Source organism: Lycorma delicatula, chromosome 1 (assembly GCF_047948215.1).
Source record: "Lycorma delicatula isolate Av1 chromosome 1, ASM4794821v1, whole genome shotgun sequence".
Classification (NCBI taxonomy): domain Eukaryota; kingdom Metazoa; phylum Arthropoda; class Insecta; order Hemiptera; family Fulgoridae; genus Lycorma; species Lycorma delicatula.
In genome coordinates, this window is record NC_134455.1 from 373,043,185 (window position 1) to 373,187,363 (window position 144,179).

Sequence of the window (144,179 nt, forward strand, 5' to 3'; positions counted from 1 at the left end):
GAGATTTGATTTAAATTTATTTAACATCTTCAAAATAAATTTGTTTGAAAATTTTCCTTCGAAATTTTTAAATTCATGGCCGCTTAAATTATTTAATCGTTATTAGCTTCGTAAATATTAGTTTCGTCGAGTACTAATAAAATGTCGTTAAAAATATTATTGTGAACAAAATGATGCATTATTTATTAAAATACCAAGTCAAACAGCTAAGATATGGCAGAAATTTAAAACGAGACTTCAGTGAATGAAAAAATAATGCAATCTGAAAATATTGTGCCTGTTTACACTTTAAGGAATAAAAATCAATTATTACTTAAATTGTTTAGATATCAGTTTTTCTTGAAATGTTTCTGCTTTTTGAAAAATGGAAATTTATTCCCTTATTGAAATTCAAATTGTAGATCTTATGAACAGATTGGTAGACTGCAATCAACTTGAAACCTGTATTGAAAATCTTTAATAATCACGGTTTGCTTTAATGTTGTATGAAAGATTAAGAGAAATTGGAAACTTTACTTCTAAAGTTCATGATCAAAGAAACATGTTAAGTACAAGGAGTACTGGAATTTGAAAAAGCAAATATTAGAATGTACTGAAGATAACACAAGAAGGGTTGTTGTGTGAAAAATGATTGTATGACTGGAGAATTCTTTAGAGCCAACAGTTGCTATCAAATCATTTACAGAGAGTACATGTCATATAATGGATTGACTGCCAAAATTAGTATTTTGTGAAATAATTTTACAAAACTTACAACTAATACAAAGTTATCACAATATTATGCTCTGATGAAAGTGGATTCAATTGAAATGTAATCATCAAATTTCACAATAACCAGCAGCATTGGGTACAAGAAAAAATCTTCATCCCCTTATGCAGTCAAGGTTTCAACAATCATTTTCAATACATGTTCAGGCTTGAATCACAGGCAATTCATAAATCGGTTAATGTATATTGCCAGCACGATTGAACAGTGAACATTATTAACATTTTATAGAACACTTCCTATTGAATTATTTAGGTGAAAAAATCCCTCAGGTAATTACTAATAACAGGTGAAATGGACTAACAACAGGTGGATTCTGCACTGTGGTACCCACCACAATTCAGCATCAATATCCACCACTTTCTAGACAAAGATAGATTGATCATACAGTACTAATAGCTTGATTTGTAAGCTACCTTATCGAAATCAATATATTCCAACCTTTTGGAACATAGAAGTATCATTTAAAGTACACCACTACTCACTCAAAGTTGAAGATTTTCAGCAGAGAATTAAAGAAAATTTCTACATATCGTAGCTTCAGCAGGGATATTTTTTTTAAAGAATGAAGCAATATAATGTTAAATAGTTTTGGTAACCTAATCAGCAGCAGTACATTCAATTTTTGGAAATGAAGTGGACTTTCAGACTGAAGTAAAGTTTGTTAATAGATATAATACGCAATAAAATACCTATCAATATTCTAACCATGAGTTTGAGTCATAAAATGAATTATACTTTTTTTCTGAATTGAAATTAAAAGAAAGAGAAGACTAAAACATACAAAATTCAACGATGCAATACTTTTTCAATGTTTTCTTACTTATAATTAAATTAGTAGTTGGTATTATGATTTGGGCTCTCATTATTAATTTATACTGTTTAATTAAGTAAATTTTTTTTTTCTGGCAAGTCATTGTCTAGAATAATCATTGTTAAAATGGTTATAATTAATTTACACAAAAGCTAACATTTTTTAAATAATACTGATAATGGCAACATCATTCATTAACAAAAAAATATGGTAACTTAGTGTGTATAAACATTTTGTAAAGCGTGAAAAATTAACTAAATGACAATAAAAACCATTTGATGTTCAATTTTTATTAATGTAACAAATAATGCTTATTTGTTGAATCAAAGCACATAAATATTAAGATTATTCTCATCAAACATTTTTGTATGTTTTTTAAACATAATAATAATCAAATCAAGAAATGCATTCCTTTTCTTGCATTAAATGTGAAGCAATGAGTATGTTGTTTAATTTGTGATAAATATAATTATTATTAAAGGAAAACATAAAATTTCATGTTAATAATAACTGTAACTTTATATTAAAGCTTTCGCTTCAGCAACTACATAACCCCATTATTAAAATTGCAATTCGGGAAAGAAATATAAATATCAAATCCAATCTTTCTGGTGTAGTGTTAGCATCTTGGCCTTTAATCTGAAGGTCTAGGCTTGAATCCAAGCAGGTAAGGCATTTTTCATACCCTAAAAAATTTCCATTTCATATTCCCATACACAAGCTTCAAGCTTATATGGTGAATTAATCATTGAAAAACAAATTGAATAATGAAATTTTGTTCTCAAATATTTTATTCATGAGGTAAATCTAAATTCATTGGATATTGACTTTTACCTAATAATGTGGTAGGTATTCCACGTAATAAGTTGACTGTAAAATTTGTTTTATATTTTAGCAATAATATTACAAAATTATTGTTTCAGAAAAATGAATGCAGTAATGAAGAAAAGTATTTATTTGAATTTTGCAGCTAGCAGCACATATGAGTACACCAATAGCTGGCTTCGTACCATATTTTGTTTCAAAAAAAGCAGTTAATACAATTGGGGAAGGTATACGTGCTGAACTTGGACAAACTAATTCCAAAATTCGAGTAACAGTAAGTTTCTATTTTAATAAATTTATAAGAAAATACATTATACATATTATATGGGATTCTGTTATCAACATTTATAATTTTGCAGGATTTACATGTTTAAAATTAACAATGTATATGTAATGAAGTAATGGATAAAAACAGTATAAGTAATATTTTTCTGAAATTATTATAATTACATTTTATAAGAATCTTATATTTACATATTCAGTGCATAGGACTACCAGATACTGCAGTCAGTTGAAACAAAATTTTGAAAACTATCAATAATACGTAACTGATGGAATAACAGCAGAATTTTCATTTCAATATACTACCGTTTACATCTTCCTAGTAGTTATGATGCAAGGCATACATCAATAATTAAAACTACCTGCTAATAAAAGTGACTTGCAACAGTAAAATATTCATGTGTATTAGCTTCAAATGAGAAACGGGTCAGCCATTTTGTAAGTGATCTTGTTACCATTTGCTATCCTACTATCATATAGTATAGGAAATGTTACAGTTACAGCAGTGAATGAAAATAAATTTTTCTTATGAAATTAATCCTACAAACAGGACAACACCATTCTTTAATGAACATTACAACCAACTTACCCAGATATATTTTACATTCAGTTGTTGTGGTTTTTTTACAGACTGGTGATATCACTAAAATTATTTATTTCTGGAATGTTATAAAACATTTGCTACTAACAACTCCTCTTTTTCTGTTTAGCATCTAGAACCACTGTAAGGATTACTTCAGAGGATGATGTTTGAATGTAAATGAAGTGTAGTCTTTGTACATCTCATGGTAGTTACCGGAGGCTAAACAGGAAAAAGAAAGGTTGACCATTCCTGAGATATGTTGTTAATTGAGATCCAACTACCAAAGAACACCAGTATCCACAATCTAGTATTCAAATCTGTATAAAAGTAACTGCCTTTACTAGGCCTTTAACCTTAGAACTCTCGACTTCGAAACCAGCTGATTTGCAATAATGAGTTCACCACTAGACCAATCCTGTGGGTTTTGCTACTAACAATCAAGTGAGAAATTAATCACCTTTTACAGTATGTGCATAACACATACTAACATAGACTTTATTTTTGGTCTTTATGTTTATATGCACAGTTCCTTGCCAATTTGTTGATAATATTCATAGTAATAAAAGTTTCAACCAGAATAAAAAAGTTTCAGTACCTGGATTTCATAGTTTGTTATAACATTGATCTCCCTTTTAATTTTAAAACAATTCATATATAAACAACCATGTGGAAGTACAGCAAATGGCAAACAATATCAAAAAATGAATCAATTTTATATCCTGTTGGTGCACAAATCTTCTTACATGAAATTACTCTACAGTTATTTTTATTTTTTGTCATATAATTACCAGCAATAAAGTGGATGATCATCTTAAATTACCACTTGTGTAAACACAATGTAAAAGTTTGATTAGTGTTTAATTCATGGATTTCAAATAGTATTTTTTAGCAAATTAATTGTATGTTATGTTCTTTGACATCAGACTATTAGCCCTGGACTGGTTAGAACAGAGATACATGAGTTATCAGGTATTACACTCCCTCCTCATGCGGCCAGATTGGAACCATCAGATATTGCAAAGACTGTAGAACTTTTGTTGCAACTGCCATCTCATGTGCTTGTATGTATCAGATATTATACTTACATTTTAAGAAATTATTTAGAACTAACTACTTTATTTAATTAAATTATTACTAATATTAATAAATGTATTGTGTATATATCATTTTATTTTATTATTTCACAAACCAAACTATTTTGCGATAAAAAAAATTATGCAGATAAAATTATAACCAGAATTATGCAATTAGTACTCACAAATTATTCATAACCAAAAAAGAAAAAAACAATTATAGTTCATCATTTTTTTTATTTAATATGCAGGTAACTACTGAGTAAATTAAAATATTACAATGTTAAGTTTAATATCTTCGTTTATTAACAAAAATATCATTAGCAAAAAGTAATATTAACATCAGTCAATAGTATGTTTTTATGTAGAATAATTATAAATTGTACTTTCCTAATAACTATAAAAATAAAACACATTGAAATTTTGTAATCTGGATGAGTATAATGCAAGTAGACCACCCATCAAGAGTTTTGTTACTAAAAAAAATCCAAATGATATAGTTATTTTTTAAGTAAGAAGTTGAATGTAGGTCATTTGACTCTCAACATAAATTGTTAGTGTAAAATGGATATTGACTATAATTTTAAAATACTTAACATTATTTAAATATAATTCTTTAATAAGTGAATTAATACCATACTCAGTAACTAGTTGCTAATTAATTTTGCCCAGTGTGTTGTTATGAAATATCACTAATTGTATTTCATAATTGGCAGCAATGACAATTGTGTAATTCATTTTAAACATTTACTACTCACATGTAAATGATAATAGAGAGATGTGAGAAGTGGTAGACTACTGTTAAAGCAGCAATATACTGATCAACATTGAGTTCCACAAATATGTCAACTGTAGATAAATTTCAGAATGGTTGTTACTTTCAATATTGTCATCATATAAAACTTTCAATAAAATTCAAAAATTAATGATTTAAAATTAGTTATTTTGTTAAATTTCTTCCAAAATTAATTATTTAAAGCTAAGATGTATAGAAAAATATACATTGGCTGATTTAATAAATATTACTGGACTCTATAACATTAAATTCAATAATTTTTTTTTAATATTAATTAAAACATTTATTTATTTATGTGATATTAGCTGCTACTGTTATTGTATCTAGTATTTCATAAAACTATAATGGTGAATGTTTTAAAGAATCAAATTTCTGTGAATGTCAAATTATTTTTATACTAATATATATATATATATATAAGAACATGTTCTGACTGACTGCATCAATGCCCAGCAAAAACTACTGAAAATAAATTGATGAAAATTTGTATACATGTTTTTATGATGACGTACATACTAACAGAAGACTTTTTGTGTTTCCAAGTTTAATGGGTTAACATGGAGCAGCAATGAAATTTACTTTTTTCTTTAATTTTTCTGTAACAAATGACAATATCACCTTATTTCTGGTGTGTGTAATCTTCATGTGAATATATAAAACTAATTTCTAGTTTTTTTTGTAATTCCGAGTTTAAAGGGTTAAAATGAATTTTGGATTTTTTTTTAAAACCAGCTATTTTTTTTTTTTAATTTCTTTGTAATAAATGAAGCTATCAACTTGATTTTTGTTGTGTTTAATTTTCATGTAAATATCTAAAAAATAATTTTTAGATTTTTTTTAAATTCAACCTTGAAAGGGATGAAGAAAGGTGAAAATAATTTGAACAATGATTGCAAGTTTTCCACATTTCCAACTATAATATACTAGATACTGGCTAGATTTGAGATTGCAAATACTCTTCAGATAAATAACTAAATGTATGGCTTTTTAAAACAGAAAATTGGCGGTTGAACTCACATAACCACTGCCACTGTTAATTTATGTGCGATGTGAGCACTACAACTGCCTCCAGTTACTTGACTAAAACACATAAAATAAAAAAATTGACTGCGACAGAAAATGCAAGTACCCATATAGCACAGGTGAAGCTGTAATGGAAATGCTAATAACAGATAAAATAAAAACCAACATTAAATTGACAAAAAAAAGCACAGTAGAAAAACATTTTAAAAACAAATACAATACAGTAAAAGATTATTTTAATTAATGAAAATATATCGATCAGGAACTTATTCAAGGCATTATCACGAATAAAAAATTACAAAATTCAATGAGAAACTGTGTTAAACTTTTACTGAGTAATGGGTCTAACATATTCTAATATATTATTTAGCAGATAAGTTTTGAAAAGAAATATTGAAATAGATTTTAAGGTTTTACAAAAACTTTTTAAAACTTCAAGCAGTTAAAATAATGATATGGTTTTCTTAGATATATTCAATTGAGAAGATTAAATGAGAAATAAACTATAAAATTATGCATGTGTGCTTGTATTCATCATTGGATTAAATAAGAGAACAGAGGTCCACTGAAAGAACTATTTACATTGGATGAATGGAAATGAACTCATGTAGCAACCGGGAATTGCGTATCAATTAGCAGGAGAATTGTATGGACCTAGGAAGATATTAAATTTTTAGAAAAGGAAATATTTTAAACCAGATTAAATAGAAACATCTAATTCTTGAAGCGAAAAGAACAAGGTATAACTTTTGATAAATTTCAAAAGCTGCAGATAGACTACACCCAGTATTCTTTAATTACAGCGATGTTGATAACTACAGTGGCAAATGGTTTGGTTAAACATGAATTTTCAAATGGGAATTCAAACCCTTTAATTTTCAAAGATTCTTCGTCAAAGGGAGGTTCCTTGTATTTATTGAATTAACAGGTTGTAAGGAAAGCAAATTATTATTTTGTTTAGAACACTTTTTATAACACAAAGTGTAAAAAATTTCAGTTAACATCATTATATTACATCATTAATTCCTGGCATTATGTTAGCGTTAATTTATTAGAAATTTAAACCTATGTCTAATATAAATATTATTTCATATTCCATGCACAAGCTTTAAGCTTATGAGGTGAATTAGTAAAAAAAGAAATGCAAGTGAAAGGATTAAAAATTGAAATAAAACATTCAATTAAGATGAATTTGTTTAAAATATACACAAATACATCTATATTTTTAAAATGCATTTGTTTTTAAATACTTATTTAAAAATAGCTATCAAAAGGACTATATTATGTTCTTCTATTTAAAAAGAATGAATTTTGTTGTACTTGATCTCAGTTAATGTATGTGTCATGTAATTGGAATAATAACAAACAAATTTTGATAAATCAAAATATAAACTTAGGAATTCATTTTTATTTTTGGGTTTATTAATATCAATAACTTTTTTCTTTAAATCTTCTTAGTTTGCTGAACCTTTCTTATCCCTATTATTATTATTATGCTTTTACGGTCAACATGGGACCACTTAAGTCAATTTTAGTTAGATCTTTTCTGAGAAAAGCGTGTTATTTTACTATTCTGAGCTACCCAGTATTTCTTCATCCGTTCAGATCTTGCTTTCTTTTCTTCTTCTGTAAACACCCTCTTCGTTGTATTTTGTCATTTGTCTGTCTTTTGTTTAAATCTAATGTTTTTGTCTTTTAGCTTTGTAATTTTTCCAGTTTTATTCTGTAGGTCAGTCAGGGAAATTCCCAATTCTTTCATATCTTCTCTAATTTCTTTGATCCACCCTACTTCTAGTTTTTGGAACCCGAGCTTTTCAATGATATTTATTGACAGTCTTGTTTCCGGTGTCCTTAGGAGATGACCAAAGAAAGAGATTCTTTTTTTCCGCATAGTATCAGTAACATGCTCTATTTCTCGATACACCACCTCATTTGGCACAATCCACCATTGGCCTTCTTTTTGGTGTTTTTTATTGATACACGTTCTGACAATTCTCCTCTCTATTTCCAGAATTTTATCAATTCAGTTTATTTGAGTGATTTTGAAAAGGGTCTCGCTTCTGCAGGTAACTTCTGGCTGAACTACAGTTTTATAATGTTTAAGTTTTGTGTTAGTCGAAAGGCATTTTTTGTTATATGTTGACCAAGTTAATTTTTGGGATTTAATCATTTTATTTTTCCTGTTTTGCCATGTCACTTTTTCATTTAAATTATAAGTTATTATTTCCCCTAGATATTTAGATTGATTTACTATTTTAATTTTCTGATTGTTTACCGTAATGTGCTCTATTACCAGAGGATCTATGGCCATTAGTTCAGTTTTTTCGAAAGAGATATGAAGCCCTATCTTTTGTGCTAGGTTTTGAATGCTCATGATTTGTGTTTTGGCTTCTTGAATATTATTTGCTAAAAGAGCGAGGTCATCTGCAAATCCCAGGCAATTTAGTGTGATGGACTTTTTCTTAGCACCCATTTTTATATTTTTGGGATTTGTTTCATACCATTTTCTCATGACAAATTCGAGGGCACAGTTAAAAAGGAGTGGTGAGAGGCCGTTTTCTTGCCTCAATCCAGTTTTTATGGGGAAGGGTCGAGAGAGTTCACCTCTGAATTTCACTCTGGACTGGATATTGGTTAAAGTTAATTTTATCATGTTTACAAGTTTAGGGTGAAGGCCCAGGTTTCTCAGAATATTCAGCATGGATGGTCGGTGTACACAATCATAGGCCCTTTTAAAGTCGACCAAGGTGATTATTAGTTGTTTTTTTCGTCTTTTGTATTAGTCCATCATAAGTTTTAGGGATATTATTTGCTCCGGGCAACTTCTCCATGGCCTAAATCTTCCTTGGTACTCCCCAAGTTCCAGTTCAAGTTGATCTTTGCATCAGTTGTATATGATTCTCGACAGCAGTTTGTATGTGCAAACCAGGAGAGATATGCCTCTGTAGTTTTCCGGATTAGTTTTATCCCCTTTTTTATGTAATGGATGAATGAGGGCTGTGGTCCAGTGTTCTGGAAGTTTATCTTCGTTCCATAGATGGCATAGATGTAGGAAGTTTTGACTGAATAAACTGATGAGTGTTTCCAGAGTTCTGCGAAAAGCTGGTCTTCTCCGCTTGCTTTGTAGTTTTTTATTTCATTATATATATATATATATATATATATACATATATAAGTAGTTTTCTTATCCCTATATATATATATATATATGACTTAGGCTTTGGAATTAGATAAGAAACATTAACTGGAGGTCTGAAATAATTAAATGTAAACACAAATCTATATACAGACATATTTTCTTCCATATTGTCAGATTGTTCTTACAAATAAAAATCAAAACCTATGGTAGTTGTCTGGCCTGGGTGTATTTTCTCTACAAAAATAACCTAAGCTTTTAAGTTAATTATTAAAAAAAAAACCATTATAATATATAATCACTTTCTAATCCCTTGTTGAAAAAACCTTTAAGAGAATGACATTTAACTTTCACCATGTTCAAAGTGTATTTATTTATGAGTTTTTTCTAATTTGTTTTGTTAAATGTTGTGGTTAAATCCAAAAAATTTTCTTTCTTCTCTCGAATACCACATTCGACATGTTTACGGTCAATTGTATCAATAAAGTAAAATGGTAACTAACAACTGACTGGGTATGGTTAGACTAATTTATTTTGTTAATTTGAGATGGTAATGCCTCAGAATAGCTCTTTAACCCAGATTATCATAATATTATTAGTTGAAATTTTCTGTTAACCAATATTAAGCTTTTAGAAAATGAGTAACAGTTGAATGAATTCAGTTATCCATAATATGGATATTCAGATCCAATAAAACCAACTACTGGTAGAAAATAAAAGCTTCATACATTCATTATCTGGCCTATTACAGAACATTGACAGCTTTGTCTTAATTTATGATATAGCAATGTATGTCTTCATGTCTGTCTAGCAATCAATAATCATATAAAAATCAGAAAGTGAAAATATTTTTATTCTTTTTACTTCTACACTATAATGAATTTGATGGTATTTTGTTACATTATAGTATATAATAACTACCATAAGACACTAGGTAATATAAGGTAGGTGGTACACACACAACCGAATTATATGTTTAGATAACAATAAAGAAATTGTTTAATGTTTGATTTTTCAGATAACTGAATTTGTGGTTCATCATGTAATAAATGATACAGAAAGTTTAAAAAAAGCAAACAATATGAAGTAGATGAACAGTTGCAGTAGTGGACAATGTGACTCGCTTTAATAACCTAAATGGTTACGGGTTTTGTTTCCAGGAAGAGTCTGGGATTTTCAGTATAACAAATATAATAAAATTGTCTCATTATGTATTTTTCTGTAGCATTCGGTTAAATAAATTGAATGTTTTAAATATAATTTTTTTTTAGTTTTTATTTGTTATAAAATTAGCTCCTATAATCCACGCTGTACATTCCCCCCAGCCTAAAAAAGTTGTAAGAAATCTACTAGAATTATCATTTTACTACATTCCAAATTTATGATACTATCTCACAATATTGTTGGTCTACTTCCATCACCCCAATACAATTTTTTTTTTCCAAAGAGTCGGAGGAACCCCATTTACGGGCTGACTTGCTACAGGTTCCGGAAGATGTTGTTATAATGTGTATATGTGCCTGCACCCTAACGACTAAATCAACTACCTCACTAATTCCCCTCCCGGGACCGCACCAGCAATTAAACATAACACGGCTCCGGGAGGTGCCTTCAGCCGAGAGGAATCCGGAGTCTCTGTGCATCATCACCGTCGCCCATCCACACGAGCGAGGACGAACGGCGGCTCCGCAGAGAGCTATCTTTTGCCCCCCACCATCCAACCATGTTCTTCTGCCTCTCAGAGGACTTAACCTTGACTGCCCCAATAGCCGGGACTCAGTCTTTTCTAGCTCCCTTCAGCATCGGGGATCTGCGCCGGAACTCAGCCTTGTTAGCTCGGGGGAAGCGGGGTCCTCCTGCTTCATCTACGCCACCCATCCGTACATGAACTGACGGACGGCAGTTCCACAGGAGGCTGCCCTTCACCCCCTCTCTTCCTCATCCTTCATTTTAGCACTTTCGTCACGAATCCCGAAACCGCCTTAAAGTTACAGGTGCTAGAAAGCATTTTATTCATTACGTTATCTACTTTAATATGCCCAGTGACAGCGACGCAGTCTTGTCTTTCCTCCTCCCATCTCCAGCAATGGAAGATAACGTGCTTCGGAGTATCGTCTTGCCGCAGGAGGGACAGTTGTCATTCGCTCTTCTTCTCCCAAACAGATAGGATCGGAATACCCCGTGCCCGGTTACGAATTAGGATCCAAAAGTTCAGCTCACCAAACCCCCTCCCGAACCACGGTTCTATTTCCCCAATCAGTGTATGTCCAGCGGCCCTTTCCGGAATCAACGCATCTTGTTTCCCAGTCGCGTACGAGAAAACGCACTTCCTCATGCGTGACTACTCTGAGTACTCCTTTAATCTTCTTACGTAGTCTGCTAACTGACGTAAGGGTATAACCCCCGCGATCACCAGGATCGCCTCTGTAGAAACTGACGTATACGAGGTCGCTATTCAGAGTGCCATCTTCCTCTGCACCACCTCTAGTAGGCGTCTATTACGGTGTATGTTTAATCTTCTATCCCAAACAGGGACTGTATGTACGTACCGCACACGTTGGTACCGCGTATAACCCGCTTAGAGTCACGTGGTCCAGTCATGTTTCCTAATAACCTACCTAAACCTTTTAGTAGGTGCTCGGTCTTGATTCGAGTCTCCGGCGAATGGATGGTAAAGGATCTCCTTTCATCTAGTCATATACCCAGGTACTTTACGGCTCTCTGCGACTGAACTGGATGGTCCACCACCCTGATCGGAATTGGTCTAATTTTGCGTCTGTCAGTCATTACGATCATATTAGTCTTGTCGCACGAGAGGTGGAGACCTATCCCCTCTATCCACTCACTTACCCGCTATATGGCTGCTAACGCGGCCATAGCCATCTCCTCTTCCATCCTCGCCGATACCACCAAAACGTGGTCATCGGCGAACGCTATTGGAGACATGCCGTCAGAATAGTTCATTTTCGACTCGCAGTCGAACACGAGGTTCCAAAGTAGGGGGCCCAGTCAGTACTGGGCCCCCCAGTATCCTTGGGCACCGCACCTGACATCCGGAACCGAATCCCTCTTTTTCCTATCGTTTATTAGGTTCCTATCTTCTAGGTATCTTTGGACCATCCTCTTAAGATAATATTTTACGTCTCTCTCCCTCAGCGCCTGGAAAATCGATTCCCAGCTGATGGAGTTGAATACGGTCTTTACAGCTAGAAGAATTACTACGGGTATCCGCCTTGTCCGTCAAGTGCCCACAGCAGCACCGTCCACTAACCTCATAATCTCTCCCACAGCATCCGTAGTAGACCTACCTACTCTAAAGCCGTATTGACTGTCACTGAAATCACTTTTTTACTAATGTCTTCTTCCAGACGTGCCTCCAGCATTCTCTCAAATAGATTTGCATAAGTTATTCGTTAGACACAAGGGCCTACATGCAGACGGGATGTCATCCGCTCCTGATTTCTTGATTAGCACGAGTCTGCATCTCTTCCATAGCTTCGGTATGTAACCATCGATCAGCACCTTGTTCATCACCCTAAGGATCTTCGCAGGGACCACTTCCATCAGTATCCGGACTATCTTCACTGAGATGCCGTTCAGCCTCAAAATACTAAAAAAATGGGTGTAATTTTCATACGTAGTGTGTATTTATGTACTTGTGTTAGCACGTTTGAAGTTTTATAACTTTTGAGTGGATAAAGAGATTTTGATGAAATTTTGTAGAAACTCGTGTTTTGGGTCAATTTTTGGTAACATTTTGGAGTCAATATCTCCATATGGTGAAGAAGGGCAGTTTGGGGAATCAAGACCACCGGGTTGGTCTAGTGGTGAGCGCGTCTTCCCAAATCAGCTGATTTGGAAGTCGAGAGTTCCAGCGTTCAAGTCCTAGTAAAGCCAGTTATTTTTACACGGATTTGAATACTAGATCGTGGATACCGGTGTTCTTTGGTGGTTGGGTTTTAATTAACCACACATCTCAGGAATGGTCGAACTGAGAATGTACAAGACTACACTTCATTTACACTCATACATATCATCCTCATTCATCCTCTGAAGAATTATCTAAACGGTAGTTACCGGTGGCTAAGCAGGAAAAAGAAAGAAAGAAAGAAGTTTGGGGAATCAGTTTTCTCTAACTTTTGCTAATATAACCCCACTTTATATTAAGCTCTGTACATGCGTGTATGATTATATAACCATTGTTTTTTTTTAATTCTCCCATAATGGGGAATTCTCGCCAAAAGTAGAAAAAATTATCTGTTTACTTATTGCATATTTTTTAACTGTATCTTTTTAATATCCTCCTAGGCATAGTAATAGTGCAAGCTAGCCCCCCCCTCCCAAAAAAAAAACATTGAGGCAACGTTTGTGATAGGGGGACCATCAAAGTATAAAAATATCGATTTATTTTAATATTTTAAAACCTTTTTTTTGGATTAATAGTATTAAATGTTACTATTACTTTTAATGGTATTAAAAGTTTAATGATTACTTTTAGTAATAATATTACAATAAAACTTCATCAAAATTAAACACACAACACCCAAAAAAAATTTCGCATGACGTTTTATTGGTTATAAATTTATAGAGAATTTTTTTTTTTTTGGTTAATTCCTTTTAACATAATAAACATAGAAAAATCAGTAAATTTTCTTAGAAGGTGATTTTTAGAGGTGGGAGAGCAGAAAAAATTAAAAATACACCTTTTTTAAAATAATTTTTTTTTTTATTGTTTATTTAAACATATAATGATAATTTTACAATAAACCTTAAACATAAATTTCCCCATCCCAAAAACGAAACGTTAGGTAACTTATTCATTGATAATTTTATTTTTCCACTATATATTTTTTTTTTAATCAATACATGGTCATACAATAATGTTACCGTAATGAAAAACTCGATCGAAAGAAACGCAAAATCGAGAAACGTATGTCTTGGGATAAAAAAGGGGTCTAGGTGAAAAGATACAGAACGTAGTAAACTAATGAGCAAAGTCTGTTTACTATGCAGTAATATATTAACTATTATTTGTTACCTTAAATTTATACATTATATGTTTACATAAAACAAAGTTAAAACAGTTCTCTTTTCCAAAAAATTTCTAAGCAAATTTTTGGGCCGACCTCCGTGGCTGAGTAACTAGCGTCTCAGCATTTTCGACGGAGATTCGGGGTTCGAATCCCGTTGTTGAAATATTATACGAGATTAGGTTAATAAACAAAATTTTGTTAACCTTTGTTTAAGGTAGCTACAACAGTCCAGTGATAATGATAAATACGATAGCTATTAAATAACGATACGTTGTTCGAAACGGTGCTAAAATTCTTATTTTGAGAGTTCTTTCACGACGCGTGCCGCTTTTTCTTTCACAGCTTCAACGGTCTGAAATCTTGTTAGTTTTAATGCAGATTTACTTTGGGAAAGAGATAAAAGTCACATGGTGTCAGATCATGCGAATAATGCGGATGTTCTAACACTGGGATATTACTAGAAACGTTCTGACAGACAATGCAATGTGAGCAGGCGCGTTGTCCTGATGAAGAACTTGTTTTTCCACAATTCGGGTCGCTTTTTTTCTTATTTTTTCAAGGAGTTAAGCAAGGACCTTGAATAAATACAAAATAGTTAACTGACGGTCAGATGGGTTCAGATTCCCAATGTTTTCAATATTTTTATCCATTTTTGACATGGAAGGCGATTTGGTTGAACATCATCTTCAACGTCTTCTCAGCCATCTTGTAAATGCTTAAACAACTCAAAAACCCACGCACGTGATAAACATTCATTGCCATATACTTTTTTTAATAAAATATATGTTTCAGTAACGGTTTTTCCAAGTTTCATATGAAATTTCACGACAATTTTTTGCTTTAATAAAACATTTATAATTTTTCGGCAAAACAAAAAAAAAACATATGTTATTCAAATGAAGGCCACGGCCAGACTAATATGTCTACAGAAACTGGAGTGGCAACAATCGAAAGAGAACGCTTCACGCTACACAGCTGCCGGTCGTACGAATTTGGCGCATGCGCAGTTCTTCTATAGCAGCATTTTTCTTCTCATTATTTAATACCCACATCTCATATATAAAAAAGTGATAATATACTTCTAACTTTTAATTAAATTACGTATAAAAGTTTGAAAAAAGCGTAAGACGGAACTACAAAAGAATTTCTTTATAAAATAGTAAACGAATATTGAAATCGATCTATGTGGTAATAATTAAAACCTGAATACACACACACACACACACACACACACACACACACACACACACACACACACACACACACACACACACACACACACACACACACACACACACACACACACACACAACACAAACACACACGTATATATATATTTATACTCGTATAAATTAAAAAGATTAAAAATAAACGGTCGAATTGAAAACCTCCTCTGTTTTCTTTAAATATCTGTAAAAAAAAAAAATTGAATTTGTTTTCCGTTGTCTATAAAATACTAATTTTTTTTTGTAAATTCTAATAAATCTCTGAAGAGGAAAGTCATTTCAAAACTACGATATGGTAGAATCCTTTATTCGAAATATACATATTTGGAGGAAAAAAATAATTGAAAATATCCGTACTTAAATTATAAGCAAATCGCACTTATTAATTTTATAAAAATAATGGCATAATATTAAAAATAATTAAGCTGCAATATTGTGACCTTTAAAAGTTTTTCCTCATACGTGATAAGAAACACTGAAGGTATCCTTACTTAGATTATAAGCAATAATTCACAATTATTATTTTAATAAAAATAATGGCATAATATTAAAAAATAATTAGGCTGATAAATTGCGACATGTTAATTACTCAATACGTGTAAAAATATTTTTATCACAAGATAAAACAGCGAAACAAGTTACATCTACTTTTGTATTTCTTTTAAATGATTTAAATGATTTAGTTGGACTGTTTAGTCACCATTCGTGTGTACAATTATCTTACAAAGGTAGGATTTTTATAATATTTTTAGTCGCATATTAATAATATTTTTTTACAACTGTATTATAAAGTTTGAATTACGCGTCTACCTACAAATTACAGTCAAATTACAGGTTTCTACCTGTATCATAATGAGGCTCATTATGAAAAAAAATTTCATTATCATACAGGTATTCAACCAATCAAAAATTTATTTTTTTCAACCTCTTACCAATCAAAAATCGTTATTGTTTAATGTACCAGCTGTTGTTTTACTTGCTGTTTTTAGGATTTTGAGGTCACAGTGGACCACTTTAGTCTTTGGTTCGTCTTTTCTTTTTCTTTTTTTTCTTGATTGCTTCCCAGTACGTCCATTCTATCAGATCTTGCTTTTTTGAAATCTTCTGTACAAACCTTTGTTGTTTTCTTTTCTTTAATTTTAAATCTGAAGTTAGCTTCTTTTAGTATTTTTATATTGTCAGTTTTGTTTCGTAAATCTTCCATTGTGATTACTAGTTCTTGCATATCTTGTTTAATTTCGGTTATCCAGGTCGGTGTTCTGGACATTTTCCGGTATTTCTCGACCAGTTTCCTGATGAGCCTGTTCGGTTGTTTTCTTATTATGTGTCCAAAGAAGGAGATTCTTTTCTTTCTAAAGTAGTCTAGAGCTGGTTCTATGTCTTTATGTACCTCTTGGTTTGGTATGAGTCTCCATTTTCCCCATCAGTAAGTCGTCGTTTATTTATGCATGTTCTTAGAATTCTTCATTCTATTCTTTGCATCTCTGCTGAGTAGTTATTGTTGGATTTTAGTTTGAAGAGTGTTTCGCTTCCATATGATAGTTTAGGTCTGATTACGGTTTTGTAATGTCTGAGTTTGGTATCTGTTGAGATGCATCTTTTGTTATATGTTGTTTTGGTGGTATTTTGTGCATAATTGAGCTTTTGTGTTTTTTCTTTCCAGTTTATTTTTTCTTTAAGGTCATGTATGATTTTTCCCTTTCTCACTTCTTCCCCGGTTTTCGATTTCAGTTGGTTTTCGATGAATTTCGGTATAGGTTCATTTTGCTGCTAAGCAGAAACCACGGTAAAATTCTTTGTTATTCCTAATTTAAAAACAAAGCTTTTTCCGGACACATGTTTATTATGAACTTTTTTCATTATTTTAAACAGAGAAACACAGCTTCAAAAGTTAACGGCATTCTTTTGGAGCACTCATCAAACACTCATTCTGTCGCTCTGAGCGCGCACACGACGTATTAACATTACTTATTTGACAGATGTAATTAATTACTTCATTTCCATGATTTACCTACCAATTTTTTTGCAATCTCAAGCAATTTTTTTTCATCTGACATCTTCAGTTATTTGCTTTACATATTCTAATTTTTTAATTCCATTTTAATTTAATTATTTTAATTTTAATTAAATTTATTAAATCCCCTTCATCTTCTCCCATTTCCCTTTCCCCCTTCCTTTTTCCTCTTTTCTTTTTTCTCTTTTCCCTTTTAATTCCCTTTTCCCGGTTTTCCCCTTTTTTATTTTTCCCATTTTCGTCTTCTTCCCTTTTTCTTTTTTCGATTTTTCCCTATCTCCCTTTTCTGATTTTTCCCTTTCTCTCTTCTTCCCCGTACGTAAACCGGTCCAGTAATTTTTTTAGTCTATAGCGGACACACTTATCGGAAACATTGCAATGAAATCGTAAAATATTTAATATAGCTATGTTGCTTTTACGTCCAACAGATTAACTCGAAATTTAGTTTTTTATCGATTTGAACCCCTTAAAATCGAAATTTTGCAAAATCCTATCTTAGTGTACGCCTACTTAAAGATATGAAGGTACCTTGAAAATTTCAAGTCTCTACCTAGAATAGTTTTAGTTGTACGTTTATTATGAGTCAGTGAATCAGTCAGGACATTCTCTTTTATATAAGAGATAATAATTCATTATAAAATTTAGTTTTTTCAATTACTATTACTTTTTTCTTTTCATTTACATTTAGTGCTTTTGCAAGAGATTTATAAATATACTTTGTCAGAATTTATAAATATTGGTGTGGACATTTAAATTAAAAAGATGCTTATAAAATATAAAGAATACTAATGTATATTTATTATCTCCAGTCACTAGCAGAAATGAATTTTACATCTGATATATTTTATAATAGCGACTGGGGTGGTAAATATTATTCTATGTTTTTAAATATAAATTTCAATATACACATTTATGTACAATTTAAGTACCGTAGATTTGTTATCTTACAAATCTACAATTCAGTTAGACAGGGTCTAATTTTGCAAATTGTTCACTTCTCATACGTTTGTTAATGTGATTTTGTAAAAATACTTTGTGAGCAAAATAAAGAATAAATAATATACACTAAAATAAATTATTAAGAATGGCTAAAAACTCAAAATATCTTGATATTTTAATAATAAAAATTTTGTCTTCTAAATTAATTAGAGATTACACTGAAGAAGATAACGCTAAAATGTTTTTTTTTTTTTTTTTTTTAATAATAACTTTAATATGAACTCAATTTGTAATAGAACATGATCTAAACTTACAATATTTATATATGATGGTAGTGTCAACTATTGAACCATTTTTTATTTTTGTTCCAGGTAGTAAAAATGTTGTTATCAATAATTATTCACATTTCATTTCTACAGTTTCAACACTTAAGCAATGCTGATTCTGCAGAATTGATGCAAATAGTAGATCCTATTGATACCACCAATTACCAAAAGTATTTATTTATGACTACAATAAGTCAGCAGAATTATACAAGAAAATTCATTGTAAATGTACTGTGGAACGGCATATCTGAATTATCAAAACATAAATTCAGTGGTAATATGACCCATTGTCTAACAAAACTGGAAAATTATTATCAAGCTGTCATTAAAACCCATGAGTTATGGGCTTTAAAAAGTAAGTAATAGAAATCATATTAAAATAAGTAATTTATAGTTCCAAAATCCTTCAATTATAATAATGATAATTCTTGAGAATTCCCGATTTTGAAAGTTTAATTACAAACTATAAAAAGATTTAATATATTTCATATTGTTTCAATGTATTTAATAAAGAACATTAAACAATCAATAAAAGCTTACAAAACTACCAAAAGAGTTATAGCCAGAAAACGAAAAGAAAAAAAAAACTGAATATATATAATTTTTAGAGGACGAAAATAAATTTTAAGAAAATCTTTTCTAAAAATATTCATACATAGGTTAAGCTTGACAAACTTGCTTATTTAAAGTTTTCTCTAAACCTGCAATCCCCTTCAATAAAGGCTAAAATAAGAATAAGTTTTCTGCGTTTTAGGTCCGGGGATATTTTTTTTTTAATGTAATCATTTCTTGATAGCTCTATGTCGAAGTATAAACTTTCAAAGAGATTTTGAAAAAAATATTTAAACCAAAGGGAGAGAAAAAAATATTTTAAAAAATATTTCAATTTTAAGAGATGGAGGTTGATTTTTGACAATTTTTTTAGAATTATTTATAAGTACATTGTATGTAACAAATTTGAATTAACAATACCAGTGATACCGACGTGACTTTTGCTACACCGATATTTTGCTACACTCGTATCCGTGCCTTTGCGGCACGGATACGAGACTGGTGCGTGAGTGAAAAGTTTCTGGCGAGTGACCATCAAGCCATTTTAATAAGTATAGAAGATGAAAGCCTACGGGGAACTGGGAGGCCGGTCACTCGCGGTTGGACTACCAAGGGTTTTGACCCGAAAACATTTGTGGAGACTCTTGACTTTAGCGGGGTGCGTGAGACTACCGTTGCAGAGGATGGAGCTGCAGGACTGGTTGACCGTCTGAAAAGTGCCTGCTCTTCTGTCCAGCAGGTATTGTTGGAGGAGTCGTTTATCCAATATATCGGTGGTCCGAAGACATAGCCCGTAAACGTAAGGAGGAGGAGGGTCGAGCAACAAACACGCATCCATGCACTTAAACAACTGTACATGGAATGCTGCAGGACCTCTAGGGACGAGCTTAATAAGCTTATTCGGGATTCGAAAAGGGCTTCCTGGAAGCGATTCATCGCTGAGACTGATACAGACCCGCGGGGAGACCATTCCAGACCGTTGTTTAAATTGTATTGAACCAGAACATTTTTGACCCTAGATTCCGGTGATGTCCAAAATATAATAGACGGACTGTTCCCTCGTGAGGATGGAACTTTGGAGGAGGTGGAAGAAGATGCGAATCCCGGCATCGCTTCTCACGGAAGAGGAGTTAGTGGCTGCAGTTAAACGGATCTCGCTGGATAAAGCGCCGGGACCGGACCTACTGCCGAGCCGGACAATTAAAGTGACAGCTGAGACCGATCACGGTGCCTTTTTGAGGATGTACAACAATTGTTTACTAGGAGGAGTGTATCCCCAGAGATGAAGGTGGCAGCGCCTGATACTGGTCCCTAAGCTAGGGACGGATCCGGTGCTGCCGTCTTCCTATAGACCTCTGGCAGTGATTGACACAATATCTAAGTTATTCGAACGCACACTTCAACAGAGGTCGCACACTGCAACATAGCTGGGCTTTCGAACAATCAATTTGGATTCCGTAGAGAGATGTCGACCTTAGATGCGGTAGCGGAGGTTGTGGGGATGACGAAAAGAATAACTCGTGAGAAGAAGTTATGTGTGCTCGTGGCGTTGGATATCCTCAACGCTTTTAATTGTGTGATCCACGGCCTCGGACCGACCCTTTGGAATATTGTCTACAACAGTATATTCCGGGTTCCATTACCGCCGGAAGTCATGGTTGTAGGGTATGAAAACGACCTTACCCTCGTGGTTGAGACGACCACACTGAGGGTGTCCGTGCCCCGAATACAGGAGTCCTATGCTGCGGTTAGAGATTGGATGACAGGAGCAGGACTAACCATGACCCTAGAAAAGACTGAGGTTGTTGTAACAACTACCAAGAGAAGACCAACTTTGAAAATGGTCCTTGAGGGTCAGACGGTAGTTTCGAAGTATCTAGGTGTATGGATGGATGCGAGGTTACGCTTTGGCACTCATGTTATGGAGACGTGCCAAAAGGCATAAAAGGTGAGATGGCTAATAGCTTGCTACCAAATAACGGGGGACCCAGTCAGCAGAGGAGGAGGTTGCTGTCTAGAGTTGTGTCCTCTGTGCTACTATATGGTGCCAAAGTCTGGGGAGGAGTCACCAAATATGGTAAATATAGGGGTGCTCTATAAGAGATACAAAGAAGGAGCTGTCTCCGAATCACAGCAGCGTACCACACGGTATCTCGCGAGGCTGCGGTAGACCTTGAGATACTTCGTAGGAAGAGGATGAAAGAACTAGTTGCTCCAACACCCGCTGAAAAAAGGTGACTGGCCAGTTCCATCATGGAAGATTTGAGAAGGGAATTGCCGAGAAAGTGGGATGAGAGAGGGGTCGATGGACGTACCGCATGATCATGGACCTGGAGGGTTAGTGCAGGCGTACCCATGGCTCACTGGATTACTCTCTTAGACAGTTTCTGGCGTGCCATGGGGGATTTATAGAGTATCTTTATAGGTTTGGACTTGATTACTTCCCATGTTGCCCGTTTGTGAGAGTGGATGAGACAGCATACCACATTTTGTCCAGCTGTCCCAGATTCGAGGATCATAGGTGTGAAGCATTGCATGCAATAGGCAGAAGGGACATGTTTACCTGAGGAACTGCAACGGATCATGCTTGAGAGTGCAAGTAATTAGACGGCCGTAGCAATGTTGGTCAGGAAGGTAATGCAGGAGTTCTACGCCTGGAAGGGGTCTCGCAGGGGCCGGCAAAGAAGGGGTCCCGGAAGGCGTTTGGGAGGATATGCTTTCGGTTGAACGCCCCCGTACGTGTGTGGGTCGTCTGGGTGTGATGAGGTCGAAGGCACTTCTCTTTTGCGTCCTGTGGTGGTCTATGGTATGTTGTATGTCAATGAGGGTTTATGACGACTGTGTGTGTTGTTGAGGGATGTGTCTATGATGGTATTGTGTGTGTGTGTGTGTGTGTGTGTGTGTGTGTGTGTGTGTGCGTGCGTGTGTGTTGCTGTTGTATGTTGAGTAAGTTTTGACGAATGTGTTGTTAAGGGGATGGATGTAACTTATGATGTGTAGTAGCTACGTATGTAGTTTGTGGTTGCTGTTAAATTGTGTTACATGTGTGGTCCGGTTTTGCCTTGTGTCATCTTGTTCGTGTGTGTGACTTTCTGAGTGGTGTTTATTTGTGTGTATGGGTATTTTACTCTTCTTGATGAAATGCACACCAGCTGTAACAGAAAGGGGTTAGCCAGGGGTGGAGATTTAGTCGGTAGTGCGCAGGGATACAATACGCACCTAATATCATCTTGGGGAACCTGTCGGCGAGTCCGACACTGCTTCAGCGCCCGTAAATGCTTCGGTGCTCTTTAACAATAAATAAATAAAAATCAATTGTGAAATACGAGGTCAAAAGCAGTGCAATTCACATCAACAAGTACATATATATGTTGTTTTTTTTTTGGTTTAGATGAACTAGTTGGACTCTACAACGTAAAGATCTGAAAAAAACCGATATCCTATTTTTGCCATACTTTCCATGATCACCACACTTTCCTTTTTAATATACTTATTGTAACTATATTCACTGAGAAAGTATTATATAAAGGATGGTGCAGATAAAAGCTTATTCCTAATTGTAAATCATTTAAAATGTATTTTTAATGGGAGTTGGAATAAGTCATAGATAAAAGTTAAGCATCTACAAGTAATTTAAACATTTTGGATATTCAGCTTAGATTGTTCAGAATATCCAACCTGATGAATGGAAAATTTTTATAATTCTTAATATTTATTATTTGCATGAAATAAAAAATTATTCGTATCGACTGATCTCTTTGCCCTATTATTAATAATATGGTTTAAAAACAAATAATACTATTCAAAAAAAAACGTGAAAAAATAGATAATTTAGATATACCCTATATTTCGTAATTTTTGTTATGAATAATAATTGCAGGTTCGAGAGTATTGGTCAGGCATTTTTCATATGCTACAAATTCATTATCTGTCACATAATATTGAGGTCACCCTATTTTTGTCTTTGCATGACCAAATAAATAAATTAATAACGATGTTTACTGTTTGAATCTGTAGGTATCGTTCATTAATTTCAAATGCCGTTTTTTTCTTTTGAGTCCACAATGGACCAGTTAGTCAATCAATTTCAAGTCTTCTTTGAAGAACGCAATGCCTTTTAACGTTATGGTTCTGCTAGTACGTTTTAAGACGGTCTGATGATCTTTATTTCCGCATTTTGTCTATAACCTCCACTATGCGTCTTTGGGTCTTTTCTGTAGAGAATCTGTGTGCTTTGACAGTGTTGTTTATTTTTGTCTCATCGAAATTGTCCTCGATACTCAGTCTACGAGATCCTTCTTAATTTCTCTGGCGTATTTTCCACAAGTTTTCTTTTCCAAATTCCTAAAAACCAGTTGTTTCAGAATTCGGCCTTCAGGCATTCTTAAGATGTGGAAAAAGTAAGAAATTCTTCTCTTCTTCATTGCGCTGATAATCGGGTCGATTTCTTTATATACGGTTTCGTTAGTGGGAATTCACCGGACCCCATTCTTCTGGTAATTTTTGTCTAAAACAGGTTCTGATAATCCTGCATTCTGTTTTAATTTGAAAAATAGTTTCACAGGGGTAGAGCGCTTCTGGGAGAACGACTCTCTTATAATGGCGAAGAGCATACTGAAACGCATTTTTTATTGTAGGTCTGCCAGGTGAAACCTTGTGCTTTTCTAATTTCGGAGATTCTGGTTGCCAAATGAATCTTTCTTTTAATTTGTAGTCTATGATTTCCCCTAAATATTTAAACTGCTTAACTAGTCTAATTTCATCCTCATTAATTTTGACTTTATTCCTGCAAAGAGAATCAGTTGCCATAATTTCTGTTTATTCATAAGAGATTCTTAATCCAACTTTTTGGGGTATATTTTTGATGCTAGAAATTTGTGAGCAAGCTTCGTTCATGTTCAAAAACAGGAGGGCCAAGTCATCGGCAAATCATAGTATAGTTTATTTCAACACCTTTCTCTCCTCTTCCAATGTTTGTTTTTTGAGATCTAATGAACACAAAAAAAAATCATAAAAACATTCAAAGTAAACCTAACAAAAATAAAGCCCAACCAATTTAAAAATCCAAACAAACCACCAGAAATAAAATATTCAAATCAATTAAACTATATCTTATATTACAAAATCTAAAAAACAGAGGTAGAAAAATACCAGAAGAAAAATACATCAAAAACCATATATATGTTTAAAAAAATATCTAAACTACAAAACCCAAAATTCCTTTATAATAAGCTTAATTATCATATAAGTTAAAAACTATCTTACAATATGATTTACATATATGTATATATTTTTTTATAGTGTATGATGCATCATCTGGTACACCACCAGGCTTCTTGACAGGAAATATTCAAGAAATGGGTTCTTATGATGAATGTGTGGAAATAATACACACACAAAATGAATTTGTTGGACAGTATTGCATTATAGAGCTGAATGACACATCATCACCTCTTCAAGACCACATATCATTAAAAGGAATTCCAGTTTCTTACTCTCTCTGCGTTCCTTCAGTTTGTTCTGCTCAAAATATTCAAAATATTATTAATGTTGGAGTGAAACCAATGAATCTGAGTTTATCATTTACAACTGAAGAACATACTTGTTTCACAAGAAATAGAAAACCATTTAGCATTAGTGATTGGTTTGCCATGTCAGTATTTTTCTTATTTCATAATTATTGAGTACAATATTACAATTTTTGTTACTGCTTCATTACAAATTTAATTTTTATCTTCTAATTCACATTTATTTTTATTTTCTATTACTATTCTGTAAGAATATAAATTGATGAATACGTATTGGAAATAAAAAGGACAAATATTAACACTCTTATTTTTGTACTTAGGAGGTAGATCTCATTTTTCAGAAAAAAATTATGAATGATAACATTGATACACAGCAAAATTTTTCATGGATTATGCAAACTTTGTTTTCATTTTTCTTTGAAGCATAATTTATGTAATCCTGCATTTCTGTAAGATATAAAGCACAAAACTGCCAATTCATTTAAATCTCTTCTAGAGTAAAAAATTTTAGTGATATACATCACCTACTACAAGAATGTGAAACTGTACTCGGTCTTCTCACATAACTCACTGTACTTCTATCTCTGTTGAATGCCATAACAAATCATCATAACACTTAAAAATATTAATAAAGATAATACAACTCATTTTCAAATTACACAAAAACTTTTCATCCAAGAAAGACGAGCTCTGCCAAAAATAGCCCAGGAACAGAAATAATCATCTCCAAAATAGGAGTAATTACTGCAATGATGAGATTGATGACACAAAGATACAAGAACACATTCACGCTCTAACAAGCATATGCTACATCATAACAGAATAAGTTTTTGCAACACTGGCAAGTTTTTGCCACTTTTTTTTATAGAGTTATCAATATCATTGCTGTTTATGGTTTATTAAGGTAAGTAAATATTTTTAAACCTATTACAATCTGTGGCAGGTAATGAAATTATTATTTTATTTTACCACAGTTTGAATAAATTTTAAATAAAGGTTTGATAATTTAAATTAGATGAATTATTTCACTAATCCAATAATCCATTCATAAACTGTTCAAATGTTAGTTGTTCATTAATTATATTTTTGTTGCTGTTCTTTATGATGTGTATTTTCTCTTTAGAAAGGAATTTAGATTTACTACTATTTATTTCTAATATTTCTATGTAATCTATACTTGAAACTGTTTGTTTATTATCTTTAATTTGATCAACATCATTACATTTATGTAAGTTATACTAATGTTATATCCTTTTAAATATTACTGAAAGCATTATTTTTTTATTTCTGTTTGTCATTCCTACATAGAATGTTTTACTATTTTATAAACTCTGCTTTGTTAAAAATATTTTATATAAATTATTTCATTTTTTTTTTATTATGAGTTGTAAAGAGACCTAAGTTTACTAATAATACCCAATTTCTAAATTATTATATTGACACATAAATATTTAATTAATTATAAAATTGACTAAACTGAAAATTGTTATTGCAAATGTATTTATGTTCTTTTTTATATTTTATTTTATTTATTTAGAACCATTATTTTCTTTATTCTTATTTCATGCAATTGTTAAAGTATCAATTTTATGGAATTTATTATCAGAATAAAAACTAAACAGAAAAATGTATAATAATTCTATAATAAATTAATTATAATTAATTGTTTATTATATTATACTTTTCTGATCAAGAGTTTTCTTAGTTTCCCTTAGTTTCTTAGTTTCTTTTACCTATAAAATAGCACGATATAATCTACATAAGGTATTAAGTACTAGTCTGAATAAGATACTTTTTTTTTATTTACTTTCATTTATGGATTCAGATTTGACACCCACAATGAATATAACCAATCTTATATCTACTCAATACGTGGAGAACATGCCTCATTCATACAATTATTAATAATGGAAATTATATAATCTGGCCTCTGTATAAGGAATGGGCTTCCAAGGAGTAAAATATTTTGTCACTTTTCAAATTTTATACTTCTCAATAGAAAAAAGGAAGTATATCATAAATGTACAACACTTCTTATTGTAAGTTTGTTGATTTCCAAATTTTTAAATATGTATTTTTATGTAAAAATGTCATGAAAAAATCAACATTTGATTTTTATAGTTTTTTAAGAGGTAAATAAAGTCAATTCTTAATAAAAATACTATATGCTTAGCACATTCTTATTAAAAATAACATATGCCTCTTTTATTTACAGATCAACATTTACACTCATCATGGGACTCTGCATTATTGCAACTGTATATGAACGTTTTTTTCAACCATTTGAATCAGGTAAAATTTAATTTAATTTAAACATATAAATATATATACATATATTTAGACTAAAAAAGAGAAAATATATTAGAGTAAATTATCACCCACTTATGATTTTATGATAATTCATCAAGATAATAAATGGCATATAGTAATAGCTAATTCATTATTAACTCTTTAGAAGCAAGGTTCACTTTATCAGATAGAGTTCAGATAGGCTACATTATTTTTTTACTTCTTATTTTCTTCACCAAGATTCTGAAAAGTAATGTAAAAGGTATAAGTTTTGATATTCTTTCAAACAGTTTATTTAAAGTATCTTCAATTATGACTAATTATTATATATTAATTACTTACTTCAGTTGCAATAACCTGTCATTATTCTTGGTTTTAAGAGGATTTTATTTTCTTTTTATATGAAATAGCCTCTCTGACTTAGGGTCCTGGATTCAGTGAAGGAAAAATCCTGATACTTATCTACCCATGGTAGAGCGGGAACAATTTTATATGCTATTTATGGTATTCGTAAACGGCTAATGAATACAGGGACTGAGTATCTCCCAGGATAAGAGGATTCCTTTCATCAAGTGCCAATAGCCTCTATGGAGGGTGTATGAGTGGATGGAAGTAGGGGCACCCTCTTGCCCTTGAGATGAGAAATCATCTCAAAAGGCAGAAGGGCCACTAGTTGGTCAGCAACAGAGGAATGTGGAAGGTAATGGAAAACCACTGCATTAAATACCTCTCTGGGTATCCCTTGTCCCACTAGACAGAAATATGAAGGCATTATAAGTCTTGAAATTAATTATTCCAAAGTAATATGCTAACATTTGTATCTCCAGGTGGGTACTTTTTCACGGCAGCCAACCAGTGCAAAAGAAGGAAGAACGAGAAAGATATATATAACATGAGGATAGGAACCTGGAATGTTAAAACCATTAATAGGAGTGGGTAGTTAAGGAATGTAACAAAAGAAATGGAGAGACATTACATATATATCCTAGGATTGAGTGAAATACGTCGGAAAGGGAAGATGAATTTGAAACAGGAGAATAGATGAATTATAATTAGAAGATGATTTATAAGAGAGGAGAAAATTTGGATTTGGCACAAAGAAAAAGGTGTGGGTAAAATATATTAAAAAACACTAGATAAAAATATTATCAAAATCATACCTATCAGTGACAGCAATCAAATTTTCATGTGATCCAGTAAATATTCTGCTCATTCAGATATACATGCAAACGTTAAACGCAGAAGAGGTATATGAAAAGATGTGAGAGGTATATAAAGAAAAAGGGAAGGAACAAGTTAGAGGAATAATGATGGGTGGTGACTGGAATAGTGTGGTTGGAAATGAGAAGTGGCAAAATGTGGTAGATGATTCTGGACTAACAAGAATAAATGAAAGGGGAGAGAAGCTGATGAGAATTTTTGTGAGGTTCATGAACTCTGGATTTCCAACACCTGGTAAAATAACCATCAACGTCAATTGTATATATGAAAAATCCTGATGATGAGGCAACATACCAAATTGATTTTATTTTAGTCAACCAAAGATTTGAAAATAATGTTATGATTGCAAAAATATATCCAGGGGTAGATGCAGATACAGATCACAACCTGCTGGTCGTAGATGTTAGAACAAGACTGCAAAACATTAAAAGAAAGCAAGTTTGAAAATAAGTAAGATGTAAGTAAGTTGAAGAACAATACCAGAGAAGACTTTTTACATAGGATTGAAGAGAAATTAGAAAATGTGATACAAAGAAAAGTTGTATCACAAGAGTGGGATAATATTAAGAATGCAATATCGAGACCTTGAAGGAAGGAGTAGGTATTAAAAAGAAAATAATGAAAATGGACACAGATGATATATTAGGAATGATGGAGGAAAGAAGAAACTTTAAGTTTGATGTTTCAGAGGAAGGGAAGGAAAAGTATAAAACACTAAGTAATGAACTGAGAAGACTGACAGATAAGGCAAAAGAGAAATGGATGGAAAAGTAATGTGAAGAGGTAGAAAATATGGAATGGAAAGGTAAAATGGAAGAAGTATACAGAACAGTAAAGAATTTAACATGGAGAGAGTTACTTATTTTTACAGAGGAAATTAAGTAGCCAAGGACTGGTAGACAAAAACGGTAAAATATCTTCTAATGTAGAACAAAACAAACAAGCATGGGTAGAATATGTGCAGGAATTGTATGTTTACAGGCTAATAAGGAAATATTGAGTATAGAGGAGGAGAACAAATGTGTTATGAAGAAAATGAGAATCTGTAAATTTTGAGTTGGGAAAGAGAAAAAGCAATAAAAGATTTAACAGAAAAGAAAGTCACGGGATATGACAAAATATCGGCTGAACTTTGAAAGTTATGGGAAATAAAATGATTCCAAAGGAAGCAAATCTAATCAACAGAATCTATAAAACAGGCAACTGGTCTGAAGAATTAGTTCAATCAATTCTAGTCCCACTAGCAAAAAAGAACAACACTAAAAGATTTTTAGAGTATACAACAGTAATTCTTATGTCACAAAGGTTATAACCAAGTTTTTATTAGGCAAAGTAGAAAAGAAAATAGAGGAAAATGTGGGAGATCGTTAATTTGGGCTCAGGAAGGGAAGAGGAATATGAGGTGCCACTGGATGTCTGAGACTGCTGACTGAAAGAATGATAGATGTGTTGTATGTCATCAGCACTTTTTAATGTTTATGTGGAAAATTGGTAAAAAAGGCCTTGAAAAATTCAAGGAGTATTGTAGTGTAGAAAAAATAAAAAAATCAATCAGTATTAGCTGTGTCAGAGAAAGAGCTACAGGTAATGGTGAAAAGAATTGTTAGCATTGGTGAAAAATTTGAAAAAAAAATTAATGTAAATAAAACTAAAGTTATGAGAATTGGCATGGTGGAAGGTAAAGTTAAATTAGTACTGAATGAAGAAATAATTGAACAGGTGAAGTCGTTTTGGTACCTAGGCAGTTTAGTAAAATGGGATGGAAACTGTACAGAAGAAATGAGAAGCAGAATTGCAATCGAAAAAGGAACATTTGAGAAGGTGAAAGGACTATTAACCGTAAAGAAAATACAGTAGCATTGAGAAAGGAATTTGCCAAATGCGTCATGTGCAGCTTGGTGTTGTACAGATGTGAGACATGGACAATAAAAAAGAAAAATATCTGGAAAGTTTTGAAATGAGTATATGGAGGAAAGGAAGATCTTGAAAACAATAAGAAAGAGGAAGAATATGTATTATAGAACATATTTTGAGAATAGACTGTATACAACTTAGGAAACTTGAAGGGAAAATAGAAGGAAAACAAGGAAATTTTAAAAGAAATATAGGAATGACAATGAATATAAGAAAGGAAAGAAGTTATTAGCAGATGAAAAGAGAAGCTCAGGAACAAGAAAATTGGAAAAACTGTCCAGTTGAAACTTGCTGCAAGACAGAACCACCAAGAAGAAGATGATATAAAAACATTTTCATTGTGTTTCTTTATTTTTTGGTATAATAGGGGGTTCTGGGTTCTAGAAGGTTCTGGGTTTGAATCCTAATCACACTTGAAATTTATCGTATACTGAAAATGTCATAATCATATTTTCATACATAAACCATACAGGTTTCCTGCTGTGGTAAATTAATGATTACAAACAAAAACAATTCTTGTTTTTAGAAAAACTTTTGTAATCTAAAAATAAGGATCTGAAAATATAATCCAAAAATATTTGTATTTTAATCACACAGCACTTTTTTCTTTCAGTACAGAATCTGCATGTTATACATAAAAACTTTCTGAACACCAGCTTATTTTTGAAAATATAACAATATTTAATTATCTAATTCTTTCTCAATAAAGATGATGTCAGGCAGTAATCTCAGAAAAGTTCAAATACTTTTTGTCCTCCACAAATTTTCATAATCCAATTTTACTGTCTGGTAAGCTTTTTCTTATGAACTAAATAAATTCTCTAAAATTTAGTATCTGTAAATCTTTAATTTAAAGTCTCTAAACTTTTACTTTATAGGTTTAAATTAAAGCGTAAGTTAACATTAACAATTTAATCAATCTTCCTTTGCTGACTTAATTTTCTTTATTCTGTTCAAATCTGATATTTGTGGCTTGTTTAGCATTTTTGCAGTTAGTAATTGTGGTAGTAGTTGTTTAGCATTTGTCTTAGTTAGTAATCAATAATTGGATAAGGTTTTAAAGAGGTCTTTAAGTCATACAGCAACCTTAAATTTTAAAGAATTATCAGTGGTCTCTCAAGCAGCCAGAAAACTGTGGAAAAATGTTCAAATGGAAGGTGATGTCCTGAGAAAACTAGTATATCTGTGTATTGTATGTAAATTACATGCTTAATATATCAGTTGGGAAAGCAGTTTTATTTACTTATTATCCTTACATAAATGTGTCCATTGAAAGAAAAGTGAGAGTTGGCTAATAGAAATAGAACATGTGAATAACATGGAATAAATTAGATACATTTTTAATCAACAGATTTTCTGAAGTATTGACAGATTTAAAAAGCAGCATGGTTAAGAAGTAGATTGCTCCTTTGATGGGAATCTATCTCATTTATTATTTCAGCAGCTACACATCAATAAAATTATAATACTTATAATACTACCCCAAAATCAAAAATAGAGATTAAATTAAGTTTATTAACTAATAGTCGCTAAATACTCTTCCTTTTAATTAATTTTAAAAAATTCACTGATATATCTAAATACAAAACTGATATACACAATTTTTCTTTCAGATAAACTTCATGGGGCAATTATATCTTTTTCATTAAACACCAATGGTCATCTTCTTTTAAATGTTGTAAAGAGCCATGACGAGTCAATGGGTGTTTTGTACGGGTTACGTTTCTTAATGATGGTTTGGATAATTCTTATCCACAGATTCTTAGAGCTGCATACGACACCTGCATTGGGTCTCTTTCAGTGGAACAGTGTTAGTCAATAATATATAAATATTTTTGCATGATTCACCAAAATTTAACAAACATAATGAAAAGTGAGAAAATAATATTGCACCATATTGAGTATATAATACACAATGATTTTAATTATACTAAAATATCATACACGTATGTAACTGTAAAGATTTTGAAGTAGTTTCCTACACCTCATAATTTTATTATATATTATATTATCTATTATAATTTATTTAATTCATTTTTAATGTTAAATGAAATATAAACTACCAAATTACAGTAAATAGATAAGTTAAAATTACAATATTTTTTCCAAGAATCGATTTTCATGGGATACCGCATCTTCAGTTGATATTAAATTTTATTTAATATCACATTTTATTAACACAGTAGTCAATATGTTAATGAATTATTTGAATATCTTTCTTTTTTTAATTATTTATGCGACTGATTTGATACACTTATTCTTTCTTACATTTTTTGCTCAAATATTTTTCTCAATGCAGTTATTATTCTATACATATTTCATTAATTTTTGTCTTTTTCAAAGTTTTCATTCAAAATTCAACACTTCTGTAACAAAATTAACTTATCCTGAATTCCTTAAGATAACACCAAACTCTCTTTCTATTTTATAAGATTCTGTTCCATAATTCTTTCTTCTACAAACAGTCTTAAAATTACTACTATATTTGAAACTTTATCATCCATCAAATTTTAATTTTCCTGTAACAAATTTTAATAGTCTCATTCATCATCTTTCTAGTTCCCTTCTGTCCTTGATGAGCTACATTCCATATATCTTCCAAATTTCTTTTGAATTCCTTATAACACATTTGGAATAAATTATTTTCTTTTCTGATGAAAAGTCCTTGTGTATGATAGTTTGTCAGACATAAGGGTGTTTGTTAGTGTTGTTAGTGCTGGATTTATTTAATCTTCATTGCTTTATTGCTAAATAATAAAGAAAATATTACACTTCTGGTCTTTATTCTTTTCTGTTTAGCCTCCGGAACTACCGTACGGTATTACTTCAGAGGATGAATGAGGATAATATGTATGAATGTAAATGAAGTGTAGTCTTGTACAGTCTCAGGTCGACCATTTCTGAGATGTGTGTTCATAGTTGAAACCAACCACCAAAAAATACCCGTATCCACGATCTAGTATTAAAATCCGTATAAAAGTAAATACGCTCGCTAACCTCGTCTAATTAACGCACAATTTATATACGATAATAAATTCGTAGCTATTCATAAAAATATATAATAATAAAAAAATTAGGTAAAACAATATGTAAAATAATATGCGTGCCGGTTAACGCAAAAGTACCAGATATTCAAATGAAGATTACACCCATCAAAAATCCAGTTGATAGCTTCATTATTTACCGAAACATTAATAAATTTGTAAATTTCATTGTTACCCCATTTTTATTCTTAAAACTCGGGATTTCAGAAATCCTTTCTAGACTGGAAATTTACAAACACCATGAATAGATAAAACAAAGTTTTCTCAGCGCAACCACCGCGCAGTATGGTCATGGAATGGTAGGTGGGTGGGAATAAGATTGGGTCTGTTATGCACATACAACGCCTGCGCCCGCACGCATTCTATCGGTGCATTCAATACAAATAGGTGAGGAATGACTTCTTATTAAAAATACCGATGTTATTTGGTGGTTGGGGTTTAGTTAACCACACATCTCAGGAATTGTCGAACTGAGACTGTACAAGACTACATTTCATTTACACTCATACATCCTCAGAAAAATTATCTGAACGGTAATTACCGGAGGCTAAACAAGAAAAAGAAAGAAAAAGGTGAGGAATGGCTAACTCACACCGACTTGGTCTATTGATGAACACGTCTTCCTAAATCAGCTGATTTGGAAGTCGAGAGTTCCAGCGTTCAAGTCCTAGTAAAGCCAGTTATTTTTACACGGATTTGAATACTAGGTCATGGATATCGGTGTTCTTTGGTGGTTGGGTTTCAATTAACCACATATCTCAGGAATTGTCGAACTGAGAGTGTACAAGATTACACTTCATTTGAATTAATACATATCATCCTCTGAAAGGTAATTACCGGAGGCTAAACAGGAAAAAGAAAGAAAGGTGAGGAATGGCTACTAGGCGCGCTGTTGTTTGTTATTTTTTTACGAAATTTTCATTTTACATTTTTTTATTTATTCTTTTATTTTTAAATTCTCAATTTTATTTTTCAGAAAGGAAAAATGGATAGTATTGATTTGGTAGATTTTAAATGATACTGTATTATTTTTTTTTTTAATAAACCATGTTTAGTTTAGTCAGACAAGTGGCTCAATGCCATCCACACCATCGTCAATGACATATCCATACCGTCGCTGATATTTTAGCTCATCGGCACTACTATCGCTATCATTAGTCACTATAATAAAATGTTCAGTTTGCATATCTGCAATTGCATCTGTCTCTGAATACTCTTTTTCAAATTTTAAAGCATATGGTAACATAATTTCCAGTTTTCAGCCGTTAATTCAGAAAATTTTTGTTCTATCATTTGCTTAACTTCACCAATATTTTGCCGAGCTAGAACATTTTCTTCAGCTATCTGATTCTTTACTGTTGTCCAAACCAGCTAGATCGGGTTAATTTCAGGATGGTATGGTGGCAGTTTTAAAACACTGACCGTAGTATTCCAATATTTTTTCAAAATAGAATTGTTTGTAGCGTATTTTATTTAACTTCATCAGTTGTACATTTAACATCTGGGATGAGCATTGAATATTTCTAGTTTGCAAAAATTCTAATAGCATTTGCTTTCTACAGTTTGTGTTCGGAAACTGGTGTAATTTTTTATTACGGTCAGACGCATTGCCGAAAACTAAAACTGAACGACATGGAAGATTTGGATCAATTTTGTTTTCTGCCATTTTTCATAGTTATCGGCATTCATATCGTTGTGGTAATGACCTTGTTTCTGACCCGATATAAATGTATTAAAAGAGCATTAGGGACTTCTCCAGTTTCACTTCCGGCGTGCACCATTATCAATTTCTGTCCTTTCGATGTAGGTTTCTTGTAAGCATGAACAGAGTCATCAGTACAGCCAAAACTTTTTGTGAGTTGAATAAATGGTTCTACGACAGAACAGAACATGATAAAACAGAACGGCGAAAGAACAAAATAATGAAAAAACATAACAGTGAAGAAATAGAACTATGAAAAAACAGAACATATATTTACATTCGTCTAATTTCAATTGATTAAAGAAAATACAGTATTTATTTTTTTAAGGGAATAATTAGAGAAATACTTATTCGTATAATATAATTATAATTAAATTTTCTAATGAAATTTATTTAGGATTCCTGACACAAAACAAGTGTTAAATATAGTAAAGAACATATAAGTAATATTATATTATTTATTTATTATTAAAGTAATTTATTTATTAATTTTGTATTTAATAATTAATATTTATCCCATAATGGCAGAATAGGAAAGAACAAATATCAGTTATTATTTTTATTTTGTCATTTAGTTTGTTTTTTATAAATACTAAATTAATGGTCTGATATCTTAAAAAATAATCTTTAGTATCATTTCACTGAATCTGATAAAGTTATTCTATAAAAACAATATTTCCATTAACTATAATTTTTTGTTGAATCAAAATTAAAATATCGAACACTAACTTTCATAATTTTTATTAAAGATTTAATAAATGAACGATTATTATCATATATTTATTATTACTTTTTTGATAAACCAGTGTTGTACTTACAAAACATTTTTGCTACTTTCTGGAACTACTTACTGAATTTTTTGTTATAATTCCTGACCTCTTGATGATTATTTGTCGATTGGTTTTTTATTATAACGCGAAGGTCTAACCTAAAATATATAAATCTGAAGAAGTGACTAAACAAAGCCGTGAAATGTCATTAAATAACATAAATAAACGAGAAAAAATAAAATAATTGATCTTTCCTGAATTTAAAAAAAAAAATCAAAAAGAAGAGAAAAGGAGTACTGAAACATTTATTTTGTACCTACTTAATAAATAAATATAAACATAAATTCAATAAATAATAATATAAAAAAGTACATAAAAAATTAAATAATGAATAATAAAAATATACGGTTGAAGATTGGCAATTCGGCGTAGAAATCCTAACTAAAGTAAATCCTTAGTAAAACAATTCTAACGTAAAACATCCTAGAATAAAAGAACAAAACGATTCATTTTTAGTAGAATAATTTTTGTTATGAAAAATAATATAGTAGATTTTCTTTGGCCGGATTTATTGCTGAAATTAATTAATAACTTTGTTAATTATCAACCGATTTTAATAAATGTGGATTTTAATTTTGCAGAATTGCTAATAGAATATAACGTATACAAATTGTAAAAATACCTTAAGTAGATTTTCTTTGGCCGGATTTATTGCTGAAAATTTTTGATGTTACTACACCTTTATTCAAATATTCAAAATAATTAATCAATTTATTCATTATCGACTGATTTTAATAAATGTGGGTTTTAATTATGCAGAACTGTTGATAGAATACGGTGATATAAAAACTGTAAAAATACCGTAACTAGATTTTCTTTGGCCGGACTTATTGCTGGCAATTGTCTATGTTACGAAGTAAAATGAAAATTTAAAAATTCGAATTGAGAATTTGTGATGTAATGACAGGTAGTATTTTCATTTCTTTGAAAAGCACATTAAAATCCGTGTAATAGGTTTGTGGAATTATTAATCCGTAATCTTTCTAATAGGATTTTAATAAAGTTACCTGTATTTTATTATATTTATCTTTCAAAAACCAATAAAATATTTTAAAGAGTATTTTAGTGCCTGATAGTGTTTAAATTTTGTAATTTTACTTACAGTTAAGTTTTTCATACTATAACATTTTTTTTAACCTCCGGGGACCACTGTTACGTATTGCTTCAGAGGATGAGATGAATGATTTGTAACGTGTGTGAAAATGCCATGCCTGTCCCGGATTCGAATCCCGGTCAAGCATGGCATTTTTACATTCGCTACAAATCGTTCATCTCATCTTCTGAAGCAATATCTAACGGTGGTCCCCGGAGGTTAAACAAAAAAAAAACCCCTACAACATTCTAGAACAATTATTTTGATGATTGTAGGTAAAATTGTTTAAATTTCTAAATTGATTTTAAATTTATAACAAATTTTTTTTGGATTTATTAGCAAACAGTCTATTTGTATTCATACTAAAACTGAACCGTTTTAGCCCATTATTTAAACAGTAGGATGATTAAACAATAAAATTAATAATAAACAATTTTTTTCTTCCCCTATTCTGTGATTATGGCATAAAAATAAGTGACTAAATACAACATAATTTAATAAAATACTTTACTTGTTATTATTTGCGTTCGTTATTTTGTTTAAACACTTGTTTTGTGTCAAGAATCCTAAATAAATTTCATTAGAAAATTTAATTAAAATTGCTTATATGAATAAGTATTTCTCTAATTATTCCCTCAATAGTCAAAAAATAAACACGTATTTTCTTTAATCAACTGAAATTAGACGAATGTAAATATATGTTCTGTTTTTCCCTTGTTCTGTTTCTTCATGTTTTGTTTTGTCAAGTTGTATTCTGACCGGTCACGGAAGAACTGTAGAACTCATCAGAAAAATAATTACCCGGCCATCGTTTCTAAACCTCTGTAAATTTTGTAAGTAATTTACGCTTTTTAAACGAATGTCGTGTTTTTCCACTAACATTCTGTCATCAGCAGTCTTTTTCCACCTAAAACCCATATTCCATAAAATTTTTCTTAACGCGTAAATTTGAAATCCAAATCTATATGTTCTGTTTTCAAAACCGCTAACAAATTATTTAACGTCGGTAATTTTTTATGGCGTTTATGAAAATTACGTGTCCCTTAATTGACATCTTTGAAAATCATAGATGCTAACTTTTTTGTTTATTCTTTTTCAAGATTTTCCTGGTGTAGTAGTGCAACTTTCATTTTCATCAAGTTTTTTTTCAGTTACAATATTTTGCACCATGTGAAATGATATGCCACATAATTCAGCACCGCGAGCTTGTGTTTATGAACGTAAGATATCGGGATTTTCTACTGAAATTTTTTTGTAGTCGTTCATTACAATATATTTAGTCTGGCTTCTTATAACCACTCCTCGTCCCAATCTACAACTAGATCTTGGTTGAGGCATTGCACACCGTAATTCTGTACAATATATTTCTAACTGAAAATACACCAACTGCAAAAGTGTATTGAAAATACACTTTTCACACTGTGAAAGGAGTATTGAAAAATACTGTTTTAACAAAAAGTAATACTATTTTATTACAACCAAGCGAAGCACTAGACATAAATGCTACCGATGGTCGCCTTCCCCTCCACAAATACACAAGTTGTTCTACTGCGCATCGTTGTGTTCACGCTAAGATGTTGATGCCCTCTACAAATTTATTTAATTGCATAGCGCAAATGTTATTTTCATTTACTAACTGTAACATGTGTGTCAAAAGAATATAAAGCACTAATACAAACATGTTCCTGCACATAATATGTCGTGAGTATAAAGATCTCTCTTTCTTAACTGTATTTAACGATGACGTTTTTGCTAATTTTATCATTAACAATAGTAATTGTTGCGACGTCGACGGGACGCCGTTATTCAACAACATTGTGGTAGACTTTAGAGCGAGGGTGGACTGTATGTGTTCATAGGTGATGAATGAAGACAACACCTAGTTGATTACTGAAGGATTGTTTAATTGTACGCCGTCTTGGCGGTTTAAAATAATTTTGTAACATAACTCCTGCAACTTATAACTTAACGTTAAAGATAGCAAACATAAGATAAATGAAACTTAAAATAATGTTCATTCGAACAAAGATTGAGAGAGTCCATCCGGACACGACCGCCTTGGGTCAGGTATGAGTGTAGACTGGTATAAGGCGCTACGTACTGTGCTCGAGGGAGCAGCTAGTGACGTAGAGTCGCGTGATGTCTGGCGACCATAGTTTGTTGTGGGCATCCTAGCCACCGCTAGATTTCAGCACCCGTCGGCAAGAAGGATGAAAACGTAACAGTAATGTTATTAAAAATTTCTATTCTCTTTTTTACAAACAAATACCTTACAGAAATTAAAGGATTCTTGTGCTTTATTTAAGCAGGCAGCTATGATACCAGTTATTAGAATACCAATTAGCAGAATACTTCCTATCATAGTAGCAAGAAATATTCTTCAGTGCAAAAGAAAAAATATTTTTTTCTTGTAATTGAAAATTTGGGATTGAATGGGTTAAAAGTAGTTTAATTTTAAAAAGTTAACGCATACTTAATAATATTTTACAGATTATTCAAAACTGGAGCCGTGTTTTGATTACAAATGGTTTTGTTTGTGTTGACACATTTTTTGTAATAAGTGGAATGTTAGTATCATACACATTTTTGAAGAAAATTAATAAAGAAAAGAGCTTCAATGTAGTGAAATTTTGCTTGCATCGCTATATGAGGTAAGAATAAACAAGACCACAAGCAAGACTATTTCACTCTTATAGATTCTATTATGCAGTTTCACCATCTCTTGTACTACTACTTCAGAAACTTAATAATTTCTGTTAGCAATAATTATATATATATATATATATATATATATATATATATATAGCTTTTCCATTCTTCATATCTTTTATTGCATGAATAAATTCAAATTTTAAGATTGTTCCTCCTACTTCATCTAATTCATTTCAATCCTATCTTCTATAACAATTGTGTGGTTTTCTACTTGATTAGTATAATTCTTCCATGCATTCCTTTGTTTTTTTATATGTATCTTCTTCCTTGCATAACACTTGCCATTTCTATTATCAATTTTTTTTAATGAATACACTCTTTTCCATTTATATTGTGTTTCTGTTTTTATTTTTATTATTTCATTCGTTCATACTGTTCCTTTCCTTTTCTTTCTAAATCTTTTGTATCTGAGCCACTTTTCCATTTGCCTTCTACATTACTCTTGCTAATTCATAAGTCAATTTTCTTTAGAGCTTCTTGCTTTCTCATTCTTGCTATTCGTGTATTTCCTAAATCTTCCACTTTTCCAATCATCTCTGTGGTAAGCATGGTTTCATTATTCCTCTTCCCTTAATGAAACCAACCAAGTAATAAAGTAATAAGTTAAAAAAACTGCTTTCTTTTCTTGATTGCTTCTGCTCACTGTTAACATAATTAGCAAATCTAAAATTTCAATAATGATAACTTATTGTAAATAAGTTATATTTTATAACAACTTAAATTTGAAGCACAAACTTAAATGCTTCTTTTTTTGTTGCTGCACAATACATTAACAATTGAAGGGTATCTATTTACCTAATGAAGATATAACAATAAAAAAAATACTATTATCCAGCATCTATCACTATTATTGTATTTTGTGTTCAACTAAAATGTTGATGTGCTGATGAAATTATCTTACTAGCTGGAAAGACATTACAAATGACATACTTTCTAGATCAACAAAATAACAGTTATTTATAAAGAAATAACATAGATATTAGAAATTTCCCAGTGTTACTTAATATGTATTTTTTAAATTATAATTTCAGGTTGACACCAGCTTTGGCTGGACTTGTATTATTTTATGCCACACTCTCTGACAGGTTATGTGATGGTCCACTTTGTTCTCTTTACTATGATGTAATAAAGAAACCGTGTGTAAAAAACTGGTGGGCATCACTCATCTACATTAATAATTACTATGATTCAGAAAATATGGTATGTAAAAATAAAGTGTGTTCACTTATTTGAAATCATAATTTAATTTATTTTAGTGTTTTCAAAAGATTAAGCTGTGAAATTTTTTAGGTATAACCTGCAGCAGATATTATGACATAATATGTTCAGATGATAATTTTTTTATGTACTGGATATACATTCCACTGGTTCTCAGGCTTCTTGCACAGATTGCATTCTTCTTCAGCATATTAAGCAGTCAATTTGAAAATTTATGTTGTTTGTAAATAAGCTAATATTAAAATATAGCTTGCATTATTTTAAACAATAGCAAAAGTAATTGTATTATACATACACTGGGTGATCATTTGAAAAGTTACCACATTTATTATTCTGCTGTCAGTCCCATCATATTTTTGTTTGCTGGCATGTATACCATTCTCGAGGGGGACTCTTTTAAAATTATTTTGAAAGGGGTGGAATCCACCCACTCCGCTACACCTACCCCAACTCAAATATCTTAAATAGCTATTGCAACATTTAATTACATTAATTGACAACCCAAAAAATTAATGAATTTTGATGAAAAGAAAATTAAAATCCGTTCACCCCTTCACTAAATAGGTGCGAAAAACCATTTGGGGGTAGTACTTTTTTTAAATCTGTCTAACAAAAATAAATATAAAATTATACAGTATTACTTCTTAAACCATTTAAAATAAACATAATCTGTGGATTAAAACTGTGAAAATTATTTTTTAAATTACAAATACAAAATTTCGCCCTTAAATGTTTACTAAATTTTCAAGAATTGAAAACTTTTTTTTTTTTTAAATGAGATGATATAGCTTGTGACAACTCATTAGAAGACCCTATGAATGACAAGTAGTTTGATACAAATAAAATAAAAATTGGTTCACTGATATTGAAGTTATGATTAAAAATGTGGTTTTTTTGTTACGATGGGATACAGTGTTACTGACGACCCAACATATATCATCTCTTCTTCTTAAAAATATGGGTTTTACGTTTTTTCAGCATTGAAAAAATATACCAGTAAATATATGAAAAACTAATATAAGGTACCTCTTCCATGCTGGCAACATGTTGAAAAATTAATTACTTTGTTATAACAGGTTAAAATTAGAAAACATTTAAGGGCGAAATTTTGTGTTGATAATTTAAAAAATAATTTTCACAGTTTTAATCCACAGATTATGATTATTTGAAATGGTTTAAGAAGTAATATCATGTAATTTTATAGTTATTTTTGTTGGACTGAAATTTAAAAAAAATTACTACCCCAAATTGTTTTTTGTACCTACCAAGCGAAGAGGTGAATTGATTTTAATTTTCTTTTCACTGAAATTCATTATTTTTTTTGGGTTGTCAATTAATGTAATTAAATTTTACAATTGCTATTTAAGATATTTGATTCGGGGTAGGTGTAGCGGAGTGGGTGGGTTCCACCTCTTTGAAATAATTTTAAAAGAGTCCCCCTCGAGAATGTAATTATTTAATTATTAACCATATTTAAACACTACATTTTTTCATATCTTCTTGTACCAAATTTAAACTTTATAGACACAATTTTTTATAATTACATGGAAATGTTTTTAATGACATTTGTAGCCATCACAAATAACATTGGTGCTTCTCTTGTTGCAAGTAACCTTATTATAAGCTTGTTTAGAGTTCTAAAAACACTTAATTAGAATGTGATCAAATGTATATTAAATTTAAACATTCTACTTAGTATATTGCTGTCATGTATTTTTTGTGAATTTCAAAATTTTTAGGTTGTGGTCCACTTTTTGTGCATACATCAAATACCTAGGTTGTTATTAATACAAATTAGCTATATCTATGATTTTTTTCTACTATGTGGATGGCAAATATTATCTGTGTTAATTAGAAGTGTCAACTCTTAAGGTGGTGTATATTTTTTCATCGTATATTGGTTACACATTGTAGAACTATGTGGAGTCAGGATAATTTAGTTTATTACCAAATGACTGTGTGGAAGGGTTCATTGTGTTCCATTCATTCTATCTTGTATTCTGCTTTACTGTGAGTTGTCTCTTTTACAGACTCATTGATTATATATGCAGTAGTGTAATATATTTTTTTTTTTAGATTTTTAATCGTTGTTACTATATTCTTCTTATCATTATTTTTGTGTTTTACTTTTATTAATTTATTTCATGAGTAATTCAGACTACATTGTTCATCTGGATTTTAAACTGTTAAATTCTGCATAATTTTCAGGTGATATTAGCGTTGAGTGCATCAGAGTGCAGATTTATAGTTCTAAAATTAAATGATTATGTGAGGGATATTGTGTAACTGCAATTAGGATGAACACAACTGGTTGTAAACACTTTGTCACATGTAAGAACTATTTGCAGGCACATTAAATTTAAATTTGGGTTGTTTGTCATTAAAAGCTAAATTTTATTACTTTAGCAACTGAAATTAAATTTGTTGGTGTGTACATTGTGTAATAACTTCAGTAACAATGAACCACTTTCAGTCAAGTTCTTGAAACAGTGTTTTGTATATCCATTATTCACTTCACTCTGAGAAGTAAAATCTAAATAATCTTTCATCCAGAATCCCACCCAAAAAGAAAGGATATAGAATAACACACTTTATAAAAAAAAGCTTTTAAATTCCCCCCACCAAAAATTGTGTTAAGGTAGCAACATTTTTGATTAAATAAATAATATCTCAAAAACAGATCACTTGATTTTGATTAATTAAAAATCAAAATTAAACCTTTTTCCTAAATCTCATTCGTTTAAAATGGCAACCTCTTAAAGAACAAGATTTACTATGAAATTCAAAACAGTCCAGCAGTTATTGAATTTTTCTATTTCATTAATTTAACCTTATTCTATTTTCAAAGAATGTATTACATTAATAACTTCTATTCAATAGGAAGATTATTGTACTTATATCAGGTTGAAACGATTAACAGTAATTATGTAATGTTTAAAATGTCTTTAATTGTTTGGTATATTTCAGTGTGCAGCACAGACATGGTATACTTCAGTTGATATGCAATTGTTTTGGTTGTCACCAATATTGCTTTATCCTTTAATGCATCATCCTTGGACAATGCGATATTTTCTCAGTGGTTTGATTGGTGTTTCTGTTGTAATTTCAATTCTTCAACCTTACTATAACCATACATTAGCTGGATATTTCATCATAGGGTATGTTGCAGTTCTATTTAATCTAAATAAAATATTACAACTTTAAATATGCTGCCTTATTTTACTTAATATTCTTATACAATAGAAAATTTAATGTACACATTTATTATTATAATGCTGCTGATGATGTGTTTTCTGTGGTTTGGTAGATTCAAGCACATAGCCAGATTCCATGCCCGCCAATCTTCCACCAATCTTAAATTATTATTATTATTATTACAATAATTATTATTATTTAAATTACTTTTCTCTATTCTCCAACACCTTTCACCAGCTCTGCATTTCTTCTTTTTATCTATCTATTTTATTTTCTCTATTCTTTTCAAAATCTTCATTTGTAGCACTTCTATCCCATCTTTTTTCCTCAGTTCATGTTTCTGCCACATACTGTGCCTGACTCTATAGAAACATTTTGCCAGCCTTTTATTTAGAACTCAATTTACATTAGTGTGAACATTATTTATACATTGTCAGTAAATGAAAATAAAGAAAATTTTACACTATACTGAAAATTTTATAAAATAAGAATGGCCTTTTAATATAATAGCATTAACCTAATTCAATGAACAAATTATTCATTGAGAAGGAAATACAATTTATTTGCAACTTAGATGTAAGAAGGGTAACTGTTTTTTTTTGCAATACATCAGAATTTATGTAATCATATGTGAACACTTGTTGAACTGGTTATGTCTGAGTGATATTTTAGCCAGAATTTTGTTGAACTTAAAATGTAATAATTAATAATAAAAATCTCTACTCTCCAATATCCTGTTACCAACAAATAGTATTTTTCAGTACGACTTCAACAATGTTTTTGAGTAATTTTTAATATCTTTCTTTCAATTGACATTTTATGTGTAGGTGCTGTTACACTTATTTACACAATGCTCAACCAAGAACTAATCAGTATGACAAAAAGAAAAAGTAAACGACCATAATAAATGTTTATAACAAAATTTCAGAGGAAATGTCCAGAAATATTACATTCACAAAATCCAACCTGGTATAGCTATCCTTTGTAATATAGTCATCAACTCTTTGCTTTTTAAGAAAATTAAATAGACTGATAGAAAATGAAAATTGCTAGGAATAATTTATAAAGGAAATAGTTAAGATTAAAAATTTTCAAAGATTTATGTTACGAATATTATATACATACAAACCATAAAAATGTCTAACATAGAAAACATTCTTAATGCTTATAATAACAGAACACATTATTTATTTTAAAACCTAAATAAATTTGTGAAAGAGAAATTAGACCATTTATTTCTCAGAAAAAATATATTCACTCAACACAAGTGAAAAGTTTTGGTTGGACTTATCCTACCAAAACTTTGAAAAGACTATCAATAGCTACAAAAAAACAAATATCAAACAATCAGTACTGTTAGTAGAATATGTTTGCAGTAAGCCATATAGGTGCCCAATGAGTTTTTTAATACCTAAATCGAATCAGAAACTAGGAGATAAATGAATACTTAGAAGAGTGATAAATGGTTAAAACAAAATTAATACCAAACTTTCCACCATCGTTCAGTTTTGATAATCAACAACCATTATAGAAAATTAATCTGGCTATGAATTTCAAAGCAAAAAGCAAACATAAGTAGAATTGCTACCAAGTACAGATATGATCAGCATATCAGCTACACAGTACAAATATATCAAACGTGAACTACTTAAATAGGCGAAACTAAAGTAGCTCTGCTATATAATCAGACAAACTGAAAGGGAACTCTGCCCACACTATGTTAAAAATGATACCATACCACCCTAAACTTAACTCATTTGGCTGATTTGAATGAAAAATTACACCTTATAGAAAAATAATGGCGTCAAATAATGGGCAGGCAGGAGTAGGTCTCGTGATGAACAAGAAGATAGGGAGGAGAGTGGAGTATTTCAAGACGCATAGCGATAGAATCATTGTAATAAGGATAAAATCAAAACCTAAACCGACAACGATTGTTAACGTATATGCCTGCAAGCGCCCATGATGATGATGATGAGGTAGAGTGTGTATACGAAGAGATTGATGAAGCAATTAAACACGTAAAAGCAGATGAAAATTTAATAATAGTTGGAGATTGGAATACAAGCATTGGAAAAGGCAAGGAAGGAAATATAGTGGGTGAATACGGGCTGGGCAAAAGGAATGAAAGAGGGGACCGACTTATAGAGTTTTGCATGAAGTATAATTTAGTAATTGCCAACACCCAATTTAAAAATCATAATAGAAGAATATACACTTTGAAAAAGCCAGGCGATATTGCAAGGTATCAGATAGATTATATCATGGTAAAGCAAAGATTTTGAAATCAACTCGTTGACTGCAAAACTTACCCCGGAGCAGACATTGATAGCGACCATAATTTGGTGACAATGAAATGTAGATTGGGGTTTAAAAACCTGAAGAAAAGGTGTCAGATGAATCGGTGGAATTTAGAGAAGCTTGAGGAAGAGGAGGTAAAGAAGATTTTTGAGGAGGACATCGCAAGAGGTCTGAGTAAAAAAGATAAGGTAGAAAATGCAGAAGAAGAATGGGAGAATGTTAAAAAGGAAATTCTTAAATCAGCAGAAGCAAACTTAGGCGGAATAAAGAGAACTGGTAGAAAACCTTGGGTTTCAGACGATATATTGCAGCTGATGGATGAACGTAGAAAATATAAAAATGCTAGTGATGAAGAAAGTAAAAGGAACTATCGGCAATTAAGAAATGCTATAAACAGGAAGTGCAAACTGGCGAAAGAAGAGTGGATTAAAGAAAAGTGTTCAGAAGTGGAAAGAGAAATGAACATTGGTAAAATAGATGGAGCATACAGGAAAGTTAAGGAAAATTTTGGGGTACATAAATTAAAATCTAATAATGTGTTAAACAAAGATGGTACACCAATATATAATACGGAAGGTAAAGTCGATAGATGGGTGGAATATATTGAAGAGTTATACGGAGGAAATGAATTAGAAAATGGTGTTATAGAGGAAGAAGAGGAAGTTGAGGAGGATGAAATGGGAGAAACAATACTGAGATCTGAATTTAAGAGAGCATTAAAAGATTTAAATGGCAGAAAGGCTCCTGGAATAGACGGAATACCTGTAGAATTACTGCGCAGTGCAGGTGAGGAAGCGATTGATAGATTATACAAACTGGTGTGTAATATTTATGATAAAGGGGAATTTCCGTCAGACTTCAAAAAAAGTGTTATAGTAATGATACCAAAGAAAGCAGGGGCAGATAAATGTGAAGAATACAGAACAATTAGTTTAACTAGTCATGCATCAAAAATCTTAACTAGAATTCTATACAGAAGAATTGAGAGGAGAGTGGAGGAAGTGTTAGGAGAAGACCAATTTGGTTTCAGGAAAAGTATAGGGACAAGGAAAGCAATTTTAGGCCTCAGATTAATAGTAGAAGGAAGATTAAAGAAAAACAAACCAACATACTTGGCATTTATAGACCTAGAAAAGGCATTTGATAACGTAGACTGGAATAAAATGTTCAGCATTTAAAAAAAAAAAGGGTTCAAATACAGAGATAAAAGAACAATTGCTAACATGTACAGGAACCAAACAGCAACAGTAACAATTGAAGAACATAAGAAAGAAGCCGTAATAAGAAAGGGAGTCCGACAAGGATGTTCCCTATCTCCGTTACTTTTTAATCTAGATGGAACTAGCAGTTAATGATGTTAAAGAACAATTTAGATTCGGAGTAACAGTACAAGGTGAAAAGATAAAGATGCTACGATTTGCTGATGATATAGTAATTCTAGCCGAAAGTAAAAAGGATTTAGAAGAAACAATGAACGGCATAGATGAAGTCCTACGCAAGAACTATCGCATGAAAATAAACAAGAACAAAACAAAAGTAATGAAATGTAGTAGAAATAACAAAGATGGACCACTGAATGTGAAAATAGGAGGAGAAAAGATTATGGAGGTAGAAGAATTTTGTTATTTGAGAAGTAGAATTACTAAAGATGGACGAAGCAGGAGCGATATAAAATACCGAATAGCACAAGCGAAACGAGCCTTCAGTCAGAAATATAATTTGTTTACATCAAAAAATAATATAAATGTCCGGAAAAGATTTTTGATACTATATGTTTGGAGCGTAGCTTCATATGGAAGTGGAACTTAGACGATCGGAGTACCTGAGAAGAAAGGAAGCTTTTGAAATGTGGTGCTATAGAAGAATGTTAAAAATCAGATGGGTGATAAAGTGACAAATAAAGTGGTATTGCAGCAAATCGATGAAGGAAGAAATATTTGGAAAAATATAGTTAAAGGAAGTGCCAGACTTATAGGCCACATACTAAGGCATCCTGGAATAGTCGCTTTAATATTGGAAGGACAGGTAGAAGGAAAAAATTGTGTAGGCAGGCCACGTTTGGAATATGTAAAACAAATTGTTAGGGATGTAGGATGTAGAGGGTATACTGAAATGAAACGACTAGCACTACATAGGGAATCTTGGAGAGCTGCATCAAACCAGTCAAATGACTGAAGACAAAAAAAAAAATAGAAAAATATATTGCTTAAGCTAAAGGTAAATGGATTAAAATAAATGTTTGTGCGAAACTTTTCTGAAATGTATGTTGATTATTGGAAGAAAGGGCAAAAATTATTTAAAAATTGAAAATAAATACTCGGAGAGACCAAATTTCAGAAATTTAAATCTAAAATTTTACATCAAGCAATGGCTAAAGAAATGAAAGTAACAGCGACAAACATTGCAGACTAAACATGCTTGCATATGTGTATGTGTTTTGCTACTCCATCATCTTAATTCCCATCCTGTTTAACATAACTGCTCTCTGTTATTGTTGGTAACTCTATACTTTCAAATTAAATTTTTGAATGTTTCGAATAGAGACTATGTAAACACACACCCATACTAAGAAAGTCTATTCAATATTTCTGTTAAAATATACATAAAAAATAGTTGCAAATATTTCACTTGACCAAATATTCATAAGAAAACTTCTCTCCCGTCTGTTGGGAACCAACAAAGTATACATTGAAATCACTTCCTCTCTTTTCCACAAAGATATCCATCTATACTCAATGACATAATTAGTTGAGACAATGGAGTGGCATACACCCTGACTTTCTTATGGGAGTTTATAATTACTATTCACAATAAAATCATTCTATTCAGTTATTGGCAGTTTACCATATCACCACCTAAGTTATTATAATATCAACAACCTGCTTTTTCATAACGCATAATGACAAATAACCAAAATATAACAAATTATAATAATATCAATTAAGGAGTTAATCGATATTATTTCTGTATGAATTTGAAATTATTATCAGTCATTAATCACAATTAATTGTTGAAATCTGTAAACTGATTTATAAATATGTAATTTTTAAAAAGAATAATGTAATAAGTCTTAATAATAAAAATAAATACACATGAAAATGTTAAACAATATACGATATCAAATGTAAACATTTTATTTCCTTTTCCCATGGCTGACCATGAGTTGAATTTTTTTTAAAAAGAATAATACTTCAAATCATCTCCATTTAAACAACAATCTCAACTATACATGTCATTTATTATACATAAATATATTCATGATTGTGTCCAGTTCTGCTTTATTTAACATTTTTAACTTTTACAAAAACCATTTTTATGTTTGAGAGAACGAATTTCCTTTACTAAACAACATTATTTTTATGAGAACATTTAGGTTATGAATTACTGAATGGAAAAGTTGATCTAAAATTTATATTATATATCCTCTTGGAGTTCTTATAGAATCAAAAGGTTTTAAACTCTCTCCTTCTCAATCGTTCATTAACAAATCTCCTCCCTTCATCTGCATTATTCCTACACAACTTCTGAAAAGACACATAATACTATAGAACATTAAACATTTTCAAATCCAGAAAAAAGTACATCTTTTCATCAAACACAAATTAGTGTACTGGTAATACTGTTTTTACTAATTTAATTTATGATTAAAGTGTAGTTATAAAGAGTATAAAATTAAGTTTAAAATTATGTTTTTTTGTGTAGTATATGTTGCATGTAACAAATGCTTCAAAAATAGTTGTCAATGAAAAAATAAACATGTTTTACAAAATAATGATTTTTAAAATAAATGCTGTACGAGGTTTTTGATTGTTATAATTAAAAATCATCTGTATAAAAACAATGTATCTAAACTGTATAGTGTCATTTAAAAGGCTGTAAGAATGAAATTATGTAAATATTGTTACTTTCATAGTCACATTATAAATGTATTAATAAACTAAATTATACAGAAACACTGGTAACTGAAAAATACACATTCCTAAAAAAAATAGTCAGAACATAAATAATGTAAATAATTGGTTAATTGTAATTGGATGCACATCACCATTGTGATCTTATTGACACTACATTTATTAATCTCACTATTAGTACCCTGTCACTGAATATTCATTCTTAATAATAATGTTGTATGCATTTTTTTTTTCTTAAATCAATACACAAATTTCATACAGTACTAATTTATGTAGCAAAGTATTCAAATAAAATTACACCTCACTGATCATTTTTTAAGTAAATACATTCATTCACATGTACATTAAATTCTTATTTTGAAATGCAAGGAACCATGAAAAGAAACAGAATGTATTTCCAGCCCAATATTACATCAAAATATATTGCTCATGTATGTTGTTTTTAATGTATGTAACTGGCCAAACTGTTACATTACATTTCAGAGACATTTTAGATATTTAAAATATTGTTGTTACCTCTAAACTAATATTATACTATTGTAAACTAATAATGTTCTAATATGTTCCAACAGAAAGGTTGAAGACTACAGAATATTTCTGGAGAATTATGATTACACACATACTCGTGCAACATCATGGCTATTAGGCTTTGGTTTAGGAATTTATCTGTATAAATTTAGAAATAATCCAACATCTATATCTAGAGTAAGTAAAAACAATTTTTTACTTCCATGTATACAGTGAAGCCTCTTAACAAAAATCCAACAAGTACTTTTTAATATAATGTAGTTAAATTATTTTCTTAAATGGATTATTATTACTGTTAGGATGGCCCTCTGTATAGCAGCAGCCAAAAGTAGGGGTTTACCTCACCCAGCTTATCTTTTCACCACTTGGTAAGCTCAACTCCTCTTATCCTTCAATAGTAATTAAAAATATCACACTTCCTGTATAAATTATCAGATGTTCAATTCTGGAAATCCTTTAGTTATTTAAAAATCGCAGCATTCAGCAAATCCACTCAGAAAATTTGTTCATTATGTTGTGTTTATGTTTTGTATCTAAATTACATTGTCATTATTTATAAATATAAAGGGTGGGCCATATTCATGGGACATATTTATATTTTGAATACTGCGAGCAATAAGACATGCATATTTTTCATACAGTTCAACAGGAAGTGTAAGGATGGAAGTTACTGATACATGTTTCTTTCATTGTGACTGGGAATTTTCATGATTTGGAATGCCTTTGAAATTTTGTATGTCATGGAGGTGTTCTTCAATAATGGAAGCTCCATCATTACAGCACAATGACGTTCCAAACAGCATTTTAAGAAACGGGTAGCACCATCCCAAAAGGTCATACTGCGTGCTGTTCACATCTTTTGTGAGACTGCAAACACAAACAAAAAATGATTTCCTGAGAGACCTCGATTGTTGCATTTTGGAATAAACATTGAACATGTGTCCAATGCCACAGACCAAAGTCCAAAGAAATCAACTTGGCAATTATGTCGTCAAGTTCATATTCCACATACCAGTGTGTAGCGAATCCTTAAAAAGGACTTATAACTGTATTCATACATGGTACAGGTGTTGGATAAATTGTTTGACCAAGATAAGGTTCAACAAACTGCATTCTGTGATATGCTAATCGGTAAAGGTGATGACTTTGTGTAACACCTTATAACATCTGATGAAGCTCATTCCCACCTCAGTGGTTATGTCGATAAACAAAACTATTAATTCTGGGGTAGACAAAATCCGCAACTGTTCCATGAAATGTCATTGCACAGTGCCAAGATTACTCTGAGGTGTACAGTGAGTCCTGCCTGTGTGATAGGTCCCTATTTTTTTGAGAATGTACATAATGACACCGTCACAGTCACCACTGAGCGGTTCAACACAATGTTACGATCATTTTTCATTCTCGAAGTGAGATGGCTTGGCCTAAGGGACATGTGGATGCATTAGGATGATGCTACCAGTCATACTGGAATAGTGTCAATGAAAACTGTTCGACAACACTTCCTGGGACACCTCATCTCCAGATTAGGTGACATCCATTGGCCATCCAGATCCCCGATCTAACTCCATCGATTTCCTGTGGAGTTAACTAAAGGAGAAGAAGGTGTACACCACAAAGTCCACTTCCATCAACTGAAGGACAGCATCCAAAGGGAGATAGCAGCTTATCCCTGCTGAAACCCTGTGCCAAACTACACTGAACATGATTGTTAGGGCCAAAGAATGTTCTCGTCAAGGCAGAGTCCATCTAAGGGATGTAATCTTCAAACACATAACACAATGCAAAACTTCTGTCCTTTAGCAATGTGTTCCACACAGTTGGTAATAAATGTGTACAATATGCTCCACAAATGCATCTTAAAGCTGTCCCATCATTATAGCCCATCCTATACATATTTTATACTGACTTAATTTTGATATTTTATTTTATAAATTATATTAACATGTGTAATCCGTAACTATTTTTAAAAAAATTTATAGTTTAATTATATTTCAATTAACATATACAAAAATTCGCATCATCATGAAGTGATCCTCAAAAGCCAAAAAAAGCTTTTACACCATCCTTTGTGGTCCTGTTAATAATTTGCTATTCAGAGGTTTCACTTTTTTACTAAAACCAATGTATTATAGTTGAAGTTTGTAATTAAACTCTGTAATGAAAATAAGTAGTGGAACCTTGAGTTTTGTAATACAGAGCTTCGACTGTATAATGCAGATGTTTGAATAATATATCTAATAATCTTATGTTGTGACATAAATATTCTGTAAAATTCATAAATCATAAAAGGTAGTGTGCGATCACTGAACAGTTGTTGCGAGATCACAGTATGTTAGGAAAGTTATTTTGTACTAGATGAGTGGTTCTGGAATCTATTAGATGCGTATCATGAATCTGGGTAATCTCATGAAGCAAGTCAATGACTTAAAAGGTTCCTGGCAGTCTGCCCCAGTGACGGATGACTTGGGAAATATGGTAGAGTGGGCCACCGAAACTCCCTTTCCTAATGCCGACCGGGAGATTCAGGTGGGGCTTAACAAAGGGGACCTGGTAGGCCTTGTCTTTAAATGCTGGCCAGGGACCTCTTCAAGCGAACGAAACTGATAAATGAGCCAGTGTAAGATGAAGACACCGGCGTTATCACGATGCTTGACCTGGGAGCTGTATAGACAAGGGGGTACAGAACAAGGTTTTAGAGAAGGTCCCATGGATCAACAAACATGTCCAAGAGAAGTTGAAGCCAAGTCAGGTCTTACTGGAGCGGTCTAGAGAGTGGGGGATCCTGACTGGGGACGAGATGGATTGCCACCAGAGGACGACATATGTTGTAATCCTTGACTCTGCTGAAGGAGAAATAATATCAACTACTGACCTAGTCCTCAAAGTGTCCAGAATTCTAGTAAAGAACAAGAATGTCAGTTTCTCTGTGGCTGCTCTCAAATTGGGTCATACCTTACGGTGGATAGCAGAGTACTTTGGTCGGAGGGACTCCATTGAGTTTCAAGTATTTCTGGAGCGGACCAACGTGTCAGCAGCGAAGAGGACTAGCGTTGCCAAAGTAGTCATCAAAGCAGACGGACGATCTTATGCTAACCTTCTCAGGCAGGTGAAGGCCAGCGTGGCGAACGACTTCACCGGGATCCTTTCAGCCAGAAAAGGTTCCAATGAAGATCTCCGAATACGAGTGAAGGCGGAGAGGAAGGCAGCGGAAAAGCTGAGGGTGGCTATTTCTGAAAAGGTAGAAGGTGTACAAGTGTCACTTGGAGGCACTCAAATTACTCGTCTACCCAGGAGATCGAGGAAGGCATACGGGTGGCACTGTATAATGGTGGCCCGGTCAGTCATCTCAACCAGACAGGCTTTTGGTTTGACCAAGGTGGTAATTGTGACTGCCCCTGCGAAAGGCGTGGCAGCCATAATCATGATGGGACGAGCCCGTATTGGTTAGGTCTCTTGCAGGGTTTTGCTGAGAACTACAGAAGAAAGGTGTTTTAGCCAGTCTCATTTCCCTTCTGCAAGAGTTGAGCCGACACCTGGCCATAGCAGGGTCAGCCCTGATTTGTCTCCATCTCTGCAATGCCCTTCTGGCCATTCTGCATTTTTTTCTGAGACTGGCTATCTTGCTAGACCACCAATACATTCTGCGTTTTGTAGTCCAAATGCTTTGGACTTCAACAGCATCTAGCGTCTCTGACAGTAACTCTGCGAGGCCTACCACACCAACAGAGCCCTCGGAGAGCCTCTCGGCCAGCACTTCCTTGAACTTCTTAGTGTGTCTAGTGTAAGTATGAGGATACAGTAGAACACACCTTCTTCAACTGCAGAAGGTGAGCGGACAAGAGAGCTCGATGCTGTGCGAAAGTTGGATATAGACAATCTATTACAGTAATAACTGTATTCTTGGGGAATGGTCGCCACCTTAGCAGAAAGTATCCTGAGAGTAAAGATGGCCGAAGAACATCAGTAAGTGTAATTGTCAGCAGTGTGGATGGTAAGGGGACAGCCTGGGTAAGGAGGCAGTCAGGGGCCTCTCGAGGTCATCATTGCTACTGACATGCCCAGGACTCCCCAACCCAATCTGAAAAGACCCACAGGCAGTACAGAAGCTACGAGCTTCTGTACTGCCTGTGGGTCATGCCATAAGGCAGGTATCCGAGATGCTGTACAGAAGGGGGAGGTGTTTTAGTGTGTCACCACACTATGCGGGAAACCCCACACACTCAGTAGCACAGGTTGCTGAGCGTCTGGTCACAGATTTTCTTCTCTTATAGAAAAAAAAATAAAACTTGTGGTTCTATTGACCCAGTCAACTAGTTCTAAGTGGCCACAAAGTCCTTTTTCAAGATATAAAAGAACTACCTTCTGTTATATCTGTTCAGCTGTCAGCTGTTCATTTACTCAGCAAAGCAGCATGTTTGTTAGAAGTTGATTATTTTTTCATATGTTCAGTAAGAGTTTTATTTTTTGCAATGCTATGTTAAAATGGCGGACACAAGCTGTTGTGTCCAATTGTATTGGAACAATGTTGCATTTAACTGAAGAAAATCTTGTTCATGTTTGGATGCATGAGCATACAAACACAAATGAAAACTATAAAATCATAAATTTATTCAGCATTTTGGTAAAGAAGCTCCATCAGTAGTAGTATCATTCCAAATGTGAAAAACTTTTCCACTGGTTTAGACCTCAATTTGAAACTCTGGACATCCTTCCAGTCAATTGAATACCTTTGATATTCATGAAAAATCCTGTTTATAATCTCGTCTTAAGTCAACCAGGAAAAGGTCTTCAGATCCAATTATTACCCATTCAGCTTCAAAAAATAATAAAAAAGATCTTGAGTGTAAAGCCTTTAAGCCTGCTATTGTTAATGAGTTTCTAAACTACTCTCATAAGAGTAGAATTATTTTAACCTAGTGCAAGTTATTTTAAAATAATAAACAATTATCTTCAAATGAAATTGAATTTAAGTAGAATTTTTGAAAATTTCACTTCTCAAATTTTTAGACTTGCAAAAACATTTTTAAGTTTGAAACCAAAAGAAAATAAATAATTTTGTATTATCCATTGCAATTTTCTATGAACTTGAAAAGTCACATTATATTTGCATGAAAATATGAAATACGATTGTAAATATTTGAATAAAAGAATATGATAGATTATTAAGGCAAGATATGAAACACTTTGGATTATTTTAATATTATTAATATTATATTAATAATTATAAAAATTTATCCATGTATTTTATTTTTCCAGGAAACAATAATTTTGGGATGGTTTTTATCTGGTATTGCTTTCTTTGGTGTAATATTTGGCATATTACCCTTCCAAAAGGAAACACATAAATATGACCCACTTTATGACACATTATACAAGTCTATACACAGACATATCTGGGCTTTAGCATCGTGTTGGTTCATATTTGCTTGTGCAACTGGACATGGTGGTATGAAATAATAAATTATAATATTATACTTATTTAATTTTTTAGAGTGAAGAATTCTTAAAATTTTTAATTTTTTTTTTTATCGAAAAGAATAAATTATAAATAATAGTAATAAATTATAAAAATATTATCAAACTACATGCTATTCACAAGCAGTTAACTATTACAAAATAGTAAATTTTATAGATGCTTCCAAGAGTATTTATTAATATTAAGAAAGTGAATTATATAAAATTTATTATTCTATTTAATTTTAAACCACATTTTTATTCATAATTCTGAGTTTATGAAATTATTTTTATTAATTACTAGGCAGCCCTGGCAATGCTTTTTATTGCTAGTTTTGAGTATATATATATAGACTAAATGAACACAATTGAAAGTTTGATAAAATATACAAAAAATGAACATTACACCACTTAACAAAATTTAATCTTTCAGTTTTTCCTTATTATCCTTTTTACTTTTTTCCCTATTTTCCTTTTTAATTTTCTCTTCTTCCCTTATTCCTATTTCCCTTTATGCCTTTTCCCCATCCCTGTTTCCTTATTTCCCTTTTTCCCGCACGTAAATTGGTCCAGTAGTTTATAATCTACAGCGGACAAACATTGCCTTTTATATATACAGAAGAAAGTCTGTTTATATATATTTTCTTTGTCTCATAAATATCTCGACACCGGCACCATCTACCAGGTATAGTTTTTGTAAAAGTTTTTTTTTCATGTAACTAATATATATTCTGAATATGCAGAATCGGCAAATTGGACCAAAAATGCAATTTTTCTAAATATCTCAACCCCAGCGCCATCTACGAAGTCCAAACTAATTCAGAAACTTCGCGGGCGTGCGCACAACACACCAAAGTTTCATCGCAATTGAATGAGTGGTATAGGAATACATACGGGACAAACAAACATTCATTTATATATACGAGGTGTGTGAAAAAAGTAATGAGATTGGTAACACTGCAAGCGATCTGGCAACGATGTGTCTACCGGTCTGTGTTAGACCGGTTTGTTCATCCCTTCCACCTGCTCAGTACGAGTTTCAACTCCGTTCAGCCAACACATTATTTTCGACAGCGCCATCAGTGAAGTTGTGTATTACAAAAATGGAGCATCGGAATTTAGAGCAACGTTGTGCAATCAAGCTTTCTGTTAAATTTGAGGAATCCGCGACGTTGACCTTTGAAAAGTTGAAACAGGCCTATGGGAACATTGCTTATCAAGAGCACAAGTTTTCCGCTGGCACCAATCATTTTTGGAAGGCCGAGAACACGTTGAAGATCAATCTCGCACAGGGAGACCTTCAACTTCAAAATCTAACGAAAATGTTGAGCGTGTGAGGGTTCTTGTGAGATCAGACCGTCGTTTAACAATAAGGATGGTGAGTGAACACTTAAATTTATACACTTTCACCGTACATCAAATTTTGACAGACGATTTGGACATGCGAAAGGTTTGTGCGAAATCGGTGCCGAAAAACCTCACAACGGAACAGAAGGACAATCGAAGAAACGTGTGCGTTAATCTTCTTGAGAGGATTGACAATGACCAAGAATTCTTCAATCGTGTGATCACAGGTGATGAATCCTGGATATTTAAGTACGATCCTGAAACAAAGCGAAGAGCGGCACACTCCGTCATCTCCTCAACCGAAAAAATGTCGAATAAGCAAATCAAAGATTAAAACCATGCTGATTTGCTTTTTTAACAATATCGTGCATAAAGAATTTGTTCGTCCCGGACAAACTGTCAACCAAGAGTTTTACAAAGGTGTTCTTGAAAGGCTCAGGAAAAGAGTGATTCGCGTGAGACCAGACATTGCAGACAAGTGGATGCTTCATCATGACAATACCCCGTGTCACACGGCCATTTCCATCAGGGAATTTTTGACTTCAAAACGCATTTCTACCGTTCCTCAACCCCCCTATTCACCTGATTTGAGTCCTTGTGACTTTTTCCTTTTCCCGAAATTGAAACGTGTCTTAAAAGGACGTCATTTTGGAACTCTGGAGAACATTCAAAAGACTGTGACCGACCGGTTAAAATCCCTACCAGTTGTAGCCTTCCAGCGCTGCTACCAGGAGTGGGAGCAACGACTCCGCCTGTGTGTAGCTGCCCAAGGGAACTACTTTGAAGGGGATAATATTGTTGTTTGAAAAAAATAAAAACTTTGGTAAGTAAAAAGTCAGTCTCGTTACTTTTCTCACACACCTCGTATGTATGTATATGTATATATATATATATATATATATATATATATATATATATATATACATACTAATATATACGATATATTAGATTTTAGTAGATGAATTTTAAAAATACTGTACTATGTAAGTATGTGAATATATTGATTAAAAAATTACTTTATTTTTATCTATTTTTTCACATCATACTCTTTTAGTTATGCTGACTGCCCAATTTTACAATAAAGAAATATTTAAACCAGCATACAAACTTAATAAACACTTAATAAAATATTTAAAATAAAAAATAAACTATCTGTGTGGAATGTGTAAAATTAAATGCAATGATTGTGGTAGTATTTATACAAGAAAAACAAATAGATCCTTTAAAACTAGATTTCTGGAACATTATAAAAATTACAAAAATAATAAATTAGGTTTATCTATTATGTTAGACTACCTAATAAACAGTAAACATTCTATTTCTGATATTAACACAAATTTAGAAATATTAGAAATCATTAAGATGAAATATATTAGAAAAATATTACATATATATGTACAAAACAAGATTTCAGTTTGATAAAACATCAGAGAATGTTTGAGATAGTCTTATAAAAACTGCAACAGATAGAAGCACTCGTATAATAAATTAATATACAAGTTTCATTATAATGCTACTGTAAAGTAACAACTATTACACCATGTACATGGTTATTTTAGTATTTTTAATTTTTAATATGCTGTTTATTTAAATATTTCAATCATGACTGAGGATGCGAGATCTTGAGAAAATACTTTCATGATAAAATTAGGTAAGATATATCTCACCTCGACATTCTTTACTAAGCAGTTTATATTAATATAATTTAAGAGTACAGAGGAATAATATGAATCTTAAAAAGATTAAATCATTAAAATAATATATATAAGTATATATACAGAGTGTTTCAAAAATGGTGGGTTGCCTATATATTTTCGGATTTTACTTGTAAAACTAAATAAAAAATATCCTTAGGAAAATGGCAATTTCTCCTTCATTCTCCCCTGTCCGCAATTTTGTTATTTTTATATAAAAATTTATATCTCAAGTTCGGATAGAGGAATCACATTAATATTGTGTAAGTGTCTTTGTAATAAAGTTTTAAAATTAGCAAAAACTCATGACTTAAATACCTTTGCAAATTACAAAATGGCGGCCATGGTTATTTTTCAATTCGTTATATCTCCATAAATATAAGTTTTATAAAAACATATGTTATTACTAAAATATTAAGCCTTTTATTTTGAACAAAATGACACTTAATTTTTAAAAATTGGTTAACAAATAGCCGAGTTATGGCAGAATATTGATGTAACTTTGTGTCTATTTTCATGTTCTGAACTTTACGTTCAATTCATTTAAATATTAATTGTTTTTATTTATTGTTAATTCTAATATTGTAAATTAGTGTCAAATTAAGTAATAATTTTCTCACAATAATAGACCTAATAATTAAAAAAATAAAACAATTGCCTGTGATAATCTTACGTTAATTGTTGTAGAACAGAGGTATAATTTTTTTAAATAAACAGTTAACAATTGTTAAAAGTTATGAGATGTTCAAAGTGTCTACCATTGAAGATTATATACAAGTCTTCAGTTTTTTCTGAGAGATTGTCCTAACCGTTTAAAAATTCTGGGAGTATTCCTAATTTCTTGAAATCCATTTTGGATCCTTTGTTGTAGATCCTCAATATGGAGTATTGGAGTTAAATAAACAATATGTTTCAAATGACCTCGCAGAAAGAAGCCTTAAGCCTTAGGCTTAAGTCTGGTAATCGGGTGGACCTCCGCTACCTATCCATTTTTTCATGGAAAGGTTCATGCAGGAAATCTGATACCAATTGACTGAAATGTGCTGGAGCTGGAGCGTGGTGAAACCATACATTTCCTCTTAATTGTAGAGGTTTAAAAAAATGTGGAACATTTTCGGAAAATGAGCAAGATGGGAACGGAACGGAACGCAAAAGTGGCGGGAGTATCACAAATTCTCCCTTGGAATCGCAAAGCCTGGACAGTGTCCTTAGCTGCTGTATGATTCTGTAATCGGGCGTGTTTCAAGGGTTTATTTTTAGTGCCGGTTATAAGTTTTAAGTTTTGTTATATTTTATGGACGGATTTGTGATTAGCGTTCCATATCCGTTTTGGACCAGCGTTCTCAAACCCATTACTGGGTCCGACCGTGGAAGACTAGGCTTTTTAAAACCTGTGCTCCGGACGTAATTCCCCGCTGAAGACCGTCCGCTGAAGTCCTTTCGGTGTTAGCGCTTCATAGGCTAGCAGGAATATGCCACAACGGGGCCCTAGTTGTTTGAAGGGAGCAATGCGCCCCCTTCGCCGGAGGGAGTCGCAATTGCTGAGTTAATGAGCAAGATAAGTTTTGCCATTTAAATTATTTGGTAGAATGACATATCCTAAAAGATAGTTATTAAAAATGCCTGCCCATATGTTCAGGAAAAGTCTTTGTTGATGGCTACTTTGGAACGTATCATGAGGATTCTCGTCACTCCAGATATGTGATATTTGAACAGTTGTGATATTTTTGAACACCATTCCTGTAGAAAGAAGCTTCATTTTTACATTATCAACATGATCAGCAGTATTAGTCGCGTGTAAAATTATTCAAAAGTCAAAAATTAATATCAATTTTTTTGTTATTATGTAATGTTAAATTTTATTCTAATAAAATTATTACTTAATTTGATAATAATTTACAATATTAGAATTAACAATAAATAAAAACAATTGATATTTAATCGAATTGAACGTAAAGTTGAGAACATGAAAATAAACACAAAATTACATCAATTTTCTGCCATAACTTGGCTATTTGTTAACCAATTTTTAAAAATAAAATGTCTTTTTTTTCAAAATAAAAGAATACAAAAGAGATAACTTAAATTTAAGTTGCCTAGGATTTGCCGACGACTTAGCTTTATTAGCTAACAGTATCGTAGAAGCCAGAATACAAATAACAAATATAGAAGAACTTGCGAATAAAATTGGACTTAGAATTTCTTACAAAAAGACTAAAATGATGGCTATAGATCCTTTGGTTGTTAATTCTGTGAATATTAATGGAAACAAAGTAGAACTTGTAGAAAAATTTAAATATCTTGGAGAGATCATTACTTGTAATTGTAACGAAAAACAAAATTGGACTGAAAGACTTAATAAATTATTTAAAGTGCTACAAGTAACGAAAAATACTTACAACAAAAAATCACTCTCGATTAACACTAAAATCAGACATTACAAAACTGCGGTTAAACCAGTACTTACGCGATTACTTACTGCGGTTACTTACGCGAGCGAGACTTTATTTGGATTAAATCAGAAAAATAGGACTGAACCTTTGCTTAAAGTTGAACGCAGGATTCTTAGAACCTGTATAAACAAAAAATATAAACACGTAAATCAGTACAGATTATTGCCTAATAAATTCCTGTACGAAAACTTGAAATCCTTAATTGATATATGAAAAAGAAGCGAATTTCTTTCTGTGCAAACTTGTTAAGATTACCGCAGGACAGGATTACTAAGAGAATTATCGATCAATTTTGGTCTTTAAGAAATCCTCCATTATGGATTAAAGAAATTAAAGAAGACATGCAAGAATTAAATTTGACTTACGAAGATTTATTTAATAAATCCGACAAATTAAAATTTGTTATTAAAGATCCGAATACCAACTTTAAAGTAAGAACTTTTAATTATACAAAAAGGGTTTATTCAGAAGAGGATTGTAAAGCAAGGTCATTAAGAATGACTAAATATTGAGAGAAAGTAAAAGCTAAGAACTGAAAGGCGAAAAGATCGGCAAAAAAGACTTGAATTATTCTGACTAAAGTGGTCATTTGCGGCCTTAAAAGTAAAAAAAAAGGCTTAATATTTTAGCAATAACATACATTTTGATAAAAGTTATATTTATGGAGATAAAATGGATTAAAAAATAAACATGGCTGCCATTCTGTAATTTGTGGGTATTTAAGCCCTGATTTTTCGCTAATTTTAAAACTTTATTACAAAGACGCCTACCAAATATTAATGTGATTCACCTCCGAACTTGAGATATACATTTTTATATAAAAATAACAAAATTGCGGACAGAGGGAGAATGAAGGAGAAATTGCCATTTTTCCTAAGGATATTTTTTGTTTAGTTTTACTAGTAGAATCTGAAAAAAGTATAGCCATTTTAGAAACCCTGTATATAAATACGAAAGTTTGTCTGTTTGAAACAGCATAGACACAAGAAACAACTAACTGATTGCTTTTAAACTTAAGTTTAAAAGCGATCCCTTCCCTGGGATAACTACATTCGAGTTATCCCAGGGAAGGTTTTAAACTATTGATTAAGGCCCTAGCCCCCTTGAGAGTTAAAATATTAGATATTCATTGAAGAAAAAAAAATTAATTCTTTTACCTCATTAAATTTCTGTTAGAAATATAATGAAATAAAAGGATTAATATTTTTTTAATTTAATAAATATCTGTAAAATATTTAATACTCTCACAATCATGAGGATAATAAATGCATTGGGGATCCAGAGGGCTGAAACCACTAGCAGACAGTCGGGTGAGCAAAGTGAGCCCTGATTTGGTAGTATAAATACGTTAACATAGACAGAAGTCTTTTTTAGAATGTAGGTACGTTTGTTTGGTCTACCGCAGGACTGATTTCAATCAAACTTGCCACATTTATTAATTTTTAACTGAGCAAAATACAGGAGGTGTTAAGACATCCCTGCCAGGGGTGAGAAGGTTAAAGCATTATAAAAGGTTAAAATTTGGGAATTTTAAATAGTTTAAATATTTGGAAATATTCTAGAATAATTTTCACTATTTTAAATATTTTTTAAAAATATTTTTGCCTGGCCCTTTCTTGCACACTCTAAAATGTTCGTATTCTATTATCACAATGCTCACAGCAGGATTAATTAATTAAGAAAACTTAAAATTGAATCAAATAAAAATTACAATTAAATTATACATATTCATATAGTTGCATTAGTTATTGTGTTGAATATTGTTTGAAAGTATATGTGTTCTTTCTTCAAACTACTCGTGTTTTCATTCAAACCATGCTATTGTAGGGTAATAAACAGACTAGATTTGAAACGTTAAATTCAGCAAGAAGGAATGCAAAGAAGATTTATGTTTGTTATGGAATGTTAGTGACAATTTTTTTTAAATAGTAGTGGATGGGCCTTTGAAGAAATTATGCCTTGAGCAATGCCAGGAATATTCACTAGTACATAATATTTATATATGTTTTATACATATAAAACACACAGATCTATTATTTACGGAATGTAGTAGGTGCAATAAATATTTTTAATATATGCATGTGTGTTTTTTTTTACTTAATAAATGGATTCACTTTGAATATTAATAATTTTTAAAAATATCAATACTTTGTTTTTATAAATTTGGATATTTAGAAAGAAAAAAACTAATATAATCATTGGGAAGATATCTTAAATAAATACTTATGTAAAAATAATATTCTTATAAAAGTAATTGATTATATAATTGTATGTCTATACATACGTACCTAATAAAGAGATGAATATACTATGATCATATTAACTTTTAGAAATAGCTTTTTAATCATAGCATTTCATTTTTAAAGTAGCAACTGGTTATACAGCACTATGATGCTATACTACAGCAGTAGCAACTTGATTACCATTGTATTTCATCAATTAAAAATAATTAATTTTACTGATTTTATTCTTTAAAGCACTTAATATGTATAAATTTCTTACAAATGCAAACAAAATGATTTATTTATTTATTGATATAAATGAAAGGACTTAATCTACAGTGTCACAATAATTAAGAATATTTTAAAACAATTATGGTAATATGTGGGTTGATACCCACATCAGTATTTGTTGACTACTAACCAGTTAGCACCAATTACTTTGTAAAAATTCCCATTATTTTGCAAGCATAACAATATAATAGTATTTCCAATGAAAAAAGGCTATATTTGCTGTCCAGTAAATCAGATCGTATTGCTATTGTATTCTTAGGTTTATGGTTCCTTTTTAGGTATAGCAAGTAAATTTTAATAAACACTTCATTTTTAATTATTAACAATAAATAGCATATCACACGATAATTACCAATGATACATAAAAAAATTCTACTTAATTCATTCTTTAATCATTGTCATCGCTTGTTTGGCATAACACTTGTTTCTCTTAATTAAAAATAATTTACATATCCCATATAAGCAATAACATGGTTCCCACAGGCAAGAAACTCAGTAAAATCAGAAAATATAAATTTAGTTAGAAAAAGGCTGAAATCTTTAGAAAAGATCAGGAAAAACTGCAAAAAAATGTCAGAGAATTGCATTTTTGTTACTGAATTAAGATTATGTTAGTTATTAATAAAGTATTTTTTAAGTAATGCCAAAATATATTTGATATACTTTCCTGATGTCGGGAAGTGGCAATCCCGTCATCCATCACATTGCAACTATGTGCTTAAATTATATTTGTGATTAAATGCCATTTTACCAAATTGTATCTCTATATCTGCTATTGCCGATTTTCAGTGATCTCTTTAAAAAAGGGTACTTACTGGTAGTTCGCACATACATGCAAAAAATTCTAACTTTGACTTATAATTTTGAAGGCAATAATAAAGCTATAGGTTTGAGTTTTAATATGTTCAGTTAACATTTTATGTTGAATAGAAGTATGTTATTCACAAGTTTCTTTTAGCACCTGGTTTTGAGATATAGCAGCTGAAATTCAGTTAAAAAGTTGTTGCAACATATTATAAGTCAAAGTTTGAGCTTGTATAATTCCTTATCTAGTACTTTAATTAGAACGAGACTTTGTAACGTGAAAAAGGGCATAATTTTGTGTAATATCCTAAAGTTTCAAAGCAACTGGAGGCTTATGTCAGTAGATATTCATCAAATTTGATCAAAAGTTTTTTAGTTTTATTTTTGACCTACCTTTGAAAGCTTATACCTCATGTTTACCTTCTTAGATTTTCTTAGTTTTATAATAGTTAAAAAGAGCAACTTTTAAACTACAAAACTCATGCATTTTGGTTTTTGACCGGTAGTTTATAAGTGGCAGAAAAACCAGTTGAAAGATAAAGCATCTTTCACGCAGGGAGCAAGTTTTCTGTAGTGCTTTTGGATTAAATGAATACTCTCTAGTAGAAAGTATTTTTTTAATTAAGTAATATCATCTATTTTCCTGCCTGTTAATGCAAAGTTGTTAACTGTATTTGCCATACCTTGCCTCCTATTTAATGTAGAGAAGACAGCTTCAACTAATTACATCTGTTGCGGCAAGCACAATTTTTAAAAATATTTATTACACATGCACAAAAATACTAAAATCATAAACAAAATTAAATATAGTTGTAGTAGTAATAATAGAGTACAATAAATTATTACAGTATTATAGAACATTATAACGGTATTATAGGAGCTTCAAAATTAAAAAAAAATATTTAAAGTAGTCAGAAACCTTTTAGCACAATACTTTAAATTCCACTCCAGCTTAAATTGTTTCCCAGTCGTAGACTGCATGTATTTATGGATACATATATCGTTGTCCTGATGATGCTTCAAGAGTAGCAAAAATGTGCTGTTCTGGAGTCCAGCAAGAATCCTTTCTAGGGGGACAATGATAAGAACGAGCTGCACCATGAAGGTGCATAAAACTAATGAGGGCATCATGTTCTTCAAAAGATATATCACATATATTTCCAATCATACATGCAAGCCACATACTGGCCTGGTTGCAAACTGGTATGTAATAGCCTTAAGTAGGTTTATCAGTTTCATAAACATCAGCTTCAAATACTGAAATATCATTTGAAACTCTGCTGACCTGGATTTTAGCCTTGTTAACTGGCTTAACCTAGTGGTTCTCTCTTCTTCCAGCAATTGTGCGACTATTTCTAAATCGGCTTTCCTGTTTAGGTTAGATTCTCTCAATTTCTTTTGTAATAAAAAATAACCTGATTCCTGGTATATTTTCTTTACAAAACTCAAATAAGTCTCTTAGTGTCAATATCTGGTTTTCTACAGGTTGCTGAAGACTGGCATGTGCTACTAATTGTTTTATACCTCCAATTCCATTTCAAGGTGATGTTCTGTGGCTAATTCCAAAGAAATTCCAGCTGTTATCCCAAAGTCTTCTTCAATACCTTTTCTCAATCAATACCTTTCATTACCTCAATCAATACCTTGTTGTCATCCTTGATGGATATTGCAACTATCATGAGCTTAGCATTTTGATGAATGGTATAAACACTAACTGAATGTATGCCAGCAACACCAAATTTTAATGCACCACTTTGGCTTAAGTTCACAAAATTTCGAGAAGCCAATTTCACAACCATAATGTGTGCAGTAAACTATGAACACTTCTTTTAAATTGCACATAAGTAGATGTTTCTGCATGTGGACTTTTTCACCATTGATCCTAACTGAAACAAAATTTTTCTTTCCTAGACAGCTGGGACATCTTCAAAAAATTTGAGGATCCTGTTGTCTAATATCATTCTTTGATTTTTCCTCCTTTTTTTCTGGTGTCACCAAATATCAACTTCAGATTTGAGCTTCCTGGCCTGCTTCATCATTTGCATTAAAACCTGGAATTCATCAGCTGTTTTCTGAATACTCCAGCTACTGGGTGCCATTGTCAAAATCTGAAGTTGTTGTGGGCAAGCTGAGATCAAAAGTTTGGCTTTGAGCTCTTCAATCAGGATATCCAGATCTTTACATCCTTGACACTGCTTACTCTTTAATGTTTGCATTACATCAGTAACACTCAAATTTGTCTGGCTTATTTAAGCTTCAAAAGAGAGATTCTAAGTGGTGACAGTGAGGCATCCATTCTTCCAGAAGCCTCTAGATTTCGACATCACTAGATCCTGATTCTGGTTCATCCTTTGGTTGAATCTCTCTTTGAGCCAATTCTTGCTTACATCATGGGCATAACTTTTGACCTGGCTTGAAGTCATAATTTGTTACAGTTTTTAATCGGTCAGCAGAATCAATATCAATAAGCCACATTCCTTCTCTGGCTTTGTGCAACTCTTTTCCAAATAATTTACAGCGGTCCTGTAGGAATTCACACTTCATCAGCAAAACAGTTTTATGATAGGAACATATGTCAATGTCTTTATTAAAAATAATTCCAGATCACAGCTGTAAAAGTTATTTGTCCATTGCTGATAATTCTTTCACAAGCAACAAAAAATATTTTCCATAATTTAATTTGGAACCAAGTTATTAAATATTGTTTTTTGTTTACTTTGCAAAATAATGTAGGCTAGTTTTTGTGAAAATCTTCTAGCAATTTTAGGTGCAAGCTAGTTATTTTTAAACATTGCTTTAGTTTTTAATTTTTAATTAGTTTTTATTTCTTATCTGTGTTACTTTTAGTTACCACGATGTTCATTTTTATGCAAGGAACTTATTAAATATTGTTGTTTCTTTTTGTACTTTGCAATGAAATTTACTGAGTTTATCACAAAAAATAACCTAATTTTAAATGTATATTGTAAAAAATCAGTAAAAAATAAACTTTAAAAATGAATGTAATAATAAATAATAAAAAAAGGCGTGATTTTGGCTGCTATGGGGATGGTGGAGGCTGCACAAAAAAAAATATCTAAATATCTTCTGGAGTAAATGACAACAGCATAACATTATGAGAGTCAGAAAACCTTTATTAAATTAGTCAAGAAATACGAATCTTAAAGTTCAGTGGGAACCCTGAATAATTAGTAAATAATTGTACTATGAGTATTGGGGTTTATTTAATTTATTTAAACTACACTTAGTTATTGTAATTATTGTATTTATCATACACAATTTTATTGTGATATATCAGTAGTAATTTACTCTCTGTCTTTGTGTGTACGCTTGTGTGTGTGTATGTTGTGTTTGTTTCAGTTAAACCAAATTGTGTTGTAAATCTATTATATTTTCAATTCATGTAGCTTTATAGTTTAATACTGTATACATGGCCCAACTTGTATTATTATAAGAGAAATAATAACATTATTTACTGCTTTAGCACTCTTGAAACATTTTCAAAAGTTAGAGTTGTTATGACATTCTCAGAAATAGCCAGTGTGCATCATAGACTGAAAAATCTACAAAAAAAAGAAGTTCAATAAGATTAATACACAAAAGTACTTCTTCCAGCATAAACACTTTTATTAAAATCTATTCTACAATTTACTTTTTTCAGGTTTCCTCAACAAGTTCCTTTCTTGGGGTTCTGTATTTCAGCCATTAGGTCGCCTCTCATATTGTATATATTTGACACATATATTAATTTTAAACCTACAAATGAGTGCACAAAGAACACCAATAAACTTTACTGATATGACACGGGTAAGATTTTAAAATATATTATTTGAGTAATTTCCTTAAGTCTATAACATTAAATTAGTTTTTTTTTTTTTTTTTAAATAATAAAATTTAAAAATAAAAATTATAACAGATTATATAAAGATAAAGAATATTAAGCAATTTGTAATAAAAGCATACTTTTAAAAGTGAAATTAATAAATGTTGTAATAGTGACAAATGCTACAGAACTGTGGAAAAAATAAATAGCAAGCTAGAATGAGATTGTCAAGCACCTAAAAATGAGCTAATAAATTTAGACGAATGTTTGAGTGAAGGCGAATACAAAATTCTTAAAAATGTATATTATTACAGGAGCAACCAGCATCTGTAACAGACATGTTGAACTTTAGCATAATTGTTCTCCTAGTACAACAACCTCCAAACGTTTTTGATCGCATACCCCTAAGAAGAAAATAATTATAGGTTGTACCACATGCAATAATATATATACATATATATTATGTGTTTGTGTTTGTGATTAAAAATCAAATTATTTATTAATTTTAAACAATATGCATACATTAAATTAAAGTACAAATTTACATTTTGAATTAGAATTTAATGTGAGCTATGTGATTGTATTTGTTTAGTTTTATTGGAAAAATCTGGTTTGATGCCCTCTGTTAATGTATTTCGTGGTTCTAACTCTAATTTATTCTGTATTTGGTTTTAATTGTTGTCACTGCAGAAAACGCTATTTCACACAGATATGTAGAACCAAATGGTAAGTTGCATTCGTTTTTGTGCTTACTAAATCTGGATATTCGATTTCCAATCCCATCCACCAATTATGAGGAGATTTTCTTTAAATTTAAACTGTGATGTTGTTCTTTCTTTCATGTCAACTGAAGGGAGATGTCAGTTAAAAGGAATGCATTTTAATTTCTCAGCATATTTATTCTTTTCTATTGATTATTGCACCATTTTTATTGCAGCAGGAAGAACTAGTGTTTTGCCAATGGTGTGTGGCTTTTTTCTTTTGTTATTAAGAAAGATATCTCAATTCTGAGCAGTTCTTGAGCTGCAATCAAAATATTTATTTTTACATTTTCAGTAAATGGTTTATGACCCATTGAAACTCTATTTTAATACCAGGAAGAATTGTAAATAGGATACAAAATTGTTTCTCCAAATTTTTTAAATGTGTAGATATAAGACTTTTAATTTGTTCCACATTTACTTCATTTTCAGAAGCAAAATCACACAATGATGGAAATATTTCTAAAGATCCCTTTTCTAAATGTTTCCTCCACATCACAATTTTCTTTTGAAATGCAGTTATTTCTCAGTCAGTGTTAAAATGTCATCTTTTCCTTGAAGAGACAAATTGAGTGTGTACTTTTTCAAAAATATCAATTAAGTAATATACTATTGACAACCACTTATCGTCACTGAAAAAGCAAGCAAACTTTGAATTCATATCTTTGTCCAAAAGAAAAACACGTAATTAATTTTTAACACTTTCCCAAGAGTTAACCAACAAACTTCTGTGTGGTACAGGAAATTTTCTGTCCGCTTTGTTGCAGATTAAAAAAAAACATTCTACTATTCATCGGTCTTGTTTTTACAAAATTAACTACGCTGATAACATTCTAGAGCACACAATGCATTTCTGCCTCCAATTTCTTTACTGCAATAGCTTGCTGATGGATAATACATTGTACAAATTTCATGTGGAGTGCTATTTCAATTACTTTGCCTTGAATCCTTTTTTTCTTCTAGTTAAAGCAATTGCTCTGTCACTAGTTACACTTACACAGTTCTTCCATACATTGTTATTCATAACAAAGAAATTATTTGTGGTTGAAAAGTTGTCTTCCCCTGTACATCTTTTTTTAAGTGGCTCACAAAAAAGTAGTTCTTTACGTAATTAATTATTAAAAAAATAATTAATCATTACTATTACCCGAGCAAAGTTGGTGACATCTAATTGTAAAACAAATTTTCCACATTGAGTAGTTTGTTTTAATAATTGTTTTTTTAAAATTATCAGCATTAATTTCTATACACCTAGCAATAATATTTGCTGACAAGGGAATACATTTTAGTTTCTCAGCATATTCTTTCCCATGATTTATTTATATCATTTTTTTTGCATCAGGAAAATCAAGTGTTTCACCAATGAGTATGGCTTTTTATCTTTCGTTGTTAAGAAAGAAATCTCAAGAGAGGCTTAGCTTGAGTATTCCATGCTTTTAAACAATCAAAATACTATAGTGGTTGGTGTTCATATTCTGGATGTTTTGTTTTTAAAGGTCTTATTAACATTGATGGTTTCATACAAACATTAGATAGCATCTCATAACATAATATACATGTAGGATGAGATTCATTGGTGATTGCTTATGATGTAAACCCAAATTTTATGTAGTTTGCTTGATAATTTTGAACTTTCAGGTACAATTTTTTTGTACATGCCATATTGTTAATATTTATATCTCTTGGCATGATTACTAATGAATTTGAGGAATTATCAGTATCAACACTGTTACTTCCTTTGCCAACAACAAGGTTATTATTGAACCAGAAGTAGAAGCACTATCAGAATAATCTTCAACCCGCAATTTCTTTGCAGGCAATTTTTTTAACCATTTATCCATTTTACGAGGGGTTCAAAATCAGTAACATTTAAGAGTCAATTAATGACAGTTATTAAAACACACCACTATCTATGTTAGTTCCATACAGTTCATATAATTCTCTCGATGATAAAGATACACAACCTACTTAAATAATGATACACTAGCCACTTAAACAATTGCGCACTGGTTTCAGGACATGAAACCAGACACTAGCATCTGGGGAGCTCAACATCATAAATACGCCAGCTTTAAAGTGCATGCTCATGAAGATAACAGTTTCTTGTTGAACATTCAGAGGTATCTTCCCTCCAAAGGCAGAGCACTTTGCTTTTCATAAAAGTCATTGTGCGCAGGCGCTTTAAAGCTGTTACATTTATGATGTTGAGCTTCCCAAATGGTAGTGAAATATAAATAAATTCCTAATTTAAATTCCTGAATAAATAATTCCATTCATAAATAAAACAAAATAAATCTAACCACCATTAAATAAATACCTGCCTGATGAAACAAACACGACAGGAAGGACCTTTTCGTCCAGGTTCTGCTATTGTGTAGGGAGATAACCTAAATCTCCTGCTACCCTTGCATTCTGTTCTGTTCCACAGAACAGTGAAACCAGACACAGTGACCAATGAGAGCATCTCACACTCACATTTATATGATCATACAATCACTAGTGATCATGAGCCTACTTCTTTGGCACACCCCCAAGTATCAGTTTGCATACCCCTGGGGTACATACACTCCACTTTGGAGACCACTGTCCTGGTAGGTAGCTGTAAAAATTTAGGGTATATAAGAAATTTAGTATATAAGCAATTAATAAACTACATGTACAAGTCTCATTTGGTTTTATTGTCACGGGTTATAATAACCATAATGTTATATATATATATATATATTTGCAAATTTTAAAACCAGTTTATTTCTTCTTGATGATTTCACCACACATAAACTAGAAACTGTTCATAGGAAATGTCCGGGATGAAAAGCATAGGTGCTACTACTCTGGCATGGAGATCAGCATTAGTATAATTAATACAGTTGAATTAGTAAAAGTAATAAGAGTTCCCTATCTGTGACAGAGTATACTTGCAAAATTGATTACTGTTGTAAACTGAAGAGTGATGATAGTGAATATAACCAATATTTTCTATATAATTTGCCCATTTTTAAAGATAAATTTAAACCATATAAAATATACTATATCTTAATAGACTGTAGTATAAATATATTTATGTAAAGTATAAAATAATATAAGAAACAATAGACATATCAAAATTAATTATTATTAAAAAAAATTACATTACAAAACAGTAACTTATGATCTCATTGCCTTCCTATGGGTTACTTTATGCATCATGGCAGAAATCTTTTCTACAACATACAGAACAACTGTAATTTTCTAAGTAGATAAGTGATTGGCTATGGTGGGCATTGAATTTCAGCATCCCCTCCTTTGCTCCCTCTCACTCTCTCTCTCTCTCTCATTCACTTTTTTCTCATATTCATATAACTAATAACTTATAAATAAAATAAATCTATTCGATTAAGTTATTTTCTTCACATTGCAGTTGATTACTTTCAAAAGCGGCTTAATGTTTTGGTTATTTATAATTTATGTTTTTTAAATAAATAAAAGACTTTTAATTATTATATTTATAGTATAAATTACTATTTAAACCTTCATTAAACATGTTCAAGAATTAAATAAAGTAAAATTTGAATAAAATAATTTGATAAATAAAAAAATATTATTTATAAATAAATAAGATATTTTAATTAATAATATATTTGAAGAAAATATATATTTTAAATTAAAAAATTAATTAAAATCTAATATGCGGGAATAAAAACTTTTAAAATACTGATATTTTGCACTTTATCAACACAATATATTTATAAGTATATTTGTTATCCGGTCATGTCTTCATATTTAAGTGATACTGTTCTTCAAGTAATTTATTATTTTTTATGTTATTCTGTTCTAGCAACTGACATTCCTTTTACATGTAACTTTTAATGTTGAATCCATGAAGCTGACAGCAGACAGTATTTATGTAACTTTTTTCATTAAATTTGTTCTTTTTTCTTTTATATATTGTTCATGGCAGTCAGAATTACACTAATTTCAAATTATTATTTTTTTTTTAATGATGTATTAAACAAAAAATATATATATATGTATATATACCATATTGCACTGATGTAGTAGCACTCATGTTACGAGTACTACTGCCGATGGAAATGAATTATCGCTGAATGTAATTCTGAACAGGAAAACTGTGCCAAAAGTAGGTTCTCTGATGGTATAATTGTTCGAGCTCAGCAGAATGCCTGGGTGACGAGCAATCTAACGCAAGATTGGTTAGGATTTGTGGAACGTAGACCGGGTGGACTTCTGAAACGAAACAGTATGTTACTATTGGATGCTTTTGTAGTCATTTGTCTGACAAAATTAAAACAAAATAACAAATGGAAAGTATGATTTAGTCGTAATTCCTGGAGGTATGACAAGTCGGTTACAACCACTGGATGTCGGGGTTAGTATATCTTTTAAAGATCGTATTTTAAAGATCATGGTTGACTGAAAACTATTATCTCCTTACACCCAGCAGCAAAATTAAACAAATGTTAGTAGCTACAACTATGGAATGGATTTTGAAAGCTTGAATGATTTGCCATCAGGAAAAGTTAAAACTCATTCTTGAAGTTCTGCCTGTCGAATGCATTGGATGGTTCTGAAGACAATGTACTTTGGAACTGCAGTGACATAAATGAATCTGACTCATAAATGAAACTGACTACGACGACTCAACAACAACATAAAACATAACGAGACACACTGTTTAGTCAAGAAAAGTTATTAGGTTGATTTCATAAGAAAGTTACCTATTGCAATGGTTACCATGATTCAACTTCCGAAAATTTTCACATTTCTTCGCGTTTCGCGTTAACGGTAGCAGCTCAGATGTCAGTAGAAATAAAGTATACGTACGCACTTGCACAGCATCACTCCCGCCACGCAGATGACCGAACAGTTTTCCCACCATAGCAGTGCTGCAGCTCCACCACTTGTAGGATCCAATAAAAATAACATTCATGAGAGTGAATTTTCAGTTCATCATCGACCAACCACCACCTAGAGAAAAGTTCCACCTAGATAAAGTTCAAGAAATTGAACAACATGGCAATCCCTTGTGGCAGGCCAGATGGGATCAAACAGAGGGTGGGCGTTATACGCATGATCTCTTTTCAAATGTTGTTGGTTTGCAGGACACCTCTTGGGTATACCCTGATAAATATGTGACGCAATTTCTTTCCGGCCATGGTGCTTTTAGGGACAGACTGCAGAAGTTCGGCTTGATAGTTTCTGGGATGTGTCCTCAGTGTGGACACTTGGATGACACCTACCATGTTTTTTATGAGTGCTCGAAATATGAGTTAATGTGCAAGATCTGTCAGCTTGATCTTATTGGATCGGTGTTGGAGTTCTGTGTAAACTGGAGGAGCCAGGCCGAATTGGCAGTAATGAAAACTTTTATAATGTACTTAGCAAAGGAAAGGATTGCTGAGGGGATCTACAGCTCTGCTTGGATTTCTCTTGTATTCTGTTTTTGTTGTTGCTTTGTTTTATAAATTATGTTTTTGTTGTTTTTGCCCTTTGTTTTGTTTCAATGTTACTATGTTGTATTGTTCTGTGTAATACTTTTATGTTTTGTGTTATGTATTGAATTCACTTTTACCTTCTACGGGTAGGTAGTTCAGTTCCTTTGTTTAGTTGGATCCTATCAGTCTTACTTAAGACGCGGTGAGATGTGTTTACAATGAAGCCTTATTTGTGCTTTTGTCATGGCCTAATTAAGTTAGGTTATAATTTTTATGTTAAAATAAAATATAGGCCAGAGTTTAAGTTTAAAACAACGGGTCAGTTTTGGGCCCAATTCTGTTCCTAATTTATATTAACAACTTCTGTTCTGGCAAATTTCAAGGTTATTTGACCTTTTTATGCAGATGATACTGCCCTTTTTCATAGAAAAAAAAGCTTTGACTGAGTTATGAGATCTGTCGAAGAGGACTCGTTTAAAATTAGGTTGTGGTTAATCAGAAATGGAATTACGTTAAATGTATCTAAATCCAAATACATAATTTTCCAGTTAAAGGGTGAGAAAACTAGTAATTCGCTCGCATGTTAGTTATCATAATCTCACTTACTCTAGAATAGCTGAGTGTAGTTGCAATAGTATTGATCAAGTCGATAGTATGAATTATCTAGGGGTAACTATTGATTGTAATCTTTTATGGGAAAAACATATTCTTAGTCTGAAGAATGAAATGTTATGTTACGTTAGAAAGTTTTATTATCTTCAGGATTTCTGCTCGATTGGTGTTCTAAAAATGTTTTACTTGGCTTTGGTTGAATCTTGTTTAAAATATGGAATTGAGTGTTGGGGTGGTGCGTATTTTAATAAAATCCAACCTATAGTGATAGGCCAGAAACATATCATATGTGTGTAATATATAGAATACCTGCTTGGACACGTTCATTCCTGTTTTTTTTGTTTTTTTGGATCTTGAACTTGCTCCCTTTGAGGCATTTATGCTTGTTTAAGGTACTTAAAATTTTCTTTCTTAGGAGTAGACATAAGGCTCTTAAATATAGAGTAATTGACTGAGATATGCAAAGCAAGGTTAATTTTGTACTTTCTAGAACCAGGAAGGTGTATTTTCATAGATTTTAAACTTATATGGCACCAAAGGTTTATAATTTCTTTCCAAATTGTATGAAAGATAGTCTAGGTTTAAATTCATTCAGAATTTCTCTTGAGTGCTGGCTCATTCAGTATGAAAATATTGAGTTCCTTTTTGAATCAATTGTGACTAAAATTGACAAGTTATCCTAGGGAAGCATAAAGCTTATGGCTTTCATGAATCACCTTTGGACTTCTAATAACAAACTGAATGATTTTCCCTCTCGTTAATATTTCTATAATTTATAGTAATTGTTAAATTTCTACTCAGCCACTTCTGTTCTCATTCATATATCTTTAATATTCTTCAATGTTTTAATCATAAATTGATGGTAACTCCTAAAACAGGAATGTTGTTTCCAAGGAGTATTTAATTTTCCAAACTATTATTAAATCACAAAAATTATTTCATCATAAATTACTGCATCACGGTTTTAAATTAGAAAACTACAGTTACTCTTGTGAGCCTGTTGTAGTTCAATTAGAACCTAGGGGTACAAACTGTTATTGGTCAACAGAAGTATTTATATAATTCAAAAGCTGTGTCTAATTTGTAACTTTGTTGTAAATTATAAATGATATTGTATTATTTGTCTTAAAAAGTGTTTTCTTAGTTTGGAAAATAAATTATTATTAATTTTGTATGAGAAATGACAAATTTTATTTTTACCAAAAAACTGTTGTAGAACACCATTCTGGTAACAATGCTAACTTCATCCAAGTCAAAAAATATTGTTTCTATGCAAGAAAAATAGCTATAAAAGTTAAAAAGTCTAAATCATTATTATAAATAGTCAAGATATCAATGAAAAATCTTTAATCAATTAATTAAAATGTTCTGAAAATTAATAAAAATTAATGTGAAATAAAAAGGTAATGTACAATAAATTTAAATTGAATCACTGTAAAATCCTTTGGAATATAAATTGGTACAAAAAATTAGCTTCCCATTTACTTCCCAACTCTGTAATTTTAATGATGTTCTTTATTTATTTGTTTTCTTAACATCTAAACCAACAAACCCTTTTCCCCAATTTCTTCCAGACTACTTTTTTACATTTTATTATTGTAAAATTATCCTTTTTTTGTAAAAAATTTGAATGCTAAATTAAATGAAATCATTAACTATACAAAATTTGATAATTATAAATGCCATAAAATATTATAAATTGCCAATTCTTTTTTTTTTCTTTCAGATAACAACAGCATTTGGTGATATAATGGGATCAATATTCTTAGCAGTATTATTATTTCTCTTTTTTGAGGCACCTGGTTGTGCACTGGAAAGAGTTGTACTAGGTCCAGGTAAGCAGACATAAGAATGTAATGTAAAATAAGTTTTAGATAATGTTTATCCTTTATACTTGAGGATTAATAAAGAAGCCATGGTACAAAAATTATCACCAAAACCAAGTAATTGGTAAAATTTTGTGCATAAATAAAATGTGTGAAATGTAAAATTTGTGCATAAAATGACTATAATTTTTACTTTAAATTTTTTTTATTTCTAGTTTTAGCTTACAACAAAGAGATGAAGGAAGATATCATGGAGGATTATGTTACACAAATCTTAAAATCTGGAATCTGAATATGCAAAGATTTTTCTGGTTGTTTCCTTGTTCTCTTAATCCCATCCAAATCTACTAGACAGATTCCAGCTCATCACAGAACAAAACTTGCACTAATCGTTCAATGGCTCACTCATTATCTCTCAAGCAAAGTTGTGTAACAACTCTACATATACAGAGTGGGCTATATTGATGGGATATATTTATATTTTGAATACTGCGAGCAATAACAGTCATGCTTGTTTTTCATATAGCATAACAGGAAGTGTAAGGACGGGGGTTACTGATGCATATTTCTTTCAATGTAGTAGGGAATGATCGTGATGTGGACTGCCGTTGAAACTTTTTACATCATGGAGATGTTCTTCAGCAGTGGAAGCTCCATCATGATACCACAATGGCATTTGAAACAAAATTTTAAGAAATTACCATTCCGAAAGGTCATACAGTGTGCTGTTCAAAACTTACATGAGATCGCAAATGCGAACAAAAATCGGGGACCTTGATTGTCACGTAGTGCAATAAACATTGAACGTGTCTCCAATACAATGAACCACAGACCAAAGAAGTCAACTCGGCAATTGTGTCTTCAAGTGCATATTTCACGTACTAGTGTGCGGTGAATCCTTAAAAAGAACTTACAACTGCACCATACAAGTTGCAGGTGGTGCATACATTTTTCGACCAAGATAAGGTTCAACGAACCACATTCTGTGACTGGCTAATCAACAAAGGTGATGCACACTTTGTGCAATACCTTATCACGTCTGACAATGCTCATTTCCACCTCAGTCATTATGTCAATAAACAAAACTATCGATTCTGGGCTAGACAAAATCCGCATCTGTTGCACGAAACTCCATTGCATAGTGTCAAGGTTACTGTGTGGTGTGTAGTGAGTCATGGCTGTGTGACAGATCCCTATTTTTTTTGTGAACGAACATAATGACACTGTCACTGTCACCACTGAGTGGTATAACACAATGTTATGAACATTTTACACCTAAATGCAAATTTCTCACCTAAATGCCACAATCGGATTTATACTTATAAAACATGGATGGAAACAAATATGTGGTTCTCATTTCAAAAAATATCTGACCTTGAATGAAAATTAAGGTAAATTTAAAATTCATATTCATTTTTTCTTAATACTGATAGTATCTTTTGAAATCAGTTTCTCTATATCTGATATTTATATCTATATATCTGATATTTTATAAAAAATTACTTTTTAAATTATTTGGAAAGCTTTTCAGTTATTTGAGTCATCTTTATAAATTATGTATTTATAGTATTAATTTTAGTAGACAATTTTTTCATCTCGTAGAATTTTTATTTCAAAATTCATGAAAGTGAAATGATTCTCAATTTTTTTTAACACAAATTGCCGAAGTAAATAAGAGTTCTACATAGACACTACTTTTCAGCTGTTGTAAAGTCTCCAGATTAACCAATGAACAGTTTTGCATGTAGCCATTAGTTGAGTGCTTGTGTCATTGTTTACAATACATTTAGCTGGTGCACTGTATATGAATAACACCCTATCATAAATTTATATTTCTCTAGTCCTAAACAATTAGCTACATAGAACACCCCCTAACAAATACATTATTTTTCAAAAACTAAAATGCAGAACACTAATTAACATCTTGTATCTATTTCATTCCAGCCTATGCATAATAGTCATATTTATTATTCTGCATGTGTAAAGTTAAAAATATTCAATTTCAGTTATAATAAAGTTATAAACTATCTGTTTCTGACAACTGTATTACAGCTTAGAAAATCATAAATAATTAACTAATATTTTTTCAAACCTGTTTTCTTTGTCATTTTTGACATCTTTTTCAACTTAATGATGTTTGTAATCATCATTTAACCACCTCTTTCTTCATTAATTGCTTATAAAAATTTCTTAGAAAGATACTGAATTTTTCTTATATCATTGAATTATTATGGCGTACTAAATAACTAAAAAGAATTGTTAAAAAACAATAATATGAATAATTCAACTAAATAATTTTTTATTCAGAATTTTAAGGTCCAATTAAGTATTTGCATGTTAATGGGACTGGGATAAAGCAGTTAATTGTTATGAACATGGAAAGAATAGTATCATGAATCGGCCTTGATTCAGTTATTTTTACTGAGCAGGTAATATCTAAACAAAATTATATCAATACAAGTAACATACTACAAAAGCAATCACATAACCGCAATAAAGAGCAGAATTGACATTTGATGTATAATATTTTACTTAGCTGCTTCATCTCTAGCTATATAAATATAGTTGCCACAGACTAAATATGTGTTAATACATTATCACACATAAATTAGATAAAAAGTAAAGTCCATGTAAACAAGTTATGCATGTTCAGGCTTTCTAATATTGAACACATGAGGTGTAAATGTGCATGTCTGTTACCATTTTCCTCAAAAACTATTGGACCAATTTCAATGCGTTTTTTTTCTGCATTACATAGGTATCACTTCAGAGCAGTGTTTTCGATATCTTTTACGGTTATAGGGCAACAGGAGGTGCTGCATTTGGATTAAAATTCAGATATATTTTTATAACTAATAACTGAACAGTATTCTCCATACACAGCCTCCATTCTGATTCTGCCGTCAACCAGAGCAGTTGTATTTTGTTTGAAATCAAATATCTTAAAAAAAATCATGAAACTGACTTCAAAATACCACGTTAAAAGTAAAAAAAAACTCAAAATACTTATTTTTTTTATTTATTATTTTTGAAGTCAAACCAAAGTAGAGTTTTTGAACCAAATTAAGAATTAGTATACTGATAGTAGTTGTTTTTAATTTGTTACTTGCTTCAAGAATCAAAATTAAACAGATCAAAAATTTTTTTTTTTTGGTCAGTTATTTGATTTGTACCCCTCTCTTTAGTAAGTTACATTTTTACTTTCCTGGCATCTTAGTTCTAGGGCTTTGCTGCAAGAAGGAAATTAAGTTAATCGTAAAAAAATGGGGTATGTGGTTTTTGCTTTACATGACATTTGACGATCCAAAGACCTCACAAAACAGTACAAAAGTTAAGGGACCTCAAGAAACAAAAAAGGTAGGTACCTATGTATTTATGTATATACTTGCGTTGGTATGTTTGAAGCTTTAATACTTTTGACTGGATAAACAGATTTTGATGAAATTTTGTAGACTCGTGTATATGGGTCAATTTGTAAAATTTTGAAATCAATATCTCCATGGTGTGGGACTGGGTTTGGGGGTCAACTTTCTCAAACTTTTACATACATATTACCACTTTATATTAAGCTTGGTACATGCGTGCATGCTTATATTACCATTCTTTTTAAAAAAAATTGTCCCAAATTCCCCTTTCGCCAAATATTAAAAAAAATCCATCTTTTATTTACTGTAAATTTTTAAACAAATCTTTTTAATAGCCTCCTAAGCATAGTAGCAGTGCAAGCCACCCAGAAAAAAATATTAGGGGCAATTTTGGGGACAGGGGTGACGATCAAAATTTAAAAATATGTTTATTTTAAGTTTTTTAAATACAGTATTAATATAGTAAAATAAATAATGTAAATAAGATATTAATAATGTAAAAACACAGCATAGATGTAAAACACCTATGACTATGCTAAAGGCAAAATAAAAATACAATGAAATACAACATTAAAAATCTTACTTAAAACAAAAAAACTGAAATAAGTAACAAGATAATAATCAAATATTGGAATACAAATGCACTGTTTTCAATAACATATATTTCATATGATTTTAATTTTAATTTGAAGAATTATCGGGGTTTCTTAACGTACTCACTATGAAGTGTTTCCAAACGTTGATTAAGTTTATTCATGTTGTCTGCTGCCAAAATTTATGAGACAATGACTCTTTTATTCAGTTCTGGTAAACCCAAAATTTAAGTATTCTTGAGAATATTTTTTTTGATTTTATTTTCGGAACCATGCTTGTCTGTGTACTTGTTGATGCTTCACTATCATCTAATGCTCACTTATGCCCACTTAAAAATTTATCCATCTGTATAAATCTACTGCCATGAATTGCAATTAACATGCAAATTACAACATACACATTCACAATAGATTTGATCGCAATATAAGGTTCAACATAACTGAGACTGGCTGGAATTGAACGAGATGCAACATTTATACACATTTGTGCAGATGTTGCAGAATTTTCAAGACAAATTGGAACTTCTCACGAAGCCACAAGAATGTCCGATATGGAAAACATAAAACACAGCCAATAGAGAGGCATTTATTCTGGTTTTTCTCAATGCAGCGGTTTGGTGTTGTCAAATATCAATTAATGTACTTATTCTTGGTAATTTGTAAGGTTTGTAATTAATGTCATAGTATAGCTTTAGCATCAAAATACATTATTATTGTATACATTGTTACTGTATGAGAGAGGGGCACAATGAAAATTATGATTGAAAATTGGGTCGCAAATACTGAAAGGTTGAGAAACGCTGTATTACTGTATTAAAATATCAAAGGTATTTTGAGTCTCAACTATTCATAATAATCTGTTTTAGTGTATAGTATTTATTCTTTATTTTGTTCGCAAAGTATTTTTACGTAATCACATTAACAAATGTATAAGAAGTGAACAATTTGCTAAGTTACACCCTAAAATAAATCTTAAAGAGGGAGTATAGTATGTTAGATAACAAATCTACAGTAATGAAATTATACATATGAATGTATATGTTAAGTGAAATGTACTCCACACACCCTGTTGTCTGTGATACACAGTCTGTTATCTCTGAAATGAATCAGCGTCTAGTACAATTGTTAGTTTCTTCTGGATCTCTAGTCAAATTGTAATTTCAAGCAATGAGGATGCCGATTGTGTGGCAAAAGAAGCTTGTTTGCAGCCTCTTTCACTAATCATGTTGTTTCTTGTCAGTTTTCTGAAGAGGGTGATCCATGTTGAGTAGCAAAGTGAATGGAATGCTATCATCAACAATAAACTTACTCCTGTTAAGGACACTGTGTCACCATGGAGGTTTCTATTGATAGGAGGTTCGTTTTGCAAATATGTATTTCTTACACTAAGACTATGAACTGTTGGATAATTTCTAGCCAGATGGCAGCATCCACAGTTTTTTAAAAAAACAAGGGTCCTAATATTCAATACTTGAACCGTACACCATATGCCTATTTTTTTTGTGAGTGTAGGGGAAATTCAAAGAAAATGTGTGGGTTTTAGTACCCCAGGTCTGTCTGATAGTTCTGACTATTAACATACCCACCAAGGTGAAACCAAACTTTATCTATGAAAAACACTTTGATCTAAAATGCCAGTCTTGCCTCTAATAAAGTTCTTGAACAATTGACAGTAGTAAATACTTTCAGCATAATCATCATTAGTTAGCTCATTGAAAACCTACATTAGTTACAGATAAAATTTCATCATTCTACTCACTGCAGTGTGCACTGAACCCCATTGAAATGTTCTTTTCCTAGCTTAGTCTCTGTGAAGATTTATGAGGAGTTCTTGTAACTGCTGCTTTAATTTTCTACACAGCCTGTGTTGTTAAAACACCTGTATCAGGTACATTTCTGGTCTTATATCGAACCTCTTTCACAGCTTTTTTTAAGTAAGTTTTGAATAACACTTTTCACTGGTACTTCCTATTAAAATTTCTCTCAGAATTTTCACCGACACACAACATGATATTTTGTTTCTACATAAGTTTCCATTACGAATACACATTGTCCAACAGTTAACTGCATTTTAATAAACAACACACAATTATGCAACCTTGTTCAAAAACCAATGCTTAACAAAGACTGGCAATACTTAAAAGTAAAGCCAATAAACAGTCCTCCCCACTCCAGCTTCAGTCATACCAATATCTTTCACATCATTTTACCCATCTCACACCAATTTTAACAAAAATATGCATTTAATATAAACTACTGAGCGATCGCGGTCTGTTTTAACTTAAAAACTGTATAATCTCATCAATGCTATTATTACAAAACTGTCATTTCTATACAATTTTAGGAGATAGAGGAAGCATAACACATATTGTCTTCTTTGAATTTTATAGGGATGTGTTACTACACCAAAGTACAGACATGGAATATGTATATTAGAGAAGATATACCACTCACAAGTTACAAAAAATGTATGCCAATGATATCGCCTTAACTTACCAAAAAATATTAGAAAATTACAAAGAAGAACTAGAAGATTTCAAAAGTTTTTGTGATACTTCACAAAGTGGAAATTCAAACCAAACCAAAAAACTGCTTAGATTGCAAATTATCAAGCTATCATCAGAAAAGTAGTTTTTTACCAATTTCATTTGTGGTTGAGCAATTATAATATACATGAACTCCTAAATATGTTAGTGTAATTCTTCACTGTTCTCTGATCTATAATAACTATCTGAAAAATCAAGATTTTACTAAAGTTAGCATTCTTCATAAACTTGGAGAGCAGGTGCTGCTTCTTAAGAATTTCAGCCTTCAATTGTACTCAATGACTTTGGTTTAGTTGAACAGTTTCCACATGTTCAACTAAATTTAAAATGTTTTTTGAGTCACATACTGAGCGACTGTTCAAAAGATAAATTTGCATTATATTTAATAAAAATCTTATAAGGAAGCAGGAAAAATTAATTATTTATTTCAGATATACTTGGGTCATTTGAAAAGTTCTGATTTGACACAGAGATGGCCCAAGTGTGACCAAATTCCTGTGATATTTGTCAAGTATGATCCCTTAGATAGTGTGCTGTGATATTTCAGATGAGTGAGTTTAGTTGGTTGTTTGTGACGATCAATTAAAGCAAAAAAATTTTGATATTTTCTGAAAAATGGATAAGTTGAAGTTCAAGCTGATATAAAGTACTTTTTAAATTGTTTATAGAAGCAATCCACACACCCTGCCGGAATTGAAGACATATATTAACAATGTCATCCAGGAAATAGGGTACAACTAACAACAGGAGTAGCAAGGAACATGGTCAAAAATTCTGGTTGAATATACTGTATTTGAAGTTTGATAAGCTAGCATACAGTAACACGCTTTAATAGACCTTGTTTCCAAATAATATCCTAAGCAGTAATCAGGACTATAAAAAATGCACCTGTTTTCAACCTTCGTTCAAATCCTTTTTTAAAATTTTGTATGCTTTCTTGGCAGTTGATATTGAAAAATAGTGCAAGGTGGTCATTTTAATGCCTAGAAGATTTTCATTGCAGTCTTCTCTTTAATTTGTAGGAATATTCCGGTTTAATTTTCTAGAATTAATCATAAGACTAGTCCATGATGGTTGAGTGGGCAGCATTAACTGCCTATTCTTAATTTTAATAAGTTGGGTAATTTGGAACTGTCATATTCCTTTAGTGAATTGGTTAATTCTGCCCATTATTATACTACATAATTGAAATATATATTTAAATATCCATAATTGCATAATTAAGTTGTACTTGTTTAACGGAATAATTGTTTAGGCTATATGAATTTTTTTTTTTTCACTACTAAATATACATATTAACTTTCTCTTTTGTAACACTTAACTTCTAATTGGAATATAAATTAGTTTTTTTAAATTTTTTTTTTAATGAATAAATTGAGAAAAAAATATTTTTTTTTTAAATAAAATTCTTGTTTGGCCTTTTTTTAAATTGTCTGTTTCTAATTTAAAGAATGTAGAAACAATTGTAAAAACCTAACTTTTTTGCTAATTCTTTAATCTACAAATTATCTACTTTTATCAATATATTATTTTTGTTCATAACAATTACAACAGTATTGCTTTGTTGGATAACATTAGTTTATCTTATCTTAGAAGTTAATATTAATACATTATCTTTTATTTAGTTATATTTTTAAATATTGAAATAAATATTTTCCAAAATCATTGTTGAAAATATTTGTTAGTATAGTTGTAGTGTTTTCCTTTAGAACCAGTTAAAGGATGTACTTTTAACCAAATTTAAATATCTGCATTAACAGGGTTCTACTTTTCTTGAAATCTAGATTATTACAAAACTATCTCATAAAAGGTTCTTCAAATAAATGGTAATAACAACTGTCAACAATTTAACTGGGTTACAGCTTTTTCTAAGTTAGAGTTTTTATCCTAAAATATACGTAAGATGAAGTAAATATTCTTGAAACCCTCTCATTGAACCCGGATTGTTTTTTTTTCCTAAAACATTTCATCTTCTGTCCAAAACTGTCCAAAACATTCATTGTGTAAAACTAGTTATAATCTTTAATGAAAATCATGTAGTTTTTATTTCATTATCACTTAAGCAGTACATGCTGTCACACTCTAATAAATATAAAATTCTTATCAAACATTTCATAAACTAGTATAAGGTATATATTTATTTAAATTGTTATTACTAGGTATACTTTAAGTGGTAAGAGTATATTTAAATAAGAAAAACAAAGTTACTGGGAATTTTCCAAGGATTACAAAATCAAAGGAAATTAGATTAAACCATTTAAGGTTACATTTAAATGCATTTATTAGTTGAGAAGAATTTAAAGTATTTTCCTTCCGTTTTTGTAATTCTGTGTAATTATGGTAAATTTGAAGTTCAGTAGTTTCAGTTGAATTTCATACTGTTGTCATAACTGTATTGTGTAAGATGATGTAAAACTTACTGTAACGCAACAGAATAATTAAGTATTGCATAACCTACTTCAACGTTTCACCATAATCTGATACCGAACTGATTAGCATGCGATGTATTACAGTTTAAAAATATCACAATTACCAGTTGAAAATTTGAGGTTTTTCTTCATATTATGGAGTAGTTTTTTAAGCCATACGTAATTTTTTTTTGGAGCGGTTCCACCTAATACAGGATCTAATCATACTTTCTGTATCAAAGTTTTACTTTTGGATTACAATTCAAACAAATCTTCATCACTAATAAATGGACAGCATTCTCCTTACACAGCCTCCATTCTGATGCTGCCGTCAACCAGAATTTTTCTATTTTGTTGGAGATCCATCAACAACAATAATAATGTTGTGTTGTTCAAATGTGATGATAGTATCGTTATATGTTAATTTTTTATAGTGTATAAAGAAATTATTATTATTTGTTAATACAATTCAACTCTGTTAATTATCAATTTAAATAATTTTAATCGTATTGAGCTGATGATAATAACCCTATCACTGCAAGAAGGTGATGATGATGGTGACATCATTGTTGTCATCATCAGATTAATCATAAGATAAAATAAAGTGTATTAAAAAAATCTTAAAAAACTGACTTCAAAGTACCACCCTAAATAGTAAAAAAAAATTAAAAATAATTCTTTTCTAAATTTCTAATTTTTTAAGTTAAACCAAAATAATGTTTTTGAACCAAATTAAGGAATAGTAAACTTATAATAGTTATTTTTAATTTGTTACTTCAAAAAGATTAAGCAAATCAACGTTTTTTTTTTGTCAGTTATATTTATTTTTAACCGTTTTTTAGTGGTTACATTTACTTTCATGCATCTTAGCTCTAGAGCTTTGCAGCAAGAAGGAAAGTATGATAAATCTCAAAAAGTGGGGTAAAAGATTTTTGCATTTCTTGACATTTCATGACCTGGGAACCCCGAAAAAAAACAAAAAAAGCCAGGGGTAATTTTCATATATATTTATGTACTTGTGTTAGCGTGTTAGTAGTTACTTGATAAACCAATTTTGATAAGATTTTGTAGATTCGTGTATATGGGACAATTTGTTGGTAAAATTTTGTGGTCAATAACAAAGTTAAAAAATATCAATTTTTTTTTAATCTCAAAACTTTTTTGGGTTTATTTAATATCACCCCCAACCGGGAGAGCCAGCATACCGAGGTATGCTGATTTCGATGAGCGGTTAGGAACTCCTTGGGAGATCAACTCGAGGTTAAATTAAAGACCGAGTCCTGGTCGCAGGGTGGGGGCCCAGGAACAACATAGTCGGGCCCGTTTTCTCCTACCTGATGGTTAGAGGGAGGCAATTGACTGACCGAGTCTTGGTCATTGGTGGGGGGGGGGGGGAGCTCCCAGGAACGACATAGTTGAGCCTGATTAACCCTTCCTGGGGATTTGAGGCAGGCGATTTAAAGATCCAACCGGTGAGCCGACTGCTATGCCGGACGTTCTGCCGGTAGGTTGAGGGGGGGCTCATCATTTGAGTTATAGGACACTCTCCTGGGCTGAGCCGTACTTGATTGTATGTTCGGCCCAGGGGAGTAGGGAATGAAAAAAAAAAGTCTGTTTACTATGCAGTAATAAGTTAACTATTATTTCTAACTTTAACTTTATTCATGCACGAACATATTTACATAAAGTTAAAACAGTTCTCTTTTACATAAAACAGTTAAACAAATTTTCTAACCAATTTTTGAGTATGTAGCGCTTTGCATTTCGTGCGAAAGTCCCAGGTTCGAATCCCGGTCTTGATGTATTGTATGAAACTAATTTAAATATAAGAGTATTTTTAACCGAGTAAGATAATTATAAAAGTCCAATGATAATGGCAAATATATTAAAAAAGTTATTATTAAATGTATACTATGATCACTCGTATATTTAATTCTTTTAATTAAATTCTGTAAAAAAATTTGAGAGAAGCGTAAGATGCGACTACCAAACGATGTGTGTGTGTGTGTGTGTGTGTGTGTGTATATACACATAATGAAGATTAAAATAAACGGTCTAATTGACCGTTTATTTAAATGGTCAATTCAACTGTTCCCTGTTCTCTTTAATTATCTGTTAAAAAATTGAGTTTGTTCCACTATTTAAAAAAAACTAATATCTTGTTTCTAAGTACTGATAAATTTCTAAAGAGAAAAGTTATTTCAAAATCACGATAATGTAGAATCCTTTATTCCAAATATACAGATTTGGAGCAACAAAAATAATTGAAAATATCCGTACTTAAATTTTAAGTTACAACTTGCAAATATTATATTAATATAAATAAATAACTGCATAAGAATAAAAATAATTATGCTGACATATTGTGACATGTTAATTACGTTACGTGATAAGAAAAATTGTAAAAATCCGTACTTGTAAGCAACAGTTCGCAATCATTATTTTAATAAAAATAATGGCATAATATTAAAAATAATTAGGTTATAATATTGTGACATGTTAATTACTCACTATACGTGATAAAAATATTTATTAGAAAGATAAATAACCAAGTTACATCTACTTCGTATTCATTTTACAGTTAAGTCAATCTTTTAAGCGATATCAATTTAGTGAGACTTTAATACCGTTCATGTACACATAAGGTAAGGTAATATTTTTAAATGCATATTAATAATTTTTTTTTTTCTACGACTGTATTATAACGTTTGAATTACACGGCTGGAACCTGTATCATAATAACGGTCATTATGAAACAGATTTTCGTTATGATTCAGGTGTTCAACCACTCGTTCCAGCGTTCAAGTCCTAATAAAGTCAGTTATTTTTACACGGATTTAAATACTATATCGTGGATACCGGTGTTCTTTGGTGGTTGGGTTTCAATTAACCACACATCTCAGGAATGGTCGAACTGAGACTGTACAAGACTACACGTCATTTACACTCATACATATTATCCTCATTCATCCTCTAAAGTATTATCTGAAAGGTAATTACCGGAGGATAAACAGGAAACAAAATGAAAGGTGTTCAACCACTCAAAAACCTACTTTTTTCAACTTTCTTTTTCTATTTAGCTTCGCGAACCACCATAAGGTATTACTTCAGAAGATGAATGAGGATGATATAATTACTTATCAATCAGAAACAGGTATCGTTTAATGTATCAACTCTTTTTTTACTTGATTTTAATCCGATCTAGTAGTTAAGACTGCAACTGGCCTCCGTAGCCCGGAATGGTAGCGTCTCGGCCTTTCGTCCGGAGGTCCCAGATTTGAAAATAAAGTAGTTAGCAAGCAGAGGTTAATTTGAAACTACATAAGTAACTATGTTTTCTATATTACACTATTCATTCTTTTTTTAATTATGTTGGATTCTGAGGAAGAAATCTCTTTAACATCGATCGATATTAAAGAAAAGGCAGATCTTATGCCTAGTAACCTATTGCCAGAAAAATGTATTGTTTAATGTATTTTTTTATAAAATTAAAAATATATTCCGTAAACAATAAATCCTATCATTGATTTAAATCAATAACCCGTTGAACAAATGAATAACAATTACAATTAATTAAAATATCACAAGAAAAATATGTACGCTTAAAAGTTATTTATAAATCTTAAGTTAATAACAAATTGACGTAATTAATGCAACTAAAGATTAATTAAAATGTATTAATAATGCAGTTAATTCGAAGTAGTTACGGTTAACAATTTTGATTATTAATCCCATTTTTTTCACATTTAATTAAACTCGGTGTTACATTACTAATTAGTTTCAACTCTGTATATCGTGATAAGAAAACTGACAGTTAGATCTGTTGGTCTTATGTTCAATTACCTGTAAGTAAAGGACGTTCTTTTCATCAAAACTTTTATCAGTTCTCATCTTTTTGTTAAAATATGTGCTTATTGCAGCTACAAAAATATATTCGCATTTCTCACAACGTGGATTCAATATCAATATAATAGACAAATATTAATAATAGTTCAACATTAATGTAAAAACCCAGCATAGATGTAAAAATATTTATGACATATAAAAATGCAAAATAAAACTACAATGAAATACAATATTAAAATCTTAACGTAAAACAACAAAATTGAAATGAGTAACAAATTGAATAAACAAATGTTTTAATACATTTAATTCACAGATTTAAGAAATCGTAAGACATTCCACAACATCGCATTATTCCTTAAGATATTTCGTAAGTTCAGCCCCTAGTTTAAATTTCCGATGCTACAAAATATCAGTGTCCACAAGTCCCTCCTTTTGATGGTTATTCCTTCATGAAGAGCTCTACGATGACACAGTGTTAACAGGACGAAGTTTATTACTGATGATATCATTCCATTCACTCTGCTACTCATCACGAACCACCCTCTTATGGACTAATAATAACTGAACTAATTATATAACGCATTATTGATAGCGCAAGCATACAGCTTCGCGACGAAAAAACTCACAATGCTGCAAAGGCTAAACATGTATCATGTATGCTCTATTATCAACCACAAAGTACAACCAACAGAATTATCGTGATTAGAGCCGTCTGTCTAAAGTATAGCATTAGGATTCACGCTATTTACAATATTATAAAATTTTTCTCGTAAAGTAACTGGGTTCGTGTACTTTTTTTGATATCAGCATAGACTAAAGCAATAATTTACAAAATAACACCTCCAAGGGGGGGGGGGGGGATAACGTTGAGTAATCGTAACAACTGGAGGTAATTGTGTATTTAGTGATAAGAAAATTTGAAGAGCTCTGATGCCTGATATCGATTAACACGAAATGTGTGAGAAAAGTAATGAGATTGGTAACACTGCGAGCGATCTGACAACGCTGGGTCTACCGGTCTGTGCTAGACCGGTTTGTTCATCCCTTCCATATGCTCAGTACGAGTTTCAACTCCGTTCAGCCAACACATTATTTTTGACAGCGCCATCAGTGAAGTTGTGTTTTTGTTGTGTGTTAAGAAAATGGAGCATCGGAATTTAGAGCAACGTTTTGCAATCAAGTTTTGTGTTAAACTTGGGGAATCCGCGAGGGTGACCTTTAATAAGTTGAAACAGGCCTATGGGGCACAGGATCAAAAGCACAAGTTTTCCGCTGGCACAAATCGTTTTTGGAAGGCCGATAACACGTCGAAGATCAACTTCGCTCAGGAAGACCATCAACTTCAAAATTTGATGAAAACTTTGAGCGTGTGAGGGTTCTTGTGAGATCAGACCGTCGTTTAACAATAAGGATGATGACTGAACAGTTAAACTTAAACACTTTCACCGTACATCAAATTTTAACAAACGATTTGGACATGAGAAAGATTTGTGCGAAATTGGTGCCGAAAAACCTCATAACGGAACAGAAGGACAATCGAAGAAACGTGTGCGTTAATCTTCTTGAGAGGATTATTGACAATGACCAAGAATTCTTCAATCGTGTGATCACAGGTGATGAATCCTGGATATATGAGTACGATCCTGAAACAAAGCGAAGAGTGGCACACTCCTTCATTTCCTCGACCGAAAAAATGTCGAATAAGCAAATCAAAGATTAAAACCATGCTGATTTGCTTTTTTAACAATATCGTGCATAAAGAATTTGTTCGTCCAGAACAAACTGTCAACCAAGTGTTTTACAAAGGTGTCCTTGAAAGGCTCAGGAAAAGAGTGATTCGCGTGAGACCAGACATTGCAGACAAGTGGATGCTTCATCATGGCAATGCCCCGTGTCCCACGGCCATTTCCATCAGGGAAGTTTTGACCTCAAAACGCATTCCTACGGTTCCTCAACCCCCCCCCCTGTTCACCTGATTTGAGTCCTTGTGACTTTTTCCTTTTCCCGAAACTGAAACATATCCTGCTACCAGGAGTGGGAACAACGGCTCCACCGGTGTATAGCTGCCCACGGGAACTACTTTGAAGGGGATAATATTGTTGTTTGAAAAAATAAAAACTTTGCTAAGTAAAAAGTCAGTCTTAATACTTTTCTCACACACCTCGTATGCTGGTTGGAGAACAACGCGTCAAAGATCGGAACTCCTCATCGGAATCTGTGTGGCTAATACAATTTCCTTAAAAAAAAACAGCCACACCTTCACGTCCTCTGCGCTCAGTTTGATGTTCGCATCTTTCGCAGACGTAACCCCGAAAAGACACTTCATCCTGTGGACGAAAGTGAAACTAGCAAATACAGTATTAAAAGAATTTCTTCCTTTAGTACGATTTCAATATCCCTACGGCTTAAACGGAGACCAAAAATATTTCACCAAAAAATATTTTTTGAAATACAGTGTAACCCAGCTGTAATGCGGTTATCGGGGGACTTACGTGACACCCGCGTTATAGGCTAACCGCGTTATTTCGAAAAGTAAATTTTAAATCAAAAAGGGATCAATTAAAAAATAGGCAAAAAATCAAGCAATAATGGTTTAATAGAAAAAGCCAATGCAGTATAATGTGTTCTTACATAGAAACAAGTTAAGTGCAGAAGATACGATATTTTTTATTTGAATGTAAATTATTTTTTAGCATAAGAAGTTATTGTTTTTTCCGCGGTTGTATGTTTCTTCTTTATAATATATGACTTTACACTTTGTAAACGTAATAAATGTCGATAATCACTGTCACTTTGTTGCTTCACCCATGTTATTAAACTATTTATATTTTTCAGAACATCTTTTATCAAGGGTGTAAAGCTCTCCGTAACAGCGACCTCTGCAACACCCCTTCTTCATCTGCACAATTACCGTTACGTTGTAGAATGGAGTTTACAATTTCTTCGTCGGTTATTTAATGGGCAACGGGTGTTTTATTGTCTTCTTGAACCCGCTCATTGAGATTACTTACAGACAATCCTTTCCCGGTTGAATTTGACAATTCCAGTGCGCGTTCGTTAGTAACAATACGAACATTTCCTGTTTCAGGGTCTTCTGTATTACTCTGTGACAGTACCGACCAACAATTTTTTAATTGTAATAAAATTTACGTTACTCCATGCTGTTCTAGCGCTGTACATAACACTTTTTAATGGCACAGTTTTAAGAAATTCTCTTACTTGTAATTATGAGTTAACGATAGCGGTCAATATTTCTTGTCGGTAATAAGCTTTAAATGCCCGAATAACTCGTCGATCTAATGGTTGAATCAAAGATGTTGTGTTCTTTGGTAAAAACATTGCCATTATTTTCCCATCTTTAGATTTCAGCAAGTCAGTTGGCGGATGAGTAGGGCAATTTTTAAGAAGTAATAAAGCTTTCTCTTCCAATTTTCGAACCCGTAAATAATTTTTAACACAAAGCACAAATTTGTCGTTAAACCACGTTAAAAAATATTACAAGTCATCCAAGCATTTTTAATATTTTTAAAAATAACCGGTAATGAATTCATATTAACTTGTTTGAAGTAACTTGGACTGGCATATTTACCGATGAGTAACGGTTTCAATTTATGATTTCCTGACTTATTGGCACACAAAAGAAAAGTTACCCTTTCTTTGTTCATTTTCATACTAGACTTATTTGATGCCCGCTTCAGATCTAATGTTTTTGTTGGCAATAGTTTATAATACAAAACAGTTTCATCACAATTATACAACTGTTCATCATTGAAGTTATTCTCTTCTATAACTGATTGTAATATTGTTTGTGAAAAATGTTCGACTGCCGTCGCATCTGCTGAACGAGATTCTCCATCGATATTTACTTGACCTACGCCATGACGGATTTTCCATCGCGATAACCAACCGCTAGAAGCATTAAATTCTTCTCCATTGTTAATGTGTTCATGAAAATTTAGTGCTAGAGCTTGAAGTATTGGCGCTGATAGCGGCATTCCTTCATTTCGTTTCTGCAAAAACCAAAGGTAAATACAATCATCTACAACATTAACATCACCGAGTCTAACCTTTTTGCGATCAATTCCGACTGTTTCATCTACCGAATCAATAAAAGAATGCAATTTATCTTCTTTCATCCAACCAAGTACACACCGAATTCCCGGGATAAACTGACTTTCGAACGACCTGCCTTAACCTTTTCAATAATTTCTAATTTTTCCTTTACAGAATACGTTTTTCGTTTAGACATGTTAGGCAAATACGAACGAAAACAAACACTAGAAAATCTAATAAATTAACTGACGTAATAAAACTTAACGATACTGGTAAACACAGTAAAAGCAGCTCGGAATAAATCATACTACGTAACAACATTCAGATACCATATGCTGTACCTTGTACAGGAAGCACATTGATGGTCTTATCGTTGTTACAGGAAATGAGTCATGTGCAGAATATCATAAGAATTTCTCTTATTACTGTATTAGAATCGTAGTTTAGTTTTATTAAATCATGTTTCTGGGAATTCTAAAACTTTAAAATTGGTTGTGACTAATTGATAGATTATATTAGAAGCGTATTGTTGACAATTTCAAAGGATGTACGGTAGGGTTTACACCGATATCGACTACAGTGGTAGGGTGACTAGCATTTCTTCATCCTTTTTTATTTTTTCAGATATTCATATATTTTTTGGGGGACAGTAACAATCCGTTTTATATCCGTATCCGCGGTATATCGAGCCGCGTTATAGTGGAGCTGTACTATATATAAAATTCTGCGTGCGGGTTACTTATCAAATGCTATCCAGTTTTCTTTTTTGGTTTTGTAACCTATAGAAAGTGCTTTGCTTCTTCGGGTACTTCATTCGCCACCATTTCCTCGTAGATACTTCAAGATGTTGGAGGGGACTTGGAAACCTGGGAGGATGGAGATTTCGTGCCAGATGTTTTAATGGATCTTTTCACTGGGATCTTGGTATTTTGCTGTGTAATCGGTGGAACAGGAACCTTATGTGTTGGTGTACCGACTGAAATGGTTTTAGATAAACCACTAACGGTCTTTCTAGCAGAAGTTACCTTCTTACCAGTACTCAGTGTTGCAATAACACCCTTTACTTGGTATGATAAGCTTCTACCATTTTGATTAGTTCTTTGCACGATGCACATTGGTACTCTTTTTGTGTATTATTAGAGAAGGCCTTGATGAAACTAAAACCAAATTCCTCATGCTGAGAGATTCTGTATTCCCAATAAGCCACAGGGAAGAACATTTTCTGCTCAGTAGAAATCTTCAATATAATCTTTTCTTCCTTATAAAGGGGACATTCCCGAGACCTTGCCGAGATTGGGTCTTTAGAGTTTAAATATTTTTAGACTTCAGCGTATTTCAGCGTACTATCATCATGTCCCACATGGCTGCAATGCCCACAAGCTTGTTCCTTTACTTTTGTGCAACCAATTTTGGTGTGACCAAAACCATGAATATACTGTAAGCAGCCTCTGGCATTTGGTATATATTTTCACATACGAACAGAGAGGTAGCCAATTCTTATTTTCTCAGGAACAGTTGGAGCAGAAAAGGTTAGAATAAGTGAGCCTGTTGGCACACCAATACTACTCTACTTCCACATAATCCTCTGTAAAGACATGACTGACTGCGGTGACAACTCTTCTGTAATTTCTGGTAATTTAACGTCAGAAACTACCAAATTTGTTCCTAAATGTAGATCTCAAGAATTTCAAAATGACTTCATTTTACTTTTGAAGTAGAAGTCAGAATAAATTATTTCTTTAGCAGTAACTCAAAAACAAAGCGTTTCCAGATATATATTTTCTGTTTATATTATTGTGAGAAATCATTCTCTAAAGAATTTCCGTACAATCTCTTTACTCGCTCAATATATGTACATACATAATAATTGATTATAAAATTTAATTTTTTTCAATTACTGCTAGTTTATTATTTTCCTTTACATTTAGTTCTTCGCAAAGATCACTACTTTGTGAGAACCTAGATGTGCAAATTTTAAGTTGCTTAAAAAATGGAAAGTATAGTGATGAATAATTACTATCTCCAGCCACTGATATAAAATGCATTTTACGTCTCGGATACATGTTTTATCTGATATATTTTAAAACTGACAGACCCGGCAATGCTTCGCTATTGCTAGATTTGAGTACATATAAGATTAAATGAACACGATTAAAGTTTGATAAAACATTAAGAAAATGAACATTACAAAACTTCAAAATTTAACCTTTTCCTTTTACCCTTCCTCCCTTTCCTTTTTCACATTTTCCTTTTCCCCAGTTTCATTTTTACCACATTCACTTTCCCTATTTCCCCTTTTCTCGTTCTCCCATTTCCCTTTTTAATCCTTTTTCCCCTGTCATTCTCCCACTTCTTTTTCTCTTATTTCCCTTTTCCCCTTTATTTTTTATTTTTCTCCTTTCCCCTTTCCTTTTCCCATTTTCCCCTTTCTCCATTTTTCCCCGCGCGTAAATCGGTACAGTAGTTTTTTAGTCTACAGCGGGCACACATTTCGGAAACATTGAAATAGAATCATAAAATATTTAGTATAGCGTGTGTTACTTTTACGTCCAACAGATAGCGCTGTTTTTCAAAAAAATTATGTTTTTATCTGTCAAAGGTGTAAAATCTTATGGAATGGAATGCAAAGTTGGCAGGAGTCTATTACTCCCTACTTTATCGCAGAACCTGGACAGAGTCCCTTGCTGCTGGATCATTCTAATCGGGCTTGTTTTTAAAAGGGTTATTTTTTAATCTCGGATCTAATTTTTCAAGTTTTGTCTATTATTATTTTAGTGAATTTAAGACGGATTTAATTGCATTCCAATCCGTTGTTAAACCAGCGTTATCGAACCCATTTCATGGGCCGACCGCGGAAGGCTAGGCTTATAAAGCCTGTCCTCCCGACGTAATTCCCCTTCAGACCGTCCACTGAAGTCCTTTCGGTGCTAACTCTTTAATAGGCTAGCAGGAATACGCCACAACGGGGCACTAGCTATAAGGAGAGAGCAATGCGTCCCCTTTTCCGGAGGAGTCGCAATTGCTGGGATATTTTGTCTTACTGTAAGTTTTTTTTTTAAAATTTAGACCGCGTTTTTGTTTTATGCGCGACTTACCGTGTTTGACGTCTTCAAACTATATAACTCGCGAAAACTTTTCACTCGCGACCCCGGAAACGCGTCTGACGCACTATTCCGTTTATGGCTCATGCGATATGGAGGCCCCTAAGCCTGGTTTGTCGATTTTCGGCTACCGCACCGCACCATCACGGTGGTTCGTCCAGTACGGCGTGAGGCCGCTTCCTTACAACTGTCGGAGTTGGGTCCTCTCGGCAGATGTCCCGAAGATGACTGTGTTCGGACACAGCCGCTCTCCCGAACAGTCTGCGCGCCTGCGCCACCCCCACCTCGGACACGGATTGAAATCTCGCATCAGATCGGAGAGTGGCGTTCCTGACGAACCACGGAGCTCCAAAGATCGTCCGCAACGCGATGTTTTGGACGGCCTCGATCTTCTTTTGAAGCGAGGAGCTCAACACTGCCCCCCATGCCGGGTAAGCATATGTTAGAATCGGCAGTACGTACAGCCGAAAAATGAGGAGCTTAGTTGCCAGTGGGTACGGGCTGGCACTGTTCAGCACTGGGTATAGCGAGGCTCTGGCGGCCTTAGCCCTCCGGGTCGCATAATTTACATGTTCGCCGAAGGTAAGCCGCCTGTCCAACACCACCCCCAGGTACTTAACTGTTTTCTCAAAAGGGATTTTCTCCCCTGAGATTTCCAGCTCTCTGGTCGGTTTACGTGTCTTGCATGTGAACATCACGGCCACCGATTTTTCACCGTTGACCCTGATTCTCCACATGTCGAGCCACGGTTCCACTAAGTCCAGCTGCCTTTGGAGCCTCCGGACCGCGTAATCCACATTTGCGGATTCGTAGAAATATGCCGTGTCGTCTGCGTAAAGGGCCGTTTTGACCCCTTCCGACAGCGGCATATCGTTCACGTACAAAGTGTACAAGAACGGGGAAAGTACTGCTCCTTGGGGAACCCCAGCGGCTATTTCTCTGGTAGAGGAAATCGTTTCCCCTACGCGCACGACAAAATGTCGGTCTAGCAGATATGACCGCATCAGTCTGACATAGCGGTACGAGATCGCCGATCGCGCTAGCTTATAAAGCAGCCCGCTATGCCAAACTTTGTCAAAGGCCTTGGCCACATCCAGAAAAACGGCTGCAGTCACCCGTTTCCTGTTCAGGCCTCCGACAAGGTCGTCTATTATTTTTACCAGTTGGAGGGTGGTTGAGTGACCCTCCCTGAACCCAAATTGCTCGGGCCGCACTTCTCCCTCCATGTATCGCCTCAGTTTTTCGAGAAAAATCCTCTCGAACAACTTAGACAATACCGGTAACAGGGAGATTGGCCTATAATTCCGTGGGAAAAGTAAACTTTTCCCCGGTTTGGGTAAACATACGACTTTGGCCGTTTTCCAACAATTCGGGAAATATCCAACGTACAAAATGGACGTGAATATCACCGAAATTGCTGTAATCACGGAGGCCGGTATGTTCCGGAATGCACGGGCGCTGATCCCGTCGACACCCGGGGCCTTGTCGGGGCTTGTGGCCTTAATGGCTGCGGAAACTTCCGCTTCAGTGACTTGGTCAATCTCTAGAGGGGCGTCCTCCACCTGTGAGAAATAATCTACAAGAAAGGATTCCACCTCGGTTGTGTGCTCGTCGTTCGGGGAGGGAGGGGGGTTTGGAGTGAACTGCTCCTCCAAGGTATCGGCGAATACCTCGGCCCTCTCCGCCTCCGAGTATGCAAGAAAACCTCGCTGCCCCACAACCGGATGGCGAGGCTTCTTCCCTTCTCGCAGTCTCCTGTTCAACCTGAACACCGAGGAGATGTCGTCAGAGACCGAGGCGAGGTATTCGTTCCACGAATCCTCTCGATGGCTTGTCAGCAGTTGTTTTACCCTGTCCGTTTGATTATAAAAGGCCCGCTTATCAGCGGGGGACAGGGTGATTCGATATCTCCTCCTCAGTCGTCGTTTCTCCGTTATGGCTTCGGAGATATGAGGAGGGAGGTCGTTTCGAACAACTGCTCGAGTTTTGGCCGATGAGCTGCCTGCCAGGGCCTCGGTCATTGACGACGTGACGCGCCCGACAGTGTCGTCGATTTCCTCCGGGGTGTTCAGGAGCTCAGGATTTACCGGCCTGTACTCCCGCTGGAGGGTCTCGTAGAACCTTTTCCAGTTGACTGACCTTCGGGGTATAGGCGGGGGATCTCGGCCACCCCCTGCCTGACCTAGTTCCAACAGGACAGGGGAATGGTCCGAGCTGAGGTCTTCTATCGTTTCAATCATGAATGGGAGGGTACCCCCCTTCATGACTGCGATATCCAGCACGTCAGGCCTAGATCTGCCTGAGCGATGCACGAACGTGGGCACCTCAGGGCCTACGACGACCAAGCGGCGGGCTCTCGCCCTTTCGTACAGCAATCTGCCATTCGGATTTGTCAGAATGCTGTTCCATGACACGTGTTTGGCATTGAGGTCGCCCATGAGTATCACGGGCCCATCCCAATTTTCCAGCACGGCATCCAGATCTGCGCCGGTTACCGCGTCGTTCGGCTTGCTATAAGCCGAAACCAGCCGATACACCGTGCCCAGATGCTCCACATGCACACACGTTTGCTCCATCACGTTTGTATGAAGAACAACGCGCGTATGCATGTGGCGTCTGTGGACTAAAACCGCAGTTCCACCAGAGGTGCGAGATCCGGGTCGAACTGGCCTATCCGTCCTATATGTAAAATAGTTCCGAAGGGTCAGTTGCTTGTTTGGGTTCAAGCACGTCTCAGACAACAGTATCACGTCTATCAGTAGATCCTCGGCCAGACGGCATAGTTCCTCCGTCCGGCCTACTACTGAGTTGGCGTTCCACTGCAAGAGTCTGAGGGTGGGCCTAACCATACCTTGACAGTACAGCCATGAGGCACTCTATTAAGGACTGAATACAGTCCTTGAGAGATTTTGCCTGGAGCAGGCGTGGCAAAACCATCATGATATCTGGCAGGATATCCTTCACTGTCATCTGCGACAGGAAGTCCATGCCAGTGGTCTCCAACGGGGTAGCCGGTTTCGGATTGCCGCTGGGGGTGCCTTTTGGCGCGGCCGCCCTTTTGGTGGGGCGCGGGGCCACAGGGGCCGCAGTGTTTTTAACAGCCTGCTTGGCCTTCCCAGCCGGAGCAGGCTTTGCCTTTCCCGTCGAGGAAGGCTTGGCCTTCTTCGCCGGGGCCGGCTTTGCCTTTCCCGTCGAGGAAGGCTTGGCCTTCTTCGCCGGGGCCGGCTTTGTCGCCGCCTTTTGTTTTACCACCTTCTTGGTGGTTGCCGCCGGTTTTGGCTTGGCGGGTGTTGGGGAGGTTACCTCCCCTTTTTTCACGACCGCTTTGGCCACGGGTGCCGGCACCTCCGGTTTGGGGACTGTTTTTCCCCCACCGGCAACACGGGCCCAGCTGCGGCCGTCCAAAGTCGCGGGCTTTTTAAGTCCCTTGACTTTGTTTGTCTGCTCCTTATAATAGGGGCAGCCCCTGTAATTGGCCGGATGTGGCCCCTTACAGTTGACGCATGAGGCTGGTTCCTCACGCGGCTTGACGCAGGCAGAAGTGTCGTGGTTTCCACCACACTTTACGCATTGCTGGGCCCTCTGGCAGTAATTGGACGAGTGTCCAAATTTCTGGCATCTGTGGCACTGGGGTGGCCCCCCTCGTGACACAAATGCAGTCACTGCGACCTTGCAGTAAAAAATACTGTCAAGGTCATAAATGGCCCGGGCCAAAGGGGTCCTCTTAAGGGCCACTAGGCAGGTCGGGGTTTCCCGACCGTCCCTTGTGAGGAGCTTCTTAACCGAAACCACCTCATAGCCAAGGGAGGTCAGTTCCTCCCTTACTTCCTCCGGGGCAGCCCCATAGGGGATCCCCCGTATAACCACCTTCAGCTCCCTGTCCTTCGGGAGCTGAAAGGAGTGAAAGGCGATTCCCTTCGAGTGCAGAAAACTCTGCACCGCCCGGTAATCCGCCTCGCTGCCCAGCTGCAGCCTTATCGAGAGCCCGGTGCTTTTAGCCACCAGGCGCCCCCCAATCCTCGACTTTATGTCCCTCGCCAATGCTGGCCACTCTTTCGGGCAGTCCAGCATTATCGGCGGGATTTTCTCCCGCCTGACGGTAGCAGGCTGTGATGGGGCCCCATCATCAGCCTGCGAGTTGGCGGCTGCTGCAGCCTTGCTACAGCCCGCTACGGGCTCCGCCTCCATAGGAGGCGCGGAGTCCCGGCGTAAAATCTTAGGATATAAATAGTAGGTATGTAAAAACACGCGCGTATTCGAATGCAACGTTGTTTAAAAATTTCAAAGCAATCTGTGAAGAACTTTCGGAGATTTCAAATTTTGAACAAACGAACATTTACATTTTTATTTATATAGATAGTGACTGAAATGGTAAATATACTTCAGTGTTTTTAATTTTTTTAAATATGTTTTTACATATACATTTGTATCTAACATACTAATTCTTTAAGATCAATAAATTCACCTTCTTTATTTTAGAGTCTAAGTTTGCAAATTTTTCACTTATCGCACATCTGTTAATGTGATCATGTAAAACACCTTGCCGTCAAAATAAAGAATAATTATTATGCACTAAAACAAGTTATTAAGAATAGGAGAGAATCTCAGCTATTAATAATAATAAATTTTGTCTTTTAAATTAACCATAGATTACAGTAAGAATACTACCGCTAAAACCTTCTTTTTTTTTTTAAAAAAAGTGACTTGAATATGAACTTACATTGTAACAAAATATGTTTAAAATTACAATATTTATATATGACAATAGTGCCAACTATTGAATCGTTTTTTATTTTTGTTCCAGGTAGTAGAAATGTTGTTATCAATAATTATTCACATTTCATTTCTACAGTTTCAATACTTAAGCAATGCTGATTCTGCAGAATTGATGCAAATAGTAGATCCTATTGATACCACCAATTACCAAAAGTATTTATTTATGACTACAATAAGTCAGCAAAATTATACAAGAAAATTCATTGTAGATGTACTGTGGAACGGCATATCAGAAATATCAAAAAATAAATTCAGTGGAGATATGATCCATTGTCTAACAACACTGAAAAATTATTATCAAGCTGTCGTTAAAACCCATGAGTTATGGGCTTTAAAAAGTAAGTAATAGAAATCATATTAAAATAAGTAATTTAAAGTTCCAAAATCATTCAATTATAAAATTGATAAATCGTGAGAATTCCCAATTATGAAAGTTTAATTACAAACTATAAATAGATTTAATATATTTGTTTCCTATTTCTTCCATATACTTAATGTAGAACGTTAAACAAGTAATAAAAGCTACCAAAGTATTGCATGATATTCCCGGCTATTAACAATAAAAATTAAAAGAGGTATAGCTAAAAAGCAGAATTCTGTATGTATCATTTTTAGAGGTGGGGGAATAAATTTTAAGAACCTTTTTTCTAAACATATCCTTTACTTACGAAACAAAATTTCGTAAGTAAAGTTTTCTCTGAATCTAACAATCCCTTCAATAAATGCTAAAATAAGAATAAGAAATTTTTCAAAAAACTTTTCAGCATTTTAGGTCTGGGGATAATTTTAAAAATATTTTGTCACTTCTTGATAGCAACATATATGAAGTGTAAACTTTCAAAAAAGTTTTGAAAAATATTTAAATCAAAGGGTGATAGAACAAAGATACTGAAAACATATATTTTATTTTTAAGCGGCCAATTTTTTAAATTTTTTTTAGATATTTATATATGCATTGTAGGTAATAAAGTTGTTTTAATAAATTTTTTTTCTAAAATGCCTGTGAATAAAATCGAAATTGGTTTTTTGCAACATTCGCCACTCATTAACGAATATATAATATGATAAGCCCCATATACAGAAATATTTGAGCCAAATTTAAAGAAAATTAATTTGGTCAATCGTGAAATATAAGGCCAAAAGCAGAGAAAAACACATACATACGCACATTTATTTATACAATTTTTTTTTGTTTAGATCAGCGATTCTCTACTTTTTAGCTTCACGACCCCCAAAAAGTAAAAAAAAACTACTATGAATATTACACAGCCTTAACCACAGCCCAATGAAACCTAGTTAAAACCATTTATAGAAGGCCTCTTTCCCCATGGGGAAGAATTGGACAATAATAGTAATAACAGTGATGATGTGGAGCTCCCGCCACCCATCATCCAAGAAGAGCTTGCCGCTGGGCATCGAGAATACCGACGGCCAAGGCACCGGGTCTGGTGATTAGACTGGCTGTAAGGACTGATCCGTCGACTATAATGGAGGTTTTCAACACCTGTTTGGCAGAGGGTATTCGGTTATGAATTTATTTATATTTTTATATAAATATAAGACTAAAAATAATTTAAAAATTTTATGATGTGAATTTGTTGATTGGAATATGTATTTACATAAAATAAAACTTATACCGTAATTACTACAAGATAATAAACAATTATACTGTACATATTTTTTTTTATATATATACCATAAAATTTATTTTACCGTATATATACTGTCATCCACGAGTAGCATATTATAGCCCCGCGCTAGCTAGGCAACCATCGTCAAGTTTTGATCTGTGCCAGTTCGGCTTGGACAAGCTATACATTGTTATTTTGATGGTTTTTATGAAGCAACTAAAAACTATAACATAGATTGGACAAAATGTATTGCAGTATGCAGTGATGGTTCAAATGCGATAACAGGAAAGAACAGGAAATTTCAGAAAAAATTAATATATCATCGTATACCTAGTGCGGAATGGACACACTGCTTTCTTTGTAGGAAAGCCATGGTCTTGCCACAAAAAATTTGCCGTTAAATATCAAACAAATTCTTTTTAAACATGTAAAAATGATTAATTTTATTAAAGATCAACCATTACAGAATAGAATGTTAACTAAACTATGCAATGAAATGGATAAAAAGAAAAAGAATCTCTTCTTTTCCATTCCGACTTCGTGGTGGAAGTCAGATGGTTATTACGGGGAAAGTGTAAACCGGTTATTGGAATTATGAGATGAATTAATAAAATTTTTCTAGGATAAACGAAGATTTAAATGGCAGAAAGGCTCCTGGAGTAGACGGAATACCTGTAGAATTACTGCGCAGTGCAGGTGAGGAAGCGATTGATAGATTATACAAACTGGTGTGTAATATTTATGAAAAAGGGAAAGTTCCGTCAGACTTCAAAAAAAGTGTTATAGTCAAAAAAAGCAGGGTCAGATAAATGTAAAGAATACAGAACAATTAGTTTAACTAGTCATGCATCAAAAATCTTAACTAGAATTCTATACAGAAGAATTGAGAGGAGAGTGGAAGAAGTGTTAGGAGAAGACCAATTTGGTTTCAGGAAAAGTATAGGGACAAGGGAAGCAATTTTAGGCCTCAGATTAATATTAGAAGGAAGATAAAAGAAAAACAACCCAACATACTTGGCATTTATAGACCTAGAAAAGGCATTAGAAAACGTAGACTGGAATAAAATGTTCAGCATTTTAAAAAAATTAGGGTTCAAATACAGAGATAGAAGAACAATTGCTAACATTTACAGGAACCAAACCAACAGCAACAGTAATAATTGAAAACATAAGAAAGAAGCTGTAATAAGAAAGGGAGTCCGAAAAGGATGTTCCCTATCTCCGTTACTTTTTAATCTTTATATGGAACTAGCAGTTAATGATGTTAAAGAACAATTTAGATTCGGAGTAACAGTACAAGGTGAAAAGATAAAGATGCTACGATTTGCTGATGATATAGTAATTCTAGCCGAGAGTAAAAAGGATTTAGAAGAAACAATGAACGGCATAGATGAAGTCCTACGTAAGAACTATCGCATGAAAATAAACAAGAACAAAACGAAAGTAATGAAATGTAGTAGAAATAACAAAGATGGACTACTGAATATTAAAATAGGAGGAGAAAAGATTATGGAGGTAGAAGAATTTTGTTATTTGAGAAGTAGAATTACTAAAGATGGACGAAGCAGGAGCGATATAAAATACCGAATAGCACAAGCGAAACGAGCCTTCAGTCAGAAATATAATTTGTTTACATCAAAAAATAATTTAAATGTCCGGAAAAGATTTTTGATACTATATGTTTGGAGCGTAGCTTCATATGGAAGTGAAACTTAGACGATCGGAGTACCTGAGAAGAAAAGAAGCTTTTGAAATGTGGTGCTATAGAAGAATGTTAAAAATCAGATGGGTGATAAAGTGACAAATAAAGTGGTGTTGCGGCAAATCGATGAAGGAAGAAATATTTGGAAAAATATAGTTAAAAGAAGAGACAGACTTATAGGCCACATATTAAGGCATCCTGGAATAGTCGCTTTAATATTGGAGGGACAGGTAGTAGGAAAATGTTGTGCAAGCAGGCAACGTTTGGAATATGTAAAAAAATTGTTAGGAACATAGGATGTAGGGGGTATACCGAAATGAAACGACTAGCACTAGATAAGGAATCTTGGAGAGCTGCATCAAACCAGTCAAATGACTGAAGACTGAAAAAAAAAAAACTTGGCCATTTTCAACGTGGTTTACTGAATGGGTATAAGTTGCTGTTGGCATAATTAGCTGATGTATTTTTGCACTTAAATGACTTGAACTTGAATTTACAAGGACATGATAAAACATTTTATTAATGACAAAGTAGAAGCTTGATATCTGGATCATTCATCTTCAAAACAAAATTTTTGGTTCAAGAAAACACTATTATTCACCACAGTTTGAGTAGCATGAAAATGCAGTTGCGTGAGCTAAAAATTCAGTTGACGGAGTATTTCCCGAAAGAAAGAAGTGATTTCTCGAAGAGATGGGTCCTGATTCAATTTACTGAAAACGTTGTTGCAGCTGCTTCCAGTTGAGGTTCACGACCAGCCCATCGAAATGTTACAACTTGATTTCCCATCTGAAGATTTGGATAATTTTGGCTTGTTCATTAAAGTGCATATGAAAATTTAGTCACAGAAGAAAATATAATCCCTTTCGGCATGTATTACCTCTGTGAAAAAAGTTTTTCATCTGTTGTTGCGTTAAAAACTAAATATAGGAGTAGTCTTTTATCAATTGAAAACAATTTGCGTTTGTGTGTTTCTAACATAGATCTGCATACGAAGAAAATTTTAAATGAAAACCTTCCCATTAATCTACTTTATTTACAAATCAACTTATAAATGTAAATAAAATGTTTATTATAAATGATTTTTTCCTCATGAAATGATTTCATTATTGTTTATATTTAAAGTTGTTGGCTAATTTCGCAAACCACCCTCCACCCCCCACAACATTGAGAAATGTTCTAGATGAATTAGCCAGACCCAAAAACGTAAAAATTTGCAAAAATACCCGATACCACATTTTGGTCATGATCACCATACTTTCCTCTTTTTTTTTCTGAGGTCACAGTGAACCACTTTAGTCAAATCTGGTTCGTCTTTTCTTTTTTTTTGTTTTTCTTGATTACTTCCCAATACTTCTTCATTCTGTCAGATCTTGATTTTTTGAGTTCTTCTGAACAAACCCTTGTTCTTGTTTTCTTTTCTTTAATTTCAAATCTTAAGTTTGCTTCTTTTAGTATTTTTATATTGTCAGTTTTGTTTCGTAAATCTTCTTTTGTGATTTCTAATTCTTGCATATCATGACGAGCCTGTTCCGTTCTGTTCTTATTATGTTTCCAAGAAAGGAGATTCTTTTCTTTCTAAAGTAGTCTACAGCTGGTGCTATGTCTTTATGTACTACTTGGTTTGGTATGAGTCTATTCTCCCCGATCAGTATGTCGTATTTTATTTATGCATGTTCTTAGAATTCTTCTTTCTATTCTTTGCATCTCTGCTGAGAAGTTAATGTTGGATTCTAGTTTGAAGGGTGTTTCGCTTCCATATGATATTATAGGTCTAATTACAGTTCTGTAATGTCTGAGTTTGGTATCTGTTGAGATGCATCTTTTGTTATATGTTGTTTTGGTGGTATTTTGTGCATCATTGAGCTTTTGCATTTTTTTTCTTTCCAGTTTATTCTTTCTTTGAGATCATGTGTGATATTTTCTCCTAAATATTTAAACCATTCAAATAACTCGACCTTGTGTTCTTTTATGATTACATGGTTCAATTTTACCAGGAGATTTATGGCCATTATTCTAGTCTTTTCATATGATTCTTACGCCTATTTTTCTTGCTAGTTCTTTCAATGAAGTTACTTGAATTCTAGCTTCTTCAATGTTATTGGCTAAAAACACTAGGTCATCTGTAAATCCTAGACAGTTTACTTTGATACGGTTTACATGTTTCCTTGCTTCAATTGTTACATGCGATGGGTCTTTTTTGTACCACTGTCTCATTACATAATCTAGTGCTCATTTGAAGAGCGGTGGGGATAGTCCATCTCCTTGTCTCAAACCAGTTTTGCTTAGGAATGGTTCTGATATTTCTCCTTTTTCTTTTGGAATATGAGTCAGTTAACGTTAGTTCTATCATTTTTACTAGTTTCGGGTGTAATCCTAGGCTTCTTAGTATTTTCAGCATTGATGATCTATAAATACTGTTGTAGGCTTTTTGGAAATCTATGAATTATATTACTAGTTGTCTTCGTTTGATTTTGTGTACATACATTATTAATTTGAGAATGATAATTTGCTCAGGACAACTTCTCCATAGTCTAAATACCCTCTGATATTCTCCCAGTTCATTTCCAGTTGACCTTTTATTTTATTCAGTATTATTCTTGAGAGTATTTTATATATGTAATTTAATAGTGAAATTCCTCTGTAGTTTTCGGGCTTGGTTTTGTCCCCTTTCTTGTGTTGTGGGTGTATGAGTGCAGTAGTCCAGTGTTTAGTTAATTTTTCTTCTTTCCAGAGTTTTTTGAGATTTTCTAGAAGTGTCTGTTTAGTCTCCTTGGAGGAGAATTTCCAAAGTTCTACCACTGTCTGGTCTTCCCCGCTTGCTTTTTGATTTTTCATTTCTTTTAATGCTTGGCTTAGTTCTTTTAGTGTAGGTGGGCTTATTTCATTTTGGTTTGATTTGGTAAGTGTGTCTATATCAATTTGGAAAGTTCTGTAGGTTCTTCACAACTTAGTAGTTTTTTAACGATTTAGCGAATATTTCTGCGTTTTATTATTTTGTGGCGGTTTACCATCTTCATCTTTTAGGATCAGAGTTTATGGTTCATATTTTTGTATTTGTGTTTTAAACATTCTATAGTATTCCCTTGTATTATTTTTATTGCTTTCAGTTTCGATTTGTTTTAGTAGGGCTTTTTGTAATTCTCTTTTGGTTATCTTATTGTTTTGTATGTTTCTTTTCTTTGTTTTGTTAGATGCAAGTGAGACTTCTCGGATTGATCACAGTAGTGTTTGATCCAACTTTGGTGCATTTTTTCTACTCTGATGTCACAATCTTTATTCCACCATCGATGCTTCGCTCTTGGTTGGATTGGAGAAATGTGTTTTGCTGAATCTTTTAGTTTTGTTGTGAGTTTATTTAATTCTTTTTCGTTAATATTTTTGGTTACTTCTTGGTAGTTTTGGTTATTTATTAGATTGTCTATATTGTATTCTTTTTTGTTCTTAGTGGTTTTTGGTATTTTCTTTTGTGGGGAGAAAATCATTTTTATTTTGACCACATAGTGATCTGATCCTATGATTTGCCTTTTAACACTTTGTATCTGTTCATGGAACCTCTTGTCCATGCATACGTGGTCTAGTTGCCATTCTTATTTTTTCTAGTCAGGGTGTTTCCAGGTATTGAGTATACAGGTTTTTCGTAAGAAGTATGTAGATTTAGATATCATTTCGTGATTTCTGCAATATTCTATTAATTTCATTCCATTTTTATTTTTAATTTATATATTGTATTTTCTCCTACCACATCTCTTTATTTATTTTCTCTGCCTTGTTGGGCATTGAAATTCCTATCAGTATCTTCATTTGTGTTTGATGTTGATGTTGGTAGTTGTTTCCATTTTAATATACCTATTCTAGTGGTATTCAATGAAAAAGTAATGTATAAAGTATGGTGCAGATAAACCTTAATCCTATTTGTAAATTGATTAAAATGTATTTTTAATAGGATGAGGAGTAGGGCATAGATAAAATTTAAGCATGTACATTCAAGAAATTTGAACATTTTGGATATTCAGCTTAAATTGTTCAGAATGACAAACTTGATGAATGGGAAATTTTAATCATTTTTAATTTTTATTAGTTGCATGAGATAAACCATTTGTGAGCTAATGTAAATGCACTTCTTTGGTCAACTAATATATTAGACTTTAAATAATAATATTTCTAATTTTTCTGTTTACTTTATAAAAATATGATTATTATGAACCTCAAACAATACAACTGTTTTCAAAAATTTGAAAAAATAATTTACTTATGAGCTACATTTTCATGATTTTTGTTATAAATAATTCCAGGTTCGAGTCAGGCATTTTTCATATGCTACAAAATTCATTATCAGTCTTTATAGACTACTATTGAGAATCACTTTGTTGTTGCAAATGCATGGCTAAATAAATTAATTAATAACCATATCTACTGTGTGAACCTATATGTATCTTTAATTTCAAAAGCCTTTATAACAAACTTAATTGTCACATAAGTTAGAAACTATCATACAACATAATTTATATACATTGTATATATTCTTTTTATAGTGTATGATGCATCATCTGGTACACCACCAGGCTTCTTGACAGGAAATATTCAAGAAATGGGTTCTTATGATGAATGCGTAGAAATAATTCAGAGATCAAATGAATTTGTTGGCCAGTATTGTATTATAAAGCTGAATGACACATCTTCACCTCTTCAACATCATATAACATTAAAAGGATTTCCAGTTTCTTACTCTCTCTGTGTTCCTTCAGTTTGTTCTTCTCAAAATATTCAAAATATTATTAATGTTGGAGTGAAACCAATGAATCTGAGTTTATCATTTGCAACTGAGGAACGAACTTGTTTCACAAGAAATAGAAAACCATTTAGCATTAGTGATTGGTTTGCCATGTCAGTATTTTTCTTATTTCATAATGATTGAGTATAATATTATAATTTTTTTTTCTGATTTCATTACAAAGTTAATTTTTATCTTCTAATTCACGTTTATTTTTATTTTCTGTGTTTTTACTACTCTGTGGTAATATAAATTGATGAATTTGTATTGGAAATAAAAAAGAAATCTAACATAACAATCGTATTTTTGTACTTAGGAGGCAGACTTCATTTTTCAGAAAAAATTATGAACTTTAAGACTATATGTTGATATATGTACTGAGATATACATTGATATATGTACTGAGATATATATTGACATACATTCAGCAAGACAGATCCTGGATTATGCAATTTTTTTCATTTTATTTTTCTTTGTTGCATAACAATCCTGCATTTCTGTAAAATTGAAAGCATAAAACTACCAGTTCCTTTAAATCTTTCCTACAGTACCAAATTTTAGTGTTTGTTTCACCTTTACTAAAAGAATGTAAAATTACATACATTCTTCTCAGAGAAAACTTTTAAAAAATATCTTTACTTTTTAAAAATATAAACTTTGTAGATGAATATTTCACTAATCCAATCTTCCATTCATAAAATGATCAAATTTTAGTTCATTAATTATATTTTTGTTGCTGTTCTTTATTATGTATTCTCTTTAGAAAGCAATTTAGATTTATTATTATTTATTTCTAAAATTTCCATGTAATTTATACTTGAAAATGTTTATTATCTCTAATTTGATCAACGTAATTATATTTTTGATAATTATACTCATGTTTATAGCCTTTTAAAAATTCTTCTAAGCATTACTATTTTTTTAAATTTCTATTTGTCATACTTTATAGAATTTTTTACTGTTTTATATACTCCTGCTTTGTTAAAAAATTTTTTTTGTAAATTATTTCATTTTATTTTTATTATTAGTTGTAAAGGCACCTTAACCTTTAGTTTAATAATAATATGTTAATTTCCAAAATATTGTAATGACATATAAATATTTAATAAAACATTTAATTAATTATAAAATTGCCTAATTAAAAATTGTTATTGTAATTGTTCTTTCATAAATTTTATTTTATTTATTTAGAACCTTCATTATTTTCTTTATTCTTTTTTCATGTATTTGTTATTTTAAATATCAATTTTATGGAATTTATTACTGGAATAAAAGCAAGCAAGAAAATATATAACAATTCTGTAATAAATGTATTATAATTACTTGTTTATTATTTAACACTTTTCTGATCAATATTTTTCATAATTTCCTTGATTTGTGTAGGTAAATGGTAGTGCAATTCCTTTTTTTTACCTATAACATAGCATATCAACCCATTCATTATGTAATCTACATAAAGTATTATCTACTGGTCTGAATAAAATATTTTTTTTTTTACTATTTTTTGATTTATGGATTTAATTTTGACACCCGCAATGAATAACTAATTTTATATGTACTCAGTAAGTAGAGAACATATGAATGACGGAAATCCAAATATAATAGAATACTATATAATCTGGTCTCTGTACAAGGAATGAGCTTCTGAAGAGCTAAGAACTTTGTTCATTTCAAATTTATGCTTCTCAGTAGATAAAAGAAGATACATCATTAATGTACTACACCTCTTTCTATAATTTTATTGATTTCCACATTTTTAAATCTGTATTCTTGCTGTATTTTTAAGTAAAAATTCAAGAAAAAATCAACAAGTGTTTCTATTAGTTTTTTCTAAAAAGTAAAGTCAACTCTTAACAAAAATAATATCTGTTTAGCACATTCTTATTAAAAATAAAATATATCTCTTTTTATTTACAGATTAACATTTATATTCATAATGGGACTCTGCATTATTGCAACTGTATATGAACTTTACTTTCAACCATTTTCATCAGGTAAAACTTAATTTAAATATAATATATATATATATATATATATATATATATATATATTATTGTGGACTAAAAAAAAAGAATGTTAATTCATTATTATTTGTTCAGAAGCAGGGTTCATTTTATCTGATGGTGTTCAGATAAACTAAATTATTTGTTAACTTCTATATCTTCTTCACCAGGATTCTGAAACGTAGGGTGAAAGGTATAAGTTTTGATATTTCTTCAAACATTTTATTTAAATAACTTTAATTATGAATTTGTTCAGTAGCAATAACCTGACACTATTCTTGATTTTTAAGAGTATTTTTGTTCTTTTATATGATATAAAATCAATGTCATTATCTTTTTGCTGTAATAGGATTAATTCTACTAATCTGTAATTAGCTACTCTGCCAAATTGCATTATCCTGTACGTAAAGTTTTATAAAATTACTACCTTTTTTTTTTTTTATAAAATTCAGAAACAATCATAAGAGGGTTTTAGGCTTCCTCAGAAGAGTACTGCCATCAGTCTTTCATCTAGAAGGTTTGAATGCCAATCACACTTGACATTTATCTTATACTAAAAATGTCATTATTCTCCCACACATAAACCATACAGGTTTCCTGTGGTAAATTGTTGATTAAAAACAAACCAATTCTAATTTTGAAAAATTTGTAATCAAAAAATAAAAATCTGAGAATATAATCAAAAACAATGTGTATTTGAATCACACAGCAATTTTTGCTCACAGTTCAAAATCTGCAAACAGCTTATTTTTGTAAATATAACATATATGTACTTATCTAATTCCCTATCAATAAAGATGATGTCAAGCAATAATCTCAGAAAAGATAAAATACCTTTTGTCCTCCATTCATGACTCATAACTACATTTTTTCTATGGTAAGTTTTTTTCTTTTGAGCTACAAATATTTTCTAAACTTTATATTTTATAGAATTCACATTAAATCACTAAAAACTCAATTAATCTTCCTTTGCTGACTTAATTTTCTATGTTCTGTTAAAATCTGACACTAGTTGCTTGTTTACATTTTGTTAAGCATTTTTAGAATGTCTGACATAGCAGCCAAAAATTGGATAAAAAAAAAAAACAATTGGATAAAACAAAATTGGACAATGTTTTAAAGAGATCTTCAAACCCTACTGTGGTGTTAAATTTTAAAGAATTATTATAGTAGCCAGAAAGCTGTGAGAAGGAATTTACAAATGGAGGGTGTTGTCTTAGAGAAAAGTAGTATATTTGTGTACTGTATGTAAGTTATATACTAAATATATCAGTTGGGATAGCAGTTTTATTTGGTTATTATCTACATGTAACTGTGTTCATTGGAAGAAAAATGGGAGTTGGTTAACAGAAAGAAAATATATGAGCATAGAAGAAATTAGATATATATATTTAATTGGCTGTATGTCTGAAGTATTGATAGACTTAAAAAGCAGCATGATTAACAAGTAGATTGTTCCTTTGATGAGAATTTTGTTATTACAATATAATAATATAATATAATATTATAATATATAATTATAATACTGACCATACCCCCAAAATGAAAAACAGAGATTACATTAAATTAATTAACAACTAATCATCACACATTACTCTTCTTTTAATCAAGTTTGAAAAATTCACTGATATATATAGTTATAAAACTAATATACACAATTTTTCTTTCAGATAAACTTCATGGGGCAATTATATCTTTTTCATTACATAACAATGGTCACCTTCTTTTAAATGTTGTAAAGAACCATGAATCAATGGATGTCTTGTACGGGTTACGTTTCTTAATGATGGTTTGGATAATTATTATTCACAGATTCACAGAGCTTCATATGTCACCAGCAATGGGTCTCTTCCAGTGGAACAGTGTTAGTCAGTTATATATAAATATTTTTACGTGATTCACCAAAATGTAATAACCATAAAGAAAAGTGAGAGAAAAATATTTACCATATTTAGTATAATTCATAATGATTTAAACTATACTAAAATATACTCTCACCTAACTGAAAAAATTTTGAAGTTATATATTTCCCACAAATAATTAAAACTCATAATTTTAGAAATTAATATGATTTATATATATTATTTTTCTTTTTCTAATTTTTTTGTGACTGACTTGATAAATTTTTGCTTTCTTACAATTTTTGCATAAATATTTTGGTCTCAACACAACTATCATTCTGAAACAACTATTTCATTTTTGTTTTTTTTAATTTTTTAATTCAAAATTCAACACTTCTGCAACAAAATTAACTAATCATGAATGCCATAAAATGTTATAAAACTGCCTGATTATTTTACAAGATAATATTCTGTATTGTTTCTTCTACAGACAGTCTTAAAATAACTATGTTTGAAAATTTATCACCCACTAAATTTTCATATTTTCCTCTAACATAAATTTCAATAGTCTCTATCTTTCTACTTCCTTGCTGTCCTTGATTTCCAACATTCCTTATACTTTCAAAATTTCTTTGTAACTCTTTATTACATATTTAGAATAGATTATTTTATTTTCTGTTTGAAAGCCCCTTCCTTTTGACGGTCTGTCTTGATATCTTGCTGGATTTATCTATTTTTCATTATTTTATTGTCTAAATAAAAAAAAAATAAATATGTTTACCTTCTGATCTTGATGTACTCATATTTCCCGCCTTAGATTACTTGCTTTCACATGTTACTTCAATTGTTTCTTTATTCAGTTTACTTAAATAATTTTTTGTACTTATAGTCAAAAACCAATGAGTAATTACATTCTTCTCACTACTTTTTCAATTATTATATGATTTTGCTTGCTGTATGCTGTTATAACAGTTTGACTATCTACTTTCAGATCACTAGCTGCAAAGTCTGATAATGCTATGTATACACTTGTTCAAACAGGTACTTCATCATAACTGTTTCACTTCAATTCCTGAAAGCTAGTTTATTAACTGTAGTTCTGTGTTTCATTTATGATACTATACATACTTAAATAATATATGTCTCAAGGAACACATTATGTATATATAGATGTGTTAAACATTCATGAAACTTTTAAAGTATTAGAATACTAAATTCTAGATCTAATGTAAAAGAATGGTTTTATTTAATCCAACCTCAACTTAAACAATGCTTTAATAATTAACTAATCTTAGGGACATGATTCATAAACATCTAACAAATTATCTACCAAATCTGTACTTCATGACTAATAAAGAAAGGAATTTTTAATCACACAAAATATTTTTTTATTTATAATTTCAGTTTGTTTTTTCTTAATTAAAATTAAATTAATTTTAAAAAGTTAACTTATACTTAATGTTTCACAGATTCTTCAAGACTGGAGCCGTGCTTTCGTTACAAATGGTTTCGTTTGTGTTGACACATTTTTTGTAATGAGTGGAATGTTATTATCGTATACATTTTTAAAGAAAATTAATAAAGAAAAGAGCTTCGATATAGTGAAATTTTACCTACATCGATATATGAGGTAAGAATAAGCTAGACCACTACTTATAAAAATACAATTTTTTTTTTAAATTAAATTGTTCTTATCATTTTGGTTGATATTTTTATAATGTTAACATTTTTAACAACTTTTTGTATTAAGTTGTTTATTACAACACTTAATTCATGTAAATTAAGTGTTGTAATGAATAACAATCTCAAATAAAATTCAAGATTAAACTGTAATTATTGCTTTACTGAATTCATCTAAATATTGTCAACTCAAACAAATACCAAAATTGTGGATTTGTACATATATCAAAATGGTAATTGTGAAAGTAATAATTTTAAATTAAGTTATGCATCTCATTCAAAAGAAAACTTAGTATAAATTTACACATTTCCAAATTGATGGTATTTATTTTAGATGCTGGTATACAAATTCAGACTAATGTAGTTCACAGAATTAAAAAAGTGGTCTTATTTGATTAAAGTACAGGCAAAAAATAACATTCTGTTTATAATCCAAATAATGAAAGTTAAAGATTACATCCAACTCAGTTATTCAGTAATCTCCTTCCTCCTGCATGTTTGAAAACTCTTTCCTCTAGGTAGCTTTTTATCTTAATAAAACATACACAATAAACTAGATTAGTAGTAGACAGTAATCTTGCCTTTCTTCTTTTCTTAGATCCAAGCACTCTGAATGTTTTTTTTTTTTTATTTTCATAGCTGTTTTCTGATTCAGGTATAATTCTTTACATTAATCTACTTTTACAATCTAATCGTTGGCTTTTTAAAATTTTTATTGATATTTCCCATTTGACTTTGTCAAATACTTTTTCTAAATTTATAAAACGTATACTTTGCCTTTTACATTATTTTCTGCGTACTTGTTACAAATAGTTCTTATTAGCACAACAGCATCTTTTGGATGTAATTGAACTAATTCATACTGTTCTTAATTTTTTAATTCTATAACCATTACTTTCTAATTATTTGCTATTTCCTTTATTATTTACACAGCTTTTTGTTTAAAATTCACAAAAGAATCTTTGCTGACTATGAAATTAAATTGTTTGTCCTGCAATAATTACACTTTACTACATCATCTTTTTGAAGATTGCAATCATGATTTTTTTAAGAAAGACTTAAGTCCGCATTTCACTGTTATAGATTCTATTACATAGTTTCTCCATCTCTGTACTACCTTTTTCAAGAAAGTTAATCATTTCTATTGGCAACTCATTTATTCATATAGCTTTTCCATATTTCATATTTTTTATTGCATGAGTAACTTCAGATTTTAATATTATATTGCTTCCACTTCATCCTTTTCCCTTTCAATCCGATCTTCTATAGGATGATCATTTGGTCCTCTACTTGACTAGTACAATGTTTCCATTTTTTGTATTCTCTCTATCTTTTATGTGCATCTTCCACCTTATATAACACTTGCTATTTCTATTACCAGTTATTTTAATGCCTACACTCTTCCTCTATTTATACCATGTTTCTGTTTTTATTTTTTTTTACATTCGTTCATACTGTCCTTTTCTTTCTTCATCTTAAATTTTTCAAACATGGCACTGTTGGTATATGAAATGAGTTATAATGTAAAAATAAAATAAAAATCAACCTTACCAACAATTTATATTATATTATATCTCTAGTGCTTTTGGTCATTCAAACATCCTCAGGAGAAAATGTTTTTCATGAATTTAACATTAAAATGAAAAACGTAAATTAAAAAATTATAAAATATTAAAATCATAACAACTGGTTGTCACTGTGTAAAAGTAATTACATCAGTTATGTAAAAGTGTCTCAGTTGTTATGAAGAGTAATAGGTGAAGGAAGATAATCAGGTTATTTGATAATTATTAAATGTTTAAATAGAATATAGTCTTCAAATATGATTTGTTTTGATTAATTTATTGTTATAATAATATATATGAAATTTTTTGAGAATGCTGGTTTTATAAAAACAATGGAAAATAAAATTATCAGGGTTGTAATTATGTTTTTTTTTATAAAATGTGTTTAGCATAATTGGATTTATCTAAACAGCCTTTCTTTATTCTATATGAATATGTTCTTAAACATGTTGTTAAATATGTACTTTCTCTAACAGAAAATAATGGTTGGTGATACTAACATATTGTAGATGGCAGTCTTCACATTTTAAACTATAGGCTCCTTGTCTATCTACAATATTTATATATTTAGAGTTTATTATTTTATTAGGATCGTTGTTGTTTATAAAATTTATTATTTTATTGTTAGTTGTGTATGTTGTTTTTAGATTATAAAATTTATATGTTTTACCAAAGTATCTACAAAATGTGTTGAATTCTATTTTTACATAAGACTTTTCTGAATCATTATGTAATAATTTTATGTTATCTTTTATATATATTTTATTTTTGATTTTAAAGTATAATTTATTAATCAGGTTTTCATTGTAGTCATTTAATATTGCTATGTTCTTTAAAATATTTAATTCAGAATTTAGTTTCAAACTGTTATGTTTGAGATATTTAATAGCTTTATAAAAAAGGACTAAAAAGCTGTCATTATTTGATTCAATGGATGAGACGAATTAGCATGTATTATAGTGTTATGCTGAGTTGGTTTTCTATATATGTCGATATCTAAAATACTATGATTAAAATTTTTTTTCAATAGTCATATCTCAATAATTAATACTATTATTGATTTCATGTTTTATTGTAAAATTAATATTAGGATTTAGTGAATTAACATTATTAAAAATTATATTTGTTTCATGATCAATACTGGTTAAAAATTATCGTAATGTCATTAACATATCTTTTATATAAAAAGATCTGATAATTGTTGAAAATGTTCAGTAATAGTGAATTTTCAAACTCAATCATATAAATATCTGCCATAATAACCAAAAGAGGTGAATTCATAACAAGTCCTTTTTCTTGTTGATAATATTTATTGTTAAATTTAAAATAGTTGAGATTGACTTATAATTTAAGTAATTCAATTATTTCATTTCTCCATTCATTATGTAAATTTAATTTAGATAAGTGATTATATATCATATTTATAGTTTTGTTTGTATTAATATTAGTATACAAGAAACCCACAAATCAATAAGATACACCAAAAGACAATTCCAAAAAGACCTACTGAAACAAATCAAAACTGAAAGCAATAAAAATAATACAAGGGAATACAATAGAATGAACACAAATATAAAAATATGAACCTAAAACTCTAATCCTAAAAGATGAAGATGGTAAATCGTCACAAAATAATTAACAAAACGCAGAAATATTTGCTAACTCGTTCAAAAAACTACTAAGTTGTGAAGAATCCACAGAACTGTTCCAAATTGATAGTCACACTTACCAAATCAAACCAAAACGAAATAAGCCCACCTACACTTAAAGAACTAAGCCAAGCATTAAAAGAAATGAAAAATTACACAACAAGCAGGGAAGACCAGACAGTGATATAACTTTGGAAATACTTCTCCAAGGAGACTAAACAGTCACTTCCTCCAAAATAACTGGAAAGAAGAAAAATTACCAAACACTGGACTACTGCACTCATACATCCACAACACAAGAAAGGGGACAAAACCAATCCTGAAAACTACAGAGGAATTTCAGTATTAAATTCCACATATAAAATACTCTCAAGAATAATACTGAATAAAATAAAAGATCAACTCGAAAATGAACTGGGAGAATATCAGGAGGTATTTAGACTATGGAGAAGCTGTCCTGAGCAAATAATCACTCTCAAATTAATAATGGATGTACACAAAATGAAATGAAGACAGCTAGTAATATAATTCATAGATTTCCAAAAAGCCTACAACAGTATTTATAGATCATCAATGCTGAAAATAGTAGGAAACCTAGGATTACACCCGAAACTAGTAAAAATGATAGAACCAGCGTTAACTGACATATACTCCAAAATAAAATTCAGAGGAGAAATATCAGAACCAATCCTAAGCAAAACAGGTTTAAGACAAGGAGATGGACTATCCCCACTGCTCTTCAAATGAGCACTAGAATATGTAATGAGAGAGTGGTACAAAAAAGACCACAAGTAACAATTGAAGCAAGGAAACATGTAAACCATATCGAAGTAAACTGCCTAGGATTTTCAGATGACCTAGTGTTTCTAGCCAATAACATCGCAGAAGCTAGGACCCAAGTAACTTCATTGAAAGAACTAGCAGAAAAAATAGGTGAAGAATATCATATGAAAAGACTAGAATAAAAGACTATAAAAACTATATTGAACCACTATTGAATACCACCCTGGTATTGAACCATATAATCATAAACAGACATAAAGTCAAGCTAGTTGAACAGTTTAAATATTTAGGAGAAAATATCACACATGACCTCAAAGAAAAGATAAACTAAAAAGAAAAAACACATAAGCTCAATTATGCACAAAATACCACCAAAACAACATATAACAAAAGATGCATCTCAACAGATACCAAACTAAGACATGACAAAACCGTAATCAGACCTATAATATCATAATCAGACCTAATATCATATGGAAATCAGATATATCGTAATCAGACCTAATATCATATGGAAGCGAAACACTCTTCAAACTAAAATCCAACATTAACTACTCAGCAGAGATGCAAAGAATAGAATGAAGAATTCTAAGAACATGTATAAATAAAAGACGACATACTGATCGGGGAGAATAGACTCATACCAAATCAAGAGGTACATAGATATAGAACCAGCTGTAGACTACTTTAGAAAGAAAAGAATCTCCTTTCTTGGAAACATAATAAGAACAGAACGGAACAGGCTCGTCACGATATGCAAGAATTAGAAATCACAAAAGAAGATTTACAAAACAAAACTGACAATATAAAAATACTAAAAGAAGCAAACTTCAGATTTGAAATTAAAGAAAAGAAAACAAGAACAAGGGTTTGTTCAGAAGAACTCAAAAAAGCAAGATCTGTAAGAATGAAGAAGTATTGGGAAGCTATCAAGAAAAAAAAATAAAATGAAAAGACAAACCAGAGTTAACTAAAGTGGTCGGTCCACTGTGACCTCAAAATCCTCAAAAAATAAAAAAATTAGTGTACGTATCTTTTATATCCATGATTATGAGTCTCGTTGATTTCTTTATTCCGATTTTATTAATAATGTCTATTAATTCATAACAATTGATTAGGTTATATTTATTATTTAATTTGATGTTTTCCTTCAGCATATTAGATAAATATATATATATATATATATATATATATATATAAAATCTAAATATATAAATATCTTAGATAGAAGTCTATAGTTTAAAATGTGAAGTGTGCCTTTTAAAATATATTGGTATGACCAACCAACCATTCATTTTCTATTAAAACTAAAGAACATATTACTAGTATAAAGAAAGGCTACTTAGATAAATCCTATTATGCTAAACACATTTTACAAATAAACATAATTACAAACTTTTTCATTCTTGTTTTTGTGTATTTCTTATGTCTTCCATTTTTCCAATCAACTCACTTGTAATCATAGCTTCTTTATTCCTTTTCTCTTAGTGAAGCCAGTCAAGTAATGAAGTGATAAGTTAAAAGAAACTATCTCTTTTCTTGAATGCTTCTGTATATTGTTAAAATCATTAGCATATCTTGAACTTCAACATAATTACGTTATAACTAAATTTTCTTTTATTAGAAGTTGAAATTCAAACACAAATTTAAGTATTTTATACAGTTACTACACATTACATTAAAATACATTAACACTTGATGTGTATTTAACTTATGAGTGATATACAACAATAAAAAAACCATTATCTAGTATCTAACATTGTTATTGTATTTTGTGGTTACAGCAAAATGTTGGTGTGCTGATGAAAAATCTTACTAGCTGGAAATAGATACACATTACAAATGATATACTTTCTTGATCAATAAATTAACAATTATTTATAAAGAAATAGGATAGATAATAGAGATTTCCCAGTTTTACTTACATCTATTTTTTTATTATAATTTCAGGTTGACACCAGCTGTCGCTGGCCTTGTATTATTTTATGCCACACTATCTGACAGGTTATGTGATGGTCCCCTTTGTACGCACTACTATGACATAATAAAGAAACCATGTGTAAAAAATTGGTGGGCATCACTCACCTACATTAATAATTATTATGATTCAGAAAATATGGTACGTAACAGTAAAGTGTGTTGAATTATTTGAAATTATAATAGAATTTATTTTAGTATTTTCATATGATTAAGCTGGAAAACTTTTGAGATATAACCTGCAGCAGATATTATAAGATAATACGTTCAGACGATAATTTTTTTATGTACTGGATGTACATTCCACTGGTTCTCAGTCTTCTTGCACAGATAGCATCTTCTTCAGTGTATTAAGCAGTCAATCTGAAAATGTACATTGTTTGTAAATAAGTTAATGTTAAAATATAGTGTACATTAACAATAGCAAAAATAACTGTATTACATATATATATATATATATATATATATATATATATAAATCCAGTTTTTTTATAAGTAACCAAATTTGACTTGGTGATTCTTTTGATTTTAGTTACAGTCATAATTGAAAATCAGTTAGTTAATTACTAACCAAGTTTAAACTTATTGGTCACCATTTTTTACAATTACATCAAAATGTTTTTACTATATTTGTAGCCATCATAAATAACATTAATGCTTTTCTTGTTGCAAGTAGCCTTACTGTAGGCTTGTTTAGAGTTAGAAAGACACTTAATTGTAATGTGATCAAAAGAACATTAAATTTGAACAGTCTATTTAGTATATTGGTGTCATGGGTTTTTGTGGATTTCAGTATCTTTAAATGTATGTTTAGGTTGTGGTCCATTTTTAAACATACGAGTATGTGAAAGACCTACGTTGTCAATTTAAATTAGTTAGATTTATTATTTGTTTTTATTATGTGAATATCAAATATTATCCATGTTAATTAGGAGTGTCTACTCTTAAGGTGGTGTTCATTTATTCATTGTATGTTGGAAGCTATATTTATTTCATACACTTTAGTGGACTATGTGAAGCAGGATAATTTATTTATTCCTCACCAAACTTTTGTGTGAGTGTTCCTCTGTCTTCCATTTGTTTTATCTTGTATTCACCTTTATTGTGAATTATTTCTTTTAGACTCATTGATTATATATGTGATAGTGTAATATACTAATATATATATATATTTTAATCCTTTGTATTTTACTTTTCATTCTTCTTTTTCATTATTTTTGTTTTTTTACTTTTATTAATTTAGTTTATGAGTAATTCGAGAGTACATTGTTATATCAGTTCATGTGTATTTTAAATTGTTAACTTCTACATAATTTTCAGGTGACATTAGTATGTTGAATGCATCAACTAAGATTCACGGTTCTAAAACTGAAAATCTATGTGAGAGATATAGCATTACGGCCCTTGTATAAACACAAGTGGTTGAAAACACTTTGTCATATGTAAGCCCTATTTTCAACCACATTAAATTTTAATTTGGTTTTTTGTCATTAAAAGCTAAATTTGATTTCTGTAACTCTACCATCTGACATTAAACCTGTTGGTGCATATATTTTGTAATACCTTCTGTAAGAATGAACCACCTTTTGGCAAGTTCTTGTAACACTATTTTGTTTATCCATTATTCACTTCACTCTGAGAAGTAAAATTTAAATAATCTTTCATCCAAAATCCCACACAAAAAGAAAGGATATGGAATAACACACTTTATAAAAAAATAGTTTTATACTCTCACCATGAAAAATTATATAGTTGAGTTAGCAATGTTTTCCATTAAATAATTAATATCTCACAAACAGTTCCCTTGATTTATAAATTAAATACCAAAATAAAACCTTCATTTTCTAAATCTCATTTGTTCAAACTACTTGGCAATCTCTTGAAGAACAACATTTACTATGAAATTCAAAGTATTTCTTTATTTTACAAAGAGTAACAATGTAGAAGTGATACATTCTCTGATAAGTTTTACTGCTCATACAAAATGGAATTAAGTTAAATAAAAATATTGGAAAATGAATCTTTGTTCAGCAGTTCTTGAATTTTAAGCAGCTTTTATCTATTAGTCATAAGGGAATCTTCCATAAAAATTCAAAAAAGATAATTCCAACAAAATGTATCATATCCTCTATTTTTTTTTATCTTTGCTAAAGTATATCATCAAAAGGTAAATCACAATAAACTGTCCCAGAAGGATGGGTGAAGGAATAGAAATTCCTTACTTAGCAGGTTTTTTACATTTTTTATTACATTGGCTCTGACTTTCTTTCATTGATGTACTTCCTCCACATAAAACAAAACAGTTTGCCAAGGAGAAAATGGGATCAAATTTACTAGCAAAAAAAATAAAAAAAAGCTAAGATTTTTTAAATTTTAACTTTCTCCATTGAAATTCATCACTCAAATTCATTCTCGGTTAAAAACTTTCAAAAGAAAGCAGGTTTAATTTTTTTATACTATTTCTTTCTTTTTTGTAAATTGCATCTTATGCAATAATATCTAAAAATATTTTTTTTTCTTCAAAAAAGAGCAGGTCACTCAAAAATATTTCAAAGTAAATATGTAGTAAACACAGCTAATATTAAATAAAAATTATTGAAGTAGATTGTTATGCCAGATTAAATTAATTAATTCTGAAAATTAGGTAAAATAAGTTTTCTCGTTCCGATTATTCCCAGACAATCAGAAATACAGAGCATATCAGAAAATATAACATAAATACAAATTGAAAAATGGATTTATTTTTCTTTCTTTTTTTTAACAAAAATGTGAAGATAATACATACATTGTGTGAAAATATAATTCCCTCACTTATACAATTAAAAAAACATATTAACAGAGAAATTACATTTCTGTGTACAGCACTATGATTTTTTTCAAATAAGCGAACAGCATTGTTTTTTGAATCTGCTTGCAATATAGAATTATAACTCAAGATTTTCTGTCAAATAGTTAATATTTCTAAATCGATTTTTTTTATCGAAAAAACTTTTTTTTTTTCTACATGTCACTTGTAAGAACCATATATCTCTTACAAAAAGTGATTCAGTTACTTAAAAATGGCTCTGTAAAGTACCAAACAACCTCTGTTTAAACTTTATTTCTTAACTTGTGGTTTCATTATCTAATTAAATTTATGTGTAGAACCACCTTCAAAATTCAATGAATACAATCAAAAAAAAAAATCATTCAAATCCTCCAGCACTTTTTGATTTTTAAACAAAAACCATTTAAACATCCATAAAAACGTGCACACTGTTGACAGATATTTGCACATTGTAACAAATATATGATGAGATCAGTCTTTACAGTGTTTTTAGAATTTTTCAGTCTACTTTAATAAAAATCAGTATTTTATTTACTTAATTAAAACTACAAAATTTATGGTTAGTCTCACAACCAAATCCATACAATCGAGCACCTCATGCTAGACATAGAAAGGAAAGTAAGAAGTGGTTTATTTGTGCTTTCTTTATTGGACTAAAAATTCTGTTGCAAATGCACCAGTCCTACTGAACATCAGGTGATATTTAGCCTACAAGCAACACCTTCATTCTGATGAACACAAAATTTGGTTAACAAAAACAACTACCAAAAAAACATCTTAGAGTAATGCTACTGTTTATACCTTCAGTCCTTTTCGTAGGGCATAATCATAAAAGTGTGATAACATATAAATATATAAATAATTTGTTTAAAGCAACAAAACACTGCTAATTCTATTTTCATAGCTTCTATTCAGAATGAGGATTATTGTACTTATATTAGGTTAAAAAAATTAACATTAATTACATTTTTAACTTTGTTTAATTATCTTTAACTGTTTGGTATATTTCAGTGTGCACAACAGACATGGTATACTTCAGTTGATATGCAGTTATTTTGGTTGTCACCAATACTGCTTTATCCTTTAATGCACCATCCATGGACAATGCGATATTTGCTCAGTGGTTTGATTGGTGTTTCTGTTGTAATTTCAATTCTTCAACCCTACTATAACCATATATCAGCTGGCTATTTCATCGCAGGGTATATTGCAGTTCTATTTAATCTAAATAAGATATTATAGCTTTAAATATCCTGTCTTATTTTACTTAATATTCTTATACAATAGAAAATCTAATCTACTCAATAGTATAAGCTGTTCTTCTTTTTTTAAATGTACACTTTTATTAATATAATGCTGATAATGATGAGTGTTCATTGGTTTGGTATGTTCAAGTACGCAGCCAAATTCTAAACTAATCAAATCTGCACCAGTTTTTTTACCTATGCATAATTTGTCTTTGATAGTTGTTAACCTTCTACTTCTTCCTACCACCATACCTTACACAGTTAACGCTTAACATTTTTTAACACTCTATTCTTAACAGTTTTTCTTCTTATTAGTGCTATATCTGATTTTTTAAATTACTTAATTACTTTTCTCTATTCTCCAACACCTTTCACCAGCTCTTCATTTTTGCTTTTATCTTTCTATTTTAAATTCTCCATTCTTTTTAGAATTCAGTACTTATAGCTCATTTTTTTCCTCAGTGTTTGTTTTTGCTCCATATTGTGCCACACTTCAGTAAAAATATTTTACCAACCTTCTATTTAGATCTTTATCCAGATGCTCACATAGGAGCTTCTTTTCTTACTAAAGTCCTGTTTTGCCATTGAATCCTTGTTTTAATCGCCTGACAGCAGTACAAGTTTTTACTGTCTTACAGCATAGATATTTGAAGTAACTTGTTCTCCTAAATAAAACTTATTCTCCTAATAAATAAAAAAAGAATTTAGCTTTTTTTATTTATACTCTCATTCTGTTTTCCGTACACTCCTTATCCAAGGCATATAAAAGCCTAAACATTTTCATTATCTCTTTGCTAATAACACTGGGTCATCAGTAAAACAGATGCATTCAGTTCGTCTTCTACCTACAGGTATGCCTACTTTCCATTCAATCATTCACTGACAATTTTCTCAAGATAGATATTTCGTGGGGTAGGCAACTAACAGAACCCCTATCTTATTCCTCTATCCAGTGAACATTTCTCAGCCTCTTTAATTCCAATTCATACTCAAACATTTTGGTTCAGATAAAGATTTTTCACACGTCTTCTTTCTTTCCAATTTATGACTTTATTTTTTAAGATCTCTGAAAAATATACCCCACTTTATTGAAGGAAAATGTATAAATGCATTAACTTCTTTACAATCTTTTATACACTTTTCCAACTAAAAAGACATCATCTTTGTGAGAATGATCATTTAGATTATGAATTATTAAATGGAAAATTTGAGCTGAAATTTATCCTCTTGGAGTTCTTATAAAATCAAAAGATTTTAAACTGTCTCCTTCTCTATCATTCATTAACAAATCTACTCCCTCCAGTTACATTATTCCTGTAGAACTACTTAAAAGACACATAACACTATAGAACATTAAAAGTTATCAAAAACAGATCAAAGTACATCTGCTCATCAAGCACAAATTAGTATAATAAAACAGTTTTTACTTTTTTAACTTAAAATTAATGTGTAGCTGTAAAAAGTATAAAATAAAATAAAAAATTATTTGATGTAAGGCATACGCTGCATATAACAAATGTTTCAAAACTAGTTGCCAATGATAAAATAAACAAGTTTTTAATATTAAACAATGATTTTTAAAATGTTTTACTGAACTGATGGTTTTCGATTGTTATAATTAAAAATCATCTTCATGCACAAAACGATGTATCTAAACCACGTAATTTCATTTAACAGAGTGTAAAAATGTAATTATGTAAATAATGTTAAATTCATAATTATATTATAAATGAATTAGTAAACTTTGTATTATCCAGAAACATTGGACAGTGCATTAAAAAACTCTTCCTAAAAGAATAATTGGATTATAAATAATTTTACTAATTGATTAATTGTAACTGGGTGCATGTCACCATTGTGACCTCATTTCCACTATATTTATTAATCTCAAAATTAGTTACACTGTTACTGCATAATCTTATAACAACATTTTATGCATTTTTTTTTCTTAAATCAATGTCCAAGTTTACTATAATATTAATTTATATAGCAATCATGTGCAAATGAAATTACACCTGACTGATTACTTTTTATGTAAATACAATCATATGTACTTTAAATTCCTATATTTAAATGTAAGGAACTGTGAAAAGAAGTACAGAATATAATTCCAGCCCAAAATACATTGCAAAAAAGCAAAATACATTGCTCATATAAGTTATCTGGTTTGTATATGACGGGTCAAACTAATGCATTACATTTCAGGAACATTTTAGAACTTAAAATATTATTTTTACCTCCAAACTAATGTCATACTACAATAAACTAATAATGTTCTAATATGTTCAAACAGAAAGGTTGAAAACCATAGAAGTTTTTTGGAGAATTATGTATACACACATACTCGTGCAACATCATGGCTATTAGGCTTTGGTTTAGGAATTTATCTATATAAATTTAGAGATAATCCAACACCTATATCTAAAGTAAGTAAAAATAATTATTCATGTCCACTTATACAGTGAAGCCTCTGATAAAAATCCAACAAGTACTTTTCAATAAAATGTAGTTAAATATTATTTCTCAAATGGAATACTAATATTGTTATGATGGACCTCTGTATATTAGCAGCCAAAACTAGGGGTTTACCTGATTCAGATTATCTTTTCACCACTTGGTAAGCTAAGCTCCTCTAATCCTTCAATACTAATGGAAAATCACCAAATGTTCAATTCTGGAAATCCTTGAGTTACTTTAAAAAAATCTGCAGCATTGAGAAAATCCATTCAGAAAATTACTTCATTAATTATGGTTACCCAAGATATTTGTGTGTTTTGTATCTAAATTACATTGTCATTATTTAGATATATACATACTTTCTACTGACTTATTTTTGATATTTTATTATATGAATTATATTAACGTGTGTAATCCATAATTATTGTAAAAAGATTTATAAATTATTATTATAATTATAATTATACTTCAATTAATACACAAAATCCAAGAAAAGTTTTTTCTCCACTCTTCTTAATGATTGGCTATTCAGAGGTTTCACTTTTTACAAAAACCAACATATTACAATCGTAGCTTTCATCTTGAAACTCTCTGTAATGAAAATATGTATTGGATTCTTAAGTTTTGTAATATAAAGCTTTGACTACACAGAGTGGCCAGGAAGTCACCATACCCCTAAAGTTAGAACTAAATTTTGTAATGAGTTGTAAATGAGAAATGTGATATAATAATGAATTATTTTATTTACTCACTTGATACATAGTATTAATTTTAATGGTCCAGTGGGTCTGTCTATTCGCTCTCATGTTGCACGCACAATTGTCATGCAATTCTTTATTTGTAGTGTTGCGACGAGAGATACGTGTGCCTTGATAATTCCCCATAATGAATTGTCTGGAGTGGTGAGATGAGGACTTCATAGTGACCATGATAACAGAGCTAGTGAGTGACACTGGAGTACTGCAGCCAATTCAATGTCCAGGAAATTTTTCATTCAAATGCGTGGACTGGACTGATAGAGCAAAGTGAGCAGCAGCTCCATCCTGCTGCAATCATACTCGTTCCATGAGATACTTCTCTTGAAGCTGTAGTAATAACCATGCTGTCAACATCTCTAAATAGGTTTGTGCATTCACTGGCCTGTCAAAAAAATAAGGACCAAACAAATGACGAGCTGTTATTCAAGCCCATATCATGTGGTGTGGATTTCTTTCCAACTCTGTCATGTAATAAAAATTTTCTTTCACCCAAAGTAACATATTTCTGGCATGCAAACTGCGATAGATTGCATATTTGTCAGTAAACACTGACCATTTGTCATGGTGCACTGCAGCAAGGAATTTTTATAATAAAGCTCAGCAGGATAAGTGCAACATTCCACGTCTGCATCTGACAGTTCATTGATGAACATCCGATGAAATGACCTAACCTTCAAGTACTTTTTAATATGGTCTTACATTGTTGTCCATAGTACACAAACAGCTGATCGTTTATGAGTTTATTTTGTTGGCGATTGTTCAGTGGAAACTGAAACAGCAGCACATGTTTCTAACTGCATTAACTTTCATCCATTCTGCGGCCTATCTTTAACAGCCTAACTCAAACGCACGTTTTTGGCAAGCCAACATTTGTTTCTTTTCGTGTTAGCATCTTAATAAAGTGTTACCGAAACATATCAATAATTAGCTTCATTGTATGATATGTATGCTGTTGTTCGTGAATCAATAACACTTGTCACCAACTGCTCCTCGATGCTGTAACTACTCACAACCATTTTAGCACAACTGTCTTTTACTCAGAATGTGTGACATTGTAAAAACTGTTGCCAACCGACCCCAATAAAAATACCATATGTTAATTCACATATCCTAATTCATGTTTTTCATTAACTTTAGAGGTACGGTGACTTCCCGGCCATACTGTATAATGTAAATGTTTCAGTAATGAGTCTTGTAATCATCATACTTGTATTTATGTTGTAACATAAATATACTGTCAAATTTATAAATCATAAAAGGTGTGAAATCACTGAATAGTTGTTGAGTGACTGCAGTTTATTAGGAAAGTTATTTTCTACAAAATCAGTGGTTCTAATTACCCAGTCAACTAGTAATAACTGATCACAAAGTCCTTTTCCATGACATAACAAACAGGTTGGTAAACTATGTATCAGGTGATTTAAAAAGTGAAAAAAGGACTCTTCCATTGGGAAGAGTCCTTTTTTCACTTTTTTTAGCCTCAATTTGAAACTCTGGACATCCTGCCAGTTGATTGAATAACTCTGATATTTGTGACGAATCTTACATATAATCTTTTCTTAAGCCAACCAGATAAAGGTCTTCAGCCCAAATATTCCCCACTTAGCTTCAAAAAATAATGAAAAGGTTGTAAACCCTTTAAGCGTGTTTCTTCTATTACTGAGTTTTTTAACTACGTCCCTAAGCTGGGGTGAAGTGTGCACTAAAGGTTATGCTTGGGGTTTACAGATGGACCAATTACTCTCATAACCTAGTGCAACTATTTGTAACCTAGTGCAAGTTATTTAAAAATAATAAAAATAACAATAATTATCTTGAAATGGAAGTGAATTAGATTCTTTGAAAATTTCAATTCCCTATTTTTTAAACATTCAAACATTTTTAGGGTTTTAAACCAAAAGAAAATAAATAATTTACTAATTTAATTTTGATAGTATTATCCATTGGAGTTAGCGTCATATTTTCTATGAACTTCAAAACAATCACATTATATTTGCATGAAAATATGAAATATGATTGCAGAGTAAATAAATGAATAAAGAATGGGTCAGATTATTAAGGCTGAATATGAAACACTTTAGATTATTTAAATATTTGTAATATTAATAATAGTAAACAATCATCCATGTATTTTATTTTTTCAGGAAACAATAATTTTGGGATGGTTGTTATCTGGTATTGCATTTGTTGGTGTAATATTTAGCGTATTACCTTTCCAAAAGGAAAACCGTATATATGACCCATTGTATGATTCATTACAACAGTCTATGCACAGACATATGTGGGCTTTAGCATCTTGTTGGCTTATATTTGCTTGTGCAACTGGACATGGTGGTATGGAATAATAAATTATAATATTATATTTATTTAATATTTTAGAGTAAAAAGAATTCTTAAAATTTTAATTATTGAACATAATAATTTTTATTATCAAAATATATGCTATTCGCAAACACTTAACTTTTGTAAAATAGTAAATTTTGTAGATGCATCTGAGAATATTTATTAGTATTAAGAAAGTGAGTTATATTAAATTTATTATTTAATTAAAGTTCAAACAACATTACATAATTCTGAAATTATTTTTATTTTTATTTTTTTTAGTAGATAAATTTTAAAAATACTTCACAATGTAAGTATGTGTCTGAATATATTGATTAAAAAATTACTTAATGTATTTTTATTTTTTTATTTTTTTGTTGATATACTATTTCATCTATGCTGACTACGCTTATGATAATTCATCAGTTAGCTTGATTAGTCTCAGACTAATATTCCTAAACCCACTGGGTTGGTCTAGTGGTGAATACGTCTTCCCAAATCAGCTGATTTGGAAGTCGAGAGTTCCAGCGTTCAAGTCCTAGTAAAGCCAGCTATTTTTACACGGACTTGAATACTAGATCGTGGATACCGGTGTTCTTTGGTGGTTGGGTTTCAATTAACCACACATCTCAGGTATGGTCGAACTGAGAATGTACAAGACTACACTTCATTCACACTCATACATATCATCCTCATTCATCCTCTGAAGTATTATCTAAACGGTAGTTACCAGAGGCTAAACAGGAAAAAGAAAGAAAGACTAATATTCCTAATCCACCAGGTTGGTCTAGCGGTGAACTCATCTTCATAAATCAGCTGATTTTTAAGTTGAGAGTTCTAAGGTTCAAATCCTAGTAAAAGTAGTTGCTTTTATACAGATCTGAATAGATCATGATACCAGTGTTCTTAGGTGGTTGGGTTTCAATTTACCACACATCTCAGGAATGATTGGCTTGAGACTGTACAAGACTACACTTCATTTACATTCATATCATCCTCATTCATCCTCTGAAGTAATACGTTACAGGTGTTCTGGAAGCTAAACAAAAGAAGAGAGACAAATACACCTGAGACAGTGAAATTATCGTTTTTTAACTGTACCACAACCAAACTGTACTGGCACCATCCTTACAGGCAAACCTAACATTTTTTTAGGAGAGAACTGCATGATCTTAAAAAAATATAAGATGTAATACTGAGCAAAAAAATTGATAAAAGATAATTTTAATATTTATTACTTATAAAAATATTCATATTTGCAAACAACTGATGCCAACACTCAATTATAAGAAATCAAATAAACAAAAATCTAGAATATGACTTTCAGAAGATCTGTTATGCAAGGTTCCTTTTGTTCCTCATTAGATAGTGTAGCTAGGTGTACAGAAGTGTAAACAATAATTATATTTGTGTTTTGGAGACAAGTCTAGCAGCTTGAGTATAGTGACAAGTTGTCCAAATAGTTGAAGCCCAAATTATTGTGGTTTCTGTATAATTGCAGCTGCATATATTTTTGTTCTCCATAACCTTATCTACCAGTACCTGGAAATTAAATATAAAAAACTGTTTGCCATTTTTATTGATTTTGAATCTGCTTTTGATTGTGTCCTGCATACACAACTCTGGCTCTAGCCCACTTTGGGGTTAGGGGTTAAGATACTAAATATATTCTTTTTTAAAAAGCAACATTAAACATTTAAAACTTAAAATTGTAAAAATATAAAATATATAGTCATAAAAGTTAAAAAGATTAAAACTTTTTTTATATGTGGCTAGCCACACATACAGTACTGTACTAACATATTTAGATATAACAAGATAATTACCAGTGATACATAAACAAATAATACTTAATTCAAAATTCAATCACTTTCATCGCTTGTTTAGCATGACACTTCTTTCTGTTAATTAAAAACAATTTACCTATCCCATATGTGTTATAATTAGTAAATAACTGTACTATGAATATTGGGTCTTATTTTATTTAAACTACACTTAGTTACTGTAATTATTATTTACCATGCAGTAATTAATCATACTCTGAGTATGTGTTTTTTTTGTAGTTAAACCAAATTGTGTTGCAATTTATATTTTTTTCAATTCATGGACATTTCATTCATGGATATTTATAGTTTAATAATGTATACATCACCAAAATATTGTATTATTGTAAATAAAAATAATAACATTATTTGCTGCTTGTGGAGCATGGAGTACTTTCAAAAATTAAGAGCTGTTATGACGTTCTTAGTAATAGCCAATGAGCATCGTAGTTTGAAAAATGTTCAAATAAGCAATTCAATAACATCTCATACACAAATATTTCTTACGGCATAAACACTTTTATTAAAATTTATTCTATAATTTACTTTTTTCAGGTTTCCTCAATAAATTACTTTCATGGGGTTCTGTATTCCAGCCTTTAAGTCGCCTCTCTTATTGTATATATTTGACAAATATGTTAATTTTAAACCTACAAATGGGTGCACAAAGAACACCAATAAACTTCACTGATATGACACGAGTAAGATTTTAAAATTTATTGTATGAGTGATTTAATTAAGTCTATAACATGAAAATAATTTTTTTTTAAATTAAATAATAATGACAACAGAAGATATAAATAGATAGAATAGTAAACAATTTGTAATAAAAGAATACTTTTAAAAGTGAAATTAAATGAAGTTTAATAATGACAAATGCTACAGAACTTTAAAAAATAATAAATTGCAGGCTAGGGTAAAATTGTCAATCACTTAAAAATTTGCTAATAACTTTAGAGAAATGTTTCACTGGAGATGACATACAAAATCCTTTAAAATGTATGTTATTAAAAGAGCAGTCAGCATCTGTAACAGATATGTTGAAATTTAGAGTAATTGTTCTCCTAGCAAACAGCTGTAAAAATGTTGAATGTATAAGAAATTTGGTGAACAAGCAGTTGCTTTAATTTCATGAATTATAAGAACCATATTATTATTATTATATATATATTTGCAAATTTTAAAACAAATTGCATTAGTAGAAGTAATACAGTTATGTATTTGTGACAAAGCATGTCCAGATTTACAGAATTGATTACTGTTGTAAATTGAAAAATGATGATAATGAATGTACCCAGTATTTTCTATAAAATTTGCCCATTTTTTTAAAGGTAAATTCAAACACATCAAAATATAAAATAAACTCTATTTTACTGTACTGTAGTAAAAATATACTTATACTTATATAAAGCATAAAATAATATAATAAAACAATATATAAACAAATTTAAAATTTATTATTAAACAAAATTACATTCCAAAACAATAACTTATGATCTAACAGCCTTCCTACAAGTTACTTTATGAGTCATGGCTAAATCTTTTCTACAACATTCAAAACCATAGCAATTTTCTTAGTATATAAGTCACTAGCAATGGTGGTTGTTAAGTTTCAGCATCCCTCTCCATCACTCTCTCTCATTTTGATATATCTAATAACGTATATAGAAAAATAAATCAGTCTGTTGGATTAAGTTATTTTCTTCACAATGCAGTAAATTACTTTCAAGAATGCCTTAATATATGGTTATTTCTAATTTACTTTTTTTAATAAATAAAATAATAATTAATTATAGTACGAATTGCTATTTAAACCTTCATTAAACATATTCAAATATTAAATGAAGTTGTATTGCAATAATTATAAATATATACATTTTGGATTTACAAAATTAATGAAAATCTAATGTGCATGAATAAACTGTCAAAATACTGATACTTCACACATTATCAACACCATATCCCATGTAAAGTGGGTACAAAGTTTCTCCTGATCCAGATTTATAAGTACTGTATTTTGCGGATGAATAATTTTCATAACATCAGAGTTTTATTAAGTATATTTGGAACCTGGTCGGTCAACTCTTCATCTTCAACTGATTATTATTTTTCTTTTAAGTATTCTTTTATTTTTTATCTAATTCTATGCTAATAACTGATATTCCTTTTTTATATAATCTTTAATATTGAACCCATGAAGTTGACTAGACAATATTTATTCTATAACTTTAGTTTAAATTTATTCTCCTTTTTTCATTGCTATGTTGTCCATGACTGTCAGAATGATACTAATTTCAAATTAAAATTTTTGTAACAATGTATCAAACAAAATTATAAATATTCTTTTATATATACATATGTAATGTAAACCACCAAACCACAGGAATTGGATAAGTTCACAATAATTTCCAATAACTAGTTTTCAAATTATACCACATCTTCAGCTGGTATTAAATTCTGTATCTATTATAATTAAAACATATTCTTTCAATTGTTTCTCCTTTTTTTGAAAATATGTTTTATATTTTGAAATATTTTATAATATTATGAGTGTATATGTAAAATACTCATATTATTATCCATTACTGGAATTATTTAATCTTTAAAAACAGTTTTTTCCTTTACTCTAATATTATTATTGCCAACTGTTAGATTGTATTTTTATTATGTTTTTAATTAAATCATCATCTTCAAATATAATTTGGTGGTTCATCATTTTATATTTTTGTTTGTATTTATAAATGTAATATTTCTTGACTATATTCATTTTTTTACACTATTACAAATCTCCAAAAATGTTTAAATTATTTCTGTAATCAGTTATATTATGTTTGCATTCTATCAGATGGTCGGCTACATTGGATATACCTCTTTTTTTGTTTTTATATGTGTAATATTCTGGTAAATATTTTTTAAATTATCTATTGGTTTTACTAGTATAAATATTATTACATTCATTGCATTTAATTTTGTATATTCCTCTTCATTTCTTTTTATCATTGTTATTTTTTTAATATTTTATAATGTGGTTAAATAATAATGTAATAATAAATAAAATATAATATGGTTTATATGTTTTTACTTCGTTGTACAAAGTAAAGGAATTACTGTGATCATAGAAACTACATACAAGAAAAATAACTGTGTAATAAAACAGTTATCATACTGATTCATATAATTTATATACAATAAGTGTGGAATTTATAAAATAAAATGCAATGACTGTGACCACATTTATATAGGAAAAACTAGTAGATCTTTTAAAACCAGATTTCTTGAACATGTTAGACATTATAAAAAATTCAAAATTGGGTTTATCTAATGTTTCTGACCACCTTATTAACAATAAACACTCTATTTCTGATATTCAAACCAATTTGAAAATATTGGAAATCAAGAAATATAATATGAATAACAATAATAAAAGTTTAGACATTCTGGAGAAGTTTTATATATATAAATATAAAAGGAAATTCAAATTGATCAACCTACAAACAGAATATGAAGAGACACGCTTATAAAGGCTGCAGTAGATGGCAGCACTTTTCCAAATAATGATAATGTATAATTCAATTTAATTTAACTCAAATCCACACAGTACTATAACATTGGCTAGCCAAGTTACATGGTGCATTTCATTCTAGTTATTTATTTATCTTAATTTTTACCAAATTTGATGTCATATTTATATGTATAGTTTTTAATTTTTAATTTATATATTTTTTTAAATTAAATTTATTTTTAATTTGTAAACTAAATATATATATATATATATATATATATATATATTTTTAATTTGTAAACTAAAAATATATATATGTATATATATATATATTTACCTTAAATTTGAATGTATTTGAGTGTAGTTTATAATTTGATATAAACAGTTAAAATAAATTACAATTGAAGATGTGGATTTCCACAAAAAAGTTGTTGTAAAGATAGAAAAAATAAGGTGTCATCTTATGTAATGTATATTTCTGTACTTGGGTGAATCAATTTTGTTTATACATATATGAATAATGTGTGTGTGTGTGTGTGTGTGTGTGTGTGTGTGTGTGTGTGTACAAGCACAACTCCAGAGTTGCATATATATCAGGAACAGGATGCAATTTCAAACAAAAATACAGTGAAAATCTAAAAGTCATTCATAGCAACATAGTCAGCATTCATTAACTTAATCATAGATATGTTACAAGTCCATCAACAATGACAACAACCATAATATCACAAAAAGAACCATATTTTAACATAATTGAATATTATTAAATGCATAAACACAGATAGAAAAAACAAGAAGATATATTAACAGGAACAACTAAAATAACATTAAATTTTTAACTACATTCTTTATATGCATCTGCTTAATTAAAAAAAAAAAAAAACAACCATCAACAGTGTGATTATTTTAAGTTAAAATGAAAACAGCAACACAATTTGCTGAGATAATTGCAAACATGATTAAAAAATTTCTGAATAATTTTTTTCTGAAATAAAAATAATTTTTTTTTACAATTTGATTTAGATTGTTTTAAATTTCTTTTATAAGCATTTTTATTTCAATTTCCAATTTAATAAATAATGTGCAGTGACATAAAAAAAATGTTTTCCGATGATGTTACAAAATTATAAATTTTGATTGCTACATTTGCAAAATTTAGTATTATTAAAACAATTGTCTTCTTCATTTTTTTAATACATTAAACAAAAAAATTATAAAAAAATTTATTATACATTAGTGCTAGGAATTTAAATTTTCTTTACACATAAGGATGCTGTACTTATGTATTAGCCCATCGATCACAACCATAATGATCCCATAACTTTGAAAATACTTCAAAGTTAAGAGATTAACATATGTTACGTATTAAAAATATAAGTATTATTACTTTTAATTATTGATATAAATTAACCAAACTTAACCTACTCTCACTTTGCTCCCCAACCTCGACTAAACAGTAATGTTTTGATTATTTAAATAATAAATAATTGTAATAATTACTGAATTTATTATTTAAGTACTCAAAATATTACTGTGTTAATTAGTCATTGTTAGCGAGCATAGGTTAAGTTTGGTTAAATTATATTTACAAATAAATAAACATAAATTGTTATAAAACTGGTAATAAATGGTTATATCAGGTGATATTAACAATAACCTTTGAACTTTTGCTATGAAACAGATACATATGAATATATTGGCAAACAACACATTGGTACAGGTATAATGAATGATACCACCTTATTGTTCAAAGACAACATTTTGAAATTAATCAGAAACTGCCTTGACAAACAGAGTTATTCATACACCTCAAACCACTTCAACCACATAAACACTTGGCGTTTAGGATAATTATCTAAAAACTACTTAACACTAAACCACATTACCTGAAGATCACATAGTAATTCTTCATTATAATATTTCTTTTATATACAAATGGTTGTAGCTTACTGACTCATTCCTGTATAAAATAATTAAAGTAAATATAATAATAACAACAACAATATAATAATAATAATCACATTGAAATGCTTAAACAAAGACAAAGTAAAAATAGCTCCAATAAAAAATAATAAAGCTCATTGTGTTTGTATTGTGTTTTTTTCTATATAGTCTTTATAGCAAAAAACAAAAACTATCAGGCACAAAACAGATTGACCCAGGAACTTGCATAATACAGTGCTCTGACTGCAAAATTATCTAGATTGGACAAATGAGATACAGTTTGAAACAAATAAAACGAATGTATAAAACCATTCTGTAACGCAATAGAATCAATATTTTCCAACCACTTTATAAAAACAAATCACTAATGCACTAACATAACACCTATATGTGTAAACAGTTTACCTGCACACAAAAAGGACTTCATTTTAATGCATTATGAAGTATGCATCCACAATAAAAATAACTAAATAAGTTACTTTGTTAGTTTTATAAAAATAGATAATGTAAAAGTTTCTGAATTACTATCTAGGACTAAAGAATCCTCTTATTCTTCATTGTCCACTGGGCCATGAGTGAACATACAGCAATTTTGCTTTGTTAATGTTATAAATAGGATGTCATGTTGACTGTATGTACAGGTTACTTACTCTCCATTATTTTATCGGTGCAGGTCACAAATAAAACTTCTTCTCTAATTTGTTTTCAAGTTTCCTCAAATGTACTTTATGTTAAACAATTTGATGGAAGCCATCAACACCTCATGAGTCCACACTATTTAATCTAGGCATTTGGATAGATTCAATGCAGTCTTCCTACTTGTTTCTTGTTTTACATCTTCATATTTTGCTTTCTTAAAGTAAACCTTGTCTTTACAGAGGATAGACACATCTTTTCAGTGATACTTCTTACACTCTCATTTCTAACTTTGTTCCACATCTGTGTTTTGTAGCCGCACATTAAAATAGAAAATGTGTAACACATCATTCTTTTTGAGGTCTTTATTTATTCCAATATATCTTTCATAATGTGAAAAATCCTGCACCTGCAATAATTTATTGTTTCTAGGCATGAAAAATAGCTATGAAAGTTAAAAATTATAAATCATTAGAAATAATCAAGATGTTAATCAAAAATTTTTAATTTATTTACTAAAATGTTCAATAAATTTATAAAAATAAAAATTAAACAAAAAAGTAATGTATGATAAATTTAAATTGAATCACTTTAAAATGCTTTGGAATAGAAATTGCTACAAAAAATTAGCTTCCTATTGAATTCCCAACTCCACATTTTTAATGATGTTCTTTTTTTCCTCATTTTCTTAGAATCCAAATCAACTAAACCTTTTTCTCCTACCTTGTCCATCACACATTCTCTATTTCATGAAACCCCATATGTCCATGTTCCTTTTTTTACATTTTATTGTTTTATTATAATTTCTTTTTTTTAAATTTGGATGTGAATTAAATGAAATTATTAACAGTATAAAATTTGATAATTATAAATCTCATGAAATGTTATAAATTGCAAATACCTTTTTTCTTTCAGATAACAATAGCATTTGGTGATATAATGGGATCTATTTTCTCAGCAGTATTGTTATTTCTACTTTTTGAAGCACCTGGTTGTGCATTGGAAAGAGTTATGCTAGGTTCAGGTAAGCAGACAAAAAATACAGTGTAAATCATAATTTTTTAGCTAATATGATCCTTTATATTTGAGGAATAATAAAGAAGCCATGGTACAAAAATTATCACAAAAATTAAGTAATTGATAAAATTTTGTACACAAAGAATGCATAAAATGACTATAATTTTTAATTTAAAATGGTTTTTTTATTTCTAGTTTTAGCTAAAAGAAATAACTATAGAGATTAAGGAAGAGATAGATCATGGAGGATTATGATAAATAAATCTTAAAATCTAAAATCTGAATATGCATTTATTTTCCTGGTTGTTTCTGTTATTTTAAGCCCATCCAAAAATACTAAGCATATTCTATTTCTTCACAGAACAAAACTTTTACTAATCCTTCGATGGTTGATTCATTATATTCTCCAGCAAAGTTGTATAACAACCCTCCATGTACAATTAAGAGTAGTTTAATTAACTTTAAATATCTTTATTATTAAAATTATTTAATAATTATTAAATATTAAATAATTTAACTAAATAATAATATTATTAAATAATTAAATAATAAAATTAATTTAAATTAACTTTATTATTAAATTTTAATAATAATAATAATAATAATAGGTAACCAAGCTGTTCAAAACTAAATTCTCCTTAATGTTTTATCAACTGTGCCTACATTTTTAGCTTCCCAGGAGATTTCATAGACAATAACATTATAATTTTAATTTTTTTTAACCTATAAATTTAATCAAACAGTGTGATTTCTTTTCTATCAACTGTATGCTATGGATAAATTTCCTGATCTCTGAACTGTTTACATTTGACTTGTGGTAGATTGGCTTATAGAATAATTGGCAACATATTGTTTATAATCTTCAAGTAATGTCCCTATATAGGTTCATAATACTGTACTTGTGAAGTTATGTTTTTATACGAAAAGTTTGTTATGAAACTTTTCTGGAAATTTTTATAAAAATTATATAGTCCACAGTTCTTTAGCATTTTTATGGTCGTCAATTACAGGTGATATAAGCCCTCTGATTTTCTTCAGCCATTTAAGAAATAAAAAAGAAATAACTGCTTCAAGTGCTGTTGAATCTCTAGATCTGTTTATAACAAAAGTCAGGAAGGGAAAATAAAACAAAACCAATGCATTAAAATATGAGTTACATTAATTTAATGAAAACCAAGAAACAGCAAAGATTATGAACTTAGAAATAAAAGAAATTAGAACACACTGTGTTAAAAAACTGAAAACACTGGAGGTCATTGTTGTCTTGATAAATCAGCTGACTGTAAATGATGTACTAATAAGTAACAGCATTTTAATAAGGTGCAAGAAAAAACAATTCAAATGCTATTATTTAAATAACTAAAGTACTTAAAAAAGTATGTTACTAATTTCTACCAGTAAAAAACATGACTACTAATCAGATGTTTTAAACCTTAAAAATTCATAAATATACACCAATTGTGCAAAAATAGCACAACAAAAAAATCATGAGGTTTTTAAGAATAACATTTCTCGAGAGGCGAGAGAAAGTTTTGAATTGTTATTATAGTTTTAATTATTTAAAGAAACACCAAGTCTTAAGTGCCACAATCGCATTTAAATTTAAAATGTGGATGGAAAGAAATTTGTGATTATTATTTTAAGAAATGCCTGATCTTGAATAAAAACAAAGGTAAATTAAAAATTTACATTAATTCTTTTCTTGATAACTTCTTTTGAAGCCAGTTTCTCTACATGATATTTTATAAAAAGTGCTTTAGAAATTCTTTGGAAACCCTTTCAGTTATTTGACAGTCATCTTTATAAATGACATATTAGTAGGATCCATTTCAGTAATCAACTGAAATATTTCATCTCATAAAATTATTATTGTATAATTCATGAATGCGAAATTGTTGTCAATTTTTCTAACAAGAATTGCTGAAATAAATAATAGTTGTACATAGAGGGCTACTTTTCAGCTGTTGTACACTCTCCAAATGAACAGTTTTGCATGTGGCCCTTCATCAGATACTTGTACTATTGTTTATAATACATTAAGCTGGTGCACTGTATATATATATATATAACATCCTAATAAATTTGTATTTTTTGTTGTCCTAAAAAATAAGTTACTTAGAACTGACTTAACACCCCCTGGCAAATATATTATTTTTTAAACACTAATGTGCAGAATGATAGTTGACAACTTGTGTCCTTTCATTAATTATATTCATAATAGTCACATGTATTAGTCTGCAGAAGTAAAATTCAAAGTATTCAAGTTCAATTTATAATAAATTATATATATTTCTGTTTCTGAAAAATGTATTACAGCTTAAAAATCATAAATAATTAACTATAATTTTCTCTAAACCTGTTTTCTTTGTAATTTTTAGGATCTTCTTCAACTTAATTTCTTTATAATGATCATTCAACCACCTCTTTCTTCATTAATTGCCTACAGAAATTTCATAGAAAGTAACTGAATTTTTCTTATTCTCCTTGAATTATTATGCCAGATTTAATAATTAGAAAGAATCATTAAAAGACAATAGTATGAATAACTCACAGCTCAATTACAACATTTAAATTTTAATTTGGCTTAGATTAAGAAGTTAAATTTTCTTATAAACATGAAAAGAGTAGTATCATGAATTTGCTATGAGTCAGCTGTTTTTACTGCATAGGTGAAGCACAATTTAAATTGATACAAATAATATGCTAAAAAAACATAGGCGTATCCAGAGGGGGGTCAACAAGGCTACTGCCCCCTTCCAAGATGGAAAAAATTGAAACAAAAATATATAAGTAACAAAATTTTGAAACATTTTAAAAATTAAAAATTTTGAAAGAAACTAATACAAAATCAAAAAGTAGCGTTATTCAATCTTTCACACACAACAGCCAATATTTCTGGAACCCGTATTACCAATTCTATGAAAGTTTACTTTTCAGAACAATTCTACACAATGAACTCTGAAATATCTGGATTCTGTAATAAGATCACTAATAGTGAATTATCAGTTTTCTTGAATTTTTTAATTCTTTCTAAGTCATCCATCTAAACTCTATGCTTCCCACTTCTCTCTTCATTATGAATAATTATACAGCCTTCATTAAACTCACAATGTCATACTTTACTTTTTTCCTTTATAAAAAATTAACATCAGTGCCAATTACTTATGAGTTATTAAATTGAATCAACGAATGTATAACTATGAGAGTTTTTATCATCATAGCCATCATTGGTTTCGGTCACAGAAAAGAAAACAAGAGACTTAATGGTCAATAGTATTTAATGGATAAGTTGAGGATATGATTTAATTTAATGTTGCCAATCAGTTGCTATTAGCAACTGGTTTTTACTACATGTAAAACGAATAAAGTTTTTTTTTTATTTTTAATTTCAGATAAGAAAAGGAAGAAACCAGCAGACAATGAGAAAGCACACAAACAATAATAATATTAAAAATAAACAAATACCTATCTTTTTTTTATTGTGCTAAACCTTAAACTAAGATAAACATAAATTTAACTGTATAAAGAGTAGCTGTTAGTTAGTTTATAATATTAATTTAATCTTTAAAAGAAAACGAATATTAAACATTTATTACTTATTAATTTAAATTAGAATTCACATACCTCAATTAGTGTTATATATCTTACCTGTAAAAAAACAAAATCAAAATAATTGAATAATGTGAATCGGTGAAATAAGTTAACCATCATAATAAACTTAACAGAGAAATATAGGAGCAAACCTATAACTAAAAAA

The 144,179-nt window shown here is 31.2% G+C and overlaps 3 protein-coding genes and 1 long non-coding RNA gene across 5 annotated transcripts; 3 read left to right on the forward strand and 1 right to left on the reverse strand.

Annotated features, from left to right (window-relative positions):
• The first annotated feature begins 2,557 nt into the window (after positions 1–2,557).
• On the forward strand, positions 2,558–10,436 carry LOC142318440 (putative oxidoreductase SSP0419). Its single transcript, XM_075355027.1, has 3 exons — positions 2,558–2,679; positions 4,194–4,331; positions 10,317–10,436. The coding sequence occupies exons 1-3, from the start codon at positions 2,563–2,565 to the stop codon at positions 10,386–10,388; spliced, it is 327 nt and encodes a 108-aa protein (XP_075211142.1). The 5' UTR covers positions 2,558–2,562; the 3' UTR covers positions 10,389–10,436.
• Positions 10,437–18,885: 8,449 nt separating this feature from the next.
• LOC142318441 (nose resistant to fluoxetine protein 6-like) lies at positions 18,886–80,591 on the forward strand. Its single transcript, XM_075355028.1, has 12 exons — positions 18,886–19,191; positions 24,690–25,041; positions 27,132–27,208; positions 31,954–32,150; positions 39,500–39,660; positions 40,753–40,921; positions 43,907–44,097; positions 50,919–51,051; positions 56,134–56,323; positions 68,804–68,949; positions 77,497–77,605; positions 80,355–80,591. The coding sequence occupies exons 1-12, from the start codon at positions 18,891–18,893 to the stop codon at positions 80,396–80,398; spliced, it is 2,070 nt and encodes a 689-aa protein (XP_075211143.1). The 5' UTR covers positions 18,886–18,890; the 3' UTR covers positions 80,399–80,591.
• LOC142318442 (uncharacterized) lies at positions 49,547–64,245 on the reverse strand. The gene is made up of 3 exons (XR_012754911.1): positions 64,114–64,245; positions 61,772–61,944; positions 49,547–49,959 (listed from the first exon to the last, which is right to left on the reverse strand). It is a non-coding gene; the product is annotated as an uncharacterized LOC142318442 (long non-coding RNA).
• Positions 80,592–89,056: 8,465 nt separating the features above from the next.
• On the forward strand, positions 89,057–144,031 carry LOC142317279 (nose resistant to fluoxetine protein 6-like). Of its 2 annotated transcripts, XM_075353692.1 has the most exons (13): positions 89,057–89,153; positions 102,313–102,622; positions 110,153–110,504; positions 112,309–112,385; positions 114,065–114,258; positions 115,705–115,865; positions 121,863–122,031; positions 125,728–125,918; positions 128,257–128,389; positions 131,323–131,512; positions 133,879–134,024; positions 140,321–140,429; positions 143,815–144,031. In XM_075353692.1, the coding sequence occupies exons 2-13, from the start codon at positions 102,322–102,324 to the stop codon at positions 143,862–143,864; spliced, it is 2,073 nt and encodes a 690-aa protein (XP_075209807.1). In that variant the 5' UTR covers positions 89,057–89,153; positions 102,313–102,321; the 3' UTR covers positions 143,865–144,031. The 2 variants fall into 2 exon arrangements, 1 of the variants encoding a protein (XP_075209807.1); XR_012754695.1 differs by lacking the exon at positions 133,879–134,024.
• Positions 144,032–144,179: the final 148 nt, after the last annotated feature.

Bases quoted from the DNA above. Each gene is read 5' to 3' on its own strand.
- LOC142318440 (XM_075355027.1), top strand. From the start codon at position 2,563: ATGAGTACACCAATAGCTGGCTTCGTACCATATTTTGTTTCAAAAAAA. The intron at 2,680-4,193 runs GTAAGTTTCTAT...CTTTGACATCAG, and splicing joins ATTCCAAAATTCGAGTAACA to ACTATTAGCCCTGGACTGGT. The intron at 4,332-10,316 runs GTATGTATCAGA...TTGATTTTTCAG, and splicing joins AACTGCCATCTCATGTGCTT to ATAACTGAATTTGTGGTTCA.
- LOC142318441 (XM_075355028.1), top strand. From the start codon at position 18,891: ATGTTGTTATCAATAATTATTCACATTTCATTTCTACAGTTTCAACAC. The intron at 68,950-77,496 runs GTAAGATTTTAA...TTTTTCTTTCAG, and splicing joins ACTTTACTGATATGACACGG to ATAACAACAGCATTTGGTGA. The intron at 77,606-80,354 runs GTAAGCAGACAT...TGCATTACATAG, and splicing joins AAGAGTTGTACTAGGTCCAG to GTATCACTTCAGAGCAGTGT.
- LOC142317279 (XM_075353692.1), top strand. From the start codon at position 102,322: ATGTTGTTATCAATAATTATTCACATTTCATTTCTACAGTTTCAATAC. The intron at 102,623-110,152 runs GTAAGTAATAGA...TTCTTTTTATAG, and splicing joins TGAGTTATGGGCTTTAAAAA to TGTATGATGCATCATCTGGT. The intron at 114,259-115,704 runs GTTAGTCAGTTA...AATGTTTCACAG, and splicing joins GTCTCTTCCAGTGGAACAGT to ATTCTTCAAGACTGGAGCCG.